Source organism: Hyaena hyaena, unplaced genomic scaffold (genome assembly GCF_003009895.1).
Source record: "Hyaena hyaena isolate Hyena2069 unplaced genomic scaffold, ASM300989v1 scaffold_26, whole genome shotgun sequence".
Lineage (NCBI taxonomy): Eukaryota > Metazoa > Chordata > Mammalia > Carnivora > Hyaenidae > Hyaena > Hyaena hyaena.
The window spans coordinates 4,495,699-4,639,877 of NW_024080658.1; the positions used below are offsets into that span (position 1 = coordinate 4,495,699).

Below are 144,179 nucleotides of genomic sequence, written 5' to 3' on the forward strand. Positions count from 1 at the left end.
AGACAGAGACCTGACTGAAAAAGGAGAGCTACAGACCCATGTCCCTGATGAACATGGTCGCAAAAATCCTCAGCAAGATACTAGCCAACCAGATCCAATGATACAGTAAAAGGAGTATTTACTGTGACCCAGTGGGATTTACACCTGGGATGCGGGGCTGGTTCAAAATCCACAGAACAACGCGAGACATCACCTCCGTCAAAGAAAGGACAAGAACCAGAGGATCCTCTTGATAGATGCAGAGAAACCATTGGACATAATACAGCATCCTTTCTTGATGAAAAGCCTCAAAGAAGTAGGGATGGAAAGACCATACCTCAGGATTCTAAAAGCCATCTATGAAAGACCTACCACTCATGTTATCCTCAACGGGGAAGACCCGAGAGAGCTTTCCCCTTAAGGTCAGGAACACAACAGGGATGTCTACTCTCGCCACTGTTATTCAACGAGCAGTATCTCTTCTTTTTTCCCCAGACTTGCCTATGGCTTTGAGGTAGCTCACTTGTCTGGTATTGCAATTTCCCGCTATTTGTGAATAAAACCATGCTTTTTCTTGGTAAAATAGCTGGCTTAAAGTAACTGGTTTGATTTTTTTTTTTTACAGGTTTGATTTTTAAGGCTAACTCGTGAGAAAAATGTACTGCAGGACTACGGATTTGAGTCCTAGTTTTTTGTTTATTTGTTTGTTTTTATTTTTTTAACTTACTAAACTACTGCATAATAATTTTTCAAGTTCTATGTATGTGACAATGCCATTTACATACTGGATCCTTATTTCACAAACATGAAGACAGTTTACAATGGTGATAACCAAGTTTGAAACAGAGTTTTCTATGACAGCAGTGTTTCTGAAAACATGATCCTAGGATATGCAGAAAAAGCTGTTAGGATGCTTGTTTAAAATGCCCATTTCTGATTCTGAACAAGTATTGAAGGATAGGGACACTATTCAGAAAGGAATCGACATTAATTATAATCTTCCCAAGTCATTATTATGCATATTAATGATCCTGAAGGCTGGTTTGCAGTAAAGCATCATGTTCATTCAGTAGGACATTTTCAGTAAGTAGTTCACCAAACACTTTCTGGTCTGAGGGTCAATGACCTAATATCAGAAAATCAGTATTTGTCCACAACCAAGGCAGAAGACAAATATTGCCGTTATTTGTTGAACTATTACAGGTTCTTATATTATCTTATAATGTCATCTTAAATTATTCTTATAATATCTTTGCTAACAATTTTAATAGCCATTGAAAATAATTTTGACCTTATGGTGCTGGAACAATAATGTCTCAACATTGCTGGCTGCTAGCTTTTTTCTTAGGTCACTTTACTGGACATTTTCCATGCCAAATAGACATTCAGCCCAGGTTATTAGGGAATTAATTTATTTTTATTTTTTTCACGCTCTTCATATTCTTTATTATGTCTGGATCAAATATAATTTATAGTGTGATTTGTTGTACATGATTTTGAAGATTTTTCTTCATGAAATTTTGACGAAGCCAAGTTGACAGGATGATTTATTCTTGTAAGGTGTGACTAATTGCGAAACAAGAGTTTTTCATGAAAGATTCACAGCCTAAGTGGAATTGAATAGGTAAACATTAAATGCAATTCATAAAGCTTATTTTGTTTAATTTCATAAATGTTAGTATTCCACATAATTGACGAGATTTCTATTGTGATATTGTCCTGCCTTATATTCGTATTTAAATATTTATAAACATTTGTTAACATCCATTGGTTCAAAAAGAATATAATGTTCTTTCTAACATTATGTAGCTAACACACGCTCTAAGTAAATAATTTCCCTAAATAAATCATTTAAAACAACTTCGGTAAACTGGTTTGTATTGAGGGCCTGCTAAGTCCTTCAGTAGAATCCCCTATGATAGACTCCATCCTGGACTAGCTTACTGTGAATTTTCATACATGGCAGGCAGGCAGTGTTTTGAAGGCTGGATCCAGAGGCCGCTCCACCTTTTAAAACATTTTTTATGTTTTTCAAATTACAAAAATGCCTTTTATGACAAGTGCAACAATGGAACAACACGAAGATAGTCATCCCTCCTCCCGTTGCTCACGTAACACATTAGCAACTTCCTATCCTATAGCCGTTGCCCATAAACTTACACATCATTTGCATACATACATGGAGAGACTTTTGCCACTTTATGTTATTCAAAAATGGAATTATACTTTATCACTTCTATACATTTTGCTTTTCTTACCCAACAATCCTTGTGGAAATTCTCCCCCACCACACACCCCAAGTCAATTAGCATAGCTCTCATTCATTATTTTTAATGGCTGCCTGACATTCCCCACAAAATCATCATGTATAACATGATGTGGCACAGACTGAATTGTCACTCAATATCTCTTCTCTCTTTTTTTGTTTATTTTTGTTTTTTTAGTAATATAAACTTGATTTTATTCTGGATATTAATGTGCCATGGAAAAGAATCCATTTCCCAGCCTTCTGTGTATAGTCATATGGTTAAATTCTAGCCAAGGCTACATAAGTATAAATGTTACAAAGGCCTTCTGGAAAGACTGTTTAAAAGACACCAACTTGGCGCAGCAATTGGCACTTGTTTTTTTCCACTTTCTTCCTTCCTACTCTCTGGAATTTGGATGCGATGAATGGAACACTAGAAGCCTATTTTAGTCCATGAGGTAACCTGGAGGATGGAGGCTATGTGCTAAGCTGGAAAGCAGATAAAGGAAGGGGTCTGTGTCATTTCCAAATCTAGGCTCTCTATGTTTGGATTTGTTTTACATGAGAAGAAAAATAAGCTTTTACCTTGGCTTAAAAAATATTATTTTAAAAATTTCCCCCAACTTTTGAGACTTTATTTGAGAGCAACAGTAGGTTTACAACAAAATTAAAAGGAAGATACAGAGATTCCCCAGATGCCCCAGCCTCTAAACATTACATGGCCTCCCTCATTACCAACATCACTCACCAGAATGGTTTGTTGTTGTTGCTGTTTGTTTGCTTGTTTGTTTTTTTACCTGAGGGTGAACCTACAATGGCACATAGCGTTTTCTTTTATATCCAGCCAAACCTACTCCTAACTGATAAAGTTAAAACTACTTGCCAGAATTTTCTAATGACCAATGTCTTTGATGAAGCTTTGAGTTTGGTAAGTGCTTGCCAGTACAATCGCCCTTTCTTTGAACAGGTTCAAAATCCTAGTTTATATATTTTCTGTAAAAGGTAGAATCTTTTTCCAAAGTAAAATAAATTAAATCCTTTTTACATGCTATAAAAGCTATCTTGACATTTGTTTCTTTTAAAAGTATAAACAATTTGATTTGAACTGGGTATGTCAGTGGCATGCATCTCCTGTTGAGTAAAGTTAGTTAAATATGAAGAACCCCAGCTGCTTGGGCAAGAAACATCAAGGAAATGTTAATGTCAATGTACTTGTCAATGAAAGCAAGCAAGCAGGATTTCTGTCTTTTGGTCCAGCTAGTACCCGTGAGCTCTCCCTCCAGGGTAAATGACAATAAAGAAACTGTCTCTTATAAAAAAGTTTCAAAAGATTTCTGTTTGTCAATGATATTTTTAAACCAGACAGTAATCAGGAAATATCCACCATTGGTTATCAGACGGCCATAAAATTAGACTAGCAAATTTGCTTGCCATAATAGTCTCGTTGAAAGAAATCACAGAGGACGCGTACTGCCATGTGAATTAAGTTGAAAGGAATTTTCAACTTTTTACTGTGAACAGATCTGAATAGTGCTCTACATTGGGATGTTACTATAAAATGTTTAATGATGTTAATGAAAGTGGCAAAACCCAAAACTGGTAGAGAGGAGGAAAAGTTAAAAGGTGGCAGCAACGTGCAAACTGTTTTACTTTGATGCATAATAAACTGTCATTTGAAATTTAATTAAATCATAACTGAAAGTGGTAGAGAAGTTTCTGCCATACAAGGTCTTTCATTTTAACTTATCAAAGCATTTTCAAAGATTAATAAATCCTTGTAAAATTACTCTAGGTAAGCAAATATTATTACTGTTACTTAAAGGAGTTTAAAGATCAAAAATTACATCAGACTATGGCATTAAAAGGATTTTCTAAAAACAGCATTTATTTACAGTGAACAAAATGTTGAAGACAACCATTTTGCTCATGCTTTCGTATATATTTTTAAGCAGCGGGAGGACTTCAGAGCAGAAACTGAGCTCCTGGTGGCAAGAAATTAAATAGACTTTCAATAATCCAGTAGAATATTATTTCAAAGTCTCTTATTTATAATTAAATTACACAAATACAAGGTATTAATTACATGATATTATACAAAGTAAAAGTCACTCTTAGAATCTGTGCAAATGTTTTCCATGATAGATGACTTTGTTTTAATATTAGCTGGTAATTCATAAATCAAAATACTGAGATGAGAAGGTCAAATGTTGTTTCTAAAATTATTATTTTAGCAAACATGCAGAAAATGCCCCCATGCTGGGTCTTATGTATAAATGGATATTATTTTCTTTTTTTGGCTCTCTCTTTACCCTCTCTATTGTTCCTTTCATAATACTGAACAAATCACTTAGCTCTTCAAACAATAGGCTCACAGCTTCAATCTACACGTACACAGAAGGAAGCGTATGATTTAAATTGATCCCAATTAGACTAAAGAGAAAGACCTATTTTGGGAGGTGCCTGGTCTGCTCACTCGGTTGAGCGTGTGACTTTGGCTCAGGTTAGGTGATGATCTCAGGGTTGGTGAGTCCGAGCCTCGCGTGGGGCTCTGTGCTAACAGCTCAGAGCCTGGAGCCTGCTTCAGATTCTGTGTCTTCCTCTCTCTCTGACCCTCCCCTGCTGGTGCTCTGTCTCTCTCTGTCTCTCTCTCTCTCTCTCTCCCAAAAATAAATAAACATTAAAAAAAGAGAAAGAGAAAGAACTTTCTTCCCTCATGATTGGGGAGAGGTTTTCTTTTTCTTGCCATAAAAATAAAAAAATGAAGTGCATCGTGTCCATTGCTACTGGCAGCTGTTTTGAGTTTACAGGGGTAGCCAGTCTGTGGACAGAACTAAAACATGTCAGAAACCGGAGTCAAGAGAATCATAATGACATGGAACTGGAGATTCTATGCTACTCCATTTGGAATATGTACCTCCAACCTAGACATTTAGTTATATGATAGAGTACATTCCCTTCTTCTTTTTTTTCTTAAATAGTTTATCATCAAGTTGGTATTCTTGTTTAAAATAATTAAAATGTTTTTTGGTGTTTTTTTTATTACTTGCAGCCCCAAGTGACCTAACTGATGACATTTTGTTAAATCCATGCCCCCCAAAAATGTGTTTTAAACAGAAAAATGACAGGGGCACCTGAATGGCTTAGTTGGTGGAGGGTGTGACTCTTGGTCTCAGAGTTGTGAATTTGAGCCCCACGCTGGGTGTATAGCTTACTTTAAAAAATAAATAAATAAAAGGAAAAATGATAGCATTAACTGTAAAATACCTTGCTTTAAAGAAATTTAAGATGTTCTGTGACTGTTCTTATTTTATCCTGGACAATACCATGAAGAGGCTGGAATGCGGAAGTAACTGTTGCTATTAGCTACTTTCAGTAACTCCAAAAGGCATCTTTTCCACTCTAGTTAAATATTAAGCAAAATGTTTTGTGTTTTATGCCTCATGATTTTCTTTGGCCAAGTGAATATTTGTGGACCTATAAAAAACGTACTAGCTTAATCCAGAACTTTAGTTTTTCCCTATTTATATGTTGTTTCTTGTGGCTTTGCTTACATCCAATTTTTGTGTTTTAGACCTGGCTTGTTAATTATAAGGACAGCATATAGTCTCTTATGGAGGGGTAGAAACTGCTCTTTCTGTAGAATAGGGAGTTTCTGATCCCTCCTCATGAGTGAGTGTCATTGGAGGGCAGGACCCTTGTTTCTCTCCATTCTCTGTTACTTGTGACTCCTGAAAGAAGGAAGGGCTAATATATTTTTGGAGATCTCATAACCATCACATAACCATATCTCCTTCCCAAGGGAAAAAAAGATCTCTGTGTTCCTTTCCAAGAAAATAATGTATATGGAAAAGGTAAGAACATATACTCCTTACAGAATCCTTGGCTGAAAGCTTTGCCTTTCCTTTCCTTTCTTCTTTTGTTTCTAATGGACACTAGTGGAGGACGACCCCTTAGCGGCGCACCATGAACATACGGTTACCCCCTAGAGGGACAGAAGATAGAAAGATCAGATTACGCTCTCCCCTCTTCCTTCACACCAAAGCTAGAAGCAATGCTAGGTTGGTCCTGTAGAGGTTAGCTATGAGCCCTGAGCAGGCACAGACACAGAGCCTACTCTATGCCTATCTACTCCATGATCAAGGGCACTGCTCAGTTCAGAACCCAAGATATGTCAGATGATCAAAGGAACTTTGCCTTTCATAGAGGTCTGGAAGCAGGCAACAACTGAACAGGAATAAATTGGTATTTTAAAAAATCCTTCGGCTCATCTGTATACCAAATGGGAATAAAGTGACATAAAAAAAAATCCTTTGACTCGTCTTTGGTGTCTTGACTCTCATTTTACACATTGAAAGGGATTTAAGTAAGCCTTTGCCAAGTGAGGGAAAACAGCTCTAATACTGGCTGGTTCTGAGGCATAGACTGGTCACAGTCTGACATTCACTGGGCTATGTTTTCCTAGTGGGTAGAGTTACTCTGCCACAAAGGCAGAACTAGTCAGACTGTTTATTTTTTCATTTTTTCATTCAGGTATGACAGGCTATTCTTTGCTTCCTGTCCCTAGGTGGTAGTCATCCATGGGCACAGCCCACGGCTTGCTTTGGAAGGCCCTCACTATCCTCTCTCTTTTTGCTTCTGACTGAATTTGAAATATTTCCAGCAAATATAGAAGTATGCTAAAAACTTTAGTTCCTGTGACAGAATGAATGAAGCATGTATTGCTAAGGATACAGGGTAAATTTACAGGGTAAATTTATTTTATCTGGTAAAGGAATAGCCACAATGACATTAATACAATATCAAACTGCTTTTGGCAGGGCATGGGCATAAACACAATTTAACCATTGTGACCAACCTTTTTTGGGTGATCAGTACAGAATATCCCATGTTCTACTACAATCTTTTTTTTTTTTTAATATTTTCTGTATGCTTTAGGTTTATTTTGCTCTTATTTTTCTAAGATCTTGAGGAAGGAGCTCTGATTATTTTGATTTGAGATATTTTCTCTCTTAGAATGTATGCATTTAGCTTTAAACTTTCCTCTTAGCACTTAGGTAGCTGTGTCTTACAAGTTTTGACATTTTGTATTTTCATATTCATTCAGTTCAGTGTGTGTGTTTTTATTTTTTATTTTTTTAAGTAGAAATATTTTTATTTTTTTAAATGTTTTCTATTATTTCTGAGGGAGAGAGAGAGAGAGACAGCGTGAGCAGAGGAGGGTCAGAGAGAGAGGGAGATACAGAATCTGAAGCAGGCTCCAGGCTCTGAGCTAGCTGTCAGCACAGAGCCCAACGTGGGGCTTGAACCCACAAATTGTGAGATCATGACCTGAGCCGAAGTCGGACACTTAACCGACTGAGCCACCCAGGTGCCACAGTGTGTGTGTGTTTTTAAAATTCCCTCAAGACTTCCTCTTTGAAGTTATTAGAAGCATGTTGTTTAGTTTCCAAGTACTGTATTTGGAAAATTTTCTATTACTTTTATGTTTTGACTTCTAGTTTGAATCCATTGTGGATAGAAAACATACTCTATATGATTTCAGTTCTTTTACATTTTTCGAGGTTTGTTCATGGCTCAGTATATGGTTTATATGTTCCACGGGCATTTGAAAAGAACAAAATGAATGTGTATTCTGTTGTTGGCTGGAATGTTTTGTAAATGTTATTTAGATCCTGTTGATGGAATTGCTGAGTTCCTTTATATCCGAGCTGATTTTCTCTCTAGTTTTTCTGTCAATTGTTGAGAGAAGGGAGTTGATGTCTCACTATGACTGTGTATTTGTCTATTTGTCTTTTAAGTTTTAGGAATTTTTTTTCTTTACATAAGCTGAGTTTTGTTGCTAGGGAATACACATTTAGAATTGCTATGTGTTCTTGATGATTGACCATTTTATCATTATATAATGTCTCCCTCTGTCTCTGGTGATTTTCTTTCCTCCAAATTCTTTATTTGATTTTAATAGAGCCACTCCTGCTTTCTTTTGCTTAATGTTTGTGTGATATGTTTTTTCCATCATTTTACTTTAATATGCCTATATTATATTTGAAATGAGTTTCTTTTAGACAGTCTATTGTTGGGTGGACTGTGGTGGTTTGTACTACATCAACTTAGCTAAGCTGGAATCATACCTCTTAGAATTCCCTTTTCTGTAGCTCTGAGTTAGGATTGGCTGTAGTGGTGTGAGGGAAGTCAAAGATGACTCCAAAGCTTTTGGTCTAATCAACCAGAATTGAGCTGTCATCAAATGAGATGGGAAAAACCAAGGAAGGGAGGTGGTATTTGGAGCTCTGGGAAGGCTAAGTTGGAGGTGCATGTTGAACACATAGGTGGAGATGTTGCATAGGCAGATGTGCATGCTGGTGTAGACTTCAATGGAGAGATCTAGGGAAAAACAAATTTGGGAGTCATCATTTCTGCATAGATATCTATGGGACGAGTAAACATTTGAAAAATGAGCAATAGGCAAAATTTGAAGCATAGAAAGAATTTCTTAAATTCCTTATCTAAAATGATATTCTAGAGCTGTCAAGTATTGTTTTGAAGACTTGAGTTCTAAATATCAGAGAATTATGTTGTATGTCAGCATGATTTTTAAGGAGTATGTTCTGCCTCATCCTTGAAACACTATATAAAATAATTTCTGTGTACATTACTCATGTAAATCCTGTATGAAACTAATGGCAGCAAAGGGCTATCAGTTCTGATAATTCTGATAAAAGTTCCGTTTTAATTAATTTCTCCATAATCTAAGTGGTTACAGACCACTATCTAAAATTACATGAGACAAATTGCAATACCATCTTGCTACTAATTAAAAGAATGACGTTGGACAAATCAGGTCTCAACTTCCAAGCATATGTGATGGGAATTAATTAGTACATCTCTTCATAGTTTAGAAGGTCGGGAGTGGGGATTAATAAAAATGAAAAGTGAAATCGCTTTTAGACAAGACGCTACATAAATGTGAGCTAAAATGCTGTTATGATCAACTTACTCGATAAATAGACACTGACTAAATATAAGGTGTAAAATATTTTAAAAAGTCTGCTTCTGTCTTAAAGCATTCAATGAGGAAAAAAAACCAAAACCAACCCTAAAACGCACAGCGCACATGCGCAAACGATTACTTCGGCGAAGGAGGTGAGGCTGGAAAAGGAAAAGGGAGGCGGAGACCCACTTCAGTTTTTCCTCCCAGCCCCGCCCCTCGAGCAACCGCCTGCGTATGACGTCACGTAAAGCTCGTACTTCCGCTTCCGGTCACTCACGTTTCTCTTTTTTCCTGTCTGTCTGGAAAGATGGCGTCCCGCAAGGAAGGCACCGGCTCTGCTGCCACTTCTTCCAGCTCCACCACCGGCCCGGCGGGGAAAGGCAAAAGCAAAGGCGGGTCCGGAGACTCGGCCGTGAAACAAGTTCAGATAGATGGCTTGGTGAGTGGGGTTCCGTTTCCTTAGGCCCACGTGGGAAGCTCAAATCTTAGTCGAGTCCTGCCACACGCGCGGCTTGGCAGCCTCGCCCCTGAGCTTGGTGAGACTGGGACAGGGTTTTCCCCTTGAACCTTTCTCTTTTTCAAGAGCCTTGAATCTTTACTTTTCGTTGGGAGGCGCGACAGCTTTCTCTGCCATCCGTCGGGGGAGTTGAGGGCTGAGATAGGGAACAGAAGGTATGGGTGTGTGTGACAGATCCTCGAGGTCTTGTTTTAAGATGCTTGGATTTGGAGAAGGATCCTTCTGGGAGACCAGTAGGTGAAGGAGGTGTCGAGAAGGATCTAGGAATCTAGGGCTTTTGGAAGATAAAGTAAGCTTCATTGTTTCCCCGCTGGGACCTGACATCTGCAACTTCCTAAGTGGAGATTTGCTTTCTAGACACTTTTTTGAGTTTGTGGTTCAGCGTTTACCTGAAACCGTACAGTGGGAATAAACATCATTTGTGTTGGCGTCCCCTGTCCCCATAATGAATTTTAGAGTTCCTCAGGATTTGGGTTTAGGCATCCTTCTATCAGGTCTATGCCTGATGTAGTGTAACAAAGCACACTGCTGGAGCCAGACTACTTGGGTTTGAGTCCCACCTCCAAAATTAGCTGAATGACGTTGGCTAAGTTAATCTCTTTATACTTATTTTCCTCATTTTAGTTGTTCTGAGGGTTAAAATTGGCCGAAAATGTGTCAATAACTAGAGCAGTCTCTGGGACATTGTAAGTTACCATTGCATCCTGGTTGCTTAATTATTATTATCTTTGTTACGAAAAGTTACAGTAGTTGACACTCCTTTATTACTTATATTCTGATTTATATTTCTTGCAGGACTTGGTTTTTGAATGCCAGTTTTGAATACCCTACTGCTTGCTTGACATCGCTATTTGGATATTTTATAGGCATCTCAAATTTAACTTGTCCAAAAAAGACTATTGCCATATTCCGTTCCTTCCTGTCTCCTCCTCCTTGGTCTTACCTCGGTCTCTCCCATATTAGTAAATGGGACTACCATCTACGCATTTGAACAAATCAGAAAACCTAACCTATATTTCTTCTTTTTTTCCCCCTTCAGCATTCAGTCTCAGCAATTCCTGTTGGTTTCATTTCCAAAATATATTAAATTCATCTGCTTCTCATCTATATGCCATCAACATATCCACCTGCAATAAAATACAGACTTCCTACCACCTTTTTCAAGGTCTTGCTACTGTTGTGTCTTTCTCTAAACTCCCCTCATTTTTTTTTCTAGGCTTCGTTCACAGTGACATTTTAGTTGATTGTTTTGTCTTCCTGAAATACTTTCTCAAGTATTTCTTTCTACTTGGTGGCTTCTTTTGTTCCTTTAGGTTTTTGGCTTAAATGCCTCATTTTAAGAAAGGCCTACCGGGGCACCTGGGTGGCTTAGTTGGTTAAGCGTCCGACTTCGGCTCAGGTCATGATCTCACGGTTCATGGGTTTGAGCCCCGCGTCGGGCTCTGTGCTGACAGCTCAGAGCCTGGAGCCTGTCTTCGGATTCTGTGTCTCCTCTCTCTGACCCTCCCCTGCTCATGCTGTCTCTATGTCTCTCTCAACAATAAATAAAACATTAAAAAAATAAAAAATAAAAAAAAAGAAAGGCTTACCAACCCTGTCAAATGTAGCCCCCTCTGCATCCTCCTCCATCATACCACTCTGTTTCATAGCATATTCCACTGCCTGCAACTATCTTGTTTGCCTTCTAGTTTGTCTCCCTTACCAGAGTGTAAGCTACTGAGGGCAGGCTAGGGACTGTGCTTTTTCATGTGGTATATTCCCAATACAGAGCCTTTTAACCAGCATAGAGTAAATGAATGAATAAAAGATTTCATTTTATTCCTATATTACTCCTAGTTCATGTCCTGATAATCTTTTACAGATTATTTTAATGGCATCTTGAATCGTTCTCTTAAGCCTCTTCAGTCCATCTTTCATACTTTCATTAAAATATTCACTTAATGTGAAAGTTTAGATCTTGTTAGCTTCCTTCCTGAAATGTTTTCAGTGATGTTGCCCTTTGCTTTTGTGTTCAGGTTAATTTTCCAGGTGTCTTAGGAAGTGTACATTCCAGCCACGTAGGACTATAAGTAGCCTCATATTTAATCAGATTTGTTCTTGGCATCTTGTTAGTGGCCAAGACCAGTTTTTCTTCTTGTATTGAGCCCTTCCTTTCCTACCCTTGGTCATTTTTCATCAAATTTTCCATATCTTTATTTAGTTTTTAAAATTTTATTTATTTAAAAAATTAAAAAAATTTTTTTTTTAGATAGAGAATGAGCAGGGGAGGGGCAGAGAGAGAGGGAGACGCAGAATCTGAAGCAGGCTCCAGGATCTGAGCTGTCAGCACAGAGCCCTATGCGGGGCTCGAACCCACAAACCATGAGACCATGACCTGAGCCGAAGTCAGACGCTTAACCAACTGAGCCACCCCGGCGCCCCATCAAATCTTCCTTATGTTTAATATTACCTTCCCCTTAACGTGTAAATGTTGTCTGGACTTTCCCATATTAAAATGCTCAGCTCTGTCTCTTTCATTTAGCACTCTGTGGTCCATTTCTTAGTCCCTACTTTTTTTCCTCTTGAAGTCAATAGTTTAAAAAATTATTTATAGTTGTACTTTTCCATTTTTTCTTCAACTCACCAATGTGAGAATTTCTACTACCACCAGTTCCCTGGTTTAGGTTTTAGAGCATTGATAGCATTAGCAAAGAACTATGAAAAATATCAAAATATAATACATAGTTTAATCACAAAATAAACATCCAGTTACCTGCCATTCAGTGTGAGAAATAGGACATTATGAAAATCCTTGAAGCCTCTTCCCCTTATTTCATCCTTTCCTCCCACCCCTTCTTTGTATCATGTAATCACTATTGTGAGCTTTGTTTCAGTGATTGTGTTTTCTTTATACCTTTACCATACAGAGTATCCTTAAATAACTTGTTTATCTTTGCTTGTATATATTAATAATATCAATGAAATATGAATTAAATCATAGTACATGTTCTTCTATGTCTGGAGTCATATATATGTATATGTCACATTGTTTTTGAAATTAGTCCATTCTAGACTAAGTGGTGGTAATTCATTTTCATTACTATTACTGTGGAGCATCTCATTGTATGAATTTGATGTAAGTGTCCTCATCTGACTGCTAATGGACGGTTATAGATGGCTTGTTTTCCTTGTGTTAAAAGGTATCTGTCAGGAATCTTTTATCTGTTCCATTAGACTTGTCAATTTGACTTTTACTGCACCCTGCACAGACTCGGTGCTACGTGGATCCTCTTGGAATGGAAGAGTGGATTTTTATTGCAGTCAAGTGATCTCCTTGTTCCTAGAAAAGATCAAACTAATTGTTTCTGTTGAACTTTTCCTGTAAAAGCTTCATTGTTCCTCCAGACCAGTTTGAATCTTCCCAAGGGCCAGCAAGACTAGTGGAATTGGGCTTACCTGGTACCTTGTTAGAAATGCAGAAATACAGTATCTCAGAATCTCAGGGCCCTTTCCTGATCTCTGCTGTATCAGATAATTTATAGCATATTAAAGTTTGAGAAGTATTGTTTTGGTCCACATTGATCTCTTCCTTTTCTTCTTCCACGTTGATCTGAACTTTTTATGATGATCGTTTGTATCTCTCATCTTGACACATGAGCATAGATTGTTAATTAATAGTTTACTGTTTATTTTTCCTTTCTCACTGAGATGATAATTAGAAAGCAAAATTGTAAACCATTTGTACTTTTCATAGTTCTGGTGCTGAAAAATTATTACCACTGAAAGTTATTTACTTTCAAATTCTGTTTTCTGTTTTATGTAAAAAGTTTACTTATTTAAAGTTGTTGGCTACCTCATTTCTCCCGTATTGGAAGTAAGGTAGAGAATGTTATTAATAAATGAAAAAGTGAGAGTTCCATATACTTTGTCATTGAGCTGTCAGCTCAGATGTTACCTCACGGGTACTTTCTGACTGCTCTAAAGTGGCTGCATCAGTTCATTGACCCTTTTATCAGTGTATTGGGTTGTTGTTGCTGTTGAAAGTCTTTTATTTATTTGTTTCTTGTTTGTCTTCTCACACTAAAATATCAACTTCTGGAGAGCAGGACCAATGTCAGGTTTATTCGCTGCAGTATTTACAAGTGTCTAAACAGTGACTGACCCATAGAAAGCACTCAGATATTGTGAATGAATTAAGACAGATCTGTGGTACAAGAAATTTTCTTGAAAATGAATCATAAGGAAAGTGGGTCAGTAAATAGTTTTGTAGAGATTAATGTTGTGTTGGTGAGAAACCAGTGAGATTTATAAACTTGCTCATATTTCTTCCTCTTTTTAAGCATCAGTGTCTTCCCTATAAGAAAAATCACTAACGTTAATTGAGCACCTGCCATTTACAAGACCCTGTGAATGAAGGTTTGGTGAGACTATGTCTGATTCTCAGAACAACTTTAAAGGGTAGATGTTAATCTGCTTTCCTTACCTGGTGGTGATTCTGATCTAATGAGAAAATGTTGGTGGAAATGCCATGTGAACTGAAATGAATAATTCAAATTTGTAAAGGGCTTGTACTAGGCTATGACATATATCACTGTATGTTGTGTGTGTTTGTGGGAGACTACATGAAGTTACAAAGACTAGATAACAGTTTGTTAAACTATGAAATGGAAACTCTTGTCTGTAGACAAAAGTCCACGGCTCAAGTTGAACACACACAAAAATTGTGTGGCTCTTGGCTTCTTTTAGTTTTCTGACTTCAGTGAAGAATAAATAAGTTGTTTCATATGTATGAATATTTTCACCAGATAACTTGAAAGTCCTTCAAGCACCAAAACGTTTACATTTTAGCCATTTTAATTAAATCTTTTTGAAGTGTATTATATACATTTCTGCCTCTTTAGTCAGAGAATACTGAACTTAGCTTGTACCACTTAGTCATGTTTTGATCACTTAGTATTATCATTAAAAACATAATTTATTGCCCCATACTGGACAGTAGTCCTCCAGAATCCCTTTGGGTATTCACATGATGTGTTTATTTTTGTAATGTTCCCTGTTTTTGAATTTTAGGTGCCTTGAGTAACTTATCTTTATAATTGGCTGCCTTGTTTTCTTTTCTTTTGTTTTTGTTGTTAAACTTGTATGTCCATTACCCTTTTTATTTCCAGCTTTTCATTTGCTATGGATGGAAAACTAGATATGCAGTCTTGTTAGCATTATTTTTAAAGTGAGACTAAGCACACTCTGAATGAGGATTAAATTAAGTGTGCAGTCTAGCTTTTTGACCACTTAGTTATATTTTTGCTTTGACAAGTAAGATGTTACTAATTGAAAGTAATAGTTTTTTGTAGTAGATAAAAACATTTGACATACATTTTAGGAACTCCAGGAGTTGATAGAACCAGGATTAGCTGGATTATACATATGATTCAGTCACTCAGAAACTGAGTGGCTTTTCTGGAGCATAAAGTGAGTTTATTCTAGAGCTTGGAGTCATATCACAAATTGGCATCTTTGATGCATTTTTCTTTCCATTATTACAACTACTTCATACATTGCAAGGACTCAGTAGTTGTATGTTTTTATTATGTGCCAGGTACTGTTTAAAGTACTTTATATTACAGCATTGAAGCCCTATCACAACTCTGATTTGGGAACCATCATTATCCCTATTTTAGAAATGAAGAAGCTCATGTACATATAGATTATGTGACTTGATGAATGTCAGGATAAGGGAAATAGAACTAAAGTGTTCACAAAGTAATTAATTCAGTATTCCTTGCTCAAGCATCAGGAAGTGTATTTTCTAAAACTTAGGTCTCTTACAGACTTAAAACCTTAAAATGCACAAGAAAGCTAATATATTGGAATCTTTAGATTTAATAATCTGTCATATTTGAGGAAATGATTTGTACCTAAAAGAAGTTAACTTAGTAAATACTGTTATTTGGAAAAAGGCAGCCTTTAGCCAACCAGTCACACAGATTTAAGACATTAGGGAATCAACATTTGAGAAAACAGGAGAAATGTTAAGGAGAATTGAGTGGTAGGTATCTATTGGTCGGTATTCCTAGGTAAGGCAGTTTACTTTCCTTAGGCTATGTAGATCTAAGTCTGTCTGACTTCTCAGGATGCTTTTACGATTTAGATAACCCTACGGACATCCTGGACTTTTGTTCCTGTTCCTCAAGGTCCCAGGGCTTATTGAAATCCATTGCCTTTTTGAAAAAACTTTCTGACCATGATTCCTTTGCTTATGGGGTATACATTAGTGATGACAAGCTGTATCAATGTTGTTTCTTGTAGCTATTTTGGGATGGTTTAAGGAGCCCAGCATACATGGTATTTCTCACGGAGGCAATGATTTAATAAGTTGATTAGCATCTCTGGGCCTTAATTTCATCTTTAATATGAGGATAACACATGGCCTTCCTACTGTAGTAAATAGCAGCTTAATATAGATAACTTCCTATTGATGTTTAATTATTGCTAGTAATAGTTTTGGTGGTTGGTATTGACTTAAATAGTTGGTATTAGTTACAGTGGGATTCCAAACTCCATGTGTTACCACGTAATGGAAGATAACAAAAGATTTTAACTTCAGTTGTAGCACATCTGGCCCAGATGAAATGGCATGTTAACTCTTCAGATACCTGTTTTGACATTAAAAGGCTATGGGTGCATAATATTTACTGGTTTTTCATCTTTTGTTGTCACCTTTGGCTCCAACTAGCTCCTATATAATTATAAATTCTGATCTTCAGCTTAATATCTGAGATTTCAAGAGCTTTGCTGAGTAACACACCAGGGATTTTAAGTCTTTGCAACATTTTTTCTGGATTTTAGCTTAGTTCTAGTCTTCATATTAGGGAGACAAGCCTCTACAAAGCATTAGGCTTTGGTGAGGGTCTCTGCCATTCTTATTTTGTGGTCATATATTCTCACTTGTACTTTACTAAGCCTCCTTAGTTTCTTAGGATGAAGGCTTCTGATTTCAGCACTTACATGAAAATTTGGTGGCATTTGCTTTTGGACGTTAGTTCATAACTGTTCTTTTCTTTTTTCTTTTTCTTTTTTTTTTTTGGTAAAATATCATTTAAAGTATGGTACTGGGATTTATTTCCTTGGACAATATATAAGAAAATATGCTCAAAGAGAAAATAGCCCTAATTGTTTCAATAAAGTACTGTTTGTAGAAGATAATTCTGTACAATGGTTATATCCTGTAAAGATTAGATTTAATAGCAAAAGGTACATTGTAATGTGCATCTCCATCTATATGGTGACAAACTATATTTGTTTCAGTAAAACTGAAGGGGTTGAAATGGACACTGACATATGCCAGAGTACTACCCTGTATTTTTGTTAACCTTGGTACCAAGCCCAAAAATAGAAGACAAAAATTAACTCAGTAAAATAGTGGTAACTCAGTATTAACTTAGTAAATATAAAAAACTTTTTGCTGTTTGCGTCTGAATATCAACTATATTTTGGCATAAAGTTTTAAGGTTTTATTTTTACCCCAGATAGTAAGTACCTAAACATCACAGGTATTCATTGTATCGTGATGATTAATAAGAAATTTTTTTTCATAGTACCTTTTATATCTCTGTCCCTGTCCTCAACTAGCTTCATTTGATGTAATTAGAAAATGTTCGTTTATCTATGGGACAATAGTAATGTGCTAAAATATGATTATTTTAAACAAAAACTGTGTATATTAATTGTATTTATTTAATTTATTTTCTTAAATGAGAAAATAAGTATTACTTATTTTATTTATTTTTGAGGGAGAGACAGCATGAGCAAGGGAGGGACAGAGAGAGGGAGACACAGGATCCGAAGACAGGCTCCAAGCTTGGAGCTAGCTGTCTTCACAGAGCGCAGTGTGAGGCTTGAACCCACAAACTGTGAGATCATGACCTGAGCTGAAGTCGGATGCTTAACCCACTGAGCCACCCAGGTGCCCCTGTATATATTCACTGTAAGGAAAGTTTGGAGAAATCACACACACACAAATACCAGAAAGAACATTACTTAGTTTATAAGCTCAGAATATGAGTATGGGTAGCACTGTTAGGATTTTGGGATTTTTTTTGTTTTTCTTGTGCTTTATTAAATACCTACAGCCAAAGTTAATGGCTTAAAGGTTATGCATGATTTTAAAGTATGTAGCCAAATTACTCTCCAGAAGAGTTGAATAGTACAGTTTCTTTTCCCTTGTACAGAGTATTGGAGTGCTGCTTGGCACCATTGATAATGGAAAGTAAAGAGTTTTACGAATCTTAGTCTTTATTTTTAAAATTAAGTATTCAAATTAAGTGTGCATGTTAGTATGCTAATATACTTGTTACAGTGATTCAAGTCAGTATAAAATACTTTGTCTCCTGTGAGTGCTATCACCATCTACCCAAGTCACCCAGGCTTCTGATACCATCTTTGATTGCTCCGTAGGTTTCCCTTGAATTCTCTTAAGATCACTTACATAGTGGGGCGCCTGGGTGGCTTAGTCAGTTAAGCGTCCAACTTTCGCTTGGGTCATGATCTCGCGGTTCGTGGGTTCGAGCCCTGCGTCGGGCTCTGTGCTGACTGCCAGCTCAGAGCCTGGAGCCTGTTTCAGTCTGTGACTCCCTCTCTCTCTGACCCTCCCCTGCTCATGCTGTCTCTATCTCTCTCCTAGAAATAAATAAAACATTAAAAAAAAAATTAAAAAAAAAAGATCACTTACATAGTTTGTGAGTCTATAACTGTGTTGTCTGCACTATTCATTTCTTACTTTCCTTTCTGAATTGTTGCAAAACTCTCATGTGACAGATCTCACAGAACCTATTTTGTACTTGGCTATCACACACCATGGTGCTGAGTAAATAAAGGATAGCTGTAGTCCTAGAATGCAAAAACCTTTTGGAAGATCCCCATTACACAAAATAAAACCAAAGTTGATAGCCTGACTATTAAGATCTTCTTTACTTTTTGTTTTTAGCCTCCAAATGAGGGCTTGTAGATACTGTTTTCAAGTTTGGTGTAAGAGTAGTCTTTAAAACAGTTAAAACCAAAATCTTTTTGAATAGAAGAAAACCTGTTTTACATTTTGTGCAGAAATGCATATAATCTTCAGTTTAGTCTTCTCAAGAGACACCTCTTGAGAAAGAAGGTGAATAATCACCTCCTGGTATCACTGTGGTGTACTTTTTATACTGGAAAACTCAAGTCCTTTTAATATATTAAGCCTATTTAATTAAACAGCCATTTGGGTGCACATGGTATTCAAATCAAAAGGCAAAAAAGAGTTTAGTGAAAAGAAGCTCTCACTTTTCATCCCTGTCTTCAATCACTCTCTTCCCAGAGGCAGTCACAGTTACTCTTTTAAATGTTTCCTTCTCGACTTATTTTAGCAATCACTGCCTTCTGTTAAGGAGGCAGAAACAAACTGTAATCCAGGTGCCCCTGGATCACGTAAAGGCTTTCTAATTAAGCTGTGGTTCCGGCTCCCCAATATAACAAATTTATAATGTATTAGGAAGTAGATAACAGTTTTGAAATTTTTTGGTTTGTTTTGTATGAGAGAAGACATGAATTTATTCCAGTTTAGCTTTTTTGTCACTCATTTTACTTTAGAAAAATTACTTTCCAGCTACACATGGGGAAAATTTGCAGATCAGTTATGTATATTGAGTTGGTAAAGTATAAACTTAATGTTAAAAATAAAACCTCATCATTTAACATTTAATTGTAGTTATACTTTTGTATGTTTGATGACATCATTGTACTTCTCTCTTGAGTAATTTTTTAGGAGGGCAGTGCAGTATATTCTACTGAAATTCTTGAGCCTGCTTTGCCCTTCTCTCCCTTTTCTCAACAATTATTAGATGATTTAACTTCAAAACTGTGGACCATCGATGAACATTAGACCCAAGAAAATAATAATGAAGTATGCTCTTTCAACTGAAATATAGAGGGGATATTGATTAAGTGTTTTGGAGCATTGCAACTAATCCCGTATGTGTCAGAATCAAAATATTTTTTTTTTTTTTGCTATTGAAGTTACTTAAATTTCTTTCACATCAAAACTGAACAGCAGTGATTTAAATCCTGTTTATTATTTGACTCAGCCAGTTATGAAATGGAACCCCTATCCCACTTGAGCCATAAAATGTGTTAAATTTAAGACTAATGCTGCTTTCTGCTTTTTGAATTTACATTTTGGCAGTAACTACCTTCTTTGTTCAGTGTTAGAAAAAAATGATCTAGGCTTAACCAAATAAGAAAACTGCCAAGTTCACAGATCAGTCAGTGAAAGAAGCCAGAATTAAATGAAAGACTAGTTATTGACTTTACAGAATATACTAAGGGGAGATTCTGTGGCATTACAGTTTCTTTGAGACTAAAATTCTTCTATGGTAATAGCAGTTCTTTGACAGTGATTGATGTGAGAAATTCAGGCTGTGGACCTTACCTCCCAGAATCTACAAAACTGGAATAAAGCCAGCCTAGGAATCATGCATCCTGCCTGACCTCTTCTCCAAATGGCCAGCAACTGGCAGTTGGGCCTTGCCTTTCTCTTTCAGACCTTTAAGAAACTCTTATGGAGTGAATCTAGTCTTTACTTTTAGCACGGTTAATTTACTTAAAATTTTCTTTTTATGTTTATTATTTATTTTTGAGAGCGAGAGAGAAAGCATTCACAGGGGAGGGGTAGAGAGAGTAGGGGAGACAGAATCGGAAGCAGCCTCCAGGCTCTGAGCTGTCAGCACAGAGCCTATGTGGTACTCGAAACCACAAGCTGTAAGATCATGACCTGAGCCAAAGTCGGATGTTTAACTGCTGGAGCCACCCAGGCATCCCACGGATAATGATGTTTTTAAAGGAACCTCTGTACATACATAAACACATGCATGCATAGCTGTTTCAAAGAAGTCAAGTTAATCTTCCCTTCAACTTTTTTTAAAGCAGATTAAAAAAAAATCTTATTTTGAACCCTCTGGTATCTATAAATAGCTCTAGATGAAGATGACTGGTAAATCTTAACAAAATTGGAAGTTTGTTGTCAGGTGGTTGATTTTTAATAAGTTATATTTACATCCTATTAGACTGAAAAAAACCTCAGGAATAAACTGAACAGTCTGGGGGAAACCGGTGTCAGTGCCGTGAAGATACCTTGCTTGTTGTAGTCGCTAAATATTTGTTGGATATGTGGATGGCGAGTGTGAATGGATTAGGTGAAATGTTTACTATGTAGTTGAAACAGTCGCTGGCAAAAACTTTACTGAGAATTTAGTAGGCATGTGGGCTAGCTGCTTTGGGTGGATAGTTTTTTAATCCTTGCAGGAGTGCTGTGAGATGGGGGCACTGACTGACTTCTCTCCCCAGGAGGTAGGTGATCTTATCTCGTTATCCTAGATATGGTAAGTTGCCTAAGGCCACAGAGCTGGCACTCAAACTTTATTTTGGATTCTAGTGCCCCAGCCTCTCAACTACGCTATATTATTTTTCTGTCTGTACAGACCAGAGCTTCACATTTGTGTATACATTCATAAGAATTAATTTTTAAGCTTGTACTGAAGTTTTCCCTCTCACTTGAACATTTTTTTGGAAAGAAATAAAGGTTAGTTTTAGAGTTGCTTTGTACAACAAATGGAAGACAGCAAATCAAGTGTGAATGTTGGAGCTTCAGCTGGCCTCACTCACTGGATAATTTACTTTCTTTTTTTTTTTTTTTTTGGATGTTTTTTATTTATTTCTGAGAGAGAGAGAGACAGAGTGAGCAGGGGAGGGTTAGAGAGAGAGAGAGACACAGAATCTGAAACAGGCTCCAGGCTCTGAGCTAGCTGTCAGCACAGAGCCCAACGTGGGGCTTGAACCCACAAACCGTGAGATCATGACCTGAGCCGAAGTTGGACACTTAACCGACTGAGCCACCCAGGCGCCCCTACTTTCTTTTGTCTTATACAGCTTATGATTTAAAAAAAATTTTTTAAGTGTTTATTTTTGAGAGAGAGACAGAGAGAGAAAGAGAACGTGAGTAGGTGAGGAGCAGAGAGAGAGAGAGAGACACAGCATCTGAAATAGGTTCCAGGCTCTGAGCTGTCAGCACAGAGCCTGATGTGGGGGTTTGAACTCACAAACTGAGATCATGACCTGAGCTGGAGTTGGACGCTTAAGTGACTGAGCCACCCAGGTGCCCCTATAGCTTACAATTTAACATGGGCTCCTCCACGTCGGGCTCTGTGCTGACTGCCAGCTCGGAGCCTGGAGCCTGCTTTCAGAGTCTGTGACTCCCTCTCTCTCTGACCCTCCCCTGCTCACGCTGTCTCTCTCTCTCTCTCCTAGAAATAAATAAAACATTAAAAAAAATTTTTTTAAAGTGGGCTCCTGATACTGAAATAGGTTTGTTTTTACCCCTGTTAGAAATACAGTGTTCAGAATGGAATCAGAACTGAGACAATAGTGGTTTGATCCCATCTAAGGGATATGCCTGTCATCTCCTATAGAAGCAGCATGGAGTGGTAGAGAAACTATGGGCTTGATAGCCACACAGTTTGGAGTTCCCATCTATTGAAATATTGCCATACTTTGAGAGACTTCGTATCAGTGATATAAATTAAGAAGTGTTTGATTATAAAGTCTGAATGTTCAGCTTCTGGAGTTAGGAGAAAATGGTCTATCTGCTTAATGTTACAGTGTCTATAAACCCAGTGCTACCTAAAGTGCGGGTATGGTTTGCGAACTGTTTACTGTTTGTATGAGATAAGCCCAGGATTGAGCTTGTATCACAGCATGATATTGCTGTGATAGCCAGAGTATGATCCCTGAGCTTGTATTTTCTGTGTCTTTTTAAAAAATGTCACTTTTCTTAAAAGTTTTATTTTTTTTTTTACTACAGTATTGGTCTGTGAGGGACTGGAGGAAAATGAGTTCTCCCTCACTGATAGCCTGAGAAGCCCTGTTATAAACGATTTGCATACCTCTTCTAGCAAATAGCATCTTCCTGTAACCAGAGTCTAATTTATTTAATAGTACCATAGCTAAAATACTGTGATTATTAAATGCCACTAGATTTACTTTTTATTATTGGCTTAGTGGTAAAACACTTAAATGATTTCAGGATTTCTTTACCTGTGAGCTGTTTAAAAAGATGAACAAGTGGATTTAGTGTATTCTTATTCTAGGTACACATAATATAGTTTGCAACCTGTGAACATTTCTTATGAACTCAGCTTTATAAAGGAAGGTTAAACATGGTGGATGGAATAGTTCTAACAAACATCCCTTTTATGTCTACTACAGGGACAGTGAGAAACATGCTGCTTTTCTTGGTGAACATTTATTGCTGTTTGCTCAAAGTTTGAATTGATATTTTGCTGATTTATAATTGGCTTACATTAGGCTTCGCTTAAACAGACCTCTCTGGTTGTTGAAAATCAGTCTGTATATCCAGAAGTTACCTCTTTCACCTTGATGGTGTGTATATATGCATATTGTCCAGTCATTTGTGACTGAGTGCAGTGACCTCTGAATAGAGTTGAAGAGTAACCATATCAGCAAGAGATTAGAATTTAAAGTCAGCAGGTGCTTAGGCTTTATAGTGTGTATTTTTTCTTCTTTTCAAAGCCACTCTTTCAGCCCCCCACGTTTTTTTTTATCATATCTCAGAAAACATACTTGAATCAGGATGTGTCCATATCTTTCTGTCAGCTCAGTAGCACTGTCAAAAAGAAATTAGGTTTCTTTGGTGAAACTTCATGCAATAAATTGCAGTGATTGCTGGATTTTAAAATCTCTTCTGTTAACTTTATTTGATGTTTTTTGAATTGAAAACAAATGTGTGCTTATTATAAGTAAGTAATAACAAATTCATAAGAAAAGATAAATCCTTCCACACCATTCTTGTTCATGCAGACATAAAATGATAACTGCATGTATATAATACCTTTTTAAATAAATTAAAACTCTAACTCTGTGTGTTGTGGGCATCTGGGAATATGACGAATGCCACAGATCTTTCTTCCAGGAAAATGCTTTTAAGTAAATAGAAATTATCTGTTAAATACAGAATTAATCTCCTTAAATTTCAAAATACTTTAAAATAGTGGTAAACTTTAAAATATTATACTTTTTTGACTTCTAAAACAGTACAGTTTAATTTATTCATTTTTAAAAAGTGTTTATTCATTTTGGAGAGAGAGAGAGAGAGAGAGAGACAGAGCATGAGCAGGGGAGGAGCAGGGAGACAGGGAGACAGGGAGACGTAGAATCTGAAACAGGCTCCAGGCTCTGAGCTGTCAGCACAGAGCCTGATGCGGGGCTTGAACTCATGAACCGTGAGATCATGACCCGAGCCAAAGTTGGATGCTTAACTGACTGAGTCACCCACAAGCCCCAGTTTAATTTATTCTTGATTGCCTGGACTTACTGTAAGCATGAGTTATTATAAACTTGAGTTTACATATAGTTATACAAAATTCATGTTATACATAATGCAGGGATATATGCATTATAATATAATGCAGCAGTGTTTTTAACCTAGTTTCTTATAAGCATTTCAGGGGATCTTTGAACTCTAATTTGAGAAAAAATTAGTAGGGGTACATATGAGTTGTTTCTTCATCAGACTTTTAACAATATGTACAGGTTTCTAAAGTTAAGGCATTGTATATGGAGAATAAAATCCACTTATTTTAAATGTATAGTGTGATGAACTTTTGTAGTTTTAAACAACTCTATAGTCCCACCACATCAAGGTGTAAAATAGTGGCTTCACCCCAAAGTGTGCCCTTCTGTAGTCAGTATCCTCTCCCTCACCTTGGCCTCAGACAACTACCTAGGGATTTTGTTTTGCTTTTTTTAGAATTCCATATAAGTGAATCGTATAGTACCTAGCATTTTGTTTGACTTATTTCATAAACTGTTTTTGAGATTCCTCTCTATTGTGTTGATACTTTGTTCTTTTTTTATTGCTGAGTAGTACATAGAATGGATATACTGCAATTTGTTTATCTACGTTTGTTGCGCCTTTGAGTTGCCTTCAGTTGTTAGCTGTTATGGGTAATGCTATTATGAACAGTTGTGGACATATCTTCGTGTGGATGTGTTTTCATTTCTCTTGGCGAATTCCAAGTAGTAGAAATTTGGTCATGTAGTAAGTAGTAAGTTTATATTTAACTATAAGTAACTGCAGTTACTGTTTTCTGCCTTTCCACCAGTACTTTTTCATGGAGCCCTGTTTGGAAAGGTCTTGGTTTCCACTTTCCTGACTTAGAAGTTCAGGACACCATTCAAGACACCATCTAGGACATAGATTGGATTGCGATCAAGCTCCTAGCCCTTAGATATTAGAGCTAGGTCTGACGCACGTTTGGGTACTGCTGTGTTAACTCCAAGGTTAATGCTTTGGTTGTTGGTTTCTTTGTCTCACTTTGTTGGTTATTTAAACTTTTTAGAAATATAGTATATTCAACATTTCTACATGTCCTTCTTGTACTCAAATTGGCATATTGCAAGACCTAACAATTCCAGATATAGTTCTTAAGTAGTTTACTTTTTAACCCTGGACTTTGTTAGAGTTGCTGCCTTTGATAGGGGAATTTGGTGTGGTAGCTTCATAGACATAATTTTACCAGGTAAAGATGACCTCTGACACTGGTATTAGGAATATTGCTGATTAAAGTCCTGGTAATATTTTTGGAAAGAATTTTGTTAATATATTGTTTTATAATTAATCAACAAAAATTAATTGAAATTGCTCATCTTGAATAATGGTAAGACATAACTGTTTGACTGGGTTTATTATTTATATGCCAGTGCTTTTGGTAAAAACATGCAAGTGTACTACTCTTATGCAAGTGTTCATCCTTCTCTGGCCTTTTTGTTTGGCTGAAGTATGACTTTTGTGCTTTATGAAAACTAAATATTAGCATTTTTATTTAAACTCTTATTTAAAATCCGTAGCTCGCAAATACTGTCTTCACTCAAGCTCACTTGCTTATTCAGTTTTCTCTGCTCAGGTGTCATCTCAAAGAGGGGCCTTTCCTGGAACATGTTTGTTAAGATTACTTTTAATCTCTTTTACTCCCCTTTTTATTTTCGTCAGAGTGCAATTCACACTCTGTAATCACATCCACCTGCATAATTGTCCTTCTGGTTCTTTAAGTGGGAGAATCCCCAACAGTTTTATATAGAGGGTCTCTGAAGTCTAAACTGTTTTCATAATAATATTGAAACATTATTTGTCGTTTTTACTCTCATTCTTGAATGAGTGTTTAATGGAAGTTTCTGGATACTACATGATATGTGATATTAAAAGATTGAATGCAGAAGCAGATAAGAGAATCCAGTTGTCTTTTATTATACTAGACATTAATAAGATTCACAAAAATGTGAAACAATGTTCTTTGATTCTGATTGAAATTTCTCTTTGAAAATGTGAATGTTACACAAAAATGTGAAACTGTCATTTTTTATATCCCAATCGCTTTTATTTTGAAATAGTTCTTTTTCTTTTTTTTTTTTTTTTTTAATGTTTTATTTATTTCTAGGAGAGAGAGAGAGAGAGACACAGTGTGAGCAGGGGAGGGTCAGAGAGAGAGTCACAGACTGAAACAGGCTCCAGGCTCTGAGCTGGCAGTCAGCACAGAGCCCGACGCGGGGCTTGAACCCACGAACCGCGAGATCATGACCTAAGCGAAAGTCGGACGCTTAATCGACTAAGCCACCCAGGTGCCCCTGAAATAGTTATTTTTCTAACAAATGTAATCTGTGATAGTATGTAATACATTTGTTATTGTTTTAAGTGAATAAATTATTTTGAACATTTTTAATTTTAAACTTATGTAAGTATCAACATAATTCTTTTGGATACTCTAATTTCTACCAGTGTTGGACTTTAGGATTAAAAACTTTTGAGACTTGCTATTCTAAAATATAAACTGCAACAAAGTAAAAGACTTTTATGTGTTTGACTTTAGTTCATTTTCCCAGTTGGCCTGTCAGAGGTAACTGGCCTGTAGAAGTCATTCAACACATACTTAGGTGAATGGATAAATGAGTGAAAGGAAGAAGCCCAAAATAACAGACTCCTGGTGATTCTGTGCACAGCTTCCAAATCTGTCTGTAGTAATTGATCTTTGCAGACATTATATTTGGTATAAAATTAACTCTAATTCATCAGACAGCATAATCTTTATTTTGGTTAGACTTAAAATTGTTCCCTGGTATGGAATTGAGTTTTTGATAAGATTTTGATAGGTCTTAGAGATTCTCCTAAATGTTAACTTTTTAGAGAGGATAGAAGATTTTATCCCTGATACTTACTCAGATTTTAGGTTTGTGGACTTCTGGTATAATTAATTTATTTGGTATTTTAGATTGTTGTTCATATTTTATCCTATAATATTGAGAATACTTCGTTGTGTTTAGTCTTTTGGGCATACTGAGGTTTTCACTTTTATTAAAAAGCTAGACACTTTTAAAAATCGTATTGTGTTCATCAGAGATGATGAAATAGTTTGCTTTGCTCTTTCAAATTGTCTTCTCTGAATAATAAACAATAGTAGGAAAATGGTTCCTCTAGGGTAATTTCAGCAGACAGGACATCTGTTTACTATCTTTCAAGTTAGGATTCCTTTCTAAGATCCACATAGCTTGAGAATGTGCAAACCTCAGAAAGCTGGGAGACTGTTTGAGGGAGAGTTGTCAAATTCAGAGACCAATAACTACTGTGCAGGGCAAATCAAGTAGGTTATTAAACACTTAGATCCAGATTATGACAAAGTTTGGCGGGTTGTAGAAGAATCTGGTGATTCTACTGGCCAGTATGTTTCCATCCTTTAGGCATAATTTGTAGGAATATCTTTATTTACCCATGAATTTATAGGATAAGCAAACCTGGTCAACATTAGTTCATAAGTAGGGTCTTTTTTTTTTTTTAAAGTTTATTTTGAGAGAGAGAGAGAGAGACTGCATGAATAAGGGAGGGGCAGAGAGAAAGGGAGAATCCCAAGCTGCAGGCTACGGAGCTCGATGTGGACTCCTGAACCACGAGATCATGACCTGAGCTGAAACCAAGAGTAAGACACTTACAAACTGAGCCACCCAGGCACCCCAGTTCATATGCAGTTTTAAATATGGGGGCATAAGTCTTAGAGAATACCTGCTGCTTCTCACATGGATTGTTGGCATTATCTTCTTTCCCTTTCATGTGTTGCTGTAGAGATTCTTCCAAGTAGGGCTTGAGTTCCTCTTATGAGGAGGTGATGTTTATGCTCTTTAAGTGAAATGTTCGCTTCTGGATCTTTTTCTCAGTGTACTCACTGTTCATCAACACAGGGAGTCTTAAAACAGAGGAAAGGAAACTTTGTTTTAACCAGTTGTACATATCAGTCCTCTGAGGAATTAAAAAGAGGAAGGCTGGTCCATACTTCCACGTTAAAAGTTAGAATGAAGTAGGATGTTAGAATCACCTGGAGAATCTAAAACAAAACCAAAAACAAAGTCCCCACAAAACCAATACAAGAATCTCAGCCTAGATCACTTAACTCAGTTTCAGATGTTGGATTCAGGCATCAGCTTTGTGTTTGTGTTTGTGTTTTTGTTTTTTAATGCTGTTGGCTCTATTATGTAGCCACAGTGAAAACTTCTCTTCATTTATTTATTTAAAAAAAAAAAAAGGCTCTGCAGGCCATTCTGGTAAGCTAAGAACAAGTGATATAGAGCTCTTGAGTATGTGGGGTCATTTGTGACACTTCTAAACAAAATATAGGAGTATGTTTTTGTTTTGGAGAATATTAAGATTTCATGTATCTGTTTTTAAAAGTAATAGGAAGCATGACAAGCAGGATTAATTAAAAATATATAAAAATAGGGGCGCCTGGGTGGCTTAGTCGATTAAGCGTCCGACTTTCGCTTAGGTCATGATCTCACGGTTCGTGGGTTCGAGCCCCGCGTCGGGCTTTGTGCTGACTGCCAGCTCAGAGCCTGGAGCCTGTTTCAGTCTGTGACTCCCTCTCTCTCTGACCCTCCCCTGCTCACGCTGTCTCTCTCTGTCCTAGAAATAAATAAAAACATAAAAAAAAATATATATATAAAAATATATAAAATATGTAAAAAATATATCCGCACTGTTTTAGGGATAGAAACCTATGGTTTGGTTGGAGTGCAAGAAAATGAAAGAGGGATGAGCTTGACCGAAACAGGACTTTAGTGGTGGAACATTCCCATCTTGTGGCTTCTGAGAATAGTGCTGCTAAAGAAGCTGTATTACATTCTAGCAGCTAACGGCGGTTTCCTGTTGATGTTGCTTCTAGTGATCAGGGCACAAAAAATTTGACCTCCAGCATCATTCTTTTTGCTGCCTGACCCAGTAACCTTACACTGAACTTTTCTACTTCTTGCGCAAAACTCTGCTTCTGAAACTTAGTTTACAGGGGCTTCTTTAAGAGCTGTTGCCCCTGCATTCTGTCTAAGCCTTGTTGTTACAAAGTTACTGGGTTATTATGAAGTAATTAAAAGTACTTTGAAATTCAAAATCCTATCTCACCTACCTGATTTAATAATTTTGTCAGAATATTTCGGTTTTCTCATCTGTCAAAGAAATGAAGAAATATTACTGACATCATAGAGTAGTTAATGGGGATTAAATGAGTCATTGCATGTAAGACACTGGACTGTTTGATATAAATGATTGATAAATGCTCAGCATTCAGTCCTTCAGATCTATTTTGAGTATCTTTTATGTGCCGGTACCAGTTTGGATGTTAAAGATGTGGCAAATAAAACATCTCTTCATTTTTATGAGAATACTTAAGAGAGGAGACCATGAGCAGAACATGGATTTTTGTGTTGTAAATACCAGAAATCTATGGAATGTTCTTATTTAAACAATAAATTCTTGTTAATTCTATGGAATATCAAAAGCTTCTATGTAAATTTGTTATTTCTGATCAGGAATTTCCTTTTGACATCGCGTCTCAAGTTTGAGTTGCAAGTCCATTACGTTATTTTTTGAACTAAAGAATTGAGATTTTAGCATGTATATAGAAAATAAGAGCATAAAATGTCAAATGAAGAATGAGTTAGCTTAGTTTTGATAATGTTTTTTAAAAATATTTTTGAATGCTTTCTTTTATAAGATTATATTACAATGGCAAGATCACAGATACTAGAGTTAGAAATTATTTTAGTGATCACCAAGCCTTTCCTGAAGTCTTTTTATTTTGGATAGGTTTAAATGCTAGAGAGAATTCACCCTTAAAATTTAAGTCCTCTTTCCTGATACTATCATCTGTGGTCCTTATTTTGCCTTTCAAAGTAAGATACATCCTCTAATGCCTCACTATTTAAGAACTGCTCTCTGTGATTGTCCTGCTGTGGAGAGAGATTTGAATTTATTGAACTAGTTCTCATCACAGGGTTTTAAGCTTTCTCTCTTACAATTACCCCTTTCTGTGTATACTTAATGTTGATCATCTTTAGCAGATAGTTAAGCCATGTGCTTCTCCTTTCTCTTGGTTGGATACTGTTAATGTAAATTTTCTCTCTGATCATCATAGAGAACTGAATGTAACAGGTCAGTGATGCTGAAAAGAGATGAGAGTTTCTCTTAGTTGGAGCACTGTACTTCTGTAGATGCTGTGTGAAGTTGCATTGACTGTTTGGCCACACATATCAAGCTGCTGTGCTGTTTGGTTACATTGCCCTCCTACCCTCATCCTTTTATAGTTCATTATTATTAGAAGTAAGACAGTGTTTCAGTGTGAGTTATCTTTGAACTGTGATAAACATCCCAGTTTTATTTGTAAAAGGAAATAAGGTTATTTTGGCCTGGCTTCTTTGTGAAACTGCTGGGTACTTGTCAGCACCACTCCTTTTTGCACACATGAGCACCAGCTGTTTAGGAATCAGTTCTAGAGTTTGTCCGAAGATCTACATTAAACTCCGCTGTCTTTAGCATCTCTCGTTTACTTTGATTTCAACAGTGGTTCAGTGATCTCATTAATAAGGTTAAGTATCTAGGAACCTAGGCAACCTGGACAAATTGGTAGGTGTGTTTGTAATAACTTTTTATAGTTCTCTTTATCCCTTCTTAGTCACGTATGTTTCTTTTTTAAGTGTGACAATAATTGTTTTGTAGCCAAGAGGTAAGTTGAACAGGAGCTAAATAGTTCTCCTTTTTTTATAAATTTAATTTTTTAATGTTTATTTTTGAGAGAGAGAGAGAGTGTGTGAGTATGCGAGCAGGGGAGGGGCAGAGAGAGAGAGAGAGAGAGAGAGAGACACACACACACACACACACACACACACACACACAATATCTGAAGCAGGCTCCAGACTCTGAGCTGTCATCACAGCTGGGGCTCAAACCCATCAGCCATGAGATCATGACCTGAGCCTAAGTCGGATGCTTAACCAACTGAGTGACCCAGGAGTCCCATATGGTCTGCTTTTTATTGACAAAAATCAATAATATTGATTACTTATTACATATCAGACCCTGTGTGAAGTATTTACTATACATTATCTTATTTTTAATGGTGTCAGTATTGCTATGGAACAGTTCCATGTTGCAAATTTGAAATAGGAAGAATAAATAGCTTTCCCAAAGTCACAGCTAGTAACTGTTAGTTGGAACTCATACCGATACCTCTACAACTCTCTAAGCTCATTTTGTGCCTTTCAAGAAGTAGAGAGGTCTTTTCTATAGGAATGTGTAAGATTGTGTACTTGCTTCATTTCATACTGTAGAAGGTCTTAATCATTTGAGGTTCTTCCACGTGAAGCTCTTTTTCCTCCTAACTGCTTGCTGTCCTTAAGAAGTCTGGATCTTGTTGATATCATATCTTTTTGGGGTCTGTTCATCACAAAGTCTGTGACTAATCTATTGTTTTAATTACCGAATTATTGATATGAAAGTAAGTCTCCTTGTTATTCAAGTTAAAATACATAGCTTTGAAGCTTGACTTGGTTTAAATCTTGGCTCTTCCACTTTCTGGATGTGTGACTTGTAATTGTTTACTTTCTCTCTGTTTTTGTTTTCGTATTTGTAAAGTGATTATAGTCTATTTTTCTAACATAATTGTGGGAATTACTTCCTAGGAGTTATTATTAATGATTACTGATACTGTGAACCTTTAAATTAATTGCCTGTCCAACTTTGCGTTGTTAACCTCTTTATCTTTATGGAAATGTTAAAGGAGTGAGAGTAATGCAAGAGGCAGTTTTCCATTAGAGCTTATTTGCTGTATCCTGGTTGAGGAAAATTAGGTAGTGCTGGAGACTTGGTTCTCTTTGATTTCTGTTATCAAACAGATCCTTCTTGGATACACATTCTCATTGTTGCTTCCTTTGACTTAATGAGATGCTTTGTTCAGGAACCATCTTGAGATGTTAAATGGTCTGGGGAGTGGTCTGCTTTCAGGTTTTCAGGTAATTGAGATCTTTATGCTATTGATAGTTTTATCTGTGTCAGGAAATTATCATCCTGTTAACAAAAGTTAATAGGATCACTTCCTTTATAATAACCTTGAATTGAGGTGATACTGTTTGAAGCTGTTTCTCAATTCCAGACCTTTTGGAGCCTTGACATGAAGTCATGAGTGCTGTTCATCGACACTTTTGACATGTCTTCAGACTCCAGGAGTTTCAGGTGTACATTTAGATTATGTGAGTTTATTATTTGTGTCAGAGTAAGAATTTATTTGTAAGAATATTGGTTCTATTGTATAATTTTATAGTTTTTGCAAACCTAGTATGGTTCATTTTTTTTTAAAATAAAGGAAATATAAACTGTTAGGATGATTTTTAAGCTCATTTCTGTATTTTCTTTTAGGTGGTACTAAAAATAATCAAACATTATCAAGAAGAAGGACAGGGAACTGAAGTGGTTCAGGGAGTGCTTTTGGGCTTGGTTGTAGAAGATCGCCTTGAGATTACCAACTGCTTTCCTTTCCCTCAACACACGGAAGATGATGCTGACTTTGATGAAGGTAAGGGTACTCATTTCAAAAATCTTTGCAGTGCACACAAATGATTTTTAATACATTTCTCACCGTAACCTTTGATTATCTCTTATTGGAAGTCTATCAGGCTAATCTAGTTCACTTGATTTCTGAGTTTCCTGAAAAAAAATTATGCAAATTTGAGGCACCTGGATGACTCAGTCGATTCAGGTTATGCTCAGGTCATGATCTCATGGTTCGAGCCCCTAGTTGGTTTGTGTGCTGACAATTTGGAGCCTGGATCCTGCTTCTGATTCTGCGTCTCCCTCTCCCTCTGCCCCTCCTCCACTAGGACTCTGTCTTTCTCTCTCAAAAATAAATAAACATTAAAAAATTATGCAAATTCTTTGAAATGAGGATTTATATCAAAAGATTCGTTAGTTTGGCCTTATTTGTAATTTGAGATTCTGATTTTAGTAATTTGAATAGGAGCTGTGCTGTTGTTAACTTTCCCATTACGAAATCAGCTTGTAAATAATTTACATCTTGAAGGGCAGATGAGCTTAGCTGTGTATTTCAGAAAGAAGATACTTCTTAAGCATTTCAGTAGGTTTTTTTTTCCCCCTTGGTGTTATAGGTATAATTGCTTTGTTAGCAAAGGCCGGTAGTAGATAAAGCTTACACCAAAGGCCACATCAATAACTTGAAAGATTAAAAAAAATGTAGTTGAAAGTAATTTCTTACTGTCTGAACACTCAAGGATCATTAGGTATATAACTTTTTTTTTATTATGTTAAGGACAAGTAGTAAAATTTACTATTTTAAACCATTTTGAGTGTATAGAGTGTTAACCATATGCAGGTGTTGTGGAAAAGATCTGTAGAACTTTTTCATCTTGCAAAAACTAAAACTCAACATCCGTTGACCAACTGCTCCTCTTTTCCGCCTTACCAGCCTCTGGCAACCACCGTTCTGCTTTCTATTCTTGAGTGGACTCTCTCTCTTATAAGTGAAATGAGCAGTATTTGTCTTTTGGGTCTTTTGAGACTGGTTTATCTTACATAACTTTATGTTCTCCAGGTTCATTTGTGTTATAGTGTATGGCAGGATATCTGTTTTTAAGGCTGAGTAATATACTGTTGTATGTAATACCACTTCTTTATCCATTCATCTGTTGATAAATTGTTTCTGCCTCTTGGCTTTTTTGAGTAATGCTGCAGCTATCTCTTCAGAGTCTTGTTTTCAGTTCTCTTAGATATATATATACCCTGAAGTGGAATTTGCTGGATCATATATTAATTCTATGTTTTATTTTTTGAGGAACTTCCATACTGCCTTTTTAGTGGTTGCACCAGTTTACATTCTCCACCAGTAGTGTACAAGGGTTGTGATGTCTTCACATCCTCACCAAAATTTGTTATTTTCTGGTTATTTATTTTTTTGAAAGTGATAGCAACTGTACTAACAGATGTGAGGTGATATTGTGGTTTTGATTTTCATTTCCCTGATAGTGATGTTGAGTATCTTTTTATATGCTTGTTGTCTGTCTGTATGTATTCTTTGAAGAAATGTCTATTAAGGCCTGTTGTCCATGTATGTATTCTTTGAAGAAATGTCTATTAAGGCCTGTTGTCCATTTTTAAGGATTGTTGTTGTTCAGTTGAAGAAGTTCTTTGTATATTCTGGATATTAGCCGCTTATCAAATTTGCAGATATTTTCTTCCATTTCATAGGTTACTTTTTCGCTCTGTTGATTTGTTTCCTTTGCTGAAGCTTTTTAGTTTGATATAATCCATATTGTCTATTTTTGCTTTTGTTGCTGGTACTTTTGGTATAATATCCAAAAGGTTATTGTCAAGACCAATGTTAGGAAGCTTCTTCCTTATATTGTCTTCTAGGAATTTTATGCTAGTACCATTCTGCTTTGATTACTTTTGCTTTGTAATATATTTTGAAATCAGGAAGTGTGAGGCATCTAGCTTTGTTTTTCTTAAGATTCTGGCTGTTTAAAGTCCATTGAAATTCCATATGAATTTTAGGATTTTTTTTTTTTTTCTATTTCCATAAAAATACCATTGGAATTTTGGTGGGGATTACGTTGACTCTGTAGATCAGTTGGGTAGTACGGACATTTTAACAATATTAAATCTTCCAACCTATGAATAAAAAATGCCTTTCCATTTATTTGTAATCACTTCCTCTCTTTACCAGAATATCTGGAGATGCTTAATTACATTGCAATCATAGCTCTTTTTATTTTTTATTTTTAATTAAAACGTTTTTAAATATTTAGGAGAGGGAAGGTGCATGTGCATGTGAGCACCAGGGAGTGGCAGAGAGAGAGGAGGGATGGAATCCCAGGCAGACTCCCGAGTTGTCAGTATGGAGCCCAATGCAGTATTTAAACCCATGAACCATGAGATCATGGCCTGAATCGAAATCAAGAGTTGGACACTTAACCAGCTGAGCCACACAGGTGCTCTTATAGTAATAACTCTTTTAGAGCTGGAAGACCAGAGGAGAAGACAAGGAATTATTAACATAGTTTTTTTTTGGTTTGCAAGTGAGGAATCTGAGAGGTTCATTTGAAGTGACATACTCAGTTATTGTGTTAGTGGCACAGTTGGGAATAGAATCCATTCCTGAAGAGTTTGTATTGTCACATAGTTTTCTTAGGTAATTAATTTTCTCCTAAAATTCTCAGTTTAGAATATGTGCAAGAAATAATGTTCAGTGCAATTATGGTAGATGAACAAAGCAAAATGTATTATTAATTTAGATCTTTTTTCCTCTTAAAAAAAATTTTTTTTAATGTTTTATTTATTTCTGAGAGAGACAGTCAGTGTGAGTAGGGGAGGGTCAGAGAGAGAGGGAGATACAGAATCCGAAACAGGCTCCAGGCTCAGAGCTGTCAGCACAGAGCCTGACGCGGGGCTCGAACCCACGAGCTGTGAGATCATGACCTGAGCCGACGTCGGACGCTTAACCGACTGAGCTACCCAGGTACCCCTTAGATCTTGATCACTAGATGCTGACTTATCTTATGAGCTTTCAAATAATTGACCAATATGCTATTTCACTAACATGTACTTTAAGAAGCTCCTTAAAAACTATTTTAACAACATGGAGATAATAAATTTCAATTTAGCGTCACATAATAAAAAATTTGCTGGGATTTGTGTGCTGTGTACTATATGTACATTGCGTATAATTAGTTGTTACTCTGCACATTTGAAGGTTTTATCAGTCCCATTTTCTAAAATAGGAAACTGATGCTCAGTAAGACAAAGAACTTGTTCAAAATCATTTAACTGGAAATTTATAGAATAGGGATTGAAATCTTTGGCTCTTTGGTTCCAAGTCTCATGATTTTCCTGCTATATGGTGTTGCTTTTGGACACTTAGTGACATGGAAGCCAGTGATTAAAGGGTGTAGAGTGGGGAGCATCATTATTTTATGCCTGAAATCTGCTTTTTGGATAAAATAATTAAATTTGTTTTTCTTGATTTATCTTTAGAAGCTGGTAGGATTTGCCATTTTTCTTATATGTGTGAAAAGTCTAAGTAATACGTTGTATTTCTGCCTAGCCTCATATAGTCAGTCTTGAATTTTTGGTTCTCTCACATAATTCATTTAATTATGTGAATAGGCATTAGTATATAGTCACCATTAGATTTTTATCATATCTAGATAAAAGCTAAATTTTTTTCATTATATGGATGTGTCCTGGAATAGAATTGTCCTGCATATTGATTATTTTAAATCTTTCTAAACATCCATTGTTTTGCTTACTATTTTTCTGTTATTCTATGTCTTTAAAAATTAATATTTAGGGAAAGATCTTTTCTTATGCCCTTCACCTTATGGAAGTAAAGTCCTTAGTAAATATTTCATGATTTTAATGGTTACGTATTTTGAGTTGCTTAAGTGTTTGTTTCTGTGTTTTTGTTTGGTGCCTCATCTCATGTAAAGTGGAGAGTTTTAATCTGTGGTCTAATGTGAAATGTTTTAAATTAGGGACTGGCTTGAGGGTGTTATGCTTAGTGAAATAAGTCAGGCAGAAAAGGACAAATATCATATGTTTGCACGTATAGGAGGATTAGGAGGAACTTAATGGAGGACCATGGGGGAGAAGAAGGGGAGAAATGGTGGGGGAAAGGGAGAGAGGCAAACCATGAGAAACTCTTGAATGCTGAGAACAAACTGAGGACTCATGGGTCGGGGGGGAGGGAGGTGATGGGCATGGAGGAGGGCACTTGTGGGGATGAGCACTGGGTGTTATATGGAAACCAACTTGACAATAAACTATTTGTAAAAAAAATAAATAAATAAAAATAAAAATGTATGCCCGAAACTAATATCACATTGTACGTTAACTGTCTGGAATTTGAATAAAAACTTGGAAGAAAAAAAAATAAATTAGGGGCTGGCAAGCTATAATCTGGGCCTGCTTTTGCGTGTAAACACTGCCATGCCCATTCCTTTATATATTTTCTTCTGTGGCTGTGTTCCTGCTACAGTGGCATAGTTGGGTAGTTGTGACAGAGACCATATGGGTACCAAACCTGAATTTTTTTTTTTTTTTAACTGTTTGGCCCCTTAAGAAAGTCTGACCTCTTCTTACATTTATACACACACACACACACACACACACACACACACACACACGTACATATACACACATGCATATATCTATATATACATATATATGTACACACGAATATATTGACTCATGTGTATATGAATGTATTCATATATGTATATATACACATACATGTATATTCACATGCATTCATTCGTATGTATGTATATATACACATACACATATATACATACTTTTTTTGCTCTTTTCTGTCATAAAGTTAAAGAATAAGGTAATAAATAGTACTCTCTTTCCATCATAAATAGATGACTTTGTTGCTTATTCTTGTAGATATCGTTCTTAACGTTGACTGTTAAGTTCAGAATGTATTGTGGGCACTCTAATAAAAACACTGATATTATTGGGTGTTTGTACATCTGGAAAGTATCAGAGAATGTAGTTTTTTCTTTATTCTAATGCATTACCTCCCAGCCCCATACTGAGCTGTTGGTGTTGAGGGGAACTGTCTATAGGTACTAGGGAAGAAAGACATTCAGTTCATAGTTTTAGACTTATGAGCCAGGTACAGGTTTCTGCAAAAGTAGAATGTTTCTGTGAAACCTTTGTCACAAAACGAAGAAGCAGTTACCATTAATTTATATGGAAAAAATTTTGAGCATCCCCAGACCCCCAAAATAACCTCTGTTAGGCTTTTCTGATACCTTAGTACACATCTTGCTAATGGATACACAGAATAAATCAAGATAAAGCACAGATGCTCACACAGTTCTAAGCCATGGCTGCTTGGTGCTGGGGAAGATTGGCGTGGCCACTCTCACTGCTTGGCTTGTGTGCTGCCTCTAACAGTTCGCTGCAAAACAAATACTGAAGGTTATTTTTGCTTTTCGCCATTTTTTGTAAAAGTGAAAATTCTCTTTGGATTTCTTTCATTCGGTCTTTTGTAAAAGTGAAGTGGTATACTGCGGACTTCCAAAAGCAGGGTATGCCGGTATTATGGAAAGGTGATGGTATGAGGCCAGAAAACTTGGGTGGGAACTTCAGCTCTATACTCAGATTTGTGTGACACTGAATGACCTTAGTTCCGAACTATTTTTTTCCTGACTGTACTCTTTTAGCACATATTAATTACGTACTAGAAACATAGCTGAAGGATAATTTCTTTATGAGTTTAACGTTATGAGATTAATGGATTAATTGGATTACATTACGGTAGGATGATTCAAAACCAAGAAAACTCGTGGAATGAAGTTTTTTAATTTTTGTTTCTTTTCATGAAGTCATATTTTCCCCCACATGTGATAACTTTAAGTCGCTTAAATCTCGATATGCTTTTTTATTACAGGATTAATTTTCTAGTTAAAAGTGAGATAACTTGCTCTTACTAGAGAACATAAGCTATTTAAAAATTGAGTGGAAAGACTCATATTAAAATTCCCATTAGGGGGCACTATTATCAAGCTTAGGAGAACTGGAGACTAATTTGTTTTCTCAGACATGCAACCCGAGGCTTGCTAAAAGGGAAAAATATTTTCATCTGATAAGATTCAGATACTGTTTTATACAACTGAATTCCTTAAATATGTTATAAAGTGCACTGAATTAAACACAGATCCAATAACTCACTGTCTTGTTTTTCAGCAAGCTAAATCAGTTTAATATTGCAGGTGATATAAGACGCTTACTTTTTTTTCTGCATCAAAACCAAATCCGTAATTTTCATCTTTGGAGTGGACAAATTTTTTGTTTTGCTCTAAGTCAGTCCGGAGGATGATCCTTGGATTCAAATACGTTTCTTTCAAAAACGAAACATGAAGACTGTATTGTACTACTAAAATGCAGTTAGGGGAATGAAATGATGCCTAACTTACTCAGATAGTATGAACGCGTGCAGCCTGCATAATTTCTAAAGTAATTTCACACACTGATATATACACACAGATAGCTTTGTTTTTTGTTCATTTTCAGGTACTTGAAAGTTATTTTTTATTACTCATGTTTGTGATTAGAGCAAGAAATATTACTTTAGCCTGTACACAATTATTTTGTTATCATTAAGCCTCCAAAAGAAAAGCAGTGGTGTAGAGTATTAAACAGACTTTTCAAAGGCTAAAACGAATTGATAAAAGTGTAATTACAATAAAGTGTATTGGGAGTAATTTTTCACTGCATAGGTGTTATTTTTGTATCACTGGCTTCAGAGAGAGTAGGTTTTGTATGATTATGGTATTTACAACACTTTCCACATAACTAAGCCATAGTTTGAATTGGAGAAAAATCTCTGCTTAATCACTTGCTTCCTGAACTATCACCTTCCTTCTCTTCTTAGTTTGCCTGCAGCCCACACCCAGGGCAAATCTGCTTGAAATGGCCTCCGTAATTACTGTTTTGGCTTCGTATTGCTTTTGAGTTCAGGGAAGAGTTGAGTCAGGATAGAAAAAACTTTCATTTTTTTTTTTTTATACAGATGGGGACATTTTGTGACAAGACATGATATTTATTATCTTCTGTCTGTGTGAATAATCAGTGATCACTGTGATCTGTTCGGTCTGTGTGAATAATCAGTGATCATTGTGATCTGTTCGGATTCAGTTTTTTTTTTTTTAATATTTTTTTACATTCTTTATTCTTTTTGTTTATTTAATTTAATTTAATTTAATTTAATTTAATTGTTTTTTACAAATAGTTTATTGTCAAATTAGTTTCCACATAACTGGATTCAGTTTTTAAGGAACTATTTCTTTTACTGCTTTTTTTTCAAAAAGCTTTTCTTGGTGCAGATATGGGAAATATATACAGACAGTTTTGGAGTATGTTTTGAAACTTACTGGAAAAGTAGGAACATGTTTACTTTGTGACTTTAAATCGTTAAGAGGTATGATAAAATGTTTCAAATGTCTCAGGAAAAAAATTAGTTCTTAGTATTTCATTTAGCATTTATTGAGCAAATTACATTGAATGGTTGGTGCAAAAGATCCAGAGATAGGAAATCCTGGTTACTGCTTTGAAAGATTTTAAGTGGGAGAGAAATATGTAAAGAATTGTGAAACAGAATTGATGAAAGTCTAGAGTGCGGAATGACAAAATGTGACGGAAACACCCTTAGATATGAGCTACTAATTCCTTTTGGAGGATGACTTCACAGGAGAGGTGAAGTTTGATTTTGTAGGATGACTTCACAGGAGAGGTGAAGTTTGATTTTGTAGGTGGGTGTTATTTGTATTTTAAGTAATTTTTAAGAAAGTTCATGTCTTGTGAATTTGTTCTAATTATTTACATTTCTGAGCCCTCATAACACAAACATCTCTAGAAATAAAGAACAAATTATTTAGTATGTATTCAGCTTGCCATCTTTATTGTACATTCCTTGACTGTGTTTTTCAAATTTTGTTGCTGATTTTAGGCTCTTCTGATACATAAAAGACATCTGATGATAATTTAGTGCCATGTTTATAGAAATATGGGACTCATGCTGCACTTAGCTGTATTTAAAATATTTAATAAATGTTTAAATGTGTTATTAATGAGTTTTAAACATTTAATAAAAACACTTCATATATACTTCATTTCATTTTATGTTATTAAAAATTTTTTTTAATGTTTTATTTATTTCTGAGACAGACAGTGTGAGCAAGGGAGGGTCAGAGAGAGGGGGGGAGACACAGAATCCAAAGCAGGCTCCAGGCTCTGTGCTAGCTGTCAGCACAGAGCCTGAGGCAGGGCTCGCACCCAGGAACTGTGAGATGATGACAGTCAGAGCCGAAGTCAGACACTTAGCTGACTGAGCCACCTAGGTGCCCCATATATATTTCATTTTAGATGAAACTGTGTAGGTAGGTAAGTAGAGAGAATGTGTACACTGAATTATGATTTAGTTCTCCTGTTTACTGATCTCTTTGTTGTTATTCATGGTAGTATTTTGAAAATGTTAAACCATTCCCATTTAATGGCTTATCACTGAATATTCAGGGCAATGAATTTTAGGTTATTGCTTACTTAAATTATTTTGATTGCTCAGAAAGCCGATGGTTTGTGATTTGAAACTAACTTGAGAATCTTACTTTATAGGTTTAGTCTTTGGTTTACTGAAAGTGATTAGAATGTGAGCCTCAATCCCAATGTTTTTATGCCTTTTTTGTTCTTTTAGTTTGGATGTTTCGAGATATTAAGTATAAGAGTAAGAATAAAGTCTAGCTTCATTTTAAAAGTTTGAAGAAATTTTTTAGATTTATTAAATGTTTTAAAATTTAGTTTTTTTCCCCCTTTTAAAAGAGTTGAGGAACTCTTATGTTTGGAAGGATATACATACTATTGAAAATGTGGTCAAGGTAAAAGATTTTTCTGCTTAAAGAAATTAAAGTGCTTTACACTATACCCTCCCTTGGTCCCTAAAGTGTAAGTGCTATGGTTTGGAAAGAAGCCAAGTAAAACGTGTTCAAATTTTGTGCAGACTTAAAGTAATACTTTAAGATTTGAAAATTACAGGTGGATACAGTACTTAAATAGTATTTAAAATTCCTAAGTTTCCCAAGTCTAAAAGTGTAATCCTTAAATTACTATTCCCAGTAGTTTACATTTTAATTAAATAAAAATTGTCTTATTTTTGAGCCACAACAACTTTAGGTATAGATATTTGAATTTATTACCGAACTGTAAGGTAGTAACCATTAAAAATGAACTGTTTTGGCCCTAATTAAAATGTCAAAAAGCTACAGTTACAGTGTATAACCAAAGATCCTTGCTCTTTATGTTTTTCCAAAAATTATCCTAAGCAACACAGTTCAAGCTTGCTTCCTATCTTGCCTAGAAGTGTTAACTAGCTTCCTGCCTCAATTTGCAAGTTCTATAGAATTGTCTATAGATTGACAGATTAATTATAATTAGATTTGATGTTTTGATGCTAATGCTGAGTTTTCCAAACTGCCCTTTATGTTAAGAGTGGTATCTTAATCATGCCATGCTCTGTTTTATGTTCATCTCTAGGTGAAATTTTCATAGATCTTGAAACTTTTATCCATTTGCGATTACTCTTCATGGCTAACATATTACCACTTTCAGAGTGTTATTTTCATACCTTTATCTCTTCCCACCTTGAGGGTTATTTGCTGCCTTTTTTTTTTTTTAAGTAATTTTCACTGAGTGCATCTTAGATGCTTTCTAATATATTTGAAAACAAAGGCAGTCTTTATTTTGACTTCAGTAACCCTAATGGTATAGGTTTACAATGCAACCCTAAATTTTCCTACTACCTTCACTCACATACACATTCACCCTTTGTTTTCTCTAATGTTGAACCTACAGACATTTTAGTATACTGTATAGACATCCTTTCTTCCGTTCTTGATTGGTGAGAAGATCACAAAATTATTCCAGTGGTCTTTGCAGAAATATATCTGTCTAATGCCTGTTTTGTAGAACTGGAAAGTGCTGACCTCAAAGAGGAAGTTTTTGATGGCAGGACCCTTCCACTAGCAACAGTGGCAGTAGGAGTCGGCAGCACAGAGGAGGTGGGGCCCTTTGGACTTGCAGCAGCATGCAGCAGCGTGCAGAGGCCGCAACAGCAGTGTCCTCAAGCCCTTGGGGCGTTCAGGCTCATCTGCTCTCACTTTACTCTCCTTTACGTTTCTTTATTCCTTTGTTATTCATTCATCGAATCAATATTTCATTGGGAACTATGTGCCAGGCATTTCCATTGGCTGTTGTGTACCTGTATTTCTACTAAGGATGTTTTCTTTCTTTCTTTCTTTCTTTTTTTTTTTAATTTTTAATGTTTATTTTTGAGAGACAGAGAGACAGAGCATGAGCAGGCAGAGAGAGAAGGAGACACAGAGTTCAAAACAGGTTCCAGGCTCTGAGCTGTCAAGCACAGAGCCCAACGCAGGTCTCGACTCACTAACTGCGAGATCATGACCTGAGCTGAAGTCAGCTGCTTAACCAACTGAGCCACACAGGATGTTTTCTGAAGTTACTGTTGTTTAAAGAACTTAACTATTCTATGCAGTATGTTTGACTGGAAGTATGGGAAGATTTGTTAGCACATTATTTTAGGAAATTAGATTATTAGTATTAAGTCTAGATTATGTTACTATTCAGGTGAAAGTATCCAGAAGACATTTTTGTGTAGTTGGAGAATGTCTTGGGCTTACAAAGTATGTATCTGCAAATCTGTACATGTCTAAGGTTGCAATTCAGAGATTCTGTTGCTTTGTTACAATAATTTTGTCACTAAAAATTTATAAATCATCTTGTGTTTTTTACTTTCATGGTGGAAATATTCTATTTTTGTTTTTAATCTCACTTAGTAGTGACTCCCAGAATTTTAGATAAAAGTTTTTCTGTTAGTAATTTAATCTGTAGATAAATGTCTGTGGTTTTAAAAGTTTGTTACCAAGGCTTTTGGTAATGTGAGTTACTTCTTCTTAGTTTTAAAATTTCTTCTTCTCCTACCACTCCCATCACCACTCCTGCCCTGAAAATGTAGTCAGTCAAGAGAAAACACTAAAAAAATTTAGTACTAGAAGAGAGTGAAAGGTTTTATGAAGAGTGTTAACCATTTTCTCTGGTGATCACAGGAGGAATGGGATGATATGGAGATCACTGTAAGCCGTATCTGGGTTATTTCCATGCTCCTTTAGGAGACATTTGACATAACTAATAGTGAGACTCTGATGTTTTGTCAGAATGCAGGTTTGAATTTCTTTTGAATTGTCTCTTAGGCCTGTGGGGAGCCTGATAAAAAATAATGTAGTCATTTCCACATATATGGAAATGATGTGTGTACACATAAATACCATTATAGTCTTAGATGAGAGAATACCTAAAGTCATTCATAGACAGATCTTGCAAACTTTCTGAAAGGGATAAAAGGAAGGACATTTAGACTGAGTTCTGGCTAAAGTTTTGGTAAAGTTCTGGCTTACTACTAATTGAAGTCATGGGTCTCTCCAGCCTCAGTTGTCACATTTGCAGAGTGGATCACAACAGGAACTTTTGTAATTCTTTTAACAGATGGGAAACTGAGGCTCAGAGAGCCCCAACTTTATAATTAGTGGCAAATTCAGAACTAGAAACCCCAAAATGTAATGTGTAATCCACTACAGTTTGGGAGGGTTGTCAGTAATCTGAGTATTTTGTCATAATCATTATAAGTCAATGAATGAATGATATAGGTGCCTGCAATTGTGACTTGTGAGCATGACATTTTTACTTAAAAGTTTACTTCTTGGTGTTATCAGTTACTGTCAGCACTACTGGAATCAAATGATTGTTGAATTTAACACTGGACATCAGAAAGTTTTCCAAGTTTGTGTACGTATACTTGGTATTAAATAAAAATAAAGGGCAATTCTAATCTTGAGGTCAACAGAAAGTTAATGGTGGTATAATATATACATTTAGCTCAGACAGTAGAAACCCATTTAAATACTGAAAGCACAGCTTCTAATATTTTGTTATATGGAATGAAGAAAGTAATTAAGTATAGATTAATCTGAATCTGGGTAGATTAAGGGAGGAAAATGTGTTCTTATTAAATGCCACTGAATGCAGTTACAAACAATAGGTTGAATAGAGATGGTTTAATTTGACTTAGGAAATCAGTGTTGACTGACACAGGAAAACTTTGTAGAATACATTGCTTCTTTGCAGATGACTTAAACAGACAGTAGTGATAAAGACTGTCATGTGAATTTCCTTCTTTACTGAGTACACAGCATTGTTAAGTGGTATATTGTGCAATGTTTCCAATCTGCTCCAACTGCCATCTGCACAAACGAATGAAAGACAAGAGAACGTGGAAAGGAAATGGATCAGTTAGTTGTAGGGAATCTGTGTGAACGCTGGGTGCCACTCATGAAACACTGAGCAGTTAGTGGTTTTCCTTTGTAACCAGTACAACTAGCTGTCTGTAAACTGGAGGTGTGCACCATGTGCAGCTCTCACAGTTCACCTTTTTGATGTCATGGTGTGTACCTCTGGTTGAGACCAACTAGGAAATCCAGGGACTGTAACTATGATAATGTTACCCTTTTTCTTATTCTGTATTTTTGGATATAATCTTTTTGCTTCTTTGGTACCACTGTTGAGGTAGATGTAATAAATCCTAGCATGTTCACTGTACCTAAGTGGAATTTTTTTAGAAACAAATTATGCTATAAGACATGTTTCCTGAGAAACATTTAAGTACTTTTGAAAAAAGTCAGTAAGACCTATAGATAGGAAAATAGCTTCAAAATCTTACAAGTTGTAACCAACAGTGAACCATACAAAAGATGGAGAGGTTTTGTACAGGTGAGAGGAATTGACTGGTAGAATCTAACCTGCGTGCCTTTGTCAGGATAAATCTCTAATTTGAATCTGAGGCTTATAATTTGTAAACAGTCCTTTTTATGTGCTTATGGTTACCTTTTTGATGTAAACATGTGAGCCCTTATAAAATTGCGTTAGTCCTGAGTCATCTGGTACCTTCTTAGGAATTAACATATACTTATATAGATGACTAATAATACAAAGCCACCGTGGTTTCTGTGGTTTTACCAACCATGGCTCCAGTTCTGAAACATTTAAAATGAGACCGCTCTCCCTTTTTAAACTTTTTTGGACAAAGAGTTGTCTTATCAGAAAACTGCAGTAACTTAAGCAGATCCATAACTGGGGGGAATTAATAACAGAAAGTTTTTGTTGACACCAGGAAGTAGATTAAATAGTGCAATTGTAGTAATGAGTACCATATATGATAAGCCTGAGCCACCTGGGTTTTATTAGGCTGCTTGATACTTTGATCACAATATTATTTCAAGGCTTGTCTATTTAAATTGCTAAGGTTTCTTGTCATTTTTGTGATTTAGACCATAATTTCTTTCACTGTGAAGAGAATTTTTTTTTTTAAAAGAAAGACTACCTAAGCCAAAATTCTAGGGAAGTGCGAGTTCAACAGCTAGGCAAGCCATAGAATGAGAAAACCTGTTAATCATAAGATTAAAAGCTTGAAAGTATAGCAGTTGAATATCAGGTTCATCCGACCTTGCTTCTCTTTAGTTTTTTGCTTGGATCATAGTTACAGTTTTGTTTATCATATATGGTAGTGGAGTACTATAAGGACATTTGGCATAATTCAATTAACTATTGTTTGATACAAATATGTGCATTTAAGATATGTTTCATGCTTTGAGAATGTGGTACTGCTATCGGTTTTCCTTAAGCTGGCATTAAAGTGGTTTTGATGAACACCTTTGAGAATTTATGGAAAGATTTTAACTACTTCACCCATAATGAATGAATTATATAATAATCACAGAATTTAATTTGTTTGATAAATTATCTTGCTTTGTCTTTGAACTTGAAATTTTAAACTTTAGTCTGATACAGATGAAAGCAATTTTTCGTCATCACAATCAACAGACTTCCATCTACTAATTTTCTTTACTATAGAAATAGTCTTTCATAGGTGTTTAATGGTATCTTTCTTATGTATTTAAGCAAATCTTTTGGGTTGGGAAAATAAATATTCATTTGTGACTAGTAAAGGGGGAGGACAGGGATGATATGGTAATTTAAGATGTACTTAGCTTAATACATAATAATCGTTATTAAGTACCATTTTGGAAATTTACATTTAAGATGCTTTGTACACGTGTTCATTAATTTTCACTGTTTTCATTTTTGAATACTCTTACAACTGTTGACTTGGAGTTTCCATGTCCCAGTGTAACTTTTAAGCCTGGTTAAGGGCACTTAAGAATATAATGGTCTTCTTTTAATATATCTGATTTGCCTTTGGCAATGAGAGGAGTATATGGAAGTGGCAAATAACAGCCTTTTTCTTTTCCCTGATAAGATAAAGGAGCAAAGTATTAAAAAGAGGAAAAAAGTATGAAGGAACACAGGAAGAGTTGCTAGCCGGGAGTTTGTAACATTTTTATTTTTGGAAAATAGGGAGATACTTGTAGGTTTTAAGGATATATGACTCATTGATTCAGTAAAGATGAACTCCTATAAGAAGCAGAGAGGCAGGAACAAGCATGTGATAACAGGCTTAGAAAAGTGAGGTCTGTCAGAGCAAAAACTTATTTCGGGGGAATAATATGAAATAATAAATAGGGTCAGATTATAAAAGACTTTGAATGCTTGAAAAAGAAACATAGACATGAAGCAGCTGTGAATCATTCTAGGTTCCCCAGCAGAGGTATGATAGTATAAAAATCAATATTTTATGGCTAGAGGCAGGAAAAATGGATAATGAGGATTTGAATGAAATATGGACAGTAGGAATAAGAATAAAAAAGTGAATACTAGAGAGATGGAAGAAATGGCAAACGATTGAGATCAAGGGTATACACACAGTTTGAGGGTTTGACTTTAGGTACCAAATAACTTTAATATCTGACGTATTCTAGAATTAAATTTCTTATTGTCATGTCTTTCCTTCTTGCATAGTTTGTAAAAAGCACTGGTTCTGTGATAATGGTATGTTTGACAGAGCAGATGGATATAGTAAATGTAAGCTGTTGTTAACCAGCAGGGAGATTTCTGTACTTATTGTAATTATTATTATTACATTTAGCATTACTAAAATATTAAATAAGATTTTTCCATTCAGAGAGTTGTTTGGTCCATTTAAAAGTACATACATTATTTGGAATAGTCAATGTGAGATAAATGTGAAATGCTAATTTTAGTTCTGTCTTCATATAACCTAACCAAAATGAGTTTGTTTCTTGGTGAGTCACAGATAAAAACTACACCAGGTGGAGTTGTCGTACAAAGGTAACTTTATTTGCGACAAATAAGGAGGTCACGGGATAACTTTCAAAGCCATGACTCCCTGAGCAAAGGTGATTGGGTTCCTTTTATTTCGGATTAGGATGACTATTTAGATAGGGAAGCCTTGTCATCATATGTAGAGATGGGCATAAGGCTGCGGCTGTGCTGTAAGGAAACATGCCTATGCAGATATTGTGTGTTCTATAGAAGAGGCTTGTGCTCCTCCTTGGGCAGAGATTTTAGTATTCTTATGAGGTAAAGGTTGTTGTCTGTCATTCTAGAAGTCACTTCATGGTCCATCTCTGCAGGCGTGAATTAGGGATTATGCTCAAACTGGTCTGGGTGGTCTGGGCCAACTGATGGGGGGTCATTTTAGGGCAGTCCTGTCACTTGAGGGGCGGTTTCTGTTTCCATTTGTCTGAGTTAAGAGATTAGCTCGAAAGAAGAGCTTTAGGAAAAATGTGGGACAAAGGTCACCTTGTTAAAGTAGGTGGGCAGTAAAGGTCAGGTCTAGGGATCTAGCTGGTGGCATTGAGAGGATTAATCTTTTTTATTATAAAGATCCAATGGACAGAACTAAGATCTACTAAAAATATAAATGAAATAAATCTACTTCACTTTTTAAACAAAATAGTTCACTCATGGGATGGGATTCCTTACTTAAGACAGTTGTGCTCTGACTTAATGATAGCTTTTGCAACTTGTTGGATTCATTCATTTAGCAGATATTTACCGGGTGCTCGCTATCTCAGGAGCTTTGTCAGATATTGAAGAAGAATAAAATGAACAAGTGGAGGAGAAAGACATTAGACAGCCTAATTACAAACAATTACAAGTTGCACTAAGTACCATGGAAGAAATAAACAGATGCTTTAATGGGTGGTGTCCCACCTTAAACAGGCCCCTGCAAAGAGTCTCTGATATGGAGGTAAATTCAGCTGAAGGATAAAGTGTATTCAGTTGAGGTGAAGGATAAGAAGGAGCTAGCTGAGCTAGCTGAAGAGCCTGGAGGAGAGGAAAACCAAGTGCAAAGGCCACATCTGAGGTGAGACTGAGCTTAGCATTGTTCAGCAAGTCTCCAAAAGCTATTGTGCCTGAGTAAGTCCTGCTAAATGAGAAACAAGGGGCTATGTCATTGAGAGCCTTGTAGGAGTTTGGGCTTTATTAATTAAGCAGCAAGAGGCTATTGAATTGAAGATTTTTAAGTGTGTGCATTAATCTGGTTGAATTGATGATTATCATATTCTTTATAATTCTGTGACCTAATCAGGAATTTTAGTATTGGGTTGAAATATTTATGGAAACATAGCTTTGTGATTGGATTCATTGGTGATAGTGTTTATTCCAAGAAAGTTTATCCATGGCAACAGATAACCTTCATAAATAACTTTCTGTTTTAACAGAAAGTTAGTCTGCAGTCTTTATGTTTTATTAAATTTTTCATTTTGGAATAATTTTCTTTTTTTTTTTTTTTTTTCTTTTTTATTTCTGAGAGAGTGAGACAGAGAGACAGTGTGAGCAGGGGAGGATCAGAGAGAGAGGGAGATACAGAATCTGAAACAGGCTCCAGGCCCTGAGCTGTCAGCACAAAGCCCGACGCGGGGTTCAAACCCACAAACCGTGAGATCATGACCTGAGCCAAAGTCAGATGCTTAACCGACTGAGCCACCCAGACGCCCCTGGAATAATTTTCAATATACTAAGAAGTTTCAAAGATAATGCAGAGAGCTCCCCTGTAGCCCTCAACCAGGCTTCCTCTAAGGTTATCATCTTATATTATTATGTTACTCTGATTAAGAAACCAAGGTACATAAGATACATTATTGTTAAGTACAAATTTTCTTCAGATTTCACCAGTTTTGTTCCTTTATAATATCCTTCATTTTTGGGGATCCAATTCATAATCCCACAGTGCATTTAATCATGTCCCATTAGTACCCTCTGCTCTGTGACTGTTTCTCAGTCTTTTTTTGTTTTTCATGATCTGGGTAGCTTTAAGGCATATTGTTTAAGTGTTCTATAGAATGTACCTCAGTTCGAGTTTGTTGGACATGTTTTTATGGTTAGACTAGAGTTACAGGTTTTGAGGGAAAACCCTACATCGATAAAGTGCTCTTCTCATTACATTCTATGGATACCCACACGACCCCATTGGTGATGCTAACTTTGATCTCTTGGTAAGGTGGTGTTTGATATCCTTTTTAAATTATCATATTGTCTTGGAAATCTGTATAATTTAAGGAAAAATTAGAACATAAATATATTGGTTGAAAAATTAGAGTTTCTCTCTTGGAAGAAACAACTTGAATAATTTTCCTCCTTATATTGTATTTCTAATAGTTTAATATTTAAACAGCATGTGTGAATGTTATATGTTATGTTCCTTACTATTTAATTTTTCACATGGATCAGATGAAAATTTTGCTTTGCTTGTATACTATACCATCTTGGACGTACTGTTGGGCATCCAAATTTGCACAGATAGGTTAAGATCTTTGACTGAATCTGAATTAGATGTTGGAGAATATTCCTTGCAGCTCATCAACACTTCCATATCAGGAATATTGATAGTAACAAATAACAGTTCCCATTTGTGATGCTACAGAGTGTTATTGACATAGTTTGTTTCCACTGTATAATGTATACCTTTTATACAAAGGTACTCTCTGGAGGTTTATATTTGGGGTAAATATACCTAGACCACTGTCCTAGAGTATACTACCAATGTGAAAGGTACACATTGGCATATAGTCTGAGAAAGTAAGAGATGAAGAAAAAATGCTTGAAGTAGTTTGCTTAAAAATAGCCTTAAATAGCTTCTATGTCTCTTTCTTGGATGTTTAAAATATTCCAATTTTTAAATTCTGAAAGTTAAAAAAATAGGAAAGGATATGTTGAAGTTTTAGGGACATCCTTCGGTTTCCTTTTATGCAGTTCTTAAACTTTTATTTGGTCTCTCTTCATATTTGTTGACTAACCTTACTCTTCAGTGTGTGGAATAAAACAGCAACTGTACATCCAAATTTTGTTTTATCTGTGAGTAAAATAGATATTTTTTTACTAGCTATCAGTAAGAACATAACAGCATGGAACTTTCTTTTCTTTCTTTTTAAATGGGAAAGTGAAAGGTTTGAAAGTTGGCAATTGGGAGATGATAATCTTTGAATGTTCTCATCATTGTCATCATTAATTACCATTATTGTAAATGTCAGCCACATTGTAATTCCTACCATTTATTGAGCACTTGTCACGTGCTAAGCATTGATTGTGTTGGGCACTTGGCATTCATTTATTTAATCCCTGTGGCTGTTTTATGAAGTAAGTACTATGCTTTTCCCAGGCAATCTGTGGTGGTTGGTATAAGAAGAGATTTCAGAAGAGGAAGTCCCGTCAGCACTAATTTGAACAGTGGAATTTGAGCTGGTGCTTGAGGATATAGGTGGCTCCTGCTTCTCTCTCTGACCTTCTTTCTTGGCACTACCTCTTACCCTTCCCCTGTTAAGCCAACTGTATTAAACCACGTGTTTCCCACCCAAACCAAATTCTATCTTGTTGCTGGATAGTAGATTATCCCGTTCTCTCAGTCCCCTTCACCACTCTAGCTGAATTAACTTCTTATATTTTAGGACTCAGTTTAGCCATTCTCCTCAGATCCCATACATACATCCCTGAGACAGAATCTGGCTACATGCTCTCATAGGTCATATGCTTATTCCCTGGTAATACTTATTAGACTTTTATATATTTAAGCCTTTTAATTTGAAATAATTATAGTTGCAAAGAGTTCTTGTATATCCTTCATCCGGTTTCCTTTAATATTATCGTCTTATATAACAATGGTGCATTTATCAAAACTAAAAATTGGTATAATACAATTAACTAAACTATAGATTTTATTTCGGTTTCTTCTGTTTTCCTCCTCGTGTTTTCTGTTCTAGGATTTGACCCAGAATACCTTGTGCCTATACTTGTCATGTCTCTTTTAGTCTCCTCCAATCTGTATCTTTCCCTTGTTTTCCCTGACATTGACATTTTCGAAAAGATGATCAGATTAAGATTTTGGATTTTGAGGAAGAATACATGTGAAGTTTCCTTCTCATCATATCAGGGGTATGTTAACTCAACATTTCTTAGTGGTGGTGATATTAGCCTTGGTTATTTGGCTTAGGTGGTGACTGTCAGGTTTCTCCACTGAATATAGTGACTGTTCCCCCTAGAATGAATCATAAGTCCAGTCCATACTCGAGAGGAGTTCAACCTCCCAATCGGAGGAGTATCAAAGAATTTCTGGAGTATGTGAAAAGCACCCCAGTAATTAATAAATATTATGAGGACTGTCAGACTGCATCTTAATTATCTTTTCAATTATTATTATTTACTCTTACTGATCTGGCTGCTCACTGATTTAGTGTTTCCCTTGAATGTAGAACAGTGGCATGTGGTAAATAGTAAAATCTTTGTCGGATGGCTAGAACTGAAACCGAATTTGTGAATTGCTTACAGAGCTGAAGTAGTTAAGCTTGATCATGTAGTAGTGAGTGGAACAGTTGACTAGTGTTTCAGTGATGTGATAAAGAAATTTGTTTTAGTTTTCTTTGTTTTAATTTTGTTTGTGATTAGGGAATATATTCGTCCCTAATTTTAACATAGTTAGAAAAAAATATTTTTTCTTCTTAGCTTTGAAGGAATACTGATTAGAGTAAAGCAATTTAACAAAATAAATTTAGACCAGAAGTCTTATTTTATGATTAAAGGTACCAGTTGAATGTTTTCAGCATACCCTATGTTTAGAAGGGTGGACTTAGCTTGGGAAAGCATATAATTCTAAGTAAATTAGCAGTGATAGAAAAATCCCTTCCCATTTCTCAAAAAAGGTGTTTAAAAGTACCAGTGTTATGTTTAACCTAACTTTTGCATTCAGAATGGACTCTGAACCCTAAACATGCTAAAATTAACTTCCATATTGGATGACAGTTTTACTTATGGATGCCTTTCTGAGTTCCTTTCAAACTGTCTAAATCTTTTTTTTTTCTCCTTCTGTTTTTAAAAAGAATGTTGGTTGATCCAGTAGAAACTAGAACAGTAAGCCTTGCTTGCATTTGACCATTGGCGTTTTTGCTAAATGGTAGCTAAAGAGTGAAGAGGATTCTTTAAGAACTTGAAAGCTTTAGGAGATTGATAGTTGTCTTTAATCTTTTATTTCAGCTACTATTGCCAGTACCCCACCACAATGAGTGTTCTCTTTTCTCTAGGAAGTTAAGCAGTTCTTGCTCCAGGGCCAGATTATCAGTGGCTATTTAAGATTGTTAAAATCTGAGCCTTGGTGGCTCAGTTGGTTGAGCATTGAGTGAGGACTCTTGATTTCTGCTTAGGTCAAGATCCCAGGGTTCTGGGATGGAGCCCCACCTCGGGCTCTGCGCTGAGCATATGGACCTGCTTAAGATCCTCTGCCCTGCTTGCATGTGTGTGCACTCTCTCTCTTTTCCTTTAAAAAAAAAAAAAAAAAGATTGTTAAAATACTTTGTTTTCTACTTCATAATTGCCATTAGAAAAAAAATCTACATTGTCATTTGCAATTGATTCAGGGTCCTTACCTTTAAAAGAAAATGAATAATCAGAGCACCTTTGTGTTCATTTAAATTAACAAGTTTTTGTGAAATTTAAGGAAAAAGTTTGTGGAACTTCGAGGCATCAAGTGTCCAGTGTTACTGGTGACAAAAGTTGGGAAATAGAAATGTGAAGGGGATGGAAATGTAAATCTGTCGTTAAATCAATATGATTTTTGTAATCCATAAAACGATACAGTTGGGTGACTTAAGAATGGTGCATCTATAACTCATTTATATAACATATAAATGTGTCTGTGTAAAATTTATATTTAAATTTTTAACAACTACATCTCTATTACTGATAGCAAAAATGTCTTTCATCAGTCAGTGGGAAAAATCTTAAAACAATGAAGTTTAGGGCTAAACAGCATTTAAGAAGTAGGAATTGACAGAGATTAAGATTTCTCAAAAACGGGGAGGAGGAGGAGGAGGTAGGTGGTGGAGAGCCTTTTGGAAATAGAGGCTGTTGCATGAACCAAAGGCACCAAGTGATGCAGGCTCTGTAAAAAGTTAGTGCTTCAATTTCCTCATTTGTAAATTGAAGACAGTCAATACCTATAACATAGTGTGTATTAGTTCTGATCATTTTGTTCAACAGTTTGGCCTTTATAACATTGACAGTGGGGCAGCTATGAAGGCTTTTTGTGATTATTATGACAATGTTCATATCTGTTTTAAGAAAAAATATTAGAGTACAGGAAGATCAGTCAGAGTATTGCTAGTGAGAATGAAGAGAAGGGATAGATATGAAAAATTTGATGTCTTCTGAGTAAAAAGGAGTAGTTTGTGTTAGTGAGTGATAGCTAACTTGATTTATAGGCTGGGCTTATGAAGATCTGGAATGTTGTAGCTTAAACTTGTTTTGAAAGAAATGGGTATAGTTTAGTTCTTTGAATAATCAGCCATGTCAGATTTATTTTATATCAGATTGATTAGTTTATTAAAGCTGTGGTAAAATATCTGCTATTATAGTTATTTGGCATATGAAATCATAGCTGCCTAAGTAGACATGATAGTAGCCCTCTGGTGTAGAGGTCAGGGAATAGGCTCTCCTGTTAAACAGGCTATATTTGAATCTGATCAGATCGTGAGTATGATACCATCTGCCATTCATGGTTGTTCTGGGGATTGCGAATGTGTGAGGGGCGCCTGGCTGGCTCAGTCAGAAGAACATGCGACTCTTGATCGCAGCGGCTGTGAGTTTGAGCCCCATGTGGGGTGTAGAGATTACCTAAATAAATAACAAAGTTAAAAAAAAAAAAAAAAGGAATGCATGTAAAACATTAAGGTGCAGTGCCTGGCTCCTGGTAAACACTCAGTTGTTACTTTTCACAATTGTGGGTACATTTTGAGCATGATTTGGGGTTCATTGTATGCCTGGAGCCATATAAAATATGTAGGATTTGCCTTCCACCATAATTTAATTTAATCAGTTGAGATTATGTTTATCAAATTTCAAGATCAAAGCCTTATTGAGTAGACTAATTTGAATTGTATAATATACAATACAAAGTAGTCAGGGCAAGTTGAAATTGAGATTTTTAAACAGTATGATATTTAATAGGAACAAGTAAAGGCTTAGGCCCTGAGGGAAGAAACATAACCATTAATAATTCAGTGTGAGGACAGGCTTCGCTAGAGGTCTCTGGTAAAAGGGGGGGTAAAAAAGTTTGTAACATAATGCAGTGTGTTACCTCAACTCTTTGTAGTGCCTTTACCCCTTTTGTAGTGTTTTTTTTTTTAATTTTTTTTTTTTATTCATTTCTAGGAGAGAGAGAGAGACAGTGTGAGCAGGGGAGGGTCAGAGAGAGAGGGAGACACAGACTCTGAAACAGGCTCCAGGCTCTGAACTGGCAGTCAGCACAGAGCCCGATGCGGGGCTCGAACCCATGAACCGCGAGATCATGACCTAAGTGAAAGTCAGACACTTAACTGACTAAGCCACCCAGGCGCCCGTATAGTGGTTTTTTAATAGGGACAATGGCTTGAGTATGGATGGGGAAGGTTGTAGTCAGCCTTATGCCAGTTTATTATTATTTAAAAAAATTTTTTTTCTTACATAGTTTGTTAAGTTGGTTTCCATATAACACCCAGTGCTTATCCCAACAAGTGCCCTCCTCTATGCCCATCACCTCCCCTTCCTCTCTCCCCCACCCCCAACAGCCCTCAGTTTGTTCTCAGCATTCAAGAGTCTCTCATGGTTTGCCTTCCTCCCTCTCCCCAACTATTTTTCCTCTTCTCCTCCCCCATGGTCCTCTGTTAAGTTCCTCCTAATCCACCTATAAGTGAAAACATATGGTATCTGTCTTTCTCGGCCTGACTTATATCGCTCAGCATAACACCCTCAAGTTCCATCCACATTGCTACAAATGGTCAGATTTCATTCTTTCTCATTGCCATGTTACCACATCTTCTTGATCCTTTCGTCAGTTGATGGACACTTAGGCTCTTTCCATGATTTGGCTATTGTTGAGAGTGCTGCTGTGAACATTGGGAAACATGTGCCCCTATGCATCAGTACTCCTGTATCCTGGGATAAATTCCTAGCAGTGCTATTGCTGGGTTATAGAGGAGTTCTATGATTAATTTTTTGAGGAACTTCCACACTGATTTCCAGAGGGGCTGCACCAGTTTACATTCCCACCAATAGTGTAGGAGGGTGCCCATTTCTCCACATCCTTGCCAGCATCTATAGTCTCCTGATTTGTTCATTTTAGCCACTCTGACTGGAGTGAGGTGGTATCTCAGTGTGGTTTTGATTTGTATTTCCATGATGATGAGAGACGCTGAGCCTCATTTCATGTGTCTGTTGGCCACCTAGATGTCCTCTTTGGAGAAGTGTCTGTTCATGTCTTCTGCCCATTTCTTCACTGGATTATTTCTTTTTTTTTTTTTTTTTTTTAAATGTTTTTTATTTATTTGTAGGAGAGAGAGAGACAGCGTGAGCAGAGGAGGGTCAGAGAGAGAGGGAGTCACAGACTGAAACAGGCTCCAGGCCCTGAGCTGGCAGTCAGCACAGAGCCCTACGCGGGGCTCGAACCCACAAACCGCGAGATCATGACCCAAGCGAAGGTCTGACACTTAACCGACTAAGCCACCCAGGCGCCCCTTCACTGGATTATTTCTTTTTCAGGTGTGGAGTTTGGTGAGTTCCTTAGAGATTTTGGATATGAGCCCTTTATCTGATGTCATTTGCAACTATCTTTTTCCATTCTGTCGGTTGCCTATTAGTTTTATGGATTGTTTCCTTTGCCGTGCAGAAGCTTTTAATCTTGATGAAGTCCCAATAGTTCATTTTTGCTTTTGATTCCCTTGCCTTTGGGGATGTGTCAAGTAAGAAATTGCTGAGGGGGAGGTCAAGGAGGTTGTTTCTGGCTTTCTCCTCGGGGATTGTGATGGTTTCCTGTCTCACATTCAAGTCCTTTATCCATTTTGAGTATATTTTTGTGTATGGTGTGAGAAAGTGATCTAGTTTCATTCTTCTGCATGTTGCTGTCCAGCTCTCCCTGCACCATCTGTTAAAGAGGCTGTCTTTTTCCCATTGTATACTCTTTCCTGCCTTGTCAAAGATTAGTTGGCCATACATTTGTGGGTCCAATTCTGAGTTCTCTATTCTAGTCCATTGGTCTATGGGTCTGTTTTTGTGCCAATACCATACTGTGTTGATGATTACAGCTTTGTAGTAGAGGCTAAAGTCTGGGATTGTGATGCCTCCCTTTTTGGTTTTCTTCTTTAATATTACTTTGACTATTTGAAGTCTTTTGTGGTTCCATACAAATTTTAGGCTATTTTGTTCTAGCTTTGAGAAGAATGCTGGTGCAATTTCGATTGGGATTGTGTTGAATGTGTAGATTGCTTTGGGTAATGACATTTTAACATTTATTCTTCTGATCCATGAGCATGGAATGTTTTTCCATTTCTTTGAGTCTTCAATTTCCTTCATAAGTTTTCTATAGTTTTCATCATACAGATCTCTTATATGCCAGTTTAATTCGCAGGCTCCCTGGTGGAATGAACTCCACTTTGTTCCCAGTTGTGGAAAGATCCTTATTGGCAGTAGAACAGAAGAGAACAGGGAGCAAATCCGTTAGCATTGGGGATGGCTGGTGAAGGCAGTAAGTCTTCAGTATCCCATGTATTTGCAAAGAGGCATGCATTTAAAAAAAAAAAAAAACTTTTCTAAAAATCTATCCTTTCTTTAAAAAAAAAATTAATCTAGGCCCAGTATTTCCCTAGAAATTGGGGTGATCTACAACTTGTTGGAAAAAACCATAATGAGACCACTACTTCTGTGCCCTTATTATATGAATGTGTAGTAATACAGGGAGAGTTGTTGTCCTAGCCCTTTCTGTCTAACTGCATGTAGTATATTAATTGTTTTGTTTTGTTTTGTTTGAGTCTTTAAAAAAAATTTTGGTCTCTGTGCTTTTCATTCTGGTTTTAAAGGGAGGCTCTTTTTTCCATTTTTTTTTTTTTTTTTTTTGGTCAGATTTACACACCTCCCAAATTACTTTGATTTTCGTTTCTCAAGAAGACTAAACATACAGGGATTAAATATTTGAGTATGTAATAGTAATTTAGGATCATGCTAACAACAATAAAAAACTGAATTGTAAATATTCTGAAGCCTACTCTTGGAATCCTGTATTTGAGACAGCAATAACACATTATTTCAGAAATAATTTCTGTAGTGCTTTGGAATCTAATCCTTGATGTAGTCATCAAATGTACGTATTTTCTGTTAAATCTTAACCAGTATTCCTAATTATTATAGTAGAGGTAGCAAACCTTTATTAGCATTTGGCTGGGGATAAGGAGAGCTATTTGAAAACTTTGTCAGCATCCTATTTAAAAACTTTTCAGTGTAATCACGTGCACTCATGGCTTCCTTTTTATTCAGTGGGTTATTATATATTACTATCATTGTTTATTTTGATGTTCATTTTATCACCAGTTTGATCAGTAGGATCCCACTTAAGGTAGCTATGGCCTTTTGCAATGTTCCCATCAATTATTTGAGCATCATTTCCTTGCTCTATGATATAATATGATATTCCAGACTCATTTTGTACTTTCACTGTCACAACTCTGAATCCAGAGTCTTTATTTTCCTTGCGAAGAATGGTATTTAGGTGAGAACGGGGCACTGAGTGTGTTCATTGCTATTGGAGTATTACTATTTCTGGGCCTTTTATGCTGACAGAGTTAGGTAATGTATGTATTTAACTACACAGGTAATGTACAGATCAACACATTTAGATCTATACTTCTATATTTACCTATATTGAAAACTATGAGTTCACATTGAAATGTCCCAAAGCTAGTACACTAATAATTTATACTCGTTTCCTTTCTTTCCGTATTTGTAGCTCCCTTTTATGGTAGTAAAAAACTGGCCTACATTATCTTAACACATTTACTTATCTGTTTAATTTCTCCTTTATGTAACTAATCTGTGTCTGTTGTTACACCTGTCCTGTGCAGATGTCCTCCTCACCTTGCTCAGGCTCTCACTCAACATCCCCCACATCCATGACACCTTCCTCACCTCCACTGGGCTCTGATACTATATGCCAGACCACTCATCTGTGGGGTCTCATGATAGGATGGGGGCCACCAAATGTGGGGTGAGCCAATCGGGTAGAGGCTGACAGTGCGGGCTGTGAAAGAATTCGCTCAAGGCAGAGCAAAGGAGATAGAAGTTTATTGAATACACTGTCAGGAAACCATGGGCAGGACAGTAAAGCAAAAATTGTCTGCCAGGAGGTGGTAGTGGGGGGCTCTAGGTAAAGGGGGATGGTGAGGAGGTATGGGAACATCTAGAATTTTCCTTGCTTGGTACTCGTGTCTGGGTGTAGGTAATCCATTGGTTGGCTATGACTTGTTGGTTTTTGGAGATGGGTTGGTTGCCTGTTGGCCTGTTTGTCAGGGGTGTTGTGGGGGCGTGGTCACTGTGGGCCCTTCTACTTTACTCAGATTTCCATTTCAAATTGGTTGCCTAAAAGCAGCCTCTGTACCATCCATGAGTTGCCTTTCCCTTCCTTTCCCTGCTCAGATGTTGACTTCTCATGCTGGGTTCTCTACCTCCCACCCTCCTCACTTTACTGAGTCTCTGACACCCCATGTCAGCCATCCTTTTGTAGGGCTGCTTTTTTAGCCTGTTTAGGCTTGGACACCTGCTCACCTGCTTGGGCTGTAACACTCTGGTTTGGGCTGTTGCACACCCCTCTGCCCCCAAGATGTGGACCTTTTCTTTAGAAAAAATGTACTGTGCACAGGTAAGCACAAGGATTTATGGAGTTAATCTTATCTTTTAAGGCCTTTGCATTAGATGGGATTTTCTTAGTGTTTAAAGATAGTGTGGGAATGGATCATGGGATGAATAGAGGAAGTATGGAGAAAAACTTTTATTTTCTCATTCCCTGTTACTATGTGGGAGTACACCTCCACAAGTTAGTTTTAGCCCATACTTCTTTATTTGAATGATTAAGCAGTCTGCACCACATAGTATCTTTCATCTGAAAATAATTTAGTTTTAGGAAAACTTTTAGGGAGAGGTAATAGAACTACTTCTCAAGAATAATTTACATACAGACCAAGTATTTCAGTGTAATAAAAACAAAACAATACAATCATGAAAGAACTAAGGAAAACACACTGCGCATTGAATTTAATTTGCATTCTCAGATTAGATAAGATCTTTCGTGTATGACACAGAACCCAGAAGGCATAAAATTGATATTTCAAAAAAGTAAAAAGTAAAACATCTGTGTGGCAAAGTAAAAGAAAATATTTATAGTTCAGCACTGACAAAAAGCTAATTTCTAAATTATGTATAAATCACTTTTACAAATCACATGGGTGGGGAGAAAAATCGAGTAGACCACTGGAAACAATGGGCAAAGGTGGTTCAGACAGTTCACAGCAAAAGATTGCAAATAGCTCAGCCTTATTTATAATGTAAGAGATGCAATTTAAAATTACAGTGAAATACCATTGTCACCCTCTCTTGTCCCAGACCCAAGAAGTAACCTCTTGGGTTGATTTGAAACCTTAGAACATACCTCGCTAATGGATGCATAAAATCAGGATATAGCCTAAATGCTCACACAGTTTAGAGCTAGGTCAGCTTGATGCTGAGATGCTCAATATAGATCCCAGGGAAGAAGCGTGATGGTCCCACTATTGCTGCTTGGAGTGCTTGCTCCAAAACAAATTCCGAGCAGTTTTTACCTTTTGCCTTTTTTTCTGTAAAAGCGACAGTCTTCTTCAAATTTCCTTTAATAGGTCTTTTGTAAAAATGAAGTGGTATAACATGAACTTTCGAAAAGTGGGGGATGCCAGTATCAAAAAGGGAAATATTTGCTCAGTTTTTTTCCTCACAGTTCTTTACCTTGAAATTTTCCTTAAAGAAATTTGATTTACCTATTTCCTTACACATGTGTGAAGTGATTACATAAAAGAATATTTTATTGTAGGAATATGTAATATCAAAAGATGGAAAAAACTTAATGTCCACCAGTAGGAGAATATTTTAAAATATTAATTAAAATATTTGACATCCATTCAGTGGGATGTACAGAAATCTGTAAAACTTTATGAACAGGTGTAGAAGATCCCTGAGACTTTTTTTTTTTCTCCTTGAGAGAGAGAGAGCATGTGTGCACACAACAGTGTGGGGTAACGGGGAGAGGGAGAGAGAGAATCTCTAAGCAGGCTCTGGAGCCAGATGCAGGGCTTGATCTCATGACTGTCAGAACATGACCTGAGCTGAAATCAAGAGTTGAACACTTAACCAACTGAGTCACCCTGAGACATATTTTTAAGGGAATACTTCGGAGGGCTTTTTTTGGTGGTGTGCTACCATTTTTGTTGAAAATATGTGAATTTAGTAAATAGGCTTGTATAAACATAGACTGCCATTCTTTAAGGATATATACACTGAAAAGAAGGTGAAATCCAAATGAGGGGCATAGGAGTGTGAGGAGGACCCAACTTTTCACATTGTACATACTGAATTTTGAAAGATAGGCATGTGTTATTTAGGGGAAAACTTATAGAATGAATATAGGTGGGCAGATAATTTTACGTTGTCTTACTCTGATGTTGACGCTTGCAGGCTGTTTCCTTGGTAAGTTATTGCCTAGTGTTAAGTGTAAATGACTTTGCGTTTGTTGGTTGAACCTCTTTATTTTTTTGAATCTGTGTTTTGGGAGGAGGTTTAATAGATAAAACAATTTTATGTAAAAAGTATAAATTTCCATTTAAACTGCACTACAATGGACTCTTGACATTCACAGATTTATAATTCTTACTTCCATCATGGGTTCAAGGTGATTTAGTGAATTGGCCTAGCAGGCTGCCTAGTTTAGTATTCAGCATCCACTTACCAATGCAGCAGTGTGATTTTCTATTCATTATCATGTTGTGGGTGATACCATTTGAAAAGCATTAACACTTTATTTCTAGAAAAATGGCTGTAGAAATAGCCACCCCTTACTCTTTAGGGAGGCTGTTCTATTAAGTTGTCACTTATAATTATGAAGCAACAGTTGCTGAAATTTGCTGATATAAGTGATGTTGACATATTTACATTTAGGTTTCCACAAATTGAACATTCACTATATTTTTAGATATACTTTACCTCTGTTTGGTTATGTAGCATAGTCAAATTTGTTATTTTGACTTCCCAATAAATTCTTGCATCCTTGTTACTGAAGGCCAAAAACTTACCTAGTTTTCAGGATACATAACATTTTGGTTTAATTGCGTGCCTTTCTGGACATGAGCTTTGGATACTTAAAGATTTGGGCTTTAAGAAATCTTTACAAAATTGGTTACATTGACATGTACATTAATTTCACTTTACTCCCAAGTAGAAAGAGGTAAGAAGGAATTACGGTGTTGACATAAGAATAAAATTAATTTAAGGGGCGCCTGGGTGGCTTAGTCAGTTAAGCGTCCAACTTTCGCTTAGGTCATGATCTCGCGGTTCGTGGGTTCGAGCCCCGCGTCGGGCTCTGTGCTGACTGCCAGCTCGGAGGCTGGAGCCTGTTTCAGTCTGTGACTCCCTCTCTCTCTGACCCTCCCCTGCTCACGCTCTCTCTCTCTTTCTCTCTCTCCTAGAAATAAATAAAACATTAAAAAAAAAAAGAATAAAATTAATTTAAGCTTTATGCCAGATAGAAGAATTTAGGATTTATTAAGAAGACATAAGAGATTGTAGATACCAATTGAAGACTTGCTGTTCTCTCAGTATCTCTTAAGTTTGATATTGAACTATTTTTAAAGTATTTTAATACCTCACCTCAGAGAATAAATTCATTAAACATATTATTATAAATAGTATTTCTAAATAAATGTCTATCACAATATAAAATCAAAATGCAATGTGAGTGGCAAGAAAAAAGTTTCTTTTCTGAAGAACAGATTATATCTTTTTCCTGAGTGTTCCTTAATTGTGTTTTAAGTCTTACTATTGTACCAAAACATTCTCCATCTTTTGCCTAAGTTCCAGTTAGGCTAGATTTTAAAACAATACTTACTTTTAGTCAAAGGTAATAAGCCAGGTGGTCTTTTGTAGGAATTATTAAATTTAATTGGTCTTTACTGATAATTTTAAAATATAGATATATGTATGTGTATATGTGTGTGTTTGAGTGTGTGTGTGTGTGTGTGTGTGTGTGTAGGTGATGCACTTTTGTAAATCTCATAGTCTTTTAAAATGTACTGAGAATTTGCCGCTAAGGAATCTTGGGTAAGTCTTTATGAAGTGACTTACTTAGTTTATTTCATATGAAATAAACTTAGGTGATATTTCATATTATTGAAATCATGTTGAACTTTTATTAGATTTAAGGAGCCTTTCAGAGTGCTTGCAAAATTAATGTGATTATTTTTCTATTCTTATCATTGTAGTCTGTTAGATTTAGTTTGGTCCAGTAGGTAAAACCCGTGGTGCTAGAGTGAGATCCTAGGGAGGATCCATAGGAGGTTGTTAGTCTAGAAAGCAAGATCTTACCCACCAGTGTAAAACAGTGAGTACTAGAAAGAGGAAATTCATATTCATGATTTTACTAGTTATGAATAAAGCTCTCATCCAAGAGGAATAATATAAAAATTATGGTGTTTGTACTTACATCAGACAAGGTAGACTTTTTAAGACTAACAGAAGACAAAGAAGGACACTAATAATCATAAAGGGAACATTCCAACAAGAAGATTAACAGTTGTAATGATGGAATAAATCCAAAATCAGCCAAAGTCAAACTTTCACTCTTTGCAGATGATATGATACTCTATATGGAACACCCAAAAGATTCAATGAAAAAACTGATAGAACTGACTCATGAATTCAGCGAAGTCACAGGATATAAAATCAATGCACAGAAATCAGTTGCATTCCTATACACCAATAATGAAGTAACAGAAAGAGAATTCCAGGAATTGATCCCATTTACAATTACACCAAAATCCATTAAATACTTAGGAATAAGCATAACCAAAGAGGTGAAAAATCACTACACTAAAAACTATAGAAAGCTTATGAAGTTTATAGCAATACAGGACTACCTCCAGAAGCAAGAAAAATCTCAATCTACCTTACACTTAAAAGAGCTAGAAAGAGAAGAACAAGCAAAACCTTAAACCAGGAAGGAAATAAAGATTCAAGCAGAAATAAATGAAACAGAAACTTAAAACAAAAAATTGATCAATGAAACTAGGAGATGGTACTTTGGAAAGATCAACAAAATCGATAAACTTTTAGCCAGATTCAAAAGAAAAAAAAAAGAGAGAGAAACTCAAATAAACAAAACCAGAAATGAAAGAAGATAAATAATAACCAACACCAAAGAAATACAAAAGATTATAAAAAATATTATGAAAAATTACATGACAGCAAATTGGACAACCTAGAAGAAATGAATAAATTCCTAGAAACCTATAGCCTCCCAAAACTGAAGGAGGAAGAAACAGAAAATTTGAATAGACCAGTTACCAGCAATGAATTTGAATCAGTAATCAAAAAACCCCAACAGAAGTCCAGGACCAGACAGCTTCATAGGTAAATTCTAAAGATTTGAAGAAGTGCTAATACCTATTATTCTCATACTAGTCCAAAAAAAGTGAAGAGGAAAGAAACCTTCCAAATTCATTCTGTGAGGCCAGTATTATCTTGATACCAAAATCTGATAAAAACGCTGCAAAAAGAGGAGAACTACAGGCCAATATCTCATATATGCAAAAATCATCAAAATATTAGCAATCTATATCCAACAATACTTTAAAAACATTATTCACCATGATCAATGGGATTTATTCCTGGGATGGAAGCGTGGTTCAATATTTGCAAATCAGTCAATGTTATACATCATGTCAACAAGAAAAAGCATAAAAAAACCATACGATCATTTCAAGAGATGCAGAAAAAGCATTTGACAGAAGTACTACATCCAAACCCTCAACAAAGTAGGTTTAGAGGGAACATACCTCAACATAAAATGGCCAACATTGGAAAAAAACCCACAGCTGACATCATACTCAATGGGGGGAAATGTCAGGATTAAGACAAAGATTACTCTTGTTCAGTAAGTTCACAGGATACAAAATCAATACACAGAAATCCATTACATTTCTATACACTAATAATGAAGCATCAGAAAGAGAAATTAGGAAAACAATCCCATTAACAATTACACTCAAAATAATAAAATACAGAGGAATAAGCTTCACCAAGGAGGTGAAAAAACCTGAACTCTGAAAAGTTTAAAACATGGATGAAATAAGTTGAAAATACAAATAAGTCGAAAGATGCTCATGAATTGGAAGAATTAATGTTAAAATGTCTATATTGTCCCTACCCAAAGCAGATTTTTTGTAATCCCTATCAAAGTACCAATAGGATTTTTCACAGAACTAAAACAATCTTAAAAATTGTATGGACCCACAAAAGACCCGAAATAGCCAAAGCACTCTTGGGGGAAAAAAAAAAAAAAGAGCAAAAGTGGATGTATCATAATTACATATTTGAAGTTATACTACAAAACTGCAGTAATCAAAACAGTATGATACTGGCAGAAAAATAGACACATAAATCAATGGAACAGAATAGAAAGCCCGGGAATAAACCCACAGTTATATGGCCAATTAATCTTCAGCAAAGCAGGAAAGAATATGCAATCTGGAAAAGACAGTTTCTTCAACAAAAGGTGTTGGGAAAACTGAACAGCTACATGCAAAAGAGTGAAACTGGACCACTTTTATTACACCATATACAAAAATACACTCAAAATGGATTAAGGACCTAAATGTGAGACTTGGAATCATAAAAATTCTAGAAGAGAGCACAGGCAGTAATTTCTCTGACATTGGCCATAGCGGCATTTTTTTCTAGATAAGTCTCTTAAGGAAACAGAAACAATCAAAAATAAACTATTGGGACTACATCAAAATAAGCTTTTATACTGTGAAGAAAACAGTCAATAAAACTAAAAGCCTACAGAAGGGGAGAAGACACTTGCAAATGACTTATCTGATGAAGGATTAGCATCCCAAATATATAAAGAACTTAAATAACTCAACACTCAAAAAAGCAAATAATTCAGTTGAAAAATGGGCAGAAGACATCCAGATGCTCAACAGCCACATGAAAAGATGCTCAGCATCACTAATCCTCAGGGAAATGCAAATCAAAACCACACTGAGCTGTTACCTAATACCTTTCAGAATGGCTAAAATTATAAAACAAAAGAAATAAGGGTTGATGAGGATGTGGAGGAAAGGGAACACTTCTTGAGCAATATTGGTGGGAATGCAAACTGGTACAGCCCCTGTGGAAAACGTTATGCAGAGTCCTCAAAAAGTTAAAAATAGGACTACCCTATAATCCAGTAATTGCACTACTGGGTATTTACCCAGAAAATACAAAAACTTAATTCAAAGAGATATATGCACTCCTATGTTTATTGCAGCATTATTTACAATAGATAAATTCTGAAGCAGCCCAAGTGTCCATCAATAATAGATGGATGAATAAATAAGTGGTGAAACACACACACACACACACACACACACACACACACACACACACAGGAATATTACTGAACCGTATAGATGAATGAACTCTTGCCATTTGCAACAACGTGGATGGATCTAGAGAGTATAATGCTAAATAAAATAAGTCATAAGCCTTCACTAATAGAATTTAAGAAAAACAAATGAAGAAAAAAATATACAAACCAAAAAACAGACTCTTAATTATAGAGAACAGACTGATGGTTATCAGAGGGGAGGTGGATGGAGGATGGGTGAAATAGGTGAAGGAGATTAAGAGTCTGTTTACTTAATGAGCACTGATTAATGTATAGAACTGTTGAATCACTATATTGTGCACCTTAAACTAATATAACACTGTATGTTAACTATACTGGATTTAAAATAAAAAGTTGTGTTTAATCTATTGAATCTTAAATTTCCAAATGGAAACTTTATACACCTCCCCCCTTTTAGGATGAGTATTTCTTTTGTAGGATTTATTACATTTTATATTTCATGGAGCCTGGGTGGTTTAGTCAGTTGAGCATCCGACTTTGCCTCAGGTTGTGATCTCATGTTTGTGAGTTTTGTGAGTTGAGCCCTACATCAAGTGTGCTGCTGTCAGCCCAGAGCCTGCTTCAGATCGTCTGTATGCACTCTGTCTCTGCCCCTCCCCTGCTCGCATTCTGTCTTCTGAAAAATAAAATAAACACTAAAAATTTTTTTACAAATTTATTTGTAGGTAGGACTTCTTGGTAGTAGTGTTTTGAGGGAAAATTTAAACAATTGAAGAATATAATGTGGTAGTGAGGAAATGTAAATTTAGTACATGTTGAGCAACCAAAAGAAAGTAATGTAAGACAGTACATATACTTGGAGTATCCTCAGGGCTTTTTAAACACACCTTCCCCCTACTGAAAACCAGATTGGTATAGAATGGGGAGTAAATCAGAACTAAAAGGTGACATTTTGGTCTTGAACTGGAGACTATATTAGTGGCATTTCATTAAATGTATATATGTATATCATGGATAAAATGGGCAAATGGGTTGTTATTTATAAATGGAAAATGAAGGTTCTTATATTTCCTAAATTAGTTTAACCAAATGTTTGGTCTCATTAGGAGTGGCTATCAAACTTCTTAACGTAGTAAACTGTGTTTGCATCAGGGCTATTTTATCTTTGATCTAAGAATGCTGGGAAACAGGGACTGCCTAGGTGGCTTAGTTGGTTAAGCACTGACTCTTGATTTTGGCTCAGGTTATGATCTCATGGTTTGTGAGATTGAGCCCTTCATCAGGGTCCCAAGCACGGAGCCTGCTTGGGATTCTCTTCTTTCTCCCTCTCTGCCCCTTTTCCGCTTGTACTTGTGCTCACAGGCTTTCTCTCTCTCCCTCTCAAAAAAAAAAAAAAAAAAAACAAAAAAACAACACCTTAAAAAAAAAAAAAAAAGAAATGCTGGGAAACAAAAAGTTTACCTGAATAAGCATTGGGGTTGAATATATTCTCTGAGACACAACACTATCACTAATTTTGATGAAACTTGCTGTGGACTTAGCAATGATACATGTTCGTATTCTCACATTTTATTTGCTTCTCAGAGCCTTTAATGTGTTGAGAATAATGAATGGGTTTTGTATTCACTTGTATTCACTTGCTTCATGTAACAGATATCCTTAAAACATTTTCTACCTGTGTTTTCACTTTTTTCTTTATTTAGGATGAATGCAGAGAGCAGAACTAATCTTTGAGTATTTGCTTATCTAATTATATTAGACGTTTTTCTTCTATACACTGAAAATTTGAAGAAAAGTAGGTGATGATTAAATCCCAATGTAAATCACTCTAGATAATGGTAGTTAATGGTAGTTAGGGTGAGAATGTTTCAGCAATCTGGAAGAGTTAGTAAATCTAGTACTCCCTTTCCTGGGCTTATTAGATGTCTGTTATAGTAACCTTCAAGAAATTACTTCAGCTTAGAACTTCTTTTCAAACTTCTTGTATCTCCTTCCCACCCCCCACATATTTCCAGTAAGTGCTATTATTGGTGAGGTTGAGGGATAAAGGAAGAGAGGAGCTGTTTTTCTTTTTGATTGTTTAATTCAGAAATGTATAGTCATATAAAAATATAATTAGGCTATTCTATCATCTACTTTATTACCTCTAAACAGATGAGGGTAGAAACATTGTTTTCATCTGTGTTAGTGAATTTTACACATTTTTAAAAACAACTTTTTGGCATATGATTCCTGTACCATACAATTCATCTATTTTAAGTGTATAACTCATTGTTTTTTAGTATATCCACAGATATATGCAGCTATCACTGCAATTTTAGAACATTTTCATCATCTCACAAAGAAATCTTGTACCATTAGCTGTCACCTCCCTGTTCCTGACCTTTCACTTCTAGCCTTAAGCAACTACCCATCTGCTTTCTGTTTCTATATAGGTCTCTGTTTTGTACATTTCATATGAATGCAATCATATTTTGTGTGGTCTTTTGTGATTTACTTCTTTCAAGTAGCATGTTTTCAGGGTTCACCCCTTTTGTATCATGTATCAGTACTTCAGTCTTTTTTTGGTATACATACTTTTAAATTGTAAAATGTACCTATAACAGAACTTGTCATTTAAACAATTAAAAAAAATTTTTTTTAATGTTTATTTTTGAGAGAGAGAGACAGACAGACATGGAGTGCAAGTCGGGGAGGAGCAGAGAGAAAGAGGGAGACACAGAATCTGAAACAGCCTCCAGGCTCTGAGCTGTCAGCACAGAACCCAGTGTCGGGCTCAAACCCACGAGCAGCAAGATCATGACCTGAGATGAAGTCTGATGCTTATCCGGCAGAGCCACCCAGGTGCCCCTGGATGCCCTGTACATTTAAACAATTTTTTAAATGTACAGTTACGTGGCATTAATTATAGTCCTTATGTTGTACAGCCATTACCGCTGTTTACAAAACTTAGTCATCACTCCAGACAGAATATCTATTAAGCAGTAACTTCTCATTCCTTTTCCCTGAAGCTCCCGATAACCTTTAATCTACTTTCTGTCTATATGAATTTGACTTTTCTGGCCACCTCATATAAGTAGAATCATGTAGTATCTGTCCATTTGTGTCTGGCTTTCAGAATCTTCAACATTTTTTATGTTCATCCATTTTGTAGCATGTATCAGAACTTCATTCTTTGTTATGGCTGAGTAATATTCCAGATTTGTTTAATTATTAGTAGATTGACATTGGGGTGTTATGCTGCTATAAACACTTCTATACAAGTTTCTGTGTGGGCATTATGTAGTAATTTCTATTGGGTATATACTTAGGAGGGAATTGCTGGGTTGTATGGTAACCATGTATAATCAGTTGAGGAAGTACCAGACTTTTCTAACATGACTAGACCACTTGCACATTATTATTATTATTTTTAAATCAAGGTAGTCATTAATTTTGAACTATTTGCCTCATTAAAAAAATACTACTTCCCATATCCTATTAACAGCATGTTTATTGGATAATCTATTTACAGAAGTACATAAAACAAATGTGGTTTAATGAATGATTATAAAGCCATTATTCACATAACCACTACTTTGGTCAAGAAATAGAACATGGATTGCATACCACATCTCCTTTAGTGTTATGGCCTGGTTACATCTTCCTTGTGTTTCCCCCTAAGTAGTGTTCTGACTGTTCTGAACTTTATCTTTTATAGGTTTGCCAACTATGTTTATATGCATTATGCATTCAGTTTCATTTGATTTTGAACTTCATAATCGTAATGACAATGTGGGTTTTCTTTATGTCTTACTCCTTTTACTCAGCATTATATTTGTGAGGTTCACCTTCTGCAATGTATTCATTTTCTGTCACTATATTTTATTGCATGTTATTAGAGCTAGTACTTGAGCATATTCAGAAGAAGGTATCTACTGTTCAATATGTTTGTGGTGAGTTTGATAATGGTTGCTTGTTATAAAGTTTTTGGAACTTTCCTCCTGTTATTCAAAGGTTTTTTTTTTTTAGTTTTCTCCAATGATACAAATTATCATAGAGATAGAAGTGAGGGAAATAAGGGAGTTAAATTGGACTGGCTAAATATGGTATTTATCTTTATTTTTTATTGCTCTGCACGGACCGTAACATTTTGTTGTGTTACATTTAAGCTGTCGTCAGAATGTGTCTCTTGACCTTTTGAAGTACTTTATTTTTAACTATCCTTAACTTGTATTATAAGTATATGTGGGTAGTAGTCAGACCTGATTCACTGTAGATTAGCATCTTGGGCATTGTAGGTTTCTTATGTGAATGAATGATTGCTTTTGTAACTAAATTTCTATTAAAAATAACTTTTAAAAGGAATCATGAAATAAATAAATAACTTAGTCACCTCATTGTTAGAAGTTTTAAAAAATTTAGTAGTTTTCAGTAGATTCTAAAGTTATTCCAGAAACGAAAGCAGCCGTGGGAAAAACAGTTTGGAAATGATGTAGTTTTAAAACCCTATAAAAGTGCTCCAGATTAAACAAATGTCTCCTGGCCCTTCTAACGTAAAAAAAAAAAAAAAAAAATTAAAACCAAGTAGAAAACACTCCATAAAGTCTGTCAAATGGCTGCATTAATTTCTCTTGAATTCCTCTGTCTTTAGATGATATAATAACCAAATAATGTAATTATAAATTGTAGCAGTTGTTTATTTGAAAACTTGCTGATTGCACTATTGATTTGTGATCTTAGGACACCGGTTTGTGATTTGTGTCTCTTGCTGGGGCTCCAAGGTTAGGGCAGGCAGGATGTGGATTTCTTGTCTTTTTGTTGAATGTAAACGCTGTTGAATCTCACCAATTAAAGTTGTTTTGAGATAATTCTTTAATACAGTGTACATCTAAAATGCTTTTTAGAATTGATATTTTGTTGATGGCACACTTACTTTTTGCATGAGCCCCCCTTAAAGGTAACATGTGAAGTTGTTGAGTATATTCTGTTTTTCATGTTAACTGCTCAGTGTCCACATGCCTAACTTCAGGCCTTTCTTATCATCTCAGGCCTGAATTATTACAGTAGCCTCATAAAGGTTTCTTTGTCCAAGACTTTTCTTTTCCTTTTTAGTCCATCTTCCAGTCCAAAATGATGCTTTAAAACAGAAGTCTGAGAGTGTCACTATCCCCTGCCCCCGCACCCCCGCCCTTTAAAACCCTTCTCTGGCACCTTCTTGCCTGCACAGTAATAAAGTCCAAGTCTCTCCCTGGCCTGTGGTCCTTTGAGATTCGTCTCAGGCCTATGTTTCTGCCTTATTTCCTGTTCGTTCTTCTCTGCACATCATATGGTATGAGATTGTTTATAGAGTTCCCTAAAAATTCTGTCTCTTTCACACTTTGCCTTTGCATAGTGGTTTTCTTAGGCTGGAATACTGCTTTCACTTTTTCTGCCTGTGAAGCTCTTGCCCATCCTTCAGAAACCAGCACAGGTTTTGAACCTCTTTAAAGCCTTTCCCAATGCCCTTGGTCCCATAGTCCCCTGGCATTAATTCTGTACCCTGTGTATCTATTGAATTTATCATAGGGTGTTGTTGATGTGGCTTTCTTACCTACTGTGAACTGCTTGAAGGCAAGGCCTGTGTCTCAGTTCAAGGCTGGCTGTCAGTTTTTACCGTAATGCCTAGAAATAGAGATGGGTGCTCAGAAAATACTGGTGGAAATCATCTGGAATTGGAATCGGAACTCAGTCTGTAATGATTTTAATTATCTTTTTCACAATCTCCTGTTTTTAATGTAGTATGGGTGACTTGAGCCCACTTGGTCACTCATCTTTCATTTTCTAGGATATGTAGATTATTCTTTCTGGTTAGTAGGTAGTCAAGATATGCACAGAACCACTACACCATAAACAAAATTCACTCCACAGGGCTTATCATTGACTTTGAACTTGGTGTAAAATCACTTCCTGATGTCATGGTAAATGTTTTATATTTTAAGTAATATGGTTTTAATCCAGAATATGGAACCCAAAATAAGTTTCATAAGTCACACTTGTAAACTATCCCCTAAGGCATTTGTGATTAGTTCTTTAGTCCAGTAGTTAATCGGCAGAAATGGAAGTTAAGTATTCATTCTCTTCATTGATGACTTCCTGTGTTTAATAGTAGGATTAGTCTGTAATTGTATTCTCTTTTCTACTGTCAGTAAAGTTTATTATATTAAAATCCTGGGTAAAATGCAATGTCTCTTGCATGGGTACTAATGGAAGTAGCTGATAGCATGATGGAAACATTTTATTTCTAAACACTTTTCAGTTTGCAGTTGATTTCTATTACTCTAGGGGACTGATCCTTCACAGCTGTTAGAAAATGTAAGTGGGTTCCTCTCCTGCTGTGCAGATCTTTCCTTGTTTGGGAACCTTTGATGGCACAGTAGGGGCTTTTAAAAGCGTCACAAATATAAGGCAATTTATACTGTGGTAAGCATAGAATTTTGTTGTTGCTGTTTATGGCAGAAAATTGAAAGTTAAAAGTAAATGGAGGAGAAAGGCTGCTGAGCATGGTGTGCTTGTGAAAGCAGCCTTTTTTGAATTGATAATGCCATCTCTTCGGATTATCTGGACTTTCTAGTTTTCCTTTCCTGTTTCTTCTACTCCACATTCTCTTGTGGGTGAATTGAAAATAAAAGCAGGATAGATTGATGAATCACAGACAAGAATTAGCACACATCCTGTCTTGATTAATGCCTACGTTAATGTACTGGGGGAGAGATGTGATCAGCAATCGCAAAGTAGAAGGAGTCTATTGAATAGGTATGTGTTTTGAACTGAAGTGTGTACTTATTACAGAAATATTTCTCCCAAGCACTCTGTGAGGCTTAGTTGTTAGCACATTGCTGAGAAAAAGAAAGCACTCTGTGGCTGAAGAAGGTGCTTCTTTATTTAGTACCTTTTTATTCTCAGTTGTGCCTTTACTACTTAGCATTGAGATTAGAGCTATCACATTGGAATACTAACCTAAGCAACAGATGTGATCCTGAAGCACGTTATACACTTTACCAGATGTTCCATTTGTCTTTAGGGCAAACTTCTGGTTATTTTCTAGTATGAAACACTGTAAGGAATCAGAATTTAAAGTTTATTTTAGACATACTCTGGTTGCTTATAAATAAGAGAAACAAAAGGCACAGTCTTTTATAACCTGAAAGACTGGGTGATTTGCATAATATCAAGTAAGTTGTGCCCCAGCTACATTTTATAAATATTTTTCTAGTTGATATTGCATCTGCTTTCTGTATTGAAAATTTTGAGAAATAGGTATATTTCAAGAACTAACTCTTAGGAAACAAATAGTAAAATAGTGTTCGTTGTTGGTTGTGCTGCCTATATTTATGATTTGCATATTTCTTCAATAGAGCATTTGAAGCAGATATGAGTTCTTGCTAATTTGACAATTTAAACAATTTATAATTAAACAAATTGTGGATATTCTTAATCATAACATCTGCTGGATGTTGATTTATAAACACTGTAAAATGCTATGTTGTTTTCATGCTATGCATACTTCCTGTAGTATATGCTTACAGTTCAAAAGAATTACATTCTTATCTATTTCCTTCAATCTTTGAATTTTAGCGCTAGTCATAATTTTGAGTCTGGAAAAGATTTCATGATATTCTAAATTTCTGTGTTTTTCCTTCCCATCAATAACAGTCTAACAGTTTTATGTAACATTAAGGAGTGCTGTTTTATAAAAATAGCAGTAGTATCTAAGGCGAAATGCATCATCATGTGTCTTTGGAATGATAGGAATAAAATAGCTGCAGAGTAACTTTAAATGTGTATTAATTGAGAAAAGGGAGGAATCACACTGTCTTTTGGAAATTTTCCTTTATTTGTGTTCATTGTACGTCTTCATTTTAGGGGAGATTCAGCAAGAAGAGTTTTAAAGTAGATGTATTATTTGAGAAGATACACTCTCTGTTCTTTCTACTTTGAATCAAATATTTTGGAAAACGCCCTCATGTCTGTAAGACTTCCATCTGGTGAGAACTTGATCCTTTCCGCCCAGTTTCATCTTGGCTCTCTCCAGAGGTTGTAGCATAAGAGCTTCTCTTTAAGATTAAAATCGAACAAAGGTAGGCTCTTTATTATAATCAAATGAAGGTTTATAGATTTGTGATTAGCTCTTTTTCCAGATAGGGAATTATTAGAGGCCAGTCATATTTTACGCTTTTAAACTCTCTTGTACAATTGTCCTCCACTAGTGGACAATTCCTTATACTTTCTTTGTAAAATGGGAGTAATAACTGTATCTACATCATAGAACTGTTGGGAGGGTTATCACAAATACATGTGAAGTATGGAAGCTACCAATAAATGCAGGCTATTATTAGTTATATTATGGCTTTAAAAAATAATAAAGATAGCTAAAATTAGAAATAATGTAGCATATATAACCTGCATGATTATATGTCATTCAGTGCTGATAGGATCTTAGCATTTATAAAACAGTGATGTCACTATTTCTTACAGCTTTTTCTGTGAATATTGATATCAGTCATTTTCTTATTAAAAAGTTTGTATGATTTAGGGGCCCCTGGGTGGCTTAGTCGGTTAAGTGTCCGACTTTCGCTTAGGTCATGATCTCCCGATTCTTGGGTTCGAGCCCCACGTTGGGCTCTGTGCTGACTGCCGGCTCAGAGCCTGGAGCCTATTTCAGAGTCTGTATCTCCTTCACTCTCTGACCCTCCCCTGCTCACGCTGTCTCTCTCTCTCTCCTAGAAATTAAAAAAACAAAAAAAGTTTGTATGATTTAAATAAACATTTTTAGATTATGTCATCCATCCCTATGCACACATCATTGCCAGATTGAGAAAGTTAAATAGAAATTGTTATGGGCTAACAAATTTCACATGTTGTTGGTGTCCTTTAAATTTTATTTGTTGAAGCCCTAACCCCCCAGTGTGATGGTATTTGCAGATATGGCTATTGGGAGGTAACTAGAGTTAAATGAAATCCTGAGTTTAGAATCGTAGTCTGATGTGATTCAAGTCCTTACAAGAAGAGATGCTGGAGAACTTGTGCACTCATTCTTTCCACCATGTGAGGACACAGGGAGACGTAGGGCAGCCAGGAGGATGGCTCTGACCAGGAACTGAAGGAGGCAACACTTTGATCTTTGGACTTCCCAGCCTCCAGATCTGCGAGAAAATAAATTTCTATTGTTTAAGCCACCTGGTATGTGGTATTTTTTTATCGCTGCCCAAGCAAAATAATGTATAAAGAAGTGAAGCTCAAAATTGGGTAAACAGGTATGAGGTAGGGTAATCTCTCCTACTAAGGAGATATATAGGGCATTGGAACAATGAAAAGGCCTTCTGTTTACTGTGTAGGTTATGGCTCTGTCTGCCTTTATTTCTGATAGAGCAGATGTCTGCTGAAGTTTTTGTTTTATGCCATCATCTGTAAAATGTTATTGTTTAGTAGATGGTAGGTACTATGAGATCTTTTGACCTGAAATATTCATGCAAGTTTAGTTAATTTCTCTGGACAAGCATTTAATGTACTAGTCATTATTCAGTGCGAGATGATTATCATCTAAACAGAGGTCTCTTTGGAAAAGTTCATGCATCACAACTATAGCAAACAGCATATCATAGCATTTCATTTGTGTAGATTTTCTTGATTAAGTTGTTGAATAGAAATAATAGGCAATTGGAAGGTAAGATTTTCTTCCTAAGAAATTAAATATATCCTGCTCAAGTGGCTTCATACCACTTTGCAAATCATTAGTAGATTCCATTTTAATTTTGTAGGGAAGGTAAATTTATTAGGTACAAACATTTAGAATCTTTTTTTACTTTTTACATGTTGTGATTAATTTAACCAGAATATGTACCTCCTACTCTCTTGAAATGTGACCTGCAAAGTGTTTTGTGAGAGCATTTGAACCATGTTGCCTCTGGACACAGGACTATCTTTTAAAAAAATTTTTTTAATGTTTATTTTTGAGAGAGAGAAGGGGGGTTGCGGAGAGAAGGAGAGCAAGCATGAGCAGGGGAGGAGCAGAGAGAAAGGTAGACACAGAATCCGAAGCAGGCTCCAGGCTCTGAGCTGTCAGAGCTTGATGCTGGGCTCAAACCCTCGAACTGTGAGATCATGACCTGAGCTGAAGTCGGACGCTTAACCGACTAAGCCACCCAGGTGCCCCAACAGGAATATCTTTTTAACGAGTTTTTGTTGCCTGGTTTTGAGAAGTCCTTGGAGAAAGTGTCTCAAACATTGCCTAATCTATATACAAGTAAAACAGGAGAGAAATGCTTGGAAAGAAAGACATGGTATTGAAATAAAATAAAATGGATGTTTGCTAATTATTGTTACCTTTTACTACTTCAAATGAGACACTATTCATTTAAGTTATGCTTTTGACCTCTATGTTTCAACCTGATTGCTAAGCTTCCTTTTTTCCCAGTGAAATCCCTGAGAAGCACTCTTCTCATCTTTCCAGTACTTTCTTACTCAACAGCCTTCAACTAATTTTTAATTTTGCATTTTGCTGAGAGCTTAGTGTGGTTTGGATCTCTTCAGTATAATGGACAGTTCTGTAGTAAATAGACCCTACTTTCTGCTCTTTGATCTGAATATAGCCTTTGACATTATGAATTTCTGTCTTCTGGACCCTCTGCTGCAGTTCCATAGGAACATCTGGTTTACCTCTTGAAATGCTTCTGTTACTGAACTCCTCAAATTCTTGCATCTCTCTTTTGCTTTTTCTCTCCCTATCTTATCTGTATCTTTAAACTTAACTATCACTTTTGTGAGCATGTGAATTTTGTTATGAATTGAAGAACAGAATGTACTGTGTTTGAACTTTTAGCTCTTGCTAAGTTTTTCTTTCTTTAATGTTTTTTTTAATTATAAAAAGTTTATAGAATAATTTTTTAGACAATTTGGAAAACCGGAAAAGTTATTCATCTTATATCTCTTAACAGTGATTGTTAATGATTTGGTATATTTCCTTCAACTTAGAATGCTTTTTAAAATTTAAACTGCTTAAAAATGTTAATGTTAGCGTTTTTATTACCTTCTGTGTTTGTTTCACATTATAGTACATATAGTGAACTTAAATAATCTTTGTCATTGTTAAAGCTGTACTGTGAAAACTTTTTTTTTTAATTTATTTTTGAGAGACAGACATCATGAGCAAGGGAGGATCAGTGAGAGAGGGAGACACAGAATCTGAAACAAGCTGTCAACATAGAGCCTGACATGGGGCTTGAACCCATGAACTGTGAGATCATGACCTGAGCCAAAGTCAGACGCTCAACCGACTGAGCCACCCAGGCGCCCCTGTACTATTAAAACTCTTAAACACATGAATGTATCACAGTTAAATAAATCTTCCTGTCACCAGAAATACTAAGTAGTTTCTAATTTTGATGACCACTTAATAGAATAACTTTTTTTTTTTTTTCAAAATTTGAATTATAATCTTACCACTGATTTCTAGCAGAGGAATCAGTTAAAGGGTGTAAACATTTTTATGGCATATTGAAAAGGATGTGGGTTTGGTACCTGGGAAAGGCAGCTTTGAGTACTGGTGGTTACCTTTTTTATGAGGAAGTTACACATGTGACAAGTGGAAACACTAATACCTACTTCAATATGAAATATGGGGAGTATCTGACCTACTGATTGAAATATAATAGGTGCTCAGTAAGTAATTAGGAATTACCATGAGACAGTTATTATTACTGTGACTGCCTGAATGTAGGTTTTTATTTATTTATTTATTTTTTAACTTTAGAGAGAGAAAGAGAGTATACAAGTGGGAGAAAAGGGCAGAGGGAGGGAGAGAGAGAATCTGAAGCACGCTCGCCACTCAGTGCAGCTTTCAACATGAGGCTTGATCTCACAACCCTGGAATCATGACCCGAGCTAAAATCAAGAGTCCAATGCTCCAACCACTTGAGCCACTCAGGTGCCCCTTACTGACTTCTTGAGTCATTTCCCTCTTTTCTTCAAAGTTTTTGGTCATGCATAAAACTTTTTCGAGTGGTGGCATAATGTCATCAAAACATTTGTTTAAAAATATATGGTGACTTTTTTTTTTTTTTTGGCAAATCAATAGTTTTTCCAGGACAAATGTAAAATAATTTCCAAAGAATTATTTCCAAAAATAATGTATTTTGTAGCTAAAAATGGACAAGTCCCAACTACCAGAGCATCGTTCATAATACTTTTTTTTTTTAATATTTATTTTTTTTACTTTTTTGAGAGAGAGCAAGTGGAGGAGGGACAGAGAGAGAGGGAGACAGAGAATCCAGAGCATGTGCCATGAGTTCAGGGACATGGAGCTCGAACTCACAAACCATGAGATGAAGACCTGAGCTGAAATCAAGAGTCAGACATTTAACTGACTGAGCCACCCAGGCGCCCCACTTTTTTTTTTTTTTTTTTAAAGCACAAACCAGCAGAAGTCACACTATTGCAGTGAACTTTGTAAAACAGCTGCAAAGATAATGGCAAACACCATGGTTGGGGAGAAAGCTGTGTTGTTTCTTTTACAAAATGACTGTTAAATAATACTGCCTAATATCAATTAGGCATTTACTGTTAAGTGTGTGCGTTACTATATATTCAGCTTCCCAACTAATTACAATTGAGGTGTACAGAAGCATTCCTTCTTAACCTGTATGCTCTTCTTATATACAAGAGAAGTGGTAGTAATTTTCTTGTTCATCATGGAGAATCCATGGTTAAAGAGGAGAGAGTTTTTATTTACCAATTATTTTGTGAGCTGTGATACAAACAGGAAAAGTGTGTTAGGATCAGTACTGATAGAGAACAGAGTACTGAAACTACAGTTTTCAGCAGGTAAAGGGCATTGATAGCTACTACCACAGTGCTGACCCACACACTTCTTCATTTACAGGGAGAAGCTTCATTGGCTTTAAAATTTTTCTCCGATGCCCTCCTTTTTTTGTACCTGAACATCTATGCAAGTGGGTTGCAGTTTTTGAATCCATGTGTCTTATAATTAAAATTGCCAACCCTCTTTCCTTCTTTTTTTTTATACTCAGTAGAATTTTAAACTTCATGAAATAATGTTATTTCCTTTCTAATCTTAATTTAATGCAGAGGAAACTAGTGAAAATAATAAAATTAAAATTTCAGTCTGAGTGTTTATCTTCAGAATATGCTGAATGAAAAATCTGACTGTGCTTTTCTAGTACTGCCTGTACGGAGAAAGATGGCTGCATGAATCTTTCACATTAGAGAAGAGATCACATTTTTATGTCTTCTTTATGACCCAGTCAGTGCCAATAAAAGCTATTTCCATTCCTTCATATAATTTGCTAAAGTGGCATGTTTTAACTAAACATAGTATCCTAAGTAGCTTCACAGTGTTAGGTGTGAGTAAAAAAAAATCACAATTTTTAACATTAAGAATGTGATAGTGGGATGAGTAAAGTGTTCCCACTTTACTAAGCCTTGATAATTGTAATTTGTTTGAGGAAGAAGTTGATGAGATTGCTGTGCATATTTTAAAAACCACGTCTAAATATGGCAGTAGGTTATAAATAGCTGCAGAGCTTAATAAAATCAAGGGGTTAGAAATTAGTTCCCAGAATTTCCCTAGTTGAAATAGTAATTTCTAGGTGTAGTGTGTTCCTCGGACAGAGGTTTATATATGTATAAATAAATGCAGGCCTAGATGCAGGATCATCTGACAGTAACAAAATGCTTGTCGCTTTACCTTATGACCCGTAAGTCTGCAGAGGGAACTTCTAATTTAGTAGAACTAGAACGAGAAATACAGTGCCTTAGAAACACAACCTGTAACCCATGTCCTCCATCTCTATGTTGCATATTAAAACTCTGGAGATGATGTGCGTCACCTCTGTCACAGATATATAGTAGTTTTGTTATGGTTTTAATCTTAACTTTATTAAACTTTTATTTATATAATTAAAATTAGGATAATAACTTTTTTTAAAACTTGAAATCAGTGGTGTCCATCAGTGCCAAATGTCCATTAAAGGATCTGCCTGTGATACGAGTTTGAGAGACACTGTTCTAGTGGTTATTTGTCTGAAATAAAGTAAGTGATGGGGAGAAAATCTCATGACTCTCTTCACACCTCCTCCTTCTTCGGGGTTAGTCTGGGGCCTTTTTTGCGTGTGTGAGGAGCCCACATAGACTCATTAGTCTAGAACTCTTGTCCCTTCTGGAGCTGTGATCCCGTTTACCGTCCTTACTCTCTGACCACCCTTGTCGTTAGTCGTAAGGTTCCTAGTCCATATTTTTTAGTGAAACTGACTTTTTTCATTTATCTCTGTGGACTGTTAGCACCTAAAAGCACAATAGAGATAATTGATTCCATTTTTAAAACTTAGCAAAGAAACAAAATTTTATTCGTAGTAGGTTTTTAATCTGGTTTTTATCTGGTCTTCGCTAAAACTCTTTATTATAATTGCCACGCGATAAGCATTAAACCAAGTCATTTTTTCATTTGAGATAAAATCTAGATGATTTAAAAAATATTTTTATGGGCAGTGTGGTTATTTGGAGGCTTTCCTCTATTTTATTGTATTTAATGGAAGAGTAAAGATAGCAATTCAGGTCTCCTGTTTTCTTAGCCAGTGAATATTCTTTTGCACTGCATTATTTGGCAAGGTAGGAAGCCAGGTCTTTGACTCCCAAACTTGATTTCTTGGTTGTTATTAGCAGAGATAGTTTGTTCACTTTAAAAATGCAGAGAACTGTATAGGATTGCCCAGATACTTTCTTTAGGAGCATTTCAGCATTTGTGTACACTCAGGAACACCGGCTGTCATCCTGTGTGTTGTATCTGCTCTTCTACACTAGCATATGAGCTGCAAGAACCTCTTTTTAAAGTCTCCCTCACCCAGTGCTGGACAGCACCTAAATGTCTGGCATATTATAGATTGGAATAAATAACTGGTGAATATATGAAAGAATGGATGTATGAATTCACTGTTAAAATTTCTTTCCCCCAAAATACGAAGAGGAAGCATCTGTAAGCCATTTTATAATGCCTTTATTGAATGGAGTATTATAATCTTTACTGCAAGGTGGTGTGTGTGTGTATATATATATCCTTTGGGGATAAGGGAGAATTTGTTGTTGTTGTTAAGGTGATGTTACCTGGTTTGAAAATGCTTTGAAACATTGCAGATACTCTGATTAAACTCTGCATTTTAAGCAAATACTGTTTGATTTGCCTTTGGCACAATTTCTTGGCATAAGCTGCTGGCTCTGTATCTATGGACATTGCTGTGAGGGACCACCTTTTTTTTTTTTTTTATGGGATGGAAGAAATAATCTGAAATAAGTTCAGGGAAAATAAAACAAAGATAGCCCTTCCCTAGATAGTTATTTATGCTTCCCTAGATATATATTTATTTATAGTTAGGCAGTTTATTTCTATCAGTGTCGCCCATAGAGGTTAATTCTATTTCAAACATCTGGCAGGATCCTTCCTGCCAATTGCGGAAGAGAATTATTTGGTCTGTTTTGTAGCCTTCCTGTATCTTTCTGTACGATTTTCTTGCCTTTCAATGATTTTTATTCCCCCCTACACACTGTATTTCATCTTCCTCTCTAATCCAAGAGGCTGTTCATAGAAAAACATCTTTAGGAGCTTCAGATTACATAGTGACAGCTGATTAGACGTGTCTCCATAATGGCTTCTAGAGGTGGCTGTAAAAACTGTAAAAGATAACAGGATTACTGAGTTACTTGAGGATGGTGTTACTGTGTGTCTTTAGAACTATGTACCTCCAAGATACATTTGTAACATTGCAGAATATGATTTGTGCTAAGCATATTTTTATAATGTTCATATTTTTGGTAGAGACCAGCCTTTCCCCAAAATGTGTATTCTTCTCAAATACAGAAAGGATCTCTCTGTATTAGAATCACAAGCCCCTCCTTGTGTTTACAACACTCTTAGCTTACAAGTCCCATTCATTATCACCTTGTGGATAAGGGCATATATTTTCTCCTGTCCACTTTGGGGATTACTAGTCTTGGTCACAGAGTGGTTCAGGTGAAGCCTCCATCCAGCTTTCCTCACAGTGGACTTTCTGGTCTCGGTAGGACAGGGTAAGAGTGACATTCTGTTGGGTATCTTGGTGAAAGCTGGACTTTCCTCTGGTCCTTTGGCCTGGCATTCTTATTCTTTCTGATAGTGTTGTTCCCTTTAGTGATCTCAGTGCTGTCCTGCTGTTGTTTGGCTATCCCTGAAGTGAATTGATTATTGCTTCATACCTTGTCTCTCTTTCTCTCCCCCTCTCCCCACATACATACATACATAAAGAGAAACAAATCCCTAAATGAGACCACGTTGGCTTGCTCTCTACTGCATCTCAGTAGTTGTTACTCTCTTTTCACTCTTGAGCCCCTTTGAGAATTTGGTGAAAGCTATAGACCTTCTCTCTACAAAAGTGCATATGCATGTGGTTTGGGGACAAGGAGATTTTAAGGGGAAAGGTAACATGGCCTTGTTAAAAACAAGCCACAGGGTTTCTAACCTCAGATTTATTGTGGCTGCTATAAGGATTTCTGCTTGATGATTTTCTCAGCACAGAACTCTGTATTCCTTATCCTGTAAAAATAAGTTTGGATGAAGCAGAGCAAGTAGGGAAAGAGGTGGGGGACAAAAAAGGGTGAATGGAGAGTATGGTTATAAGTACTTCTGTTTCTCTGTTTTAAGTAATACATAGGAAACTATTTGCCCTTCCTAACCTTTTCTTAAGTTTGATCATTTGCCATTTTTGCCAGCTTTCCCATATTTAGTTTATAGCTATTCTTAAAAGATCGTGTCCCTTTGGCTTTCTTCTTATAGCATCTTTAATACTGGTTTTCTAAGTCTAAGTTGTCCTGATGTTTGAAGGTAAAGGAAACTATCTTTGGACGGTTGAAGCTGCCAGAGTGGAGCTAGTAGGGGCATGTTGTAAAGCTGTTTGCTGTATCTGATTGAGTTTAGCTATTTTACTTCTGGGTGGCAGTTTCTCCAGTAACCTTTACCTAGTCGCCACATAAGCCGGCATTACTGCTCACTCCTACCCATCCCTTCATTCTCATTGTTGTTTTTAAAGTCACCTGTTGGGAGGGGACATGGAGCTTATTTCCTTTCTTTGCAAGAGTTATAAATGGAATCAGGAGATAGAAACTTATATAGTACAATGCAATTATAGTGTTACATGCATAGTAATAATAGGACACCAAGATTACCTTTTCTTGAAATCTAATTTCTGTAGCTTGTCTCTTTCTTTATTGAATCTGTTCTTTATTGTACTGAATATAATTAGCTTATAGTTTCAGTATCTAAGAAGTATTTTTTAAATTTTGTCATCCTTATTCATGCCAGATTGGGTTTTGATCATATTCATATTTATACATACGAATTCAGTTTCATGAAATGGTATGTTACAGCTTCGTAGATTTTATTTTTTGTAGTCACACATACAACCTCTAATCCCCTTCTCCATTTTCCTGATTCCCCCCTACTCCCATATGGAGATGGGTGAAGAGAGTTTATACACTTGGTGACCAACTTAATCAAACCCAGTTTTCCAGAAACTGACTTTGACCGAGATAAGTGCTATACGTGACTTCTGGATTCTAATTTCCATTTCTGGGTAACAGGTGATGGTGAAGACCTATTGAGTTTTTCTTGATTATTTAGTACACAGAGCTCTTGCTGTAAATGATTTCATTTAATCCTCTTTTAACTACTTTCTGAAGTAGATACTGGTTTTCCCCTCATTTTATAACAGAGGAGACCTGGGCTAAAATAATCTTGTTTTAGATTATATAACTAATGTGTGATAAATATGGTATCTTGGCTAGAACTGCCATAACAAAACACAGTAAACTGGGTGGTTTAAACAACAGGCATTTATTTCTCACAGTTTTGGAGACTAGAAATCCAAGGTTAAGGTGCCAGCAGGGTTGTCACTTTCAACTGTGTCTTTACATGACTTAGAATACTCAGTACTGCCTGTGGATGGAGAGAGAGAAAGAACGAGAGTGCACTTGAGCACATAGAAGCAGGCTCTGTGTCTCTCTTCTTATGTGGTGTCTAAAGGGCACTCATCTCTGTGTAAAGGCCTCACCTTCATGGCCTCAACTGAATCTAATTACTTTCCAAAGGCCCCATCTTTAAACACCATCACATTGGGGTTTAAGGCTTTAACATAAGAATTTGGGGGTGGGTCATAATTCAGTCTATAGCAGATGGTATTCAGACCAGATTGGCTACTTCAGATTCTGAATAGTCTGGTACCCTGTTCTGTTCCCTGCTCCCACAGTTTAGGAGTGCTGCTATCTAGGTTATTTGGTGAGCATGGTAAATGTAGGCAAGTTAGTAGAAATAGAAAATTCTGTTGATTTGAGTGTACATACTCCTTTAATATTACATATCTATTGCACAAATCTTTTGCCAAAAATCATGGAAAACAAGGCCAAGAATAGGTAAGAAAACAAAATGCATACCCAATAATCACTCCCTGGAGAGCCATTGCCATTACCATTTTATCGTATTTCTTTCTAGTCTTTCTCCTTACAAGGAGGGAGCAACCCAGGTTGTTTACATATTGGCATTTATATGGTTTATAGTTTTATATATCTGCTTTTTTTAGTAGCATCTCATGAGCATTTTCCCATGCCAATTAGAAATTTTTTAGAAGCATTCTGAATGCCTTGGAGAAAATAAATTTGAGACCATTTCAGAAGGTAGATGACTGTGAGTTGAGTGTGGAAGATGACTCAGAGTGCTCCATACTGAGGTAGAAAACCCACAAGTAGTAGGGTTTGAGGGTGGGATGGATAAAGCCAGTTTGTACCTTTATATTGTGTAGTACCTATGGGACTTTCCCCTGAAAATGCTCAGTAAGCCAGAGCAAAGTTGGTGGGAGGTAAAAATTTTAAATTGCCATTATCGTATGGCATTTTCTAGCTGGGGAAATTAAAGCTCAGGAGAGATAAATGCATTAACTACCACCAGCTTGTTGGGCAGCCAAATTGAAGAGGCTACTTTTTAGAAGACTGTGTCACTATAACTTTATGAGGCTTCTAGCACAGGTGGTGCTCAGTAAATGTTTCAGAATGAACAGTTTTGTTTGTACACTGCAAATAATACCTGCCCAAAGCGATCATTTGTTCTCTATTTTGAATATTTACTGCTTACTGCTAATGCATCTCATTCTATTTTTTGAACAACTGGAGTTTGAATTGATAGGGGATGAAACTATTAATTCATTTTGGCAAACCTTTTTCCTTTTTTTTTTTTTTGATAGCTTGTACAGACTATTTTGTGTGTTATAAAAATTTTCACGAGACCATTCTTTCCTTGTTTTACATTAAAAATGTAGATTTATCAGAAAGGTAAAGCAGGTGTGATTATTCTATTATGGAAATGTCTCCTGTTTCTCAAAAAGTTGCATAGTACTTTTGCTTTGAAACCTTACATGAACACTTTATATTAGGGTTAAGTACTAGGGAAAGTCTTAACCTACTATGAGATCTGATGTTTTTCTTCCTTTGAATAATATAAATGACCGTGTTTGCCTTATTGCTTTGATTGCCAGAATGCTCAGAGCCAAATTTGTGTATTTTAATAAAAATTTCCATGGCTTGCTTTATTTTGTTCAGGTCTCTGCCTCACCTGCAATTTCTTCTTTCTATATTCTGATTTATACTTTGCATAGTCCTGATTTACTGATTATTTTTGTGTTTTATAGCAGGCTACTTCCTGTCCTTTGTGATACATAGTAAGATTGATATATAATTATATATATGTCTGTGTGTATAATTTCCTAATAATTGTGACCTTTCTAGTACATTAACAAAAAGCGTGTTTTTGAAATATTCCATTTTTTTTTTCCTGAATAGTTTAAGGACTTGACTTTGGGCTAGCATTAATGTAATGCCTGATATATTGCTGTAAATATGACAGAGCTGTTCCCTGTCCTCACGAAAAACCTGTAACCTACAATGAAATACATGATTTCTAAATCTCTTTTGATTTTCTAACATATCATGCTCTTAATTGTAGAAGAGGTAGCATTGGTCAATAGGCAGTTCTTCAAGAGAGGATTCTTCATGGTGATGAATGAGAAGGTCTATAGCCTTTGGTCCTGTCCAGGTGTATTTACTTTGTATAAATAGATCTTAGATGACATATAATGAACTTTTTAGTTACTCTCTATCATCTACTTACCTACATGTGTTTTTATGACCCGTGTGTGTGTGTGTGTGTGTGTGTGTGTGTGTGTGTGTGTGTGTGTAATGTTTTAAATTCTTATAACCTCAAAGAAATAGGATCTCTTGTGTATGTTTCATGACCTGGTTAGGAAGGTAACAATATGAAATTGTTACAGGATGTACACGTTATTTTCTGTAAAGAGTCCAATTGATTTCATAAAAGACTTTTTGAGACATATTAAAACCTCAAAAAAACCTGATTTCCTCTAATTTTTAAATCTCTTACTAGTTTTAAAAGAGTTGTGCCCCCCACCGCCCACTGCTTCCCTTATCTTCAGGTTGGCATTAGAAGGAATTATTGGTCAGAATTCATAAGTACTCTAAAGAAGAAATTAAACCACCCAAGGCAAATGAACTATGAAAAAAACATTTCTGTAAGATTATTAAGAAAGGCAGTATTTTTATTATTTCTTTTAAAAATAAAACAGATTAGTTTTTAAGTAGAGTACAATATATATCAGGCACTTAATGTGAAAAATGAACTGTTACCAAAATCCTGAAGCATTCACAGGGGTGGCCTTAATAACAGATGTATTAAGTGAAGAAAGAATTAACATATGATACAGACTTGGGTGAAAACAATATGGAAGTTTTAAGACACGTGTACCCCATAGTTCTCTCCACCCAAAGTCGACTCTTATTTAAGTCTTTTTTTCAAATGCACATTCTGTTTGCTTAAATTACATCTGCTACTAGCTTTGAACACTTCCTACAACGTATGTGCAGCTTGGCAGAGTCTGATATGAAGAGGAAAGCACAGAATAGTTTGTCTCATTAAATAATGAGAGAAAATCTTTACAGTTCATAGCCTGTGGGTGCTCACTGGTGCTGCTGGGAAGGAGGCTTATAATTATTTTCTTTTTTTTTTTTTTAATGTTTTGTTTATTTCTGAGAGAGAGAGAGAGAGAAACAGAAACGTGAGCAGGGGAGGGTCAGAGAGAGAGAGGGAGACACAGACTCTGAAGCAGGCTCCAGGCTCTGAGCTAGCTGTCAGCACAGAGCCCGATGTGGGGCTCGAACCCACGAACCACGAGATCATGACCTGAGCTGAAGTCGGAGGCTTAACCGACTGAGCCACCCAGGCGCCCCTATAATTATTTTCTTAAAAGTCCTCCTTAGGTTAGCCCTCATGCTCAGATAGGAGGTTTTGATGTATTCCACTTCCCTGTCATGTTTGTCGTAATCGTTGAGCTCTGCTGTACAGTGTGGGGTTTGTTTGCTTGCTTACTTTAAAGCCATTTGTCTCTTCACTGAGCTTAGTAGATTTCTTTGCTGCAAAGAGCATCTACTGCATCTTGTCTCTGTTTCTTACTTGATGTGTTTGTGCATGTCATCTTTGATCTAAGCCAGTTCTTAGTTACAAAGTAATATTGGCATAAGTTTCAAATAGTAAAATAGAATGCAGTGTTTTAGAAGTTTGATTACATATTTGTGATAACTATGGACTTTGACATTTAAAAACCTTTGAAGGTAGTTTTATCACTTAAAATCTTACTGGTATTGCTAAATTATTGATTGATTTAGTGGTCAACAAACAAACATGCCTGAGCTGTATTTTCTCGAAACATAGACATTGAGTATTTCTGTTCTGTTTGTGTGTTATGCTTTGTTGGCTCAGAAATAATTAACACTTGATGAATAAAAAGAGATGAAATTCTGTAAGTGGATGGTTGCCTGGGCTTTGGAGTCACTGAGTCTGAAGTCAGATTGAGTCCTGCCACTTTACAAGCTGTGTCAAACAGTTTGTCTAAGACAGTTTCAGTAATGGTGATGAGCTCGTTACAGTGTCTGTGAGGAATATGGTCAGATAACATTTGTGGACGGGAACTCTGACATAATAAATGCTCATTGAGTGGTAGTTTCTCTCCTGGTGTTTAGGTCTGCCCTTCCCCCAGGCTATATATATGTGGATATTTTAAATATAATTTTATCGTATATTTTAAAATAATTTGGATCTTTTGATATAGTACTGAGTCACTAAATAAGAGTATGTCCATTAAGTTGTCTCAAATTTCTGAAATTTAAATTAGGTTATTTTGTCTTTTCAAAGTTAACTAATAAGACATCTATAAAACACTTTTTTTCCTTAACCTGACAGGCATTATCTCGAGTTTGAAACTATGCTATAGCTTTAACTTTCTGCTTTCAGCTCATCCCAGCCAACTGCTTGTTTTTCACTGAGAAATGATCTTTTAGTGGGGTTCACTTCAGATAATAAAATAAAAAAGATGATTTTAAAGACAAGGGTGAGGAATTGAAGGAGAAAGAATGCTGGCTACTTATTCTACTGAAATAAGCTTTTAATCCATTCATTGTCCTTCTCAGTGATCTTCAAGAGAACTCATATCTCAAGCTTGTTTGTTGTTTGCCAGTGTAACTCCAGATATAGCATTTAAATATAAAACAACATATTATTTTCAGTGTTTTCATATTTGGAGATAAAAACAAGAGAAAGCCTAACAAATGTGGTGGATTTTTGAAAGGAATCGTTATTGGGCAGACTGCCTCAGTTAAGACAGTTTTAGCTGTAGGCAATTTAAAATTGACTGTTTTGCAAAGAGGATATCTGGAAAAAGTGAATATGAATATCCTGGTGCCAAACTTTGAACAGTTATTCAGTGTTGTAAACCAGGCTCTCCTTTGCTTGGGAGAGGCTTAACCAATTAAGACAATTGTAAAGGTTGAAGAAATTTATAAAACTTCGGCTCATTTTTATAATCCTTCCAAATTTTGTAGCACCACCTCAACTGCCTGTTAAGTATAGCTTTTGTATTAGTAATAGGAGTTGGTGTAGTAGTAACTATCAGTTTATTTTTGAAATCCATTTGCTGTGCCCTGTATATCAATCCTTTGAGTGTTTGCTCTTTAAGCTAAGAATGCTTAAAAAGTTCTTTCCTAAACTTCTCACTCTACAGTTCTCAGCCCTTCTGTTGGATATTACCATCATTTAAAAATAGTCCCCCCTCCAAAATAGCTTTCCTCTTGCTCTTCATCTTTGGGAACTACCCTAGGAATATTTGGTTATTAACTCAGAAGTAAATATCATTGGTTGAAATTGCTGGTTGGGTTTCTTTCTGTTAAATATGAGAATTTTAGAACAAAAGTGAAAGCGTGCCTAACCCTGGACCATTTCTTGAAAGATGCCTTTAAATGCTTGTTTCTTATTTCATTGACCTGTATTAACTCAGCAGTAAGGAGTTTGTGGTATTGAGGAGGCTTCTTTTTTTTTTTTTTTTTTTTTTTTTTTTCCTTCTCAGTTTTCTTTTTGTGTTGTTGTTGTTGTTGTTGTTGTTGTTGTTGTTGTGATCCTTTTTGTTCTGAAGTGTGAAGCACTCCTTAAATAAGAGTGAACTTTATCTCTGCCTGGGCACATCTTTTGTGCTGTCCTCTTAAAACACCAGCCCAGTAAAGTGAGTCCAGCTGGGCATAAGAAGACAACATAGTTCTATCTCCCACTCACCCAGAGCTTGTGGGCTAGGATAAGGCATCATCATAGCCACTTCCAGAAAGCATGAGCTTCCTCCCCTTCCCTGTTACCTTTGTTCTTGTGGCTAAATTGGGTCTCTTGTGTGTGTCTTAAGCACCCACCCCAGTATAACTCCCTAGAGAAACTAACTGAGCCACAAAAGTAATGACGACATTCACCTGGGAGATTAGAATCTGCCATCACCGTTCCTTATTTCCTGTGTAAAATTTACTGGCATGTCACCATTTCATGATTTTTTCCTTGTGTCTTCCATAGACCAGAGGGGTGAAAGGTGTGAGCTGGTGAGGCAGCTCAGATAGTTGAGTGGTAGTAGCTGCCAGGAGCATGGTTTTGAGACCATTTAAAGGACAGTCTGCTCGGATTCCTTATCCCTGCTTAAGTTTACCAGGATACTTCTGTAGGGTTTGGTTTTGTACTTTTTGAAAATGTGGGTTGGAGGAAGAGGAAAGGAAACACTTTGTGGGTCAAGGTAGATAAGAGTCACACATCTGTGTCAACGTTAGACAGAGGACACAGTCCTAAAAGTCTGCAAAGAAAGCAATTCGCTTGGCTGGCTGTGAGTTTTTTCTTGTTCCTCAGCTTGTATATAATAGAAAAAATATCACATAAAAATTCTTTCTGTTGAATTAAATGTACCTCTTTGACCCATGTGCCGGAGGCTCATGTGAAGTAGTCCTGGTGAGAACTGGGCCTCAATGTACCTAACTTTATATGGAAGCTCCTGCTGCACCTCATGCCCATCTTTTCAAAGATCCCTTGCAGCCCTTTTCGATCCTTTCTTTCTAACGTCCAGGAGGACATTCTTTAAGTTGCGTTTTTAATTTTTAAAGTTGGGGTAGTGAGTCCAAACCAAAATAGGGAATATCCAGAAATTTTACACGGAATAGGCCCAGAATAGATTTCTTCTGTAATAGTGAAATTCTAGTGCCTTGTATATTTTCAAAAGCAATTTTATCAACTTAACCTGTCTTGTTTGTACCCCTTAAAATTTAATATTTATTTGCCATCTTTAGGTCATACGAAAATGCTTATGACTTTAAAAATAAGTTTTTATTAGGGGCGCCAGGACGGTTCAGTCGGTTAAGAATACAGCTCTCCATTTTGGCCTAGGTAATGATCTCAGGGTTTGTGAATTTGAGTCCCACATCGGGCTCCGCACTGATAGTGTGAAGCCTCCCTGTGATTATTTCTCCCTTTCTCTCTGTCCCTTCAGTGTGTGCGTGCTCTTTCTCCATCTTCTCCATATTGCTCTTCTCCATATTCATCAAAATAAATGAATACTTAAAAAAAAAGTTTTTATTAGAGCTTTGTAAAACCTTGTGTGTCATGATTTTCCAATCCATAGAATGGAAAAATGGAAGTAGTCTCCTAATCGCCAACCCCCCACGTCCCTTGCCCCAAGTTCTACCAGCATAGAAGGTCTCTTAACTTCTTGGTTCTCAGAATTAAATACATTCGAGCAGTGTTAACTCCAGAGGGCTACATGCCTCGTATTCCTCAGTCTCTTCCTAGCTAAGAGTAACACTTCATTTTCATTTTTGTCCAAGGGGCTTAAAGTAGGTAAGATTCTGGATGAAGAAGGAATTTAGAGGTTTGCTACAGTCATAGAGGGTTTTTAAAAAATTTTTTTGTTTTTAGTTTTTTTTTTTAAATCTCCTGCATCCTGAAAATGCTATTATAAAAGCTTTTGTGTTCAGTCTATTTGGGGAGAGACTTAGTAAGATTACTGACTGTTTTTCAGAGTAATTCATTTTTAAGTATTAATGTTTGCTGGAGGCTATGCTTTAGTCTATAGAAAATTATAACTTATAATTAGCATAGCCAGTGAACAGTGTGGAGTCACAACATTTTCGCTGTGATGGGCTCTTAGATCTTTCTGGAGATGGGAAAGCTAAACATCAGAAAGCAGCCATTACCTGGACAGCAGGATCCCCCATGGGAAAAATCTAAGCATTGATTTGAAAACCTAGATCTCAATATTCCAGGTCTTTTCTTTTTTTCTACTGTTGCAATTGAATCTAATTTCTGCTTATGTTATAGCTAAATTGTACATTGACACATATTTTGGAAGTACTGATTTAAAGAAATCATCCTATACAGTCATGTTTGTAATGTCAGTTGCTTGGTAATTTCTCCCCATCTTCTCCTCCTCCCCCGCGCCCCGCTTTTAAAATTTTTTTTCATGTTTGTTTTATTTATTTTTGAGAGACAGAGACAGAACACGAGTGGAGGAGGGGCAGAGAGAGAGAGAGAGAGAGAGAGAGGGAGGGAGAGAATCTGAAGCAGGCTCCAGGCTCTGAGCTGTTAGCACAGAATGTGACACGGGGCTTGAACCCACGAACCATGAGATCATGACCTGAGCCGAAGTCAGACGCTTAACCTACTGAGCCACCCAGGCTCCCCCTCCTTGTCCTTTTTAAATGAATAGTAAATTTGGTCTGGCTCCTATTTTATTTGTGATATTAGAACTTTTCATAAGTTAACTTTGATTAAATTTCATTTGCCAAGTTGGTGATTTTATTTTAATTAAAAAGAGGGAATTTTAAAGCACAAGGAGACCATAGCAGTGATTCTATACCATATTTATGTGGTTGATATGAATCTGTTAAACTAGCTGGGAAGGAGGTCTGTCCTGTGCCAGAGAAACAAAAATTTAAGATTAATGATAATTGACACAAGATCGTCATACTAATTTTATACTGCTTCTTGAGGCCATCATATTGTATATAGAAAGAAAAACTAAGAAACATAATTCTTGAATAATTAAAAAGTTGACTGGCATATTTTATCAGGAGAAATAGAACTTCCCTTGGAATTAAGCAGATTTGTAATGTTGAAAAGTAAGATTGTGCCCATCTGAGAAAGGTTCTTTTGTACTTTATGATCCTGAATCCTTTTTGCTTTATAGAACCATAGTGCTGTAACCAAGGAAATGACAAACATATAACTTTACTTTTGCTAAAACCTGATTAAGAGTTTTACAAATGGAGTAGATTCAGAGTTAAGCAAATATATTCATTCCACATAGTTGTGCATTCATTATAATAGAAATAGCTTGGATAGTAGGTTGACTATAAAATTCTCTCCTGTATTACATATTTGCTACTCATTATTGGGCTATATTGATTTTAAAGATTTTAATCTTTATTTATTATATTCTCAGTTTGCACCTATTTTTCTAGTAATACTGCTTTAAGTTGATAATACACATTATACTCATTAACGTGAAGGGAGTAAAAGTCAACCTTTTCATTCTGTACATGGTGATTAACATATAACTAATGAAAAATTAATATCTATTAACACAAAAGAGCACACAAGAAAAGAGTTCTTTTTAAAATTTAGCATATGCAGCAGGGGGCACCAAATGAAGGCAAAAATGAATTCTTCTATTTTAAATCAGCTACAGCTTGTATTCTGTTCGTATTTAAGTAATGTGGTAGTTAATTGTTTCCCTTTCATTTTCTTGATGATTTTAACTTCTCAGTTCTAAAATCTGTGTTGAAGAAGACATTGATAACTATTCTCATTTATTAATTCAAATTTCTTAAAACCAACGAGTTTAGCAATTACACATATTTTTTCTTAAACATTGACTATTTTTAAGAGTTTTGAGAAGGGAGTGGAAACAACATTTAATAAATAATTTCAGTTTTAGAATGAGGCATTATTATTGTGTTTTTGGTAACTTTTCTACAACATGTTATTTCATCAATGAAGAAAGAAATTGGTGATTTGAAATCATTTGAAAGCTTAAATTCATTTTCTTTATATGTGAACTGAATTAATTTTAAATCTGGAAACCTGTTCCCTGTAGCTGATAGATTGTTGTGTAAAAACTCATTTCCAAAAAGGCTTGTTTTTAACATTTGTGGCATCATTAAATAGATTTTTTTTACCCACACCCCATCATCTAGTGCAATATCAGATGGAAATGATGCGCAGCCTTCGCCACGTCAACATCGATCATCTCCACGTGGGCTGGTACCAGTCCACGTACTATGGCTCGTTCGTCACCCGTGCACTCCTGGATTCGCAGTTCAGTTACCAGCATGCCATTGAAGAATCTGTCGTTCTCATTTACGGTTAGTGGGAGTTTCCTTTATTATTCTTTTCTTCCCTTAATGTTATTACTACTATTTTTGCTTTCTGTCTTTTTGCCTCTAAGAGCAGCCTGGCAGGCCTTCTCAAGTAAATACCAACCCTGTTTCTGCAGCAGCCTCAGCAGCAGCTAAGTCTAGACAGGGTTTCCTTCTTTCTGTTTATTTTTCTTGCTATCAGAGCCCTGATGTGTACATTTTGGAATGCTGGAGTAGCTGCTTCATTTTTATTCCTCCATCTCCCCTCCCTCATTTGAAGGGGCTGGTGGAACTAGACCAGATGTCTAACAAACCCCAATTGCTGGAGTGTCTGGCTCTGTACGTGACTGACCAATCATAACACAGCGTGCCAAGTTTTTTTTTTTTATACCTCTGACAGCAGCGTACAAAACCTGGACTGTTTCTTAGCACAAAGATTTTTTTCTTTTCGGCCTATTTAATGGTGTTTCCTCAAGCTCTCCAGACCAGATGTTCTGTGCTGTATCAGAACTGTAGGCAATTTAACAGCTTTATAGCCTTCCCCCTCCCCAAACACTCACAGTTTGCCATATCTGGCAGACTTGCATATAGTTTCCAGCTGAGAAGTAAATGTAACGTCCTGAGTATCTGTCAGAAAAAATACTAATGAATACGATCAATCTTATGAGCTGCCCCAAAATTGTTTCAGTATGTTAACAATTGGATTACAGTAAAGAACAAGTTGTTAAAGTGTACTTATATTGGCTGGAAACATTGCATCATCAGACCTTGATGAATTTTCCACTTGTTTCAATCTATTTTGGTTTTCATTTTATCACCTATTGCTAAAAGTTTCACTGTGTTAAGTTTCAGACAACATGAATGTTAACACAGGTTTTAGGAGAATATTAGCATGCCGGAGCCGTTATCATGCAGCAAGTGCTAAGCTCCCTTACTCAGGGAGTGTTTAAGCAGCTAGTTTTTGACAAAATTAGTTTCTCTGAAACTAAAAAGATACTTTTGTGATAGTACGTTTTAGTCGTTTTGTTTTTAGAATCTGTTTTACTAAATTTGGGCAGTGATTCTTAGGATGGATACATTTTGTTTGCAGGGTTATTTAAATTAGTTGACCAAAATGCACAAGTGCATGCAGCATATTTTCATATTTAATATCATTAATATTTTTCTTGTCATACAGGATGGATATAAGGTGTGTAGAACATAGAAGCTGTTTAATTTTCATCAAGATTACTGGTTCAGGCTGAGGAATAGATATGAGAATAGCTGCATTTTGAATCCTTTATTTTTACTTTAGGGAGGCAGTTCCTCTACCAATTACAAGTAGGACAGTAGGGTTCCTACATTTTCACTTAACTATCTGCTGCACTGGTTTGAATCTGCTTCAAATTGTGTTCTGATCATTTGTTTTGGCCTTCACTTTACAAAGATTGTAGGATAAGTGACAGTGTGCCTGGAACCAGTGTCATTCAGGCACTGGTAGTAACAAAATTTCTAGTAAATTTCTTTCTCTTTTCCTTATTTGAGATCCCATAAAAACTGCCCAAGGGTCTCTCTCGCTGAAAGCATACCGACTGACTCCTAAACTGATGGAAGTTTGTAAAGAGAAGGATTTTTCTCCTGAAGCGTAAGTGTTTGGGAGCCTGTGAGGCGTATGGTAAAGCATTGGCTGTTTTTCTTTTAAGGTTTTAGTTTGCCACATGTATTGAATCCATGGTGGTGGTGGTGTGGTAATGCTTCTGCCATGTGGACGGTAGACGTCTTTTGCATGGCCGAGTGCCACTTGATCTCTCCCTTTCCATGTTTAAACTGTTCTTTATGAATGTCTCGTCTGTTGTTCTCACTATGGGTGAATTCAGTTGGAGTGGGAATTAATTAGCTACTGGATTTGAGAAAATAAATGATTAAATAAAGGGAAGTTGGACGAGTGACCGGTGGCTGTCAGAGCGGGAGCTCTGTGTCAGGAGGACTGTGAGATGTAGGTCTTACTTTCTGAACTCCTGTTTTGTGGGGGTGGGGGTGGGAAAGATACAGTTTAAGGTGTCAGGAAGGAATGTGGGATTTTGGAAATTCTGTGGTCGATGGTATGAACAGAATTAATTGGTAAAGCTGTTTTATGATCTTACATAATGGCATTGGAATATTTACATTAAAATTTTTAAAAATTCAGAATTCCTTTATTTCCTGTTAATTATGGGAATTTTGATTTCTTATTAAAGTGAGTAGTTTTGACTTCAATTAGGACAGGCAGTTTTTTGCTAGTTTCCTAATAGCGTCTAAAGAAATTAAGGCAAAAAATGTTAAAAAGCTAACTCATGAATAATTCTTGGGAGTGGAGGTGGTGGTTATAACTAAATTACGAGAAATGGCATTTTTGCTGTGTTCTGAACCATTGTATATGGGGTCTGCTAGTTGTTAATTTTGTTCAGTAGGCTTTTAAAATGAACTTTCCAACAACTAGAGTATTTCCCTTTACTAGGTATTTTAAATGTTTTAGATACAGATTATATAACTTAACTTCCCATGGCATTTACGTTTTAGTATCAAATTTTGAAGATACCTGATTACAGAGAAAGAATAGTTCATTTTGCCAGAAACTTGTTTTCTGGGTTTTAAAGCTCAAACTTGGATCATTTTCAGTGTTATTCAAATCATTTGACTTATGCTGGAATCTGTAAAACTCGTTTCTCTCCCTTTTTAAGAGTGGTAATGAAACCGAGATCCTGGAGAGGGCCTGTAATTAGAGAAAATGTATGAAAGAGTCAATTTAACACTTACTTCTGACCACCAGACTAAAGTATTTTTAACATGCTTCACAGATTGAAAAAGGGAAATATCACCTTTGAGCACATGTTTGAAGAAGTGCCGATTGTAATTAAAAATTCACATCTGATCAACGTCCTAATGTGGGAGCTTGAGAAGAAGTCAGCTGTAGCAGATAAACATGAATTGCTCAGTCTTGCTAGCAGGTAAGTGGCCCTGTCTAATGAAAAGTCCCTTTTTATCACTTTCTGCAAAAGATTCTTTCACTCAGAATTTAATCCATGAGTCAAGAAAGAATTACCCAAGCACACTTTGAGGTTCTTAAGACAGAACAACATGTAGTATTTATCCAGCCCTGCTAAGATCCCAGGAAAAAGGCCAAACTGATAAAATGAAAGTGTTTGAATACTATACTTTCTATTATACGAACGCTCTGATGCCTTTGCTGTATCATTTTTGCTTTGATATGGTAAATGCCCATGGGAGAGGAGTTTGTTTGTCTGTTTGTTTCTTTTGGGGCTTAGCTTTATTTATTATACACTGTCCTTAGGAGGCTTATGGTATTATGTCTGGATATTTAATAATGCTCAGAAGAAAAACAAAAATGCTTATTTGTTTTACTGGTGGCACTTGCTCCTGTTCAGATATAGACTATTAGTAGTGAATTTCCAGTGTGAATTTTCAGCTAAAGTTAGAATTTTCTGAACCTGACCCTGGCTGTCTTAGACAGTGGTGACATCATCTCCTCCATTGTGACTGCTTTAGCTATCTGATTGCTAGGTATTCATTGTGTTGGTAAAGCATTGACTGAGGTGTTCCAAACGGATTATTTCCTTTATGGAATTAATGTTTCTTTTCCTATCATTTATCAGTCTTAACAGAAGTATAAGCAGAATCATCTGTATAACTCCTCTTAAATGTCCTTAAAGGGCATTTGTTGGTGATTGTTTTGTGGTGGGAGAGTGCTAGCAGCAGACCTGTAGAAATTAAATAGGCCAAGTAGGTAGTCAATCAATATGTATTTGTTGACTGACCACAAGGTGTGTTTTTTTCTTAAGCACACAGTGTGGAACCGAGTCTCAGTTATTTATCATACTTCTATAATCCCAAGTAGAAGCTTGCACAGAAGAACATACAGGCTTTGTACTTCTTTGTGATAAGATGTGTGGGATAAACCTGGGAGAACCAGAAAGCCCAGTGTTCTTCTCCATGCTCTGGAATGGATAGGACTGAAGAGCCACTCTGTATTGCATGAATCCATCATAGAGGCCACTAGAAAGTCTGTACGGAGGAAGGAGATGGAAACTGCGTGGTAAACGGAGTGTTAAGTGATGCAGCCAGCTTGCAAGGCTAATTTGGAGCTAAAGAGTGTACTGTGGACTGCAAACATATATCCATAATAGTTCTTAAATTTGTCTCTTTTAGAAGGTCATACTTTTCTTTATTACTTTTACAAACACATTCAGCACACCTGTATTTAAAGCATTGCGCCAAGAACATTCTTTAGCATGCAAGGTTACAATTTGATATATTAAGTATATATGTAGTTACACAATAATTTTAAATTTATTATGTGAAAGCTTTTGCTTATGTAATTTATGCCTTCACCCTTTCTCAAGCTTATTGAGCTTACAAAACAAATATAGCCCTTTTGTGCTTTAACATTACCAGTGAGCTGGTCTGTAGTGCCTGTTTGTCCAAAACAGCATTTATAATAGCCAAGAAAATGCTCCCAGTTTGCCATAGCAACTAAGTTCTAGACAAATATTGTATTATAGTTTTATCTTCTGTATTTTATGTGAAATAAAAATAGAGGCACTTTTCTTTTCATGTGAAATTATTTAAAACGTAAATTTGTGTTCCTGTTAGAAGGGAAAAAAATGAAGCAACCCTGAAGCAGTACCTATACTAATGGACTCTTATATTCACCCAAACTGATAAGGCTATTTTAACAGACTGAACTGTAACCTTTGTGCATCTCAAAGTTTAATTTTTAACGTCAATAGCATGCTGAGAATCAGGCCAGTCACCATGAAACTTTTCTAAGAAACCACATCAGAAATCAGCTCCTCAAACATTTTGCTTGGTCTTGCTTTTTACAACCCATATGTGGATGCCACTTCTTTGGTTTACCTGATAAATTTGTTCTCGGCTATGAATAAAACATACTGCATTTCCTTTCATTTAAAAAGATTCTAATTTTTAATTTTATTGAATGAAAGTTCTGGTAATGGCTGCTTTGTAACATCCTTCATTAATTTTTAAAAATGTGTTACACAAGCTTTTAGTTTTTCACACATGAAAAAATAATTGTTTACTCTTTAGAAAAGTAAACTAAAGGTGGCCATTACACATTAAGGATAAGGATAAATTGATACTACAGCCAGAGTAGATTTATCACTGCATGTCTTGTTTCACATCTGTTTAAGTGAGCTGTTTTTCAGTTCTTTGTTTCCTTGACAATAAAAGAAAAGGCTATATTATTGAAATTCCTAACAGTACCTCCTTGGTTCAGTAGTCTTGTTGAATTGGTACTACTGAAAAGATCCTTGTAAAGTTGCTCTTGGTAATGGACCTGATTTCCTGTGAATGTTGTCTGTGAAATAGTTAGATATTATTTTAATTCCTTTTGCCCTTCAAGACCTGTTGTGCAGATTTTTGAGTATTTATTTCTGAAGAACATTATAGTAATATAAATTATATGAAATGTTTAGAGGCCACAGATCTATGCTTGTGTTCTTTGCTAGTTAGTATACTTAACATTACATAACATTAGTACTTTATATTAAAGACCTTCTGGGGTAGAGAGGGCAAGTCTATTCCAGTAGAATTGCTAGAATCAGTGTAGCCATTCTTCAGGATTTAAGGTGTGGGAACAAATAATAGATCTGTCTCTGCATTTGGTAGTAAGTCTCCCTTATGGTTTTCTCCAGTGTCATTATCCTTCCCCCCATCACCCAGTTAATAGGGTTTGTGGTGATCTTCTCTTCTCTGAATTTCTTTTGCACTTAGCTTATAAATGACTTGTAGAAACAACTAATTGCATAATTAATTGTAGCATTTCTTGTATTTAGTCTAGCACTTTGGGCGTTGTTCTTTCGTTGGTGGAAATGGAAGGGTCAGTGCCCTCTTCCTGAGGGCTGTCCCATCCTGTCCCTCCTGCCTTCTTGGAATCTGGGTCATTTCTTCTACACTTTCTTTCCTCCGGTATCTTCACTTGCTCTATGCACTGATTCTTTTCTGTTATATTTATTGACTTGTTTTTCCCATTAAAAAATTGACAGTGTTCAAGTCCTCAGAAAAATGGAAAGAGTTAAATCTGATGAACACACATAAACTTTTTGCCTGGATTTACCAGTGGTATATCCTGCCACGTTTAAACCTGCTGTCTTTTTATCTATGTACATTGGTGCATGTTTGTTTGTTTGTTTTTTTTTTATGACTCATTTGAAAGAATTGCTGGCATGACTTTTAACCCCTAAGTATTTGAACATACATCTCCTAAGGACGTTTAAACTTGTTTAAGTCTCCCTCATCTTAAGAAAATTATAAAAAGAATGCTTTTTGATCTCACGTCATTATTATCCTTTTCCCACCTTTTGCTTCATACTCACTTATTTTTATAATCAAACTTAGTGTTCCTCCGTCTGTTCTCCATTGTCAGCGCTCTAACTGAAGTCATAGAGGACTTCATCACTGTGTTACTGGAGATTGTAGACGCTTAAGCATTTAGTATGTTGATGACTCCTTCTTCCTGAAATACTTTATTTGGAGTCTCTGAAAGTACACTGTTCTAGGTTACTTCTCATTCTCCACAGTGAGCCCTCTTTGCTCATCCCTAAATATCAGTTTTCCTCAGGGTCTGTCTTCCCTGTGTACATTCCTGGGGTGATATCATCTTATTTCTGCGTCTTTTGCTGCCTTAGGCCAAGGCCTCATTATTTCTATTCCTGATTACTTTTGCAGTCTCCTAACTTCCTGCTTTTAACCTATTCCTCTTTTATTGTAGCAATCTTGCTAAATGCAAATTGTACTATCATATTACTCCTTTGCTTAACTTTCTGGCTGGTTCCCCATTGGCCTTAGAATAGAATCTTGCTTCCAAGACTCTGTGCTGTAACCCTGGTCTACCTCTTAGTTTCACTGCTCTCTTTTACCAATGTTGCCCTCGGTACAGTTCTTCTAAGGCATCATGCTTTTCATGCCAGAGTGTCCGAACATCCTGCCTGCGGTGTCCCTTCGTCCCTTCCTTGTCTCCAACTCCTCTTCAAAAACTCAGAATTCAACTGTCACATTATCTGAAAGTTCCTACCAGACTATCTTCTATGCTTCTGTTACATCACTGTGTTGTGTTTATCTAGTTACATTCCTGTCTTCTCACTAGGATGGGTGGAGTGCAACAGTGTCTTTTATAGTTCAGTCCATAGTATCTGATAGTGACTGGGAAAATACATATGTACTCAATAGTGTGTGTTGAAAGTGTGCATTTAGATGACAAGTATTGTTAAATTTTAAGCTTGATTGTATTTGGAACACAGTGTGACTGTATTATCAGTGGATCTAGACTAACTACTTGGGGAAAAAAATTACTCACCTTGACCATTGGTGTCAAGACAATTAGAGAGGAGTTAAAATCAAGTTGTTAAGTAATTAGAAGAAAACAGAAGCAAATACTTACCTCATTTTCAAAGAATAAGAAATATTTTTAAGTTAAAAAAATGATTCACAAAATTAAATGGAATAAGACAAATATGAAATAAAATTTAATTTGATAAAAGCACTTTTGCAAAAAAAGTGAAACATTTGAGCGTTTGAAATGAGTGTCCATTAGGTCAAGTCACTGGGCTAAGGTTATGTAGGTAGTGCCAGACCTGGAATTAGAAGGTAAATTTATTTACACACACACACACACACACACACACACACACACACTCACACACTTCTGTGTTCTTTTATTTAAGAAAGAGCCAAAACTTGGTAAAAAGACTACAATTCAGTGGCTTTTGGTATATTCACCATGTTGTGCAACCATTTACTACTAATTCCAAATCATTTTCATCCAAATAATATCCACTAAGCAGTCACTTCACCCCTCCTTTCCCCATGTCCTGGCAGCCACTCATTATTTTTTGGCTCTATGGATTTCTTTATTCTGGACATTTCATGTAAATGGAACCATACAGTGAGAGACTTTTTGTATCTGGGTTCTTTTACATAGTATAATGTTTTTAAGTTGTATGCATGTATCTGGACTTCATTCATTTTATGGCTCACTAGTATTCCATTGTATGGACATACCACAACTTATCTATTCATATTTTGATAGACATTTGGGTTTTTCCCACTTTTTGGCTTTTGTGAATAATACAGCTGTTAACATATGTGCAGTCTTTTGTGTGAGCATGTTTTTAGTTCCTTGAATAAATATACCTACGAGTGGAATTGCTGGGTCATCTGGTAACTTTAAACTGTTTGAGGAACCACCAAACTGTTTCCATTAGCAGCTGTACCACTTTATATTCCCACCCAGTGTATGGGGGTTCCAGTTTCTTTGCATCTTTGTCAACATACCACAATCAACTCTTAACTAAAATCTCCTGGTTTCTACCCTCTAGTCTGTTCTCTGCATAGCAGCCAGAGGGGTCATTTTAAGATTTAAGGCAAAATATATCACAAACATGAACAACTCAAGGGCACCATTTAATTGGAGTTGAGGGGTTTCATTAACTTTAACTGTTGTTAGTGTTTTGTGGTGAGCTGATGGCTTCCTCTTTGGGCTTGTCTGACCTCTGTGCCCCAGCCATGGTGGAGACCTCCTCTTTTTTCAGCCTTGTTCTTGTGCATCGCAGGCATTCAGCACTGATGCTGTCTTCTCCCAGGAAGACTTTTTTGTTTGGCTGACCCTTCTGACCATTTGCTTTCAGCCTGTCCTCTCCTTAAAAGAACAGTGCAACCATACTATCCAAAATGTCTTCTACCTTCCTTCCCCTCTTCCCCATACCCAGTTATTTCTAAGCTCAGCGAAGATAGAGACCATGAACGTCTCATTCATCATGGTCTCTATTCGCTAATGCCAAAGTTGGAATATAATAGATGCTTAGTAAATACTTGTTTGATGTGAACGAGTGAATACTCTTTAGTTATCTTTAGAGTACATACATGTAGTAACAGGCTTTACCATGGTAGATAGTTACAGGCAGAAGGCAGTGAATATGATGGTCATTTTACAAACCATGAGCATCATTTTCTGAGATGATTTTGGTAAATTAGCTGCAATAGAAATTTCTGGAAAGGAAAAGAAGTATGCCTGACTATACTACACATTTTAGGAAGGGCAAGAGGAAAGGAGCCCTCTTTCTTTCTTCATGTAGCTTTGCATAATAAATGCTATTGTTCTTTTAGAACCTGCTGGATAGAGAAATCATGTGCCAAAAGTCTTAGTGTGTTTGCATGGCTCTTCCTTTTCACACCTCCTGATTTAAATGCTCTGGAACACTGTTGGGAAGGAGGTGGTACTAAGGATAAAAGGTGCGGGATTGCTGAGCTTCAGTTAAACTTGGTTGTTCAGAAAATAAACATTATAGATATGCTGCTAGGTATGTTTAACAGCTCCTCTGAGATATGTGTGCTCTGACAGTAAGAAACTGAGCTATTTCAGATGCTCTGGTGGTTACAGTTGTGAGTTCAATATGGAAAGTTTAATAACAAGCTGATTCACATTCTTTCCTGGACCCTTGTTTTTATGTATATGTGTGCTCTCGTTCTTTTAGCAAATGGCAGCTCAGTTTAATATCTCAGAAGTGTTTAGAGCAGTGGCAGAGCTGTAACTTTAAAGTATGACGCGTCAGTATATTTACTTTATATTTCAGCAATCATTTGGGGAAGAATCTACAGTTGCTGATGGACAGAGTGGATGAAATGAGCCAAGATATAGTTAAATATAACACATACATGAGGAACACAAGTAAACAGCAGCAGCAGAAGCATCAGGTTGGTGTTATGGAAAAATTCAACGGACATGGAATTCATTTCTAAGTATGGTGCTTCAAGAGTTACATTCAAAACGATTGACATATTTAATAACGCATTGACTATTAGCTAGTAACTATATCATATTTAAAAAGGTTATTCTTTGCATAGTATGTTCCTCACATATTATTTCTAAGTTGTACTTAAAAACACCTGTCTTAAAGAATGCTGGTGTATTAAACTCAGATTGTGATGGCCGTGTTATGCAAATAAGAGATACATTTATTGAGGAAATCAGAGGCAGAAGAGATTCTGGAGTGTCACAGCTCATTTCTTTACTAACTATAATTGGTTTGGTAGTGGCTCATTGCAGCATAGTTAGCAATCTTCAGTTCATTTGAAAAACTGAGCAATTGTGATTAAGAGCAAGCAATTTTGATAGGAAATAATAGACCCACTGCTGTGAAATAGATAGTATAATACAGATAAAAACCCTAGAACTACCTGAATATTCTCACATGCCATATACACTGCTGTGGCCATTTAACCTTCTCTTTATTAGTGTTGTTTGAAGGCCACATGATTCTCACAGTTCCTGGAATATTGTTTTTTGGACTGTATTCTTCCGAAGGATACTTACAGCACTTGATTCATACATAAGTTGATGCCAGAATGTTCATCCTTGAAAATATTTGTATGTGAGTACTGTGTGTTCATTAAAATGCACTTTAAACAAGGTGAGAACTGTACAGTTCTCAGCACACCTACAACCAAGTGGTTCTAAGAAAATTACACTAAAATTTTTAAAATATCAATGTTCATATATAGTGAAATGTAGACACTTTGTTTCTACTGAGATTTTAGAAACACATATAACTCTATCTAAAGTATATACCTCTTAAAGGAAAAGATGATGGGTGGTAAAGATGGTGACGGTGACACACTTCTAAAGGGTAGCGGGGGCAACGACCACGGCAAAGACCCAGCCTGGTTCTGTCCTGCTGCTGCTTCCTGTGGGTGAAGGGTGCAGCCTGGAGTATCAACACTGTGAGCCCATCGATTCTGGAAACGAGTCTTACAGATATTTCTTTACCCTTCAAATATGTCTTTAATTTTTGCATGTGATGTTTATTGTACCACCACCATTCATAACCCTTTTTAGATTTGCCTGACTTCTCTCAAACCCTGTAATGAGCATAGAAATCTTTGCAGAAGAAGGCACTCACTCCCCTTCTTTAAGAATCCAAGGACTTAAAGTTTTTTACTCGCCCACCTTGGTTTCTCATTACCTGGCCTTTTAAGGGCTGGGTGTGGGTTATTTTCCCTCTGCTGTTGTAAGCAACCCACAAGTGTTATCTCTTGGTTGTAATTTGCTCTATGAGTCTGTAGTTGATCCATACCTTTAGCTATCTCCCCACCTTCTCTTCAGAGATCACAGAAATCTTCAGTTGGAAGGTTTCTGAAGCATTATCAAAGCCAATATTCATTCTTAGCTATAGGGCTAAAAGCACAGCTGATTAGTAGAAGTGCTTACTACTGTAATAATAATAGTTACAGTATTAACATCATCGGCATTATTGTTGTTTTGGTCAGTAGGGGTAAAGTTGAAAAAAATTCCCCAATGTGGTAGTTGTTTTCTTTACTTATTAGAGTTAAGATAAATGGTACTTGTAATGCTGTCATTTACCCCATTGTCATAAATGGTAAAATCACTCCCCTTCACTCACTGATTATGAACTTTATCTTATTTTTTAAAATTTTTTTTTTAAATTTTTTTAAAATTTATTTCTAGGAGAGACAGAGAGACAGCGTGAGCAGGGGAGGGTCAGAGAGAGAGGGAGTCACAGACTGAAACAGGCTCCAGCCTCCGAGCTGGCGGTCAGCACAGAGCCCGACGCGGGGCTCGAACCCACGAACCGCGAGATCATGACCTAAGCGAAAGTCAGACGCTCAACCGACTAAGCCACCCAGGCGCCCCTGATTATGAACTTTAAAGCGTCTGGTTTTACACATAACCAGTTTGCCTTTTCCGTATCATTATAGACTCTCAGAGTGACACTGGAGTTTCCAGCAAAGGAATTTTCTTTAACTACTGTCATATTCACTAGCTTCCTAGAAGCGGGAGTTCCCATGGGTTACCATTTAGAAAACTGAAGTTTGAATTCAGAGCAGTGGAATTTTGCTGATTTCTGTAATTGACAGTGGTCTCTTTTTCTCCTCTGGTAGGGAAGAATAACCACATCGTTTCTCCTCTGAATTTTAGTATCAGCAGCGTCGCCAGCAGGAGAACATGCAGCGCCAGAGTCGAGGGGAGCCCCCGCTGCCTGAGGAGGATCTGTCCAAGCTCTTCAAGCCACCCCAGCCGCCAGCCAGGATGGATTCTCTGCTCATTGCAGGTACTGTCAGCTGTTGCAAAACATGGCTACTTTTCTTTCTTCCTTAGGAAGCACAAGACAAGGAAATATCTATAAACAGAGAAATACATCATAAAAGCTAGTGTGTTTAAAATGGCTGAATGATGAATTTGAATCTGGCACATATACTCTCTGAAACTTAAGAATACGTCAGTCTTTGTTATTTCTAAGGTTCTTTCTGCACTTCACTCCTTGTTTATCTAAACATTTTTTGAGACAGCATTATAAACTTTCTAAAGTGGAAAGGTTTTATTTGAGTCATCTTTCATAGAAACCAAGAAAAAAATGTTTACCTTCTCATAATGCAGAAGATCACTTAGCTCGAGCTGCTTACTTTTCATGTTCCAGTCCAGCACTGAGCCCATGTCTGTTTTGTGGGTGTTTGAATTGAAAAGGTTTTCCCTTACTTTGACTTCTATTGTAGCAACATGAATGTAATTCTGGATGTACTTTGTCTGGGCATACTTACCATGACACTGCCTTTTGGTGGTGGCATCTTGTGTCCTGTGCTAGGATGTGATTGTACCCTTATGTAGCCACAAGAACCTTATTTCTGTATAAATGTTGTTAATACTGTTTCATTCAATCAGCTAGTTGCCTGTGAGAAATTTATTAGAGTGAAAATTGTACTCAAAAGATGATCTTCCACAATTTCTCTCTTCTATTGGTAATTTTCAGTGTGGGGAGAATTCCACATTCCTTAAAATTTTTTAGAATACATACAAATTAAACTTGGGAAACTGAGACACGTTTTCCTTAAGGTCCAATTGAAGCAGAATTGTATTTATTATACTTTCAAAACACATTGCACAAATGTCGCATTAGATTAGATCATTAATTCTAAGACTTAAAGAGTGGTGGTGGATACCTTCCTTCACGTGGGCTCTCTGCTTCTGCTCTGTCTTGGGTCAGAAGAGGAAGAAACCCTTAGCATTTGCAGAGCACAGTCTGAAAACCACTGTACTTGTTCACATCTGGGTCAGGTAGGTCCACTTAGTTTGCAGGTCTGTGTGATTCAGTATCTGGATCTCCTTTGTGCCTGGCTAAGGAGAGCCGGTGCTATTTTCTCACTTGTCTTAGTACAGCCTGCGTCTGATCAACATCGTCAGTACCTTTTGGTTGATAGCTCATATGTACTTAAGTGTTATGTTTCTTCATTCTCTGTGGAACTGAGAGGGGAAGATGGCCTGTTTTCAAAAGAACTTATATTCTTTATTATAAGGACATGGACAAATGAATTGATTGTTATAAACTCTTGATTCAGAACAAAACAAAATAAAGTTCTGGTGATTGTGTATTCTGATTTTCTTGCTTGACTAGTGTTCTCGGTCATTATAAATTATAGAACATTGTGACCCTCTTTCTCACTTTCCCAAATGCACAGGCCAGATTAACACTTACTGCCAGAACATCAAGGAGTTCACTGCCCAAAACTTAGGCAAGCTCTTCATGGCCCAAGCCCTTCAAGAATACAACAACTGAGAAAAGGAAGTTTCCAAAAAAGGAGTTAACATGGACTCTTGAGATCACGTTGGGGTACTTCTTGGAAGAAATACACTTGCATATTGAAGTCTTTCTGCTAATAATAAAATAATGATAAAACAACCTTGACTCTTGCTCATTTGATTTCAGACATATGTAGCTTTTTATTTTTGTTTTGCTTAAGCTATTTACTTCCAAAAGATAAAAGAGATTTGACCAGAAGCGTCATCAAGCTCAGATCTTCAGGCTCCGTCACCTTTGCCATGACCTCTGAAGCACCACCTTTCAACATAGAGTCCAGTGCTGCTTGTCCCAACTCCTGACCCAGAGGCTCTGGCACTACTGTGAATTCTTGTGCTTCATCCTATCAAATCAGGGACCCTGGAAGGCCAGGCCTTGTGTGCTTGCCCAGGCATTCCTCGTCCCCAGGCTTCGAACCGCTTGCTGCGCTGCTTATTGTCCTGCTTTTTCGTTTCCGCAGGTGATGGTCCGCCAGGCCCCATGCTCATAGGTCATTAATTGGGCACTAGAATTTAAAAAAAAAAAAAAATTCACCAAAGGAACCATATTTTGTATGAAAAAGAAATCCATTCTGTGAATTTTTTTATTTAGGACTTCATGTTTATCCATACCATGAAGTATAATTCTGCTGATATCATGTTTTATGAGTGGGGAAAGAAGAATTGGAAAAATAGTACTACATGGGGAGAGGGGGGGCTTTTAATTTCAGATTTGAATGATAATAAAAGATCCCACTGTGTGGAATGTCAAAATCCATGAGATGTACAGCTGGTGGAAGTGTGCCTGGGAGACTCCGCCTAGTGATTTTCATCTTGAAGACGTGGCCTATAGAAAAATGATCAGAAAGAACGGGTGAGGGGTAAGGAGAGTTGGGAAATCGTTTTTTTCCCGGGAAACATTGTTTTGGAGGTAACACTGAGACTCTGGGATCAGGCAGCTGGATGGAAACCTGACCTTTTTCCCTCTGAGGTGTACTTAAACAAGCTGCTTAACCTCTGTGTGCCTCACTTTCCTCATCCAAATGAGATGCAAAAAGGGGACAGGCATATTGCCCTGTAGGGTGGGTGTGAATGTTGAAGAAGTTTATTGAAGGTTGGGGTGAATTGCATCGAACAGTGTTTGGTACATCGCGGAGGCTCAGTGTGGACTGTGATGAAGAGTACACTCTCAAGTTCTCTGTTCAGGATATGGGTTGTTAGCAGGCTTTTGCTTTTAAAAAGCTGTGGCTCTTGAACATTCTAGAATTCAGGTACTTGTTCACATAAATTAATTTTTCTTGGATAATTTCCTAAAAGTGGACTTACCGATCAAAGACTGTATAAAATTCTAAGGCTTTTTGAATGTATTGCCAAATTGCCTTCAAGCAGTTTGCACTCCTACCCATGCTGCTGCCTGATTTGAGTCAACCCATACTTGAGTGTAGTCATATTAGATAGAGGAGATGTACTGATAAATAAAACTGGTTCTGGTCTCTGTCCTTGTGGATTGGATACTCTGTTGGCTTATTTCCTTACATTCGAATTGCCTAGATTTGGAATTCTATTGTGAGTTAAACAAAGCACTTTTGAAATATCAAAGAGCAAACTAAAAGGAAGGAAAATCCTTTTAAACAACCTTAATTACTGTTTTCCTCATGGTGTAAGATTAATTTAACAGGATTCAATTATATTTTTTAAAGATGTGGTTATTTCTTAAATTCCCTATGATTGTTTAGATACCCATAACTCAGAGTAACACATAACTCAGAGTGACACACTTAATGGAAGATTTTGGTAGTTTTGGGGTTAGAAATTACTGTAGTGGGAAAAACTGTTTAGGGAAACGTCAATGGAAATTAAATCTGCACAGTATGTAGTGTTAGGGAAGAACTTCTGTTCGGCATTTGATTTGAGTGCTATATTCTGACATTTTTCAGGAACAAATACGTATGGTTCATCTTCTATAAATATTTGCAGTTTCTTCAAGTTGAAATGAGAAAAGCTCATAAACTGAGTACCAGGTCTAATAAATCATTCACTTACTCAACAAAAAGAAAACGTTAGCATGTTAATCTAATAGAAAACTAAATGTGACAAACCAAAAAAAGTAAAATATACTTGAATTTGACCTCATAATCATTGATAATGCTTTGTAAGGTTCTAGAAGACATAGGATTATTCTTTTGTAACACAGTCTTTGGAAAACCTAAGTGAAACCTTCATTTTCAAACCATACTGGCATTGAATGCTGGTGTGGATATTGGAGTGTTGTGAGAGAATTATTTGAATTTTAAACTCCATTTTATAGTAAACATTTCTCATTCATATTAAATGTGTACCATTTATTAATTTTTCCCCTTAATCTCATTGGGCATCCTTTTCTATGACCCATCATAGAAATGGGGCAAGGGTGTTTAGAAAGAAAATACTAAACTGGGGTCAATGCTTACAGGGCTTATTTTAGCAAATGACTCAAGCGCCCACCTGTAGAAAGCATGATCAAGTCGTCAGTGCCTTGGACAGTGCTTTGGTCTATCAACAGAGGATTCCTTCTATTGTGATGGTGGTTAGTAGGTAAATAGGGGAAGAATGAAGATCCCAAGCCTCTTAAATTAATGTCTACAAAGATGAGAGAAAAGCAATGGGTGGTTTCTGCATCCCATAGTCTAAGACTGTGCAGTGGGGAAGTTAGAACTGGCTTACTGTGTGGTAACTTCCAAATTAGAATCTGAACCTCTTTGCATGGATTGGAACAGGGATTCATCTGACTCCAGATTCTTGAGACAGGGAGGGAGGGACTGGGGAGCCAGAGCTACTGGAAAATTACAGTTTGCGGGAGCAGACAGCTGTGGCCTGATACCCATTGACTTGAGCTTTCTTTTTACATAGAAAAAAAGCCTCACAGTAGAACACATAATGCTATACCAAAGCCTCAGTAGTGATTTTAGGGATAAAAATCCTGGAAGCAGAAATGGTGTCCAAGAGCCACAGTTTGGGGAGTTTAGGCCAATCCATACTGGTTTGAGCTGTCCTAGACAATTCTTTGATTACCTATATTCTCTTTTTAATTTTGTTTTTTCAATGTTTTATTTATTTCTGAGAGAGAGAGAGAGAGAGAGAGACAGTGTGTGCAGGGGAGGATCAGAGAGAGAGGGAGACATAGAACCTGACACAGGTTCCAGGCTCTGAGCTAGCTGTCAGCACAGAGCCTGATGTAGGGCTCGAACCCATGAACCGTGAGATCATGACCTGAGCTGAAGTCAGAGGCTTAACTGACTGAGCCACCCAGGTGCCCTAATTGATTACCTGTATTCTTGTTCTCAGAGGCTAAGTCTCACATCTTTTGTCATATGAAAAGTTTATTAGAGTCACAATTTGATTCTGTATGATGTTGATACCATTTGGATTTTTTTTTAATGTTTTTTATTTATTTCTAGGAGAGAGAGAGAGAGACAGCGTGAGCAGGGGAGGGTCAGAGAGAGAGGGAGTCACAGACTCGAAACCGGCTCCAGGCTCTGAGCTGGCAGTCAGCACAGAGCCCGACGCGGGGCTCGAACCCACGAACCGCGAGATCATGACCTAAGCAAAAGTCGGATGCTTAACTGACTAAGCCACCCAGGCGCCCCCCATTTGGATTTTCTAACAACTGGGTTAGGCAACCCATTTTCAATTCTTTGATTGAATTGATGGCAAGCAGTCTACCAAAGATTGGATGCATACTCAGTCTTACTAATTTAAATATCCCCTCGAACATTCATGAGTTGAGGGGATAGTAGATGGGGTACTGAATCCATGCTTATAGTAGGGCTTGCTGGAAACCTTTGTCAGTAGGCTGCAGATACATACTTAGTTTTCTGAGTGTATCTTCTTCCTCCAGAAAACTTAGTTTTCTAAGTGTAGAAAAAAAACTATAAGAAAATTCTAATCCACTGGTGTTACACTATTTTAAAAAAGGTAAAAATGACTTTTTTTTTTAGCCCCAATTTACTCTTTTTACATTTGGACAAAAGTGAAGGACTCTAGCACTTCTTCATCAGACATGTAACAATACAGGGTGGCCCGTTTCTCCTTATTTAAAGTTTAGTTGATTGCAGTAGGAAAATATTGCTTCTGGCATTTGTGTCAACCGCAAGACATAAACTCAGGTGTCACTTCGATTTCCTTCAGTAATATTTTTTTTCATTGACCCCTCTCCAGGGCACAGTCATTTCTGGCATCTTCCATCTTCCTTTGTGAACATGGAGGCAAAGGATTTGTTAAACTTTTCAGCAATGTTTACCGCTTCTGACGGTAAATGGTCCTTGCCTTTTCTTTTTGGACCATAGTCTCTGTTGCCAGTGTTTTACTTTGTATGTATTGGAAACAGCTCTTATTTTGTCAGATCCCCCGAGTAATCTTTCCCCACCTTTGTTTATCTTGTCATTTGGCTTTCACTTGCTTAACTCATTCCTAGATTCAATCTGCCTATGATTTGTTAGTTTTGATTCTTGCCTTTCTCCAGTTTGAGGTTTTTAAATTGCATTTTATTTTTTAAAACAGTCACGAAGATTTTAATTTTTCCTTGATCTGATCATGCATCTCCGAATATTATAATTCTCCAATCAGGCAGGCAAGTGTCCCAGTAACCTCATCTCCTACATCACAATGGTTGAGGGTCTATTTTTCTCTTTGATGCATGCAGCTCCCATTATTGCTAATGAAAGGTCTTCATGTGCATTAAGGGGAAACTAGACCTCTAATGAGATACAGAGAGGAATTGCAGCTGATGATTTCCACTTCTAGCCCACTGTACTATAACAGAAATGCACTCTCAGGAGGCAATGGGCCAAAGAAATACAAAATGCATGTGCTGCCTACGTAAAATATCTAGTCTGGTCTTAATGGACAGGTGGTACTGTTTTGGTGTATAGTCTCTCTGATAGTCCATACTTGCCGAGGGGGACCTTTATTATGGAGGTGAAAGACCCAGATACTTGAAGAAAAGTGAATAGACTTAATTACAGTGCATTTGAAACAGCTTTTAAGAATGATCTCCTGCATTAATATATTATTTTACAGTTCACAAAGTACTTCCTCATATATTTTCTCATTTAGTATGGGAAAGGAGGGCAAATGCATTATGAAGCCAGTGCGCTTGGTATTGAGAATCTGAAAATACTAAGGGACTGAGAAACATAATTCCTTCTTAAAGATGATTAAACCAAACCGAAAAGGTGACTGACTAAAGCAGACCACTCCTACGTGGCAAATGCTCAGCACCACTTCCCTTCTCAACACAGCTCAACGAAAGTAGTTCTCATTTTAACATGGATTCTCCTATGGTCAACCCCTCTCCCCACTCCCCCTGCCACTTTCAGGGAACTGTTTCACCCTCAACTGCGGTAAATCACCGCACCCCCTAAATTTATAGGCTCCCAGTGTCCATGTTTATAATTGGGCCCTTTTTCTGATTATGGACAGGAAAATGAGAATCAGGGCTACCAGTGTCCATTCAGGTTCATTTCTTGAGTACAGCATATCTAACCTCTTGTGACCATCTGTGATGACAAGGCTGAGTAGCAGAGTAGAGTGTGGGGAAGAGGCGGAGAGGAGCAAAAATGAAAGCACGCTTCCAGGTCTGTCACACTTGGATTCTCTGTTTCTAGTCCCTCTCTGCCCCTGTTTGCATTCCTGCCCCATGGGTCTCAAAAAAGCATATTTGAATCTTCTTACTAACACTGCCTTTCTGTTTCTTCAGCACCTTGGAATTGGTTTCTGTTGCTTTCAACCTCAAAAATACCTAACCCAACTCATGTATATGCCAAGGCTTATTTGCTGTTAGGCCTAACTGATTTGAGAAGACACAACCTTAAGAGGTAACAGAAGAATAAAAGTCACTTCGCAAATAAATTAATAGAATTTTAGAGCAGAAGGGCACCTAGCCTGATGTCTTGGCCACCACAAACCTCCCATTCACAGATGTGGAAACAGGCTCCAAGAGCTTTCAGTATCGTTCCCAAAATAGCCTAGATTGTTGACTCCTTTTTAGTATTATTCTGTGTGTATTTTTTCTTTCTTGATTTGGTATTTGTATGTGTTGCAAAGTGATCACCAAAGTAAGTCTAGTTAACATTTGTCCCATATATAGTTAACAAAAATCTTTTTCTTGTGATGAAGACTTAAGATCGACTGTCTTAGCATCTTTGAACTATGCAGTATAGTATGAACTATAGCCACCATGCTGCACACTACAACCCCATGACTTTTAGCTGGAAGTTTGTAACTTTAGGATTCCTTACACTTATTTTTGCTCACCCTGCACCTCCCGCCCACCCCCCCATCAGCATACCTTAAGGAGCTCAAATGCTGCCCAGTATACACTGAATCTTTCTGCTAGGGAGATGTTCTATGATGGCACCATGGAGTTGAGGCGTGTTTTCTACAACAGTTGGAGCACAATGGATTCACATTCTCAAGAAGGAACAAGGAGTTAGGGCTGATTAAAAACCTTGGATATCTGGGTCATCTTGACTGTTCCATCTGGGAAGTGGATAGAAGAGGTGAGTTTTTGCTTCTTTGCTGGAGATTGGTGGTGTAAACAGGTGGTGGGGTATTCTAAATTTGGTCCAAAATGAAAACATTTCAAGCAAGTGAAACTAAGCTAGGTTCTTTTGACAGTAAAGTTATTTCTTTAGAGATGCAGATGTCAGTTTTATTAAAGTACAAAGCATTGCAAAAAAAAAAAAAAAGTTGAGCAGTGTGTGTATGTGTGTGTGCGTGTTTAACAGCTATTCCTAACAAAACACTTTGGAAAAGTACAGCTCACCTTTGCCTCTGCCTTCTAAACTTAAGATAGAATGCAGTGTGGAGTCCATCCCTCCCACTCCCAAACTTAGACAAGCAAGAGCAATTTGTTAGGAACAAAGACATTTGCATCTGTGATGTTCACGTCATCCTGTTCATGCGTCTGTGAATTCACAAATGTACAGAAATTCAGAAATCATCTCGGGTAGGAGAGGGAGAAAGGGAAGGTGTTGATTTTGTTTTTTGATGAAGCCCTGATGTGGCAGATCTCAGATGACAATCTCTCATCTTGTTTCAACGGACTGTGGCAACTGTGGGGCACTCTGCTGAAAGTGATTAGAGTTTGGCCATGCAAATCCTCCATGGATTCTGAATAAATTCAGTGTTAGCAGTAAATCATTGCTCCTGATTTAAAGCGTACTTGGACAAAAAGATGATTTCCTCCTGATGACGTCTACTATTAGATGCCTCTCATTACCTTTCCGAAGAAAAGTCAACCAACCTACCAGCCAACCAGTAAGAGTAACATTTTTCCTTAAAGAGAATGGAGTGTTACCTAACCCTGTCAATTTAGCACTTTTGAGTCTCTGTGTCAAACTTGGCAACTGGGTTGTAGCTCTGCAAATGGAGCCTCATTGTGGGATGACAGTAGAATCATAAATTTATTTTGGAGTGTCTGGGTGGCTCAGTTAAGCGTCCAACTTCGGCTCAGGTCATGAGCTCATGATTGATGGGTTCAAGCCCCACGTTGGGCTCTGTGCTGACAGCTCAGAGTCTGGAGCCTGCTATAGATACTGTCTCCCTCCCTCCCTCCCTCCCTCTCTCTTTTCCCGCCCTTCCCCTCCCTTGTCTCTCTCTCAAAAATAAATACTAAAAAAAAAAAACAAACAAAAAACCAACACTTTCAAAATAGTGTTCATTCAGCAGACAAACGTGCCAGACATCGTGTTCAACACTGGGAATGAAAGGACAGTAAGTCCTGACCCTTGAGGGGCTTACCCAAGGCCAGTGGTTCTCTAAGTGTGGCCCCTGGAGTAGCATCACCCTGAGCTTGTCAGAAATACAAATTCTCAGGCCTCAACCCAGACACACCGAATTAGGAGCTTCTTGGTCGGAGCCTCACAACCTGCGCTTTTACAGCCACCCTGGGTGATTTTGATGCTTGCTAAAGTTTGCTATGAAACAGTGCTTCCTGAATCTGGCTCTGTGTCATTAATGCCTGGAGACTTTTTGAAAAGTCAGGTCTTGAAATAAGACCTGGGAATCTTTTTGTTTTTGTGTTTTTGCTTATTTGTTTTTTAAGTTGCCAGAGATGATTTTGGGAAGACCTTGCAATCAAGTTATAGAGTAGCCACTTCTATTAGAAGTTAAGAGTAATAATTAGGTCATGGAGAAGGAAAGTGATTCTAGACAAAGCAGAAAGAACCCAGGTCTGTGGAGGAGGAAACAAAGGCTGGAAAGAGTCACGGATCCGGGGACTTATGTGCCATGCCGGGCGGGGCGGGGAGTCTCTTGACTCACCAGCAGTGCAGACCAGGTGTACAGGGAGCCTGATACAATAGCAGGGCTTTGTTTACCCAGATGTGATTGCAGCAGTGACCTGCAAGTCACGGTGTCATGTACTACAACAGAAAGGACAGCAAGTGTGTGTCACTTCACACCCTTGCGCTGAACAAAGCCTTAGTGACATGAAATCTGTATTGAATCGCGGCAGCGGGACAGAGAGGAATTGTGACAATCTGCCTCCTACCTTCACCCTCAGCTTCCCCTAATTAAGGTCAAGGAGCTGGATTTTTTAAAAAGGAAAAAAAGTATACGAGATTCAAATATGTATCATTTTTTTTTCTTTAGCAAAAACGCAATTGTTAAACACAAGACCTGTAATTTATGGTAAAAAGTATACTGGTGTTGGAATAAAACAACCACACTGTTCTCTGCCTTTGTATTCAATCGAAATCACATGCAATTCTGTTTGAACTGATATCTCCAAAATAGGACTCATTTAATCTTTGGAGAAATTTCTCGTGCATTTGAGCACCATTGGTGGTATGAGACTAGAGCATGCAAAATATTTGACATTGGGAGAAGGGGTTTTTTGAACACCTTTACAAAATTGGCAGGGAGAAGTGCATTTTTAGCAAACTGCAAGATCTCAGCCTGAGAGTCTATTCAGAGTGGAGGCTGCATGGACCGCCTGGGGGAAGCCATATCCGCATACCTGGAGGCAGTTGAAACAAATCATTGGAGAAGGTAAAAATAGAGTTCTTTCTTGCTGCCAGTGTTCCCTTTCTTCCTCTCTACTTCAACTTTTTGGGTAGTGTTTTCCGAAATGCTTTTTTTTTTAAAGAAGCATATAGAAATTTAGATTTAATTTGTTACAGCTTGCATTTAAAACTCTGGAAAAATGAGAAATAATTGGAAGATAACAGTAGCAGCTGCCTAACCAGTTGTTTCAAAATATGGCAATAAAATATTAAACTTGAGACTTGCTATTTTTGTGCATGGATGTCTGTCATTGGTTATGATAGATTTCTAACCTCCCTACCAAGTTAATATTTTAGGAGGGGCTAGGGGAGGATGCTTATGACAAGTCCTGGACTTAAATATTATTCCTGGGGAAATTTTGTGATAAATGAGGCCCTGACTGTAAATTTTACTATACTAGGAATTATTCTGTTTAAAAAGTAGGGGGTGGGGGGACAGCCAAGCACATTGCTTAATTGACCTGGACTAAATGGGAGCCACAGATTTTGGATACTACTATTGGAAAAGAGCCTGAGAATGATTTGGCACATAAATCCTGAGAACTTGGACTTAGAGGGAGAGTGAGCAGTTCTGATGGAAGATGCATTTATTTGCATTACAAATGGGTGGTATGGGATGGTTAAAGTGTATTAAATGAACATCCAGTGCCACACAAGGATGGAGTTTCATTATTCCTGTAAATGGAATTAGCCTGCAGCAGCAGCATGGACTAATCACGTTATTTTCACAAAAATGGGGTTCATTTGCCCGTGGAGCAAGGTACAGTGTGTCTCAAACTGGGCATGCCCAGAGCAGTTGTGTGGGCGTTTGGAGGAGGCAGGGGATGGCTGCAGTCCGGGAAACGGGGGACCGCAGAGCCTACAAAATGATGCAGCCTCTCAGATGGGGATGGAGGAACTGGAGTGTCTCCCAACTGAGTCCCAAGGAAGACTAGTTTTGTGGGCTATTTCTAGGTGCTGCTTGCGGGGAAGAACCTTAAAAACTTTTCTGGTCACATAACCTTGGGAAAAGCTTTTTTAAAGAGCATTCATTAGATTGGGTTCCTCAAGATTTGTACAACCTTTGATACCTAAAGTGAGATGTAAAGTTTTAAGAAGTAGTGATATAGCTAGTGGCTGTCCTTGCTTGCCACGGCTGGGTAGCATCTGAGCACCTTCATGTAACTGTGCCGTTGTTTTCATCTTTAAAATGGAAATTTCTAGGATTTGACCTACAGTAAATGGCAGTTTCACATAGTTCAGCCCAGTCCCATTAGAATACCATGTGTGTATAGTAATGTCCACATCATATAATTGTTGGGAGAATTTAATAAGGTGATGTGTATAAAGTTCTCTGCAGTCACAGTAGCAAGCTGGTGGCTGTGTAAACTACGTGACCCAAATAATGTGACCAACAAGCCCTTGTCTCTAGCAGTAGCTCTAGGACGGTTATGGGATTCCAGGGAAGGTTGCTAGAGATCTGGGGTCAGCAAGCTTTTTTCTACAAAGAGCCACAAAGTAAATATTTATGGCTTTATGGACCATGAGGTCTCTATAGCAACTACTCAGCTCTGCTGTTCCAGTGGAAAAACAGCCACAGACAACATGTAAGAAAATGGGCGTGGTTCATGTTCCAGTAAAACTTTATTTATAAGTCTCTGGCGAAGGTCTGTTTTTGGCCCGTGGGCTATAGTTTTCTGACTTACGTTAGACAAAGGAAAGCAGTGAGTTGTAAAGGCAAGAAGACTGAATTGGGTATTTGGAAACCTAGGTTTGGTTTCCAGATCTGCTACTGCCTGTGAAGTTGACTTCTTTGAGTCTTACTTGGTTTATCAAGTGACTTTGTCTGTTGTGCCCGGATAAAGTCATAAACTAAGAACAGCATGGAATGAGGTGCCATAAAGGCAGACTGAAACTTGTGCAAATGTATAGTATTTTTCTAGGGCTATTATCTGTTCGTTTATTCATCTGTTCACAAGTTCTTTTCTAGTATCCTCTACGGATCAGTACTTCTATGTTTGTGAATAAGACAGATACTGCCCGTGTCCATATGAAGCACACATTCTTTTTGGGTATTTATTTTTGGAACATTGTTATGATTTAAATGGCAAGTGGTGCTATAAGAATTGTTGATTCCTTACCTTTTACAGAAAACTCTTTGTCCTGAGAAGAATAGAGCAAGGTAAATGAGAAGGTGAGTTCCTCAAATATAATGTTAGTCCAGAGAAGAGATTGACTTTTCCCAAGATACTCACTGAATAGGACTTAGGATGAAGTCAGGCTTAGTTGGTATTTGAGCTTTAGCTACAGTTTTGTGTATACGAATACTATATTCTGTTTATACAGCAGACTCTGCCTTAGCCACAGATGTTTCCGGCACCTGGTTAATTTATCCAGGAAAGGCCAATGCTCATTAAGTCTCCCAAGTCCCAGAGCTAAGTTTTATGGGTGGGGAAACTGAGGTACTGAAATTGGTTATGGGATTGGCTCAGATCACAACTCGCTGGATTTAGGACTCTGGCCAACACAACTGGCAGGTCCTAGGAATGAGACCAAGGTCCCCCTCCCTGGGACTCCCTGACTCTTCAAGAATGGCTGAGACTTCTCAGACCCCCATCTCCAATTAGGCTTACGAAATATTAAAGGGCCTCGAGTGGAGACCCTGCTGGGAGAGAACCTGTTTTGACAAAGGAGAGACTTGAATCAGGAAACCAGATGTTGCTTCAGGGCCGAAGAGCTCTGGCAGCATCCAAGCTGTGAGTCCTAGGCTGCAGTCTCTCAGGACATGTGAAAACAGGGGCTCTCTTCTTCCTTTCACTAGCTGCTTTCTAGTGTCCCCTGAGCGGCCCATATCCAGGTTGCCTCTCGGTGAAGACATATCCTCGAAGCAGAGTGGTTCCTGCTTAGATGGTTGTGATACCATCTGCCACTTTCAGCTTTCCTGGGCACGTGCAGAGGTAGAGCAAGATGTCTTGCCTTTTCACCCCAGTCTGGTGGTGGTGGTCAAGCATGAGGGCATATTAGAACCTCCCAAAGTGGCCCTGGTGGCTGAGGGAGTTGGGAGTGTTAGGTATCATTTGAACAAGCTTCCTTAATAGTAGAGTTTACTTTTGTACCTTGGACATGATAAAAAGAGAAACTGTTGGTTTTGTAATTTGCTCATCTTGGCATTTGTCTAAGTGAACTACCAAAAGGGAAGCTCATTCACATTTTCTGGGCCACTTGGGATAAGCAGTCATTCTAAAAATTGTTGGGAAGACTGGGAGATTTTAATGTTTAAGGAGAAAGAAGGAGACCAAAGTAAAAATAGACTCTTTTCTAGTTGCCTGGCTAAGATGACAAGCCCAGAGCTGGGGATTCTGGACACAGTCACAGCAATAATGTAAAGACTGAAAATAATAAAGCATCATGTCATTGAAAGGGGGCTGTCCCAGCTTTTATCAGGGACAAGACTGGTTAGTGGGTGGGCTTTGCATTGTGTTTGGAAAGCCAGCTGATTTGTGTTGGTCAGACCTGGTGAGAGTTGGGAGTTTCAGAGTAGATCTGCTGCTGGGACCTCAGGTCCCTGAAGCTTACCTCCAGCAAGTAAGTCATAGATGTTCTGGGTGGTGCGAGGTCCAAGCGAAGCAGGGCCTCACAAACTCTACAATGTCGAGGTCATACTTAGCAGCTGGTGCTGTTCAAAGGTTGTTTAGACTTTCTTTGAAAGGTTAGAAGGAGGTGCAGAATTCCCATTTATGTACAATAGTTTTAAGCCACCAAGATTTCGGGGTTTTTGTCACCACAGCAAAACTAAAACTGTACTGACTTACTAAGCCTCAATTTTCTCATCTGTAAAATGGGAATAAGACTAACCTCATACAGCGATTGTGAGAATTCAATAAATTAATGCTTATAAATTGCATAGTCAATGCCTTACATGTACAAGGTGCTCCATAAAAGATAGCCAGCCATGTTGATACTGATGTTGCAGTGTTGAAAACAGCTTTTCCTTCAGCCATTGGTATGGTTACTTAAAATACAAAGGCTCTGAGGAATGGAGCATTGGTATTGATTCTGTAGGACATGTCCTTGGAGTTGACTTTCCAGAGGATGGGTTACATTTGCTCTGCTTCATCCACATTCTCTCAACCAGTCTTCACCATATCTGCAAGCATATATTCATTTTATGCATATTAATTGAGTACCTCTTACACACAAGGCCTTGTGACAGGCCCAGGAGAAGCAGGAGGAATAAGTGGGCATTACTGCCTGCATCAATGTGAGTCCTCTGGGTCCTCAGGTAAGCAGATACCCTTAGAGAGAAAAAGGAGAGGGAGCTGGGGTGGGGGAGGAACATAGGTAGTGAGCGTCTCAGAGGGCAGCCCAGTTCTAAGAAAGTTTTGGCGTGTCAGAGGAGCCTCACATCTGGCAGGAATGATCTGCATTCAGTGCTTATCCCTTATCCTAGGTCAGTGGCTGGGAATAGCCTATGGGAAGCAAGGCCTTGGCATGTCACTTTGGTGGATTCAGAGTACAGCAGCTGGCACCAGTTGTCACTTACCCCCGAGGCAGCAGGAGACCTGACTAGGGCTACCACACTGCCTTCATGGAGTTTACAGTTTGCATTGGGATATAGGTATTAAGCAAATAGTCACGTAAGCAGTGAATGATTTGCAGTTGTGATTAGAGCCATGGAAAGAACTACAGGAGGCCACTAGATGGTATCACACAGAGCCTGCCATTATGAAAAGTTGGGAAGCCATCCTGGGGGAAGGGATTTCATGGGGCTGATGTTAGAAAGACAAGCAGGGTTGGGCTAGGTGAAGAGAGGCTGGAGGCATATTCCAGAGGGAGTGAGAGTCAGGAGCATTCCAGGGAGAAACAGAGGGAGAGATCGTAGAGTTGATGTCTGGCACATTGTCATAGAAACTCTGGAGGATTAGGGCACCTGGGTGGCTCAGTTGGTTGAACATCCAACTTTTGATCTTGGCTCAGGTAATGATCTCATGGTTCGTGAGATCAAGCCCCACGTTGGACTCTGCTTACAGCACAGATCCTGCTTGGGATTTTCTGTCTCCCTTTCTCTCTACTCCTCCCCTGCTCTCTCTTTCTCGCTATCTAAAATAAACACTAAAAAATACTCTAGGGCCTTAAATGATCATTTCTATTTTTCTTTCCTTTGGGATTCAGTGGTTGTGGTTTTTTTCTGGGAAAAAGAACTGGCCCCTTCTCCACCATGCATACATTGTGAGGGAGACCCTACTGAGACTTGTACATCAAATTTCAAAGAAATTGGGATTTATCTATGCCTTGGGGGACTGAGACATTTTGGCTTTATGATTCTTTATGATGAAGAATTTATCAGACCATTGATACCAAGGACATCTCAATGTTGAAGAGAGGTCCTAGTCATCTCCACTGTGTTGGAAAATGATGAAATGCTAAGACAGGTTATAAAATTAGTACCAGGAGTGTATCTCAAGGGCACAATATGTCACTTGAATGTTTGGAGACAGACAGCAAGAGTCTAAGCATGAGGTTGACGGGACCCCCCACACTGCCTCCTAGCCATAGACTCTACTGAGATTTCTGTGTGTGGATGGCTTTGTGCAGGTCATGGAGATGATAGAGGATGGCTCACGTGTACCAACACAGATTCATGCAGGTTGATTGATATTGAGTGAGAGGGGCCAGGAGAGATCTAGATCCCCTGACTTTCCTATGAGCTTTTCTCTGAAATCCATCACTCTTCTTAAAAACTAAGAAACCTTAGCTGACTAAGGCTAAGTAAGCCTCTAAAATAGGCTAGTGTCCTTAAAACCTGTTTCCCTTCACCTGACTGCCCCAGCTGGTCCCTCTGACCTAGATAATCAAGGACACCTGTCATAAGAGTGTCTCCCGATGATTCCAGGCTTTTCGGGACAGGAGATGTAACTTGAGTGCTGACATTGTTTCCATTTAGCTTCTGTGCTCCTGTTGGAGACTGTTGTCTTCTCCTCCTCTGCCTTAAATATATTGCCATTATGTATAACTCTCAGCACCCTTCTTATGGGAGAATAACATTTTTAATATTACTTAGAAGAAATCGGCTCTGTGTGATGAAGCGTTCAATTCGGTTTTCTGCCAGTCTGTGCACCTGAAGAATGATTCTTATTAGATTAGAATCTGTCGTGGGCTGTATTAGCGTCTAGTGTTTTATATCTGCTCTCTCTCATGAGAGGAGTGTTCCCTCCCACACACCCTCCATAGCGCGTTTCCAAGTCTGTGCATCTCACTGTGCATCTGCTGTTGCTTTACCCAGGCCTGAGCAGCCGCTGACAGTGATTGGCAGAAAAGAGTTTCCAAGAATATTTAAAAAAGAAAAAAAGAATGAAAGGGAAGAGGAAAGAAAGGAAGAAAAGCAAACCAAGTAAGAGAGAGACGGAGGGAGGGAGGGCGAGAGCGAGAGAGAGGGAAGTTTGCTGAAGAATGACGAAGAACAAATGGGCCTCCTCTTGCTGTATATGATTGATTGTACAGACCAAGATGCTGGCCTTTTGAGTTACAGCTACCAGCTGGCACTCACTGCATCACCCATATGACACCCTTATTTGGAACAGATAAATTCTGTATTCAAAGTGCTGACTGGGGGGTTTCTGGCTTGCATTTTCTCAGCCCCTGCTTGGTTTTGGAAGCACAAAAGTCTAGGGTTTGTAAGGGGAAGGAGAGTGAGTGTCAGGACATCGTGGCTTATGTGGGACACCCCACCATGTAAATGGTGGTTTAGATAGAGTCTTGATGCAGAGAGGGTAGGAGGGCCAGCTCTTTCCTCTGTTCACTTCGTTGTCTCTTTTCTCCTTCCTACTACTATTCCTTCTGGAAGGCAATTCTTAGGTACTGTCTCTGCACCAATAGAGAAACCATATGGAAAATATAAGCCCCACAGAATAATTCTCTGGGTGGTGCAGGTGGATGCCTTTTACGACATGAGCTTTCTGAAATGGGGCCCTCAGAATGGCCTTCCTCCTGCTGAAGATGTTCTGTGTTGACTCCCTGTTGCCCCCAGGCCCCACTTTGAGCTCTGACATTGCCCCCGTGCAATTTGATAGGCAAGGAACTTGGTGAACTGGCCCCTGTGGTACCCTTCAGCATCTGGTGCTGCTTCCCTCAGGCACACTTTCTGCGCTATGTGAGGGATGAAGCAGGGTCCAGCCAGGAAAGTAGTAACTCTGAGTGCTCACGAAAGAAGGGATTGAATGCAGGGAATTAACCAGGTAAAGGGGGGTTGAGAAGACAACAGGGGATGGTGTGGCTGTCAGAGATTAGCAAACAGAAAGGCCTAGGTGTAGGGGACAAAGGCCACAAATGGGGCTTTGGTTGCCTGACAGAGGCAGAGGCCACATAGGCCTGTCCTGCAGAAGCCACTCACGAGACAGCTGCCAGGGTCGGGGGGCGAGAGAGAAATATTCTGGCTTTTTCTTTCTCCTTCCTTCCTGTTTTGGGTAGCTCAGGCTGCCATAACAGAATACCGCAGACCGGGTAGCTTAAACAACAGACACTTATTTTCTCACAGTCCTGGAGGCTGGGTGTCGAAGATCACATGGCTTTCCCCTGTGCATGCACAGAGAGAGACTGCTCTGGTGTCTTTTCCTCTGATGAGAACACCAGTTCTTTCAGCTTAAGGTCCTGCCCTCTTGATCGCAGTTAACCTTAATTACCTTTTCAAAGGCTCTGTCTCCAGATACAATCACACTGGGGGGTTAGGGCTTCAATATCTGAATTTTGAGGGGATACATTTCAGTCCATAACACTTGTATCCCTTACCAAGATCTCCCATTGGTCAAACCAGTGGTTGACATGGGAACCTGGGAAATGCAGCCTCCAGGGGTCAGAGCCTGTGTGATAAAGCACGGGGTCAGTGTTGAGTCACGTTGGGTGTGCGTGTACATGAGTGGGGTTTATGTGATCAAAAGTGGGCTTTGAGTAGAAGGGGAGCGGGGAAATGGATGGTGGTTGGGCAACCAAAAGTGTCCACCTCAGAGTGATACTGAATCTCTTTCTGTTTCTGGAACTATGTTTCTTGCATGTTCATGTTTTCTCTTTGCCTGGGACCCTTCCCATCTCCTTTTTCACTTTACCATCACTTTGCCTGGCTGACTTCTCATCAATGCCATCTCATCTGTCGGTTATGTTCTTTCATTTTAACTGCCAGGCCCTGTTCTAGGCCCTGGTGATATAGAGCCAATCCAGTGTCTACCTTCATGGAGCTTACAATCTGGTTGGGGGGAAGAGAGGGACAAAAATAAAGAAATGAGCAAATAATGGTACTTCAGATGGGGATTTAAAAAGTAAAATATAGGGGCGCCTGGGTGGCTTAGTCGGTTAAGCGTCCGACTTTCCCTTAGGTCATGATCTCGCGGTTCGTGGGTTCGAGCCCCGCGTCGGGCTCTGTGCTGACTGCCAGCTCAGAGCCTGGAGCNCTTTATTCTAAATTGCACAGGCAAAATTCTGTACTTGCAACTCAGTGTAATTGGTCTTTACTTCCAAAATGTCATCTCTGTCTAACATAAGCGTAATTCAATTCAGCATTCATTGAACTTTGTATGCCAAATACTTTGCTGGGCCCCTAAAGAGACCAAGGTCAGAAAAGCTAGTACTAGGGGCGCCTGGGTGGCTTAGTTGGTTAAGCGTCCGACTTTCGCTTAGGTCATGATCTCACGGTTCGTGGGTTCGAGCCCCGCGTCGGGCTCTGTGCTGACTGCCAGCTCAGAGCCTGGAGCCTGTTTCAGTCTGTGACTCCCTCTCTCTCTGACCCTCCCCTGCTCACGCTCTCTCTCTCTCTCTAGAAATAAAAAATAAAAAATAAAAAAAAACCTTAAAAAAATTAAAAAAAAAATAAAAAGTAAAATATAAATCAAGGTGGCGACGACTGGGAGTGCCAGATGAATGGGTGGTATACCTGTATTTTATGCTATATTGGCCAAGAAGGCCTGAGAAATAAGTAGTGTCTAAGCCAAGAATTTAAGGACAGGAGTCATGAGGGTTGCTATACACCAAATAGTGGCCTCCCAGATATGTCTACATCCTAATTTCCACAACCTGTGACTATTACCTTACATGGTAAAGGGACTTTGATATGTGATTAAATTAAAGATAAAGATAAAGATAAAGGGAAATAAAAAGGTCAGAGTCAGTACTAGGAGATACTATGACCAAAGTAAGATGTGAGGACTGATGTATAGGTGGCCCCTCTAGGAGTTGGTAAAGCAACAATGGGAAGCCCATACATAGGTAACAGGGGAGAATGTTCCAGACAGAGGGACAGCAGGTGCAACTGTCCTGTGGTAGGAGATTCCTGGCATGTTGATTCCATTTAATGATTAGCACTTTTTGCCTCTCCACTCTCCCAACACCCAGGCCTTACCTCACTATTAAAACTACTGGTTGGTTTGTGTTTCTCCCCTCTGACTATGAAACCCCTTGAAAACAGGGACCTAGATCTTTTTTCATTGCTTTATCCCCAGTGCTAGCACAGAGTGAATACTTAAAAAAAAAAAAAAATGCTGTATTTTAGAAGTTGAAGACTCTTCAGGAAATTCCATCTGTGTGTACAAATCCATGGGACCACATGATGGCCTGTAGAGTGGTCTTCTTGGGTATTTACGTACCCACTATCATCTGGATTGTGGACTGGGCAAAGAAAGACATATAATGGGGTACACAGACTGACTGTCCTCATGGTATTGAGAGTACTGAGCCAAGGTAATGACCCAGTCAGCTTCCCTCGTCATCCATGATGTGGTAATAGGCCTGTTCTTTGTGTGAGGGTATTTATTAGTGAGGACTGCCCATTAACAGTGATGGGGGTCAAGAGATCACTGTTGTGGCTGGGGGACACCTAGGCCTTCGAGTTCACCACCTCATTAAAGATTTTCCTGCTTAGTTCCTGTGTAATCCTTTCTGAGCCCAGCTGCCATGGTAACTGGGACGTTATCAAAATCCTTCAGGTCTGAGGATGTACTCTCCTGCCGCGCATCTCCCCAGGGTGGTCTCTGGCTCTTCTCTGCCTCCGAGCTCAAGCACAAGCCTTACCAGCTGGGGAGAGGTGCTTTCATCAGAACCCTTGGAAGCTGTTCAGGGGGGTTATATGCTGATTTTCAGGCTGTCTGCTCACCAGCGTCTTCATTATTTCACACTCCAAATACTTGAAACTGCCGTTGGGTCACCCTCAGCTCCCCGCAATTAACCATTGGCTTTGAAAATCCAGCTGTGCTCAGCATTTCACTGATGATTACAGATGCAGGGAAGGAGGTCGAGGCTCTCAAGTAAGACAGTTGTTGCTGGAGGAGGGAGGAAGGGACGCATCAGAAGGAAGATGAGTGTCTGGGTGTGCGTGCAGGAGACTGCAAAGTGCTAGGAAAGAGAGAGGCTACCGAAGAGAAAACACACAGGTGTAGAGGAAGATGGGAATGGTCTGTGCACTGGTCATTAGGTTATGCCCGGAAGAAAGTGCTCACCGGGATGGGGAGGTGCTGTGGAACTGTGGCGTGTACACACGTGGTTGTGTGTTGGGTTTGCACTTAGAGATGGAGCAAGTTTGAGGGGATGTTTACGGAGAACGAGAGACCGAGCAAGGGCCTCTACTTCTGTTATCTCCCTTAGCCTTCATCTCAAATACACATGGACCAGCCTTTATTATTCTCATTTATATGACATGGGGGAATGAAGGCTAAAAAAGACCACACCACATGCCAAGATGGCAAAGTCAGGATTCCAACCCAGTTCAATCTGAATGTAGACCCTTGGCCCACTCTAGGGGTTGGACATCTAAAAAGATTACAAACGTCAGGCAGTGGATCTGCCCATTAGAGTTTCAGAGGTCTGAATAGGCTAGGTCATGCCCTAGTGACTATTTCCACCAGCTTGCTGTCCTATGAGCCACTGGTTTATCTTGCAGCCATGCTGCATGTTCATTGTGGTTGGCATCACTCCATGACCCAGGCTGATGGAACAGCCTCGACCTTGAGAGTTGTATCATTTGTAATGAAAGAGAAGTAGAATATGGTAAAGTCTAAGATGGCTGTTTCTTGGAAGTGTCACACATCTCCTCTACTCATGTTTGTCTGGCAAAATCAAGTCTCATGGTCAAGGCTGCTGCCAGTGGGGCAAGGAGATAACTAATCCTCCAAGAAGAGCATTACATGCTTTTGAGTATCAGTATGGTTGATCACAGGCAGCGAGCAGATATCCGTGAGGCTTTACCACCCCCAGGACAATTCTGGTCTTGCACGTGGCAGGTGCACGGCTGGTGCCTTGTGGCCAGTACGGGGGCAGGAGCATGCAGTAGTAAGAATAGGAGCTGTGTTACTGTAAGGTTACCCAGCCTCCATGACCTTGCCTTCTCATTGGTAAAATGAAGGCGACGATATCTTACTCTCACAGTTGTTGAGGATCAAGAGAGATTACAGACATATGGCTGTACATATCCAGCAGTCAATAAATGTTATGTTGCTTCCCTTCCTCCTGAATCGGAGTTATACTGTCCTCGATTTTCAGATCATATATTAAATTTGGATAAAGCCATTACGAGAAATGATATAGTAATGAACCTGAGCTGTGTTCCATTAAAAAAAAAATTTCTTAAATAACCACAAGGTTAAAATAAGCTCTTATGGCTCTTCACTGCATCTTCTGTTAGTTATACGTCTGCTTATTTGGAATGCTGTCAGCCAGACCAAAGTGTTTTCCAGCAGAAAAGAATTGAGGATTATGTATTTCTTTTATGCACAGGGTTATTTCACATGTGTTTTAGAGCAGATAGGGTGGAAGATTATTTAAGCTGTTATTGGGTGTGGTTGAAAAACTACTGGCCCCAATCAGAATCATTATATATCAAAACTTCATTTGAAAATGAATTAGATGAGGGTTTCCCAATATGGGTTCCACAAAATGCCAAGACCTGTTTACAGGTATGGTATGATATGGTAGAGGGTAAACTTGGCCATAATTCTTTACTCCTCCCTGTATCATGTCCTTTGCAACGTGACTTTGCAGCTTCTCCCATAAAGAGATGAGATATATTTTCCCTACCTTTGAAATTGCACCCACTGGTCTTCTGCTTTGCTCTGGTCCCTAGAATGCAGAAGAAGTGATACTGTCCTAGTCTTGAGCTTATGTATCAAGAGTCTTTTCGTGCTTCCACGTGCTCTGTGGAACTCTGTCCAGCAGCTGGCACTAGCTTACTGGGAGATGAGAGACCACGTGGAGAAAAGAAAAGTTGTTCTCATTGAGGCTGTCCTAGATCAACCAGCCACCTGCCTACTTGACAGGTAACCATAGACCCATGAATGAACTCAAGTGAGATGGGAACCATCCAGCTAGGCCTATCCCAAATTATTGATGTGCAGAATCACCAACCAAATCAGTGGTTATTATTTAAAAATAACACTTCAGGGGGCGCATGGGTGGCTCAGATGATTAAGTGTCTGACTCTTGATTCTGGCTCAGCTCATGATCTTGTGGTTGGTAAGATGGAGCCCTGCATCAGACTCTGCACTGATAGGGCAGGGCATGCTTGGGATTCTTTCTCTCCCTCTCTCTCTGCCCCCCTGTCCTCTTTCTTTCTCTCAAAATAAATAAATATTTGTTTAAAATATCACTTTGGGACACTAGGATAGCTCAGTCGGTTGAGCACCTGACTCTTGGTTTTGGCTCAGGTCATGGTCCCAGGGTCATGGAATTGAGCCCCTCTTTGGGCTCTGCTCTGAGCACAGAGCCTGCTTAAGATTCTCTTTCTCTCCCTCTGTCTCTCTTCCCTGTTCATTCTCTCTCTCTCAAATAAATAAAATGAAAAAAAAAATTCTTAAAAAAATAAACTAAAAATTAAAAAAAAAAAGTCACTTCAGGGATATTTTGTTATGCATCAGAAGTTAGCTGGCATTCAAGGGGAGAAGAGTTTCTTGGATAAGTAAATGGGAAGTGTTGGATTAAACAAAGCAAAACCTATTTTGTTTCTATAAACCTTTTCATGGGCCTTTTATATTAACCTATCCTGAGAAGTTCTGGGATGTTTATAATTATATCTTCCATGGAAAAATCTATCTTCCCACCTTTTTCATGTATTAGGATTTCAGAAAATATTTTTGAGATTACAGATTTGAACAAATATATTAGGTTCATAGAGGGCTTTTAATCTTTTTTATTGAGTTATCAACACTTAAAAATCAGGAATTAGGCACTAATATTTGGAAGTGCAAGCTCTTTGAGGGAAGAGATCATGTGTCATGTACACTGCTACATTGCTAGTTTCTAAAATCTAGCACATAGTAGTTGTTCAGTAAATACTTAGCAAAATAAAGAGTGAGAGAAAAATGGGGCTGTGAACAAAGGTAAATAAAGTCACTGGGGTTTTCTGGGAGGGGCTGTATGGCTCAAGACAGAGTAAGCACCTCAAGTGCAGAACTGAACTATTTTCAGAACTGGCTTATCCAGCTGTTACCTCTGGATCTGAGGTCGGGTTCTGTGCTATGAAGGAGGTGCTGCAAACTCAGACTATACCTGGGGCTGGCTGGTAGCTATTGCCATTAAATCATAAATTGATAACTGGTGCAGATGTGTGTTGCTTTTTTTTTCCCCATCTTTACTGAAGTATAATTGACAAATTATACATTGTCATGTGGTGATTTTTGATATACATATATATAGTAAAAGGATTCCCTCCATCTAGTTAATGAACACATCTATCATCTCACATATTTATCTTTTTTTTCCCCCTAGATGTGTGTTATTTGATCGCCAAAATACTCTTAAACCTTTGGTCCTTGTCACAAATATTTAAACATCAGGAGATGGCACATAAGCATGTGGCTTCTCTTGAAACCTCAGAGGATATGCACCATCAGACTAGGAGATGTTGCTGGCAGTGATGAGCTGGAGGTAAGCGGGGGCTGCCTTCTTCGGTCAGGCACACATTTGCCTGCTTGCCAAGGTCTCATCTGTCCTGGGGCGCTCCAGTGTGTTGCATTCCTGGCCTCTGCAGGACCACAGCAAACTACCGCAGTGGCCTACTCAGGAGCTGCTAGAGTAGCAGGGTGATGATTTGTCTCCAAAAGGGAAGACTGTGCCTGGGTGGGTTAGCTGTCATCAGATCAGCACAGTCTGTCATACCTCAAAGGGGCCTGACATGTTCTGTTTCCCCAGGAGGCTGGTGGAGCCAGCCCCCGTGTGGGGCAGCAGGAGAGGCCGAGCGAGGCTCAAAATAAGCAGCAGACATGAAATATTTCCCAGGCGAGGGAAATATTCCTAGGCGAGGAGCTAGGGATAGGAAGATGAGTAAGACACACAGAATCCCTCCTTCTAGGACTTCATTCAAGTCTATCTGGAAAGAGAGACCTAATAAGCACATATTTTAGGAGCTAAGGTATATGCAAATAATAGCACACATTTCAATGATACCATGCAGCAGGCACTGTTCTGAGCTCTCCACAGAGGGGAGCACATTTATTTCTTAAAACAACCCTGTGAGGTAGGCATTGTTACTTTATTGGGTCCAGAGGGCTTTAACATTCTTTGGCTTAGTCCTCAGTATTTAAACTGAATTAAGCAGATGAGGAAACTGAGCCAAAGAGGAGTGAAGTGATTTGCCTACGTCCACACAGCCAGGCAGTCTCAGGGCTGGGACTCAACGCAGGACCTTGAGTGGTACAGTGTTTACACTCTACCAGCCATTCAGCCCAACTCAGCAAAGACTTCTCAAGAGAGACTGGGGTTGTACTTTGAAGGTGAAGGGGTTTGGCAGATGTACTAGTGACTGGAAGTCTTTACAGGCAAGGACGTGAAACTGAAAGGAACTGAGGATTTGCGCTATCCAGCAGCGGAGTTCACGGCACCTTAGATAACGCGGTGGTCATTGTAAGTGGCCGTTCCTGATGCTGCAGAGCTGATGGTGCGTGGCTTCCTCCACAAGGCTCATCAGAATTTAATACTGGCACACCTGCCTGCTTTTCTAGAGACAGACTTCTGTGCGTGACTGGTGAGTGGACAGCATGTGACGGGGGGGTTCAAGAAGGAGGCCTCTTTTCAACTGTCACTTTGGTGAGGACAATTTGAAGCAGAAATAAAGTCACAAGAGACAGTGGGAACTTGCATATAAATTTCTGACTCCGAGGAGAGCCCCAGGATTCACTTTCTTTGCACGGTGCTGGAGAGTCCCAGCATCCCAAGAGGCTCATCCTGGCAGTTTAATGGAGTTTCTTTCACAGAACCCATGGTTTCTGGATCTACCCGAGGTCCTCTTTAGGCTCTCAGCACAGGGTCTGGTACAGAGTAAGCCCTCAGCCGCGGCTTCTTCCCCCTTCTCCTCCGTTATTTCTCTTTCTCCTCTTCTCCATCCCCTCCTCCTCCCTTTTTCTTTGTTCCTCCTCTTCCTCCTCTTCTTCCTCCCTCACACCCTTCTTTTTCTCCTTATTATTATTTACTCTTAGGGTTTGGTAGATGTCACCCTATATCAAGCCTCTTTGTGGTTTCTTCTCAGCTCTTAACAGGCCATGTATCAGTCAGGGTCTCAGCAAGAAACAGATGACGTGCTCATATTGGGTAAACTGATGAGTCTCTAAGAAAGGAGCTGCTTATAAAGGCTTAGGAAGGGCTGGAGATACCACAAGGGCTATAGCAAAACTCCGAACCCACTAGCAGCAGGTGCCAGTAATGCCCTGATACCTGAAGGGCCAAAGAGAGTGCATCAGCTGATTTTTGCCGCAGTAACAGACAACCTCAGTATCTCCGTGGCTTATGACAACAAATATGCCTTTCTTGTGCCGATTACCTGAGGGCTGTAAGCTGGCTGTGTTTCTGCTTGACTATGCTGGGCCCAGTTGGGCTCAAGTGGGCTTCGCTAGGCTTGGCTGGCTTGGAAGAGCCACACATACCCTCTCATCTGAGAACCCAGGCCTACGTTAGTCTTTTATTGTGACATGCTGTTCCCATGATGGAAGGCAGAATAAGGGGGGGCAGAACCAAACCAGGCAAGGGCACACAAAACGCGTCTGCTCTGAAGAGAGGGTCACAGCTGCTTATGTTCCATTGACCAAAGCAAGCCAAATGGCAGGGTCCAAAATCAGTGGCGTGGGGCTTATAATCTGCCTTGAGAGAGAAAATGGAAATCTGTGAACAAATGATACAAGAGGGAGGGAGTGGTTACTAGAGCCTGGAGACAGAGCGGTGAGGAGAGGGCTCTCTGGCCGGAGCTACACCTTTGTGTCCAGAGTGCAGCCAGCCGTGGAGCACAGAGGAGGGACTTGGGGGGAATAAATGCTTCAGGGCCAAGTCCTCCCTCTCTTCAACATCTGACCAGTTCTCCCTGTGTTCATCCCCACCTGGAAGCCAAAGGTAAGAGAGCTTTTTCTGTGACTTTACAGGTCAGTTTCCTGGGACAGAGAGTAGGATGAAAAATGTTATAGAGTGAAACTGGAGAGGGAAATGGAGGATGGTTTGGTTCCTACTCAGAGGGATTATAAGCTGATTCATAATAAGGATACTAACATCGCAGAAAATGTACCACAAGCATTTCTTGAAAACCGGTGACTCCTCATTCTTAAATAACTTAGGAGGAATTCCAGGCTGACGGTTCACAAAGTTAAAATGGGGGAAAAATTAAGATGGCAATAAATCTTCCTTGAGACCATGTTATAAATCTAGGGGAAAACCCTTTTGGATGACATAAGGCATAACCTTTAACAGCTAATAGTCTAGAAACTGTTTGCAACTGACCGTTCTGAGGCCCTAAGTGGTTTCCATTCCAACATTGTCATTTATCTTGTGATATTTACTTTACTGTGGTAAGTTGCAATGTTTTTTTTTTCCTCAGAGAGTCTGTGATAAAATAAACTCACAAGAGCAAGAGAATGCCAACTTATTAACAAGCATCACTTAGAAGGGAACAGAGCTAAACTGGCCCAGCAACAGATGTAAGAGTTTTGCATCCCTTGACATCAATCTGGAGAAGATGCTCATCTATGCATTTGTGTGATGTTATAGCCACATTGCTGTAAAGGCTCTAAGTTCTGAAATACTCTTGAGCAGGGTAGTGAACGAGGGCAAAGGATCTGTGCAGTGTCTTGCATCTTTCTGTTAACTTTTTTCCTCTCAGACTCTTTCCCACTTCTCCCGGGACACAGCACCCTCACGTATCCCTGCTCTGTCCAGATACCCTGAACTCTAGGACCTGGACTTCCCCATCAGTCCTACTTTTTTTTGTGTGAGAAAAAAATGTAGACTGTTGAAGCCACTGGTAGTTTGGACTTTCTTCTCCCAGGTGGCCACACTAGTCCTAAATGATGTAACCTTTCATTGGTACAATGATGATTTTAACTTATGGCTGAACTACCCCCAAGGTCTTTATGAGGTGCATGTGTTAAGTGTTTGGAAAAGTGTCTGATGCAGGGTCCTAGGAACTCAGAAGGGGGCACATCTCATCTCTTCCTGAGGTGAGTAGAATCTCCTCAAGCTGGATAGCATACCAATGCTCTGGTTTCAAGGTGAGCTCCTAGTCACATACCAACTTGGACGACAAAATGTTTGTTGACCTCATTTGGCTCTCTAGGAGGGCCTAGCCCCAACACACCCCCAACACTACCTGCTGAGGGCTTGGCCGCCTCGTAGTAGTTTTGTCTTGGTCAAGGGCAGTGTATGGAAATGTGACTCTTCATCTGAGATATCGCCATGCTATGATGCTAGGAACACCATGGCTATAAATGGCTGGGTGGGAGCTATGGACTCCAAGATGTTGAAGTCAGAAAAGAATTGACATATCTAATCCAGCAAATTCATTTGGCAGATGAGGAAATGATACAACTAGGAAAAGACAGAGCTGGGACAATGACCTGGGTCTCCTGCTTTCCAGTTTGGTGCTCTTTCTTGAGTATCTGATATTGCCTGGTGTGTTAGTCCAGATTCCCTAAGAAACTGATGCCAAAACAGGATTAAATGTGTGTAAGAATTTTCTTAGGAGAGAGGCCTGTTAGAGAAAATGGGGAGGGAGCTGGAAAATCTTGGGAGAGTTGGCAGACCATGATGCAATTCAGACACCAAGTGAAGGAGAGAGGAAGGGAAGGTTGAATTAAAACCTTACAGACTGCTGTGCAGCCTAAGGAGGACCTAGCAAGGCTGTTGGTGAGTCTTTGACAGTCAACGCCTGGAAATATGTGGGCTTTGATGTCCTTGACAGGGAGTAGCCCATGGGAAGTGTGACCTTAGCACAGATGCAACAATGGATTTCAGAGCTATAGCCCTTGGTCAGTTATGGTTCCCATAGTTAGAGGTCTTAGTCTCATGGCTGCCACAGCTGGCATTGCTCCGCTGCCAACACTTTTATACCTGCAATATAATTTATGTTTGTGTGCATCCCATTGAGTGTTTTTATGGACAATGGACAAGGACAGATAGGTACATTATTTGTGTGAGGACTGACATAGCTGGTCTTCCCTTTCTTTTAGACCTAACAGTGGATTCTGAGACATGCAGTTTAATCACTTGAGCTGCCCTTTGATGGGGAGAAGTCCAGTCACTCAACCTAATAAATACACCCTAAATATAAATGATGGGATCAAAGCAATTGCTATATCTTTCTTTTCCACATTTGTCTGGGAGCAAGTTCAACAGGATTGCTGGTGAAGTTCATTGACATTTTCTAGAAAATTGTATGAAGTAGCACCTTGTGCAAATTCCAACTATAGACATGTGGCTAATTCTTCATCATTGGATTTCCATGTTTCTCTGCTTCTTTAAGCCAAGGCTGCAAGGCAAGTGGGGGACATAAATATGGGTTGTATACTGAGGACTCTGACCCTCATATGTAATCCAGAGAATACAACAGCACACGTGGCAAGACCTGGAGACTCTAGCTTCTCAGGGGCTGCAAGCATTTCTTCTGCTTAGTGACTACTTAGCACACTCCAGAATCAGAAATCCTGAAGTTTGGGCGCAGTGGTAAGGGTCTTTGGGACTGGTCCAGGTGGGAAGAAGCAAAGTCTGTAATAGCAGGTACAATGCACCTAACTCCCTGTTTTCTGTTCTCTCATGCTGATCGATCCTCATCTTGCCAGAAGAAGGCATTCATTTACTTTAAAATTCAATAAACATTTATAGCACACGCCTTATATAGGGCCACAGAGATTAATAGAACATGGTTTTCATCCTCAGGTGGCTCACAGTGTGGTGAGTTGATGGACTCCTAGACAGAGAATTAAATCCAGTGTGACAGGGCAGTGTGAGTGTAGTGAGAACAAGAGCCACTGTGAGAAAAAAAAAAAAAAAGTGCTACCAGAAACCAGAGGAAGAACCTCTAACTCAACCTGGGAGAAGCAATATTTGGGTCTTATAAGAAAAGACATAGTCCGCCGGTGTAGGAAGGGGTGGGAAGGAAACTCTCAGCTTTGTGAACAACAGCATTGGATGTGCAATAAATTATAGGCAGTTTGTGTTGCTAGAAGAGTTACTCTCAAAGTATGGTCCCAAGACCACTCAGGGTTCCTGAGATCTTTTCAAGGGGTTCAGGAGGTCTCATTCTCTCATGGTTTTACAGCAGAGTTTCCAAATACTGTATTAAGTGTGACATTACAACAGAGTAAATGCAGAAGCAAATATGAGAATGTAGATGTCTGTTCATTAGTCAGACATGTAAGAGATTTATAAACATGGAAAACAATATCACACTTTTCACTAATCTTTTTGTTTGTTTTGAAAAAGTTATTTTTCATAAAATATATGTTATTTATTTAACATGTAATGGCCTCATTACTGTTAGTTTAAATCAATTAATAAAATGCTTTAAAATTTTCTTAAAGTTCTAATACATAGATATAAGTAGATATAGTAGATTAATCCTTAACTTTTTTTTTTTAAGATGATAAAATGGTTACATTACAATGCAAAAGAGAGAGACAGAAAGGAGACTTAGACAGAGGCTAGGGCTCGTGAGAAAGCAGGCAAGTGGCTGGGACAGAGCAGTAGACAACTGGTCAGTGCAGGAGCTTAGATGGACACAGAGACAGAACGAGGAGCTTGAAACTTATTTTACGTGCAGTGGGAAGCCACTGGGATTTTTCACACAAGGGAGTGAGATGATCTGAGTTTTGTTTTAAAATATTACTCTGGATGCTTTGTAGAGAATGGATCATGGGAAGGCAAGAATGGGAGCAGGGAGACCCATTCTGCTAGTTTATCATAGTCCAGGGAAAAGATAATGGTGATCTGAATAGAAGAGTAACCAGAGAGGTGGATATAAATTATCTAACTCTTGGCATTTTGGAGAACGTGCCTATGGGTCTAGGTGACAAATTGGATGTGTGTATGAAAAGGACAGGGAGGGGAAGAGAAAGGGAGTGATTGGGGATGTCTCTTGGGTTTTTGGATGGATGATGCTTCCTTTTACTGAGATGGAGGAGGAGCAGATTTTGGAAGCAGAGAGGGAAGTCATGAGCTTTCTTTTGGAAATGTGGAGGTTGGGGTTGCTTGCAAGAGATACCAGCCAAGACCTCATCCGGTAGGCAGTTCCGTATATGACTCTCTAGATCAGAGGGGAGGTCAGGGCTAGGCTGTAAATTTGGGGTGTGTGGAGATATTTGGGTCATTTAGAGCCCATACCTGGATGAGCTCACCAATGAAGAGACAGTGTAGACAAAGAGGTGAGGCTATGACAGAGTTGGTATTCTGCCATTTAGAGTACACACAGGCATGTTGAAAATATGCCAGGCCATGTGCTGGTACTTGGCCATGCACCATTTTATTCAACCACTTTGTCTCAATTTATTCCACAGTACTGTTGGTGATCTGTATGCTTTGCTTCTTAAATCTGACCAAAATTGGATAATCTAGTCCACATGACTAAAGTACTAATAACTATTGGCTGAATTGAACAAAGGATGAATTTCTTATGACTGTGGGTTCTCACACAAGAAAGGTGCTTCCTGGCACTTACTGTGAGAAGAAAGACCCAAGAGAGGCAGCTAGAGGGAGGAAGGAGGCATCCGACTAAGACGTCTCCTCACCCTACCTTATAGAAGTGCTTGGCGACGAACCCAGCTCTATGAAGAAAGGAAAGCCAGGGATGTCGTTGCTGCCAGGAATATTAGGGAGAGACTGCCTTATTCTGAAATTTTGGACAGTCCAGTCACTGATCTTATTATACCAGTGTAGAGAGAAAAGATCATAACATCATGGTAACATCCTTTTGGTATAGCCCTAATTGTCATGTGCTGACATCAGTAAGATGTTAGAGAATGGACATTGACACTCAGTTTCTGTCTTTTTTAAGAACATACTTCAAAGTAGATGGAGAGCTGCTGATAATAAATACTGGAGTTCCCTTCTACCATCTTTTCTTCTCTTATACAGACCTTTAAAATATTTATATTTCTATATATTTAGCCATTTTAACAGGAAGATACATTAGTCCTATGTTTTAGATCAAGGGCTCTTTGAATTCTGTATATTTCCCACTAAAAAAATCCCAACAAATACTAGACCTGTAAGTAGATGACGTGGTTTCTAGCATTTTCTCTTTTGCCCTCTGATGATCTTGGGCAAGTCATTTAGCTTTATTGAATCTCAGTTTCTTTTTTTTCCTTTTTTAAAGTTTATTTTGAGAGGGGGGAGGGGCAGAAAAAGATGGAGCAAGAGAATTCTAAGCAGGCTCTGCGCTATCAGATGCAGGGCTTGATCTCATGACCATGAGATCCTGACCTGAGCCAAAATCAAGAGTCATATGTTCAACTGACTGAGCCACCCAGGCACCCTGAGTCTTAGTTTCTTTGTCAGTAAAAAAAAAAAAAAAAAAAAAAAAAAGTAGGGGACTGAGAAAGCTTGGTGTAAAGGTTAGTGAACATTCCAGAAGCAGAAACCCTGGGAGCGTTCTGTGAAATTTGTATACACAAATAAATAGGTAGGAAATATTTATAAAGAATCCAGAAAACCGTCTGGAACATCCAGAGATCAGGTTGCTCTGGATCATCAGACAAAATATTACATCAGTAAGTTGGCTTAGGTTGCAAGATATATATATTGTCTTTATAAACAACAAAGTTTGATACCCCAAACCAATTCTTTTAATTGAAATAACAGAGAAATAGCAAATTTTGCAGAAGGGCAGGAGTATGAGTTATTTCTGGAACCAAATCTTGAATTAGCTAATATTACATTTTCATGTATTCTTTGGGATGCCATACAGAAAGACACATATTCAGAAAACATCTATTGAGCACTTACACCGAGCCACTCTGTTAGGCATGGCACTAGAGATAAAGCTGATATGAGAAGTGGACAATATCCCTGCCCTCTTCGAGAAAATAGTCTAATGGGTGATACAGACAAGGGAAGAGAGTCAGAATGCAATGTGGGAAGTGCTTTCAGGGAGGAAATACAGAGGAGAGAGCCAAGTACAGATGTGGAGGTGAGCATGTCAAAGAAGGTATCTTAGCTTGGGTTGCCTAACAAAATACTAGAGCTGGGTGGATTATACAACAGGGATGTATTTTCTCAGAGTTCTGGAGGGAAGAAGTCCCATATAAAGGTGTTGGCCAATTAGGTTTTTGGTGAGAGCCTTCTTCCTGGCTTGTAGAGGGCTGCCTTTTCATTATGTCCTCACATGGCAGAGAGAGTGAGAGAGAGAGAGAGAAGCTCTCTGGTATCTCTTCTTATAAGGGCACTAATCACAACATGAAGGCCCCACCCTCATGCTCTCATCTAAACCTTACTAGCCCCTGAAAGCCCTATCTCAAGATGCCATCACATTTCAGCTTATATCTCCTTTGGGGGGATATAATTCACTCCATAACAGAGGCTTCCTGGAAGAAGTGAGATCTAAGCTCATACCTCCTGAAGCAGTTTACAGGGGGAGGGAAGATTGACTTAAGGAGAGATGGAGGCAGGAATCGAGAATGTTCAAGCTGAGGATCCCAGAATACTTACTACTATCCTACTTCCTGAGTTTCTAAGCAGGATTTTCTCACCACCTAGAGGCTCCCATCCCCCCTGCCCCTGCCTGATGACCTTGTACCTGTGTCTCTACACTTTGATCCCAGGCTCTCCTCTATGAGCACTCCCTTACTCCAAGCAAAGTTCATCTTATTGTCCTCCACACTGTCAAAGTAGACATTGGTGCCTCTCTGGAGAGCTCTTTTGTGTCCATCCTCATATATGTATATATCTTCCTATAAGGAAACTTAGCTATAAACATGTGAGTGTAAGATGGACCCAAGTAAGCAAAGTCAAGGTCTTATTATTATTTTTTTTTTGTGCTTCCCCAAAAGTGTCTAGCACTATACCACCATATACTGATGATTTAGCTTTTGCTTAGCAACAAACTATCCCCAAAACTTAGTGGCTTAAAACAACAGACTTTCTACTTAGTTCATGTTTCTGTAGGTTATCTGGGTGGTTCCTCTGGTTTAGACAAGGGCAGATGATCTTTGCTGAGCTCTTTCAAGTGTCTGTGGACAGGAGGCTGGCAGACCAATGGCTAGTGATCTCGGATGGCATCACGCACACATTGGCTATTGACCATTTGTAAATAGGGGCACCTTGATTTTTCCTCAGTGTGTCCTCCATGATGTGGCCTCTGATTACCTTTTCAACATTTTGTCCATGAACCCTTTAGGCCAACCATCCTCATTTATCCATTTCCCTCAGAAGGCAGGGACCATGTCTGTTTTGCTCAGTGTCATTCAAGTCCTATTGAATGAACGAATGAAGAAACTTTGTGTGGCTGCCCAGAATAAGCCACCCTTAATGATGGAGTAAGATGAAGGATTCTACCATGCCATTTTGCACCTCTGTAGTAAAGGGTCTCTGCAGCCCCACTCCTCCTTCAAAGCTCTGTTCAGATGTTATCTCTTTGGAAGCTTTTCATTATTCCGTAACCAAATTAATAAGACTGTCTTCTGTGTCGATGGATCTTTAATACAGCATGAGTCATATGATTCTACTTATTATTTATGTGTCTTGTTTGCAAGTAAACTGGGAAGTTCTTGAGGTGATGTGAAAGGATGGATCTGCTTATAATATGTCATTGATGTGTCTCCAGTTTGAATCCTGATTCAGTCATTTACCATTGTCTGACTGTATAAAATGGGGTCCATTCAATAACATTTATTCTACAAATATTGACAGTTTCTTCTGTCCGCCAGGCACTAAGCTGGCATGGGGCATAAAGTAGAATTTCCATTCTAGGGGATGAAAAGACAGGGAGACACATGACTGCATTCTTGCAATATATTCTTATGTACTTATACATCTGTGGTATGTGATGTGAGAGGGAATAACAGCGACTGACTTAATAGGGTAGCCAGGAAGTCCTCTCCAAGGAGGTGGTGGTTTCTAACTAGAGACTAAAAACAAAGGGAAGCCAACCACATGATCATTGGATGCAATGTTCTAAGCAGCAGGAGTGGTAAATATGGAGCCCAAGTGAAGGAAGGACCGACCTGAAGTCAGGGAGCAAGCGGGAGCATGGAGGGATGTATCTGGAGACACGGCTGTTTTGTAAATAGCTGTGCCCTCATTATCTGTGTCAGATACAATAGGTGCTTAGTAAGTACTTGTTGAATGAATAATCAAAAGATTGGAATCAGTCCTGGTTCTCAACTAAGAGTTGGGCTATGACAGGGTGAGAATTTCCTGTGGTTCTTTTCTTTGTCTTCTTACTGGTGTTGAACAGACTGTGGCACACAGACCTCTTCTAATTGGCTGGGCAATGTGGAGAACACCCCACAAATGGGTTTTTTTTTTTTTGGCTCTTTTTACTCTACTCCACCCCAGTTTACTGTGCTGGGTGCTTCCCCAGGACAGGGCTCCCACCTCATGACATGCCATCATTCTAGCCACCATAACTGCCAGTCTGGGTAGCCTCTCTTGCCCAATAACAGGACTGATAAACTGAGGTCTCTGGGGAACAATTGCCATGTTCCCTAGGCAGCAAATCAGCTCTTATTGTCTGGCCACCACTTACATAAGGCTATTTCTAATTTCTCCCCACAAGCACCTCTCTCTAAGATACAAAGTGGAGACAAATGTAACAGAATTGCCAGTATTTCATTCGGAACTGCATCTGTTTCCCTGTGACTAAGGCTTTGTCACTGGTCCAAGCTTCTCTGCTGACCCTCTTCCCAGTTAGGGTGAGAGCTCTCCCAGGAGGCTTCTCAGTCCCTTATGCAAATGTCCTGCTGGCCGCTCGGCCCTCGCCCGCTCCCCAGCTCATTAAATATGTTTATAGACAAGTGAATCCCAGAGGTGGATACCTGGTAGGTCTGAGGCTACCTTCTTTTCTTCTCCTCCCTCCACAAAAGCCTCAATTTTCTCTTTCCTCTCCAAGGAAAAGTCTGGTAAAGGCATTTGAGATACAGATTATTGATGGAGCATAATGTTTTACATCTGCCGGAGACCAAGCTGAAATTCGAGAGAATTTTCTTAAGTGTAAGAAATTAAATTTCTCTTAAGTGTAGAGACGGGCATCTCTCCATTGCACCCTCGTTCAAAGCTGTTCTTTCACGGACTGGTGCTTGGTACTGCCAGGGTAGGTGGAGCTGAGGCAAAGAGCAGCTGCCGTGCCCGTGAGCAAAACCCAGTGAGTCACTCTCCAGCTAAAAGGAAGTTGGGTTGCTCTGTCAATTTGTCAGTCACAACAAGACTCAGGCTCAGGAGCCAGGCATACTGGGTGCCGAATCCCATTTGATCACTGGCCAGGTCTGTGAACATAGGTCACATGGTCTCCCTGTGCCTTACTTTCCTCATCTGTGAAATGGGTAGAATAATAGTTAAGAGCATCAATGTCAGAGTCAGGCTCCACCACTTACTCTCTCTGTGAACTTTGGCTAGTTATTTTCTCTCCCTCTGCCTCAATTTCCTCGTCAGATGGTGAAAACTATTAGTGTACCTCCCTGACCAGGTTGTTGAAGCGTTACATTGGTTGATACACAATGGGCACTTAGAGCAGTGCCTGCACACCGTGAACACTGCATGACTATTTGTTATTATCATGGATATTATTATTGTTCGGACCTACCGAATAGGTAGGAGATGGAGATGGAGAGCATGTAGAGACCTTGCCTGGCACTGGATGAATTTCAGCTAGTGCTTTTCTTAGGGTAACAGCAACACGGTGCTGTGAGCATGCGAGGGGCCCGCGCTCAACTCTGTATGAACTTCTTGAGGTGAAGTTTACAAGTTTAGGAGAGGGAGGGCTCTCAAACTTGTTTTGCACTTCCACACACTCACTCTAATGACCCAGTTTTTTCCAGCATCTTCTGTGAGGAATGTCTAAAGCTTTCAAGCGTGTAGGAGCTGTCCTTAATCACAGATAAGGGGAATAAATGAGAGGAATACAGCCGAGCGATATTAGAGCATGGTGGGTTTACGGAGTCACGTTAGGGGTGTTCTGATTTCTCTGCTCTATAAAACACCCCATATAAACTATAAAGTAAAATATTTACATTTTTACATACCTAGAAGTACTGGGTGGGTAGAGGGAAGTGACTTGGTAGATTTCCAGATCCATGAGGCTTGGAGGATTCTGGTTTTGCTTCACCTGATGCAAACTGATACTCCATAGATTCTATGGAAAGCACATTTTTCTGCTTAAGTTATTCTTAGTGGGGGGGGCTGGAGACCATAGTGGCTGTGGAAAAGCCTGAATAGAGGCTGCTGTGGCATTTTGAATGAACAGTCACTCAAATTTTTGATAACTGGAGCAGGGGGGAGAAATTATATATATGTGCACATATATATGCACATATATATACACATATATAATTAATTTTTCTGTTTATATGAAAAGGAATTTTAAAGGCATGCAATCTAAAAATTTCTACTTGCAGCTGGTTAGTTTTCTGAGCCACCATGAAGACAGAGCTAACATCCTGCCCAAGTTTAATCATAAACTGATAGCTGTAACTTGCAGCAAGAAGTGGGGGGTGGGGGGGCCTGATTTAATAAGCGGACAGATAAGTCAAACACCCACAAATGGTAATTTATGGCAGCAAAGGGCAGTGTTTTAAAATCACCCTAGTGAATTATATGTTTCTGAAAAAG

General features: G+C 38.0%; 1 protein-coding gene and 1 non-coding gene across 2 annotated transcripts; one reads left to right on the forward strand and one right to left on the reverse strand.

Moving 5' to 3' along the window:
- Positions 1–9,488: 9,488 nt before the first annotated feature.
- On the forward strand, positions 9,489–108,239 carry EIF3H (eukaryotic translation initiation factor 3 subunit H). Its single transcript, XM_039227236.1, has 8 exons — positions 9,489–9,654; positions 32,534–32,690; positions 94,329–94,496; positions 96,015–96,114; positions 97,307–97,456; positions 104,120–104,240; positions 106,483–106,615; positions 108,018–108,239. The coding sequence occupies exons 1-8, from the start codon at positions 9,523–9,525 to the stop codon at positions 108,113–108,115; spliced, it is 1,059 nt and encodes a 352-aa protein (XP_039083167.1). The 5' UTR covers positions 9,489–9,522; the 3' UTR covers positions 108,116–108,239.
- On the reverse strand, positions 77,890–77,974 carry TRNAQ-UUG. The gene has a single exon. It is a non-coding gene; the product is annotated as a tRNA-Gln (tRNA).
- Positions 108,240–144,179: the final 35,940 nt, after the last annotated feature.

Coding starts and splice junctions, on each gene's coding strand:
- EIF3H (XM_039227236.1), top strand. CDS start 9,523: ATGGCGTCCCGCAAGGAAGGCACCGGCTCTGCTGCCACTTCTTCCAGC. Junction 97,457..104,119: donor TTGCTCAGTCTTGCTAGCAG/GTAAGTGGCCCT, acceptor TTTATATTTCAG/CAATCATTTGGGGAAGAATC. Junction 104,241..106,482: donor AGCAGCAGCAGAAGCATCAG/GTTGGTGTTATG, acceptor TCTGAATTTTAG/TATCAGCAGCGTCGCCAGCA.